The sequence below is a fragment of the Durio zibethinus genome, chromosome 7, assembly GCF_047325235.1.
Source record: "Durio zibethinus cultivar Kanyao isolate XHJ-2024 chromosome 7, ASM4732523v1, whole genome shotgun sequence".
In the NCBI taxonomy this organism is placed as follows: Eukaryota; Viridiplantae; Streptophyta; class Magnoliopsida; order Malvales; family Malvaceae; genus Durio; species Durio zibethinus.
In genome coordinates, this window is record NC_143168.1 from 20,190,560 (window position 1) to 20,334,738 (window position 144,179).

The 144,179-nt window shown below is 30.3% G+C and overlaps 10 protein-coding genes and 3 pseudogenes across 21 annotated transcripts; 6 read left to right on the top strand and 7 right to left on the bottom strand.

Moving 5' to 3' along the window:
* Positions 1-8,759: 8,759 nt before the first annotated feature.
* Positions 8,760-11,884, top strand: LOC111284102 (benzyl alcohol O-benzoyltransferase-like). Its single transcript, XM_022872830.2, has 2 exons — positions 8,760-9,270; positions 10,832-11,884. Exons 1-2 carry the CDS (start codon positions 8,818-8,820, stop codon positions 11,729-11,731), a joined length of 1,353 nt encoding a protein of 450 aa, XP_022728565.2. The 5' UTR covers positions 8,760-8,817; the 3' UTR covers positions 11,732-11,884.
* Positions 11,885-16,054: 4,170 nt separating this feature from the next.
* Positions 16,055-18,817, top strand: LOC111286869 (putative cellulose synthase A catalytic subunit 3 [UDP-forming]; annotated as a pseudogene).
* A 199-nt stretch (positions 18,818-19,016) lies between these two features.
* Positions 19,017-21,794, top strand: LOC111277446 (putative cellulose synthase A catalytic subunit 6 [UDP-forming]). The gene is made up of 5 exons (XM_089763764.1): positions 19,017-19,347; positions 19,424-19,697; positions 20,150-20,349; positions 20,495-20,845; positions 21,077-21,794. The coding sequence occupies exons 1-5, from the start codon at positions 19,123-19,125 to the stop codon at positions 21,659-21,661; spliced, it is 1,635 nt and encodes a 544-aa protein (XP_089619890.1). The 5' UTR covers positions 19,017-19,122; the 3' UTR covers positions 21,662-21,794.
* A 12,944-nt stretch (positions 21,795-34,738) lies between these two features.
* Positions 34,739-41,773, bottom strand: LOC111276940 (DNA polymerase alpha-associated DNA helicase A-like). Its single transcript, XM_022862919.2, has 7 exons — positions 40,855-41,773; positions 40,375-40,683; positions 39,931-40,214; positions 38,143-39,174; positions 37,328-37,496; positions 35,982-36,139; positions 34,739-35,256 (listed from the first exon to the last, which is right to left on the bottom strand). Exons 1-7 carry the CDS (start codon positions 41,672-41,674, stop codon positions 35,014-35,016), a joined length of 3,015 nt encoding a protein of 1,004 aa, XP_022718654.2. The 5' UTR covers positions 41,675-41,773; the 3' UTR covers positions 34,739-35,013.
* A 1,219-nt stretch (positions 41,774-42,992) lies between these two features.
* On the top strand, positions 42,993-46,119 carry LOC111277447 (uncharacterized). Its single transcript, XM_089763420.1, has 6 exons — positions 42,993-42,999; positions 43,254-43,332; positions 43,423-43,486; positions 43,631-43,681; positions 44,526-45,419; positions 45,921-46,119. The coding sequence occupies exons 1-5, from the start codon at positions 42,993-42,995 to the stop codon at positions 44,655-44,657; spliced, it is 333 nt and encodes a 110-aa protein (XP_089619546.1). The 3' UTR covers positions 44,658-45,419; positions 45,921-46,119.
* Positions 46,120-48,063: 1,944 nt separating this feature from the next.
* LOC111277762 (uncharacterized) lies at positions 48,064-51,782 on the top strand. Of its 2 annotated transcripts, XM_022864181.2 has the most exons (8): positions 48,064-48,323; positions 48,457-48,530; positions 48,653-48,734; positions 49,659-49,709; positions 50,357-50,457; positions 50,623-50,776; positions 50,961-51,074; positions 51,272-51,778. In XM_022864181.2, exons 1-8 carry the CDS (start codon positions 48,102-48,104, stop codon positions 51,386-51,388), a joined length of 915 nt encoding a protein of 304 aa, XP_022719916.2. In that variant the 5' UTR covers positions 48,064-48,101; the 3' UTR covers positions 51,389-51,778. The 2 variants fall into 2 exon arrangements, with proteins under 2 accessions (XP_022719916.2, XP_089620475.1); XM_089764349.1 differs by lacking the exon at positions 49,659-49,709 and having other exon boundaries at positions 51,272-51,782.
* Positions 51,783-52,534: 752 nt separating this feature from the next.
* LOC111277979 (BTB/POZ domain-containing protein At5g17580 pseudogene) lies at positions 52,535-54,594 on the top strand (annotated as a pseudogene).
* Positions 54,595-54,926: 332 nt separating this feature from the next.
* LOC111277448 (Putative membrane lipoprotein) lies at positions 54,927-55,992 on the bottom strand. The gene has a single exon (XM_022863894.2). The coding sequence runs from the start codon at positions 55,761-55,763 to the stop codon at positions 55,197-55,199; it is 567 nt and encodes a 188-aa protein (XP_022719629.1). The 5' UTR covers positions 55,764-55,992; the 3' UTR covers positions 54,927-55,196.
* Positions 55,993-57,187: 1,195 nt separating this feature from the next.
* On the bottom strand, positions 57,188-68,775 carry LOC111276941 (non-specific phospholipase C3-like). 2 transcript variants are annotated; one of them, XM_022862920.2, is made up of 4 exons: positions 68,004-68,767; positions 58,349-58,755; positions 57,998-58,168; positions 57,188-57,890 (listed from the first exon to the last, which is right to left on the bottom strand). In XM_022862920.2, the coding sequence occupies exons 1-4, from the start codon at positions 68,633-68,635 to the stop codon at positions 57,562-57,564; spliced, it is 1,539 nt and encodes a 512-aa protein (XP_022718655.2). In that variant the 5' UTR covers positions 68,636-68,767; the 3' UTR covers positions 57,188-57,561. The 2 variants fall into 2 exon arrangements, with proteins under 2 accessions (XP_022718655.2, XP_022718657.2); XM_022862922.2 differs by having other exon boundaries at positions 57,610-57,819; positions 68,004-68,775.
* A 3,625-nt stretch (positions 68,776-72,400) lies between these two features.
* Positions 72,401-76,382, bottom strand: LOC111276942 (non-specific phospholipase C4-like). The gene is made up of 4 exons (XM_022862923.2): positions 75,724-76,382; positions 73,551-73,960; positions 73,269-73,439; positions 72,401-73,016 (listed from the first exon to the last, which is right to left on the bottom strand). Exons 1-4 carry the CDS (start codon positions 76,353-76,355, stop codon positions 72,682-72,684), a joined length of 1,548 nt encoding a protein of 515 aa, XP_022718658.2. The 5' UTR covers positions 76,356-76,382; the 3' UTR covers positions 72,401-72,681.
* A 7,204-nt stretch (positions 76,383-83,586) lies between these two features.
* On the bottom strand, positions 83,587-85,519 carry LOC111277763 (RING/U-box superfamily protein). Its single transcript, XM_022864182.2, has one exon. The coding sequence runs from the start codon at positions 84,938-84,940 to the stop codon at positions 83,810-83,812; it is 1,131 nt and encodes a 376-aa protein (XP_022719917.2). The 5' UTR covers positions 84,941-85,519; the 3' UTR covers positions 83,587-83,809.
* Positions 85,520-87,262: 1,743 nt separating this feature from the next.
* LOC111276943 (uncharacterized) lies at positions 87,263-114,339 on the bottom strand. Of its 9 annotated transcripts, none has more exons than XM_089763765.1 (21): positions 114,031-114,268; positions 112,481-112,560; positions 112,313-112,378; positions 112,121-112,199; positions 111,954-112,031; positions 111,745-111,804; positions 111,528-111,632; positions 110,748-110,858; positions 109,658-109,699; positions 108,344-108,457; positions 108,028-108,209; positions 107,200-107,321; positions 107,021-107,127; positions 106,871-106,913; positions 106,692-106,783; positions 106,186-106,234; positions 105,507-105,577; positions 90,175-90,291; positions 89,386-89,471; positions 88,730-88,775; positions 87,263-87,839 (listed from the first exon to the last, which is right to left on the bottom strand). In XM_089763765.1, exons 2-21 carry the CDS (start codon positions 112,501-112,503, stop codon positions 87,807-87,809), a joined length of 1,626 nt encoding a protein of 541 aa, XP_089619891.1. In that variant the 5' UTR covers positions 112,504-112,560; positions 114,031-114,268; the 3' UTR covers positions 87,263-87,806. The 9 variants fall into 9 exon arrangements, 8 of the variants coding, with proteins under 8 accessions (XP_089619891.1, XP_089619892.1, XP_089619895.1 ...); XM_089763766.1 differs by having other exon boundaries at positions 107,021-107,124; positions 114,031-114,214; XR_016343590.1 differs by having other exon boundaries at positions 87,672-87,839; positions 90,175-90,348; positions 114,031-114,214.
* A 4,520-nt stretch (positions 114,340-118,859) lies between these two features.
* On the bottom strand, positions 118,860-121,736 carry LOC111277765 (putative beta-1,3-galactosyltransferase 4; annotated as a pseudogene). Its single transcript, XR_016343427.1, has 8 exons — positions 121,718-121,736; positions 121,375-121,435; positions 121,069-121,280; positions 120,902-120,965; positions 120,417-120,654; positions 120,219-120,326; positions 119,832-119,941; positions 118,860-119,498 (listed from the first exon to the last, which is right to left on the bottom strand). The product of XR_016343427.1 is annotated as a putative beta-1,3-galactosyltransferase 4 (transcript).
* Between the last annotated feature and the right edge of the window lie 22,443 nt (positions 121,737-144,179).

Consider the following 144,179-nt stretch of genomic DNA (forward strand, 5'->3'; position numbering starts at 1 on the left):
GTGGTTTTCACTACCAATAAGGGATCAAAAGGTGGTGATTTCATTAGGCTATTTGAAGTAATTTCTTTAGGGATTTTAATGTCTTTGCATTGTCAAATGTGCCACACAAAATACTTAGGGGTAACCTTATTTGAGTGTCTCCTCCAAACTTCCCTTTGAGACAAATTCCAAGCTTGCAAGGCTTTGGCTATCTTTAGGGAGGCATTAATTTCAATATATAAAAATTCCATTTTACTAAGTTTGAAAGTGGCTGGGATAAACTGTTCATAGCTATATTGTCTTTACACTATGATGAGAGAATAGCTAACTACATCGCAAAGGCCTAATAGAAGAACCCAAAGGTTATCTTCTCAACCATACAACTTTAGTCCATAGGCATCCAAAGAGCTCTTCATATCACATCTTAACTAGTGAGCTTGCATAGAAACAAGGTCCATACTTCATTGGATTTTTGTATAGGTTATTCATTCTCATAGAATTCCTTAATAGAAGTGCTTGTAGTGAAATAGGGCTTGCTAAATTCACCACGATTATTTTTAATATGACTTTTCATCCAAATGGTTAACAATTGAGCATATCCACTAAAATGGCCCTCTCCATTAAGGTGACAATGATTTAAAGATCTAATGTCTCGGCTAAAATTGTAAAAATATGGTTAATTTGGTAACCAAGTTGATCAAATAAATTCACCACTGTAACATCAACACAACCCATTACTTTTGGAAATACCATCATCTCATATGAAGCCAATGCCATCAAATCCATTCCTCTTTCAATGCAAAAATATTTGTATATAAAGTCACGAACATTGGACCAACGAATACCAACATTTTCACCTTTCCTTTTACCCAATTATCAATAGTTTGGACATCTATGACCATTATTTGAGCAAGCTTTTTGCGTTAATCAGTTTTTTTATTTTTTTAATATACCTTATCAAGATTAGAGAGATCCAAGCGAAAGAGAGTTGAATATTATTCAATAATTGGTACCATGTCAACTTCATTGAACACAAAACAGTGATATAAAAGGTCCCAAACTTGAACCATGGCCCTAATAAGTTGATTATCCATAAAGACTAAAAAAAGTAATGCAAGATCCCTAAACTTCTTTTGGAAAGTCTCCTTGGCATTGACATTTTGTTGGTTCCAAATACTAACCAAATCGTTAAGATCATTTCGTTTGAAATTGAGATGGATTTTGGTAGGCAAAGTAGTTACAGAATTGACTGGCAAATAATCACCAACTTTAAGCTGAGATTCCTCAAACTTTATTCTTAGGCTCATAGGGAACTTTGATAGGTTATCCATGGATGTGATTAAGATTCTCTTTGTTAAGATTATTTTGTAGTAATTACTCCTTATATAAATCTAATGATGCATGCATGTAAAATAAAGTAGAGAAAAATTTTAGTTAACATATACAAGGAATAGCATAATATATACAAGGAACAATATAAAAGGTTAGTATGCAATAATATATACAAGGAATAACACAAATTTACAAGAATAATAACTATCCCATCATGTGTCTTATTTAGGTTTTTTTCTAATAAATGGAGGGTATGGCTCTAACCTAGGTTTGGATTCTTAAGGTTCATGTACATGCCAGGTTCAAAGGCTTGACAAATTACAGGCTCTCAAATTGTTCCCTGCATCACCGTCCGTTATAAACAAGTAGGGCAACCTAATCCTCGCCCACTGTTATAGGCTCAAACAAAAAGGGTTCAATTTGAATGAAAGTTTTTGCTAGCTCACACGAAGGTTATCACCTCACGAGAGTGTAGGTACTTGCTCCCTCCTAATAAAGGATAAAGTCTCAGTATAGAGCTTATGCATGAATACAAATGTGGTGTGTGTAAAAGGACATATCAATAATCAAATAAATTAATGCACATAAAAAATTAAAATTTGCAAAACAAGAAAAAAATAACCAATAAGTTAGTAATATGAAAATCAGAAATAATTACATAATAAAACTAGCAAAGTAAGGCTTAAGATAACACATGACTAACTAATGGATTGACTCTCTAATGTCCCCAGTGGAGTTGTCAAACTGTCATAACGTTTAGGTTGAAAAAACTTACTAATTAGACACAAAAATCAATGAGTCGCCATCAATCTTTTTTACCTAGATGTGATTGGCCACCTATATGAATCTATCTTTTTTAAAGTTATCGTAAGCCTAAGCTAAAGGTCTCTAAAAAGAATAGTTTATGGTTTACATTAGTAGAACTAAAGTTTGGGAGTCGATTACATGTAGGGAAGGTATTAGCACCCTTTTATGCTCAAAATTGGTACCACATTAATTATATGTCATCTTGCCTAAGCCTTAATCAAAGATGGCTTTTATCATGCAAATAAATCAATTATAATCCCTTTATTTATTTACAAAACATGGTGATACAAAAATTCTATCAAATATCAAGCAATCATGCAATCATGTAATAAATATTAAATCATACCATGCCAAAATTATCATGCAAATATATTACAAATCATACCAAATATCATGTAATAATATCATGCCTAGATCAGGCTAAAATATTCATGTAAGAATGTCATGAAAATATATTAATTGTCATGCAATAAGAACAATCATGTAAATATGCAAATCAAATATAATCACACAATAAATATAAAAATATATAGTTAGATATCATTCAAAATTAATATAATATCATATTATGCAACAAATATAAAGTAATGCAATAATAATAATGAATAAATAACCACGCAAATAGATATATTATTAATCATACAATCACACAAATAAATATATATAATCACACAAATAACAATATAAATCATGCAAATAAATATATAATCATGCAATTAACAACATAAAACATGCAATTAAATATATAATCAAGCAATTAACAATATAAAGCATGCAATTAAATATATTATCATGCAGTTAACGATATAAAACATACAAATAAATATATTATGCAATTAACGATATAAAACATGCAAATAAATATATTATCATGCAATTAAGTATATAATAATACAAATAATAATATAAATCATGCAATTAAATATATAAAAATAATCAAGCAACTATACAAATAAATAAATTGATAATCATGCAAATAAATTAATAATCATGTAAGCATATTAATAGTCATGCAAATATATTAATAAATCACACAAATATATTAATCATATAAATAAACTATTAGACAAATAAATTATCATGCAAATATAATATTATTCATGCAAATTCATGCAAAAATAAATACCATGAAATAAATATAAAAATTAAAAGTAAGGAATTAAATATTATAAAAGTTATGCAAAAATCACAAAAAAAAAATGAAAGCAAACATTACCTCAATGGATCATGGGTTCCAACAATTTCTTACATTTCAAAAACTGATGTTTCCTACTATAAATCTTAACCTTTCTTTCAAAAACTCCAATTAGATCTTCTTGCAAATTTTTTTGTTTGATTGCTTGTTCCTCGTTGATTCAAACATTTATTCAAATTTTCTCTCATTTCAATAAACTTTGTTTATCTTGAAATCAATTGCCTTTAGGCTCCCTCTTTTGATCTTAGATTCAATGTCCTTATACAGGGATTGAATTCCTTTTGATTTGGAAGAAATTAATTCAACCGAATCTAGGATTTCTCTCCAATTTTATTCTCTGTGCAATCTTCTTTTTTTCAATAGATTGAGCCATAAGTTTTTCCAAAATTATTCAACCACTAAAGTTAAAATTCGAGATAGAATCCAAGAGTTTAATTGAATCCAAGATTTTTCATGCAAAATCCCATATTTTTTTTTTTCTATTTTACTCCTTTTTTATTTTTTTTACAAATTGACTTTGACTTTTTTAGCTAAAAAAATAAAATTAAACTAAAAAATTAAGATACAAATAAAATATAGGACTTAATCTTTGGTTCCAAAATTTACTTTTCCGATTAAATCCAATTGCACAATCTAAATTAAAATTCGAAGCCAATGAATTTCAAAAAATCTCAGACAAAATAGGATGTTTACCTAAGCTTCAAGCAAATAAAAAAGAGGTCAAGGGTCAGTTGAGGGCTAAGGTAGAGGAAGTTTGCAAATAGGCGAGATCGGACGATGGTAAAGGGTCCTGAATTAGTTGCATACTTGCATAACAATCAAACTAACCAGTCCAGGAGTGAGAAGATCTGTTTATAAATTTAAATAAGAGACACATAGAGAAAGAAATGCAAGTGAATTCTGGTTTAGTGGTGGGTTCTCACAACTTGAACGAGCTCCTAGTTATTTATCGTGACAGGGACTCTTCTGTAAGTTGTGTGCATATATATATATATCAAACACACTTGCACTTTTTTTTTTTTTTTTGCTTTTGAATTACAAATTACAGGAAAAAATGAGAGCGAATGGTGTTGCAGAGAAAAAGGTGGGAATGTTTAAGTGGCCAAACATGTTACATATGCGGAGATGATGTAGGACTGACAGCCGCCTGCAATGAGTGTGCCTTCCCCATTTGTCGAGCTTGTTATGAATACGAGCGCAGGGAAGGCAATCAAGTGTGCCCTCAATGCAAGACCAGATTCAAACGTCTCAAAGGTCTCTCACTAGTGTGAGGGTATATCGTATTTTTTCTGGGACCTGTTGGAGGGAGGATAATCGAAATATTGTCGTGGAATGTTTGAGGTCTTACCAGGGGCATGAAATTCAATAAGTTAGGAGGATGATAAGGGAATGTTATATTGAAATGGTGTTGTTGCGGGAAACTGAATAGGTTTCTTGTGATTTTGGAATTGCTGAGAAGATCTGGCTTTTTTTATGGGGGATCTAGTCTTGCTGAAGGAACATCGAGTGGACTAATAATGATTTGGGAAAAAATTTAACTTCAGCGGTGATCAAGAACAGATTTGTGTACTGGTTTATGAGTATGCCCCTAATGGCCAGGATGAAAGAAGAGATGAAGGAGTGAACTGGTTGCGTTGAAGCATGAAATGGGAGGAAATAAGTGCGTGGCTGGCGATTTTAATACTATTAGGTGTTCAGATGAGAGGAGGGGGTGCACTTCCGATGGTGTTGGGATTGCTGATTTAAATGAGTTCATTCAAACGGAGGAGCTTCTGGACTTACTCCTAGTCTTTTCTCTGTGGCAGTAGACAAGGAATGTGTAGTTGCTGAGTAAGCAAATATCTATTCAAGGGAATGGAATTTTCGAATTAGATGATAGTTTTTGAATGTAAAATGAACTATTAAAGAAGTTGCTGGACATTGCAATCGAAAGTGCAGTAAGGACCAACACAAAGGACAATCTAGTGTGGCAACTTGATAGAAATGAAAATTCTCAGTAAAGCAATTTGTGTCTTTCATGGATAGTTTGCATCTTTCTTTCGATCAATAGATTTTATGGTGGCTATTAGCTACGTATGTTATAAGGATTCTTGACTTTGGAAACAATAAATGGTCTTTGTTGAGATTGATAGATTAAGAAAAGTCTTTGGGGTGGTTGACTTTGTTAACATTTAAAGAGAAGCTAACTATTTTGTAGACTGTTTTTCTTCATGCTTGACTATAATTAACGTTTAGGTGCTTTGTTTGTGTATCGAGGAATGTTGTATCTAAAGATTTTTCACTTATTGGTTTAAGCATTATGTATTGACTTTTTCGGTTTAATAAAATTCTACTATTGGTTGAGAAAAAAAATTAAATTACTCTTCTATCGGAAAAAAAAAACTCACAAAAAGGTGCAAAATTACAGTAATACTGGCTGTGGTATCCGCACAAAATAAATGGATTTCATGTGTTGAGTGGTTTATATCACGGCCAAAATATCACAAAGAAGAGGTCTAAACCTATACGTTAGGAAGCATGCCGATGGCTAATTTTTGAAGTACTATTGGCTGTTGTATCACGTGAAATAAATGTTTAAACCCCTCAACGCGTTTCCTTTTTGTGGCTTCATATTCCTAATTTAAATATATATATATATATATATATATAGAGAGAGAGAGAGAGAAGTGGCACGACATTATGGAATATACTTGCATGTGCAATTTGAGTGTGATTAAAATGATATGAGTACTGCTTTTTGTTTATTTGACTTCATTTTTCTACCATCAATCAAAATTTTACTAATACTTAAAATTAGGCTTGAGATAAAGAGAAAAAAAATTATTTCAATCAATGTGTTTAAAAATTTAAAGTTTAATTGCCTTGGAATGTGATCAATATATATAACGTTAAATATAATACTTGATTTAGTTTATTTTAATTATAATGTTTTATATACTTATTTTTATATTTTTCACTCATTTCATTTAATGTTATAATATTAAAGTAATATTATATACGTTTATTTTTTCTATATGTTTTTGGAATACATTTTAAATGTTTTTATTCTATATGATAATTATAATGGGACATTATGCAAAGAGATTTATTCATTGAGGTGGATCTGCAACAGGATCGATGAGAGATGATACACATATTGTGTTATTTTCAACCTCAGATACAATAACAAATTGACGAGTTGAGGATTTAGTTTAAATCTTTTATAAATCAGATGATGCAATTGATGGAGTCTGACAATTTTCGTCAACACAATCTACTAAAATTGATAACAACAATGCAGATTATGGATTAAAGGATGTAGCAGCACAATGATATATTTTTCAAGAGTTGTATTATAAATTTTATGGATTTTAGTACTATATTTTATAGATTTTAACTTTATAATTTGGATTGTTTTAGAATTTTTTTTTATATAAACTTTATGATGTGGATTTGATCTTTTAATGAATAATAGATTGCTAAAATAATTTTATTTTTAATTTAAAGATTTATTAAATAATTATAGATGAAATTAATCAAATTATCAATGAAATTTGAATTTTACCAACATATTTTATCAATGGAATTCTCACTTTTAGCAACGAAAATAATAAATTATCTATGGAATATCGATGGATTATTGATGAATTTTATCAACGAAGTGTTGATGCAATTATCAATGGAACATTTATTGACGAAATATTTACTAATGAAAATTTTCATCTATAAATTTCATTGATAAAATATTTACTTATAAAATTTAAGTTATTATTAATAGAAAATTTCGTTGATAATATGGTATTTTCTGATAGTGCATTGAAAAAGAAAACTCACAAAAAGTTGCAAAATTACAGCACTATTAGCTGTGGTATCCGCTTGAAATAAATGGATTTTATGTGTTGAGTGGTTTATATCACGGCCAAAATGACACAAAAAAGAGGTCTAACCGTGTACGTTAGCAAGTATCCACGTGAAATAAATGTTGGAAACCCCTCAACGCCTTTCTTTTTTGTGGCTTCATATTCCTAATTAGAAAAAAGAGAAAAAAAGGGAAGTGGTACTTGCATGTGCAATTTGAGCGTGATTAAAATGATATGACAATTGCTTTTGATTAATTTGTTTATTTTTAATTTTAAACTTTGAGATTTGAACTTCTAATTAGGTAGTTTGTTTCTTCTTGATTCGTCACTGCCATCGTTCTGAAGTGTGAAAACAGGTTTCTTCTTGATTCGTCACTATCACAGTGTTGAAGTGTGAAGAACGGTCTTTGGTTAACTTCTTTTTTATTGGACAATGTGGATGGAAGGTTATCCTTCAATAGCCTGAATTAATCCAGGAAAAAGATTGGATACTGGTTAGCTGTTTTGATGGGCGGATCGTAGAATTGTTGTGTTCTTTAATAACTAGCCTCTTGGAATTATTGTAGATTATCTCTGTGCGGAATTCTTGTTCCATGTTGATTTACTAAAACCTTTTTGAAAATCATTACTGTCAAAATCTTTGCCTTGTATTCTTACTGGGAATTGCTTCTATTGGCTGTCTTAACTTGAATTTTGGGCTTCCTTTGTTTTCACCCCCATCGATCTTGATTGCTTCTACTGTTATCTAGGTTTAATTTTTACTCTGTATTAATGTTGATTGCTCATTGCCTTCTTTTTTAATTGATTCTCAGTTTTTAGTTTCTAAAGGTGGCCTAACTATGGACTTGACTTTGACTAGAGATTCAATTCGCATGCCGAACTGAATCTTTGTTTGGGATCGCTTCAGGCTGGTGTCGCGGCCTCACTCGCTTCTATGTTTGAACCCCCTTTTGTGGGCTTCCAAGACTTTGTCAAAAAATTTTGCCTTTTATGATCTTGATTTGCTGTTGTTCGGCCTCCTTATGTCTCAATTTGTTGATCAGTGCTTATTTAAAACTAAATTGTTGTGCCAAACCGCATTTAAAATTTTTTAAAAAATTTTTTAGAAATCTTTTAGAAATTTTTAAAATTTTTTGAAATTTTTAAAATTTTAAATTTTTACAATTTTTTTTGAAATTTTAAAAAATATTTAATTTTTTATAAATTTTAAAAAGTTTTAGAAAATTTCAAAAAATTTTAAAATTTTTTTTAGAAATTTTTTTTTATATTGATGTGATATAAATTAAATTTTTTGACATGTATCAATATTTTATCGAATGTTCATGTCATATCAATATTTTTGTTTGACGGTATTAAGAATTATGATAATTTAATATATGAAAATATAATTTAAGTACAAAATTAAAAAAATTTTATTTAAATATTACATTAGAAAAAATACAATAATTAAGAAGCCAAAGGGGACATTATCCCTTGGTACTACGATTTTCTTTCTTTTGTCCGATATTCCGTCTCTTTCTTCATTCATTTCCGACGCAACTTGTAATAGAATTGAAACATTTCTCAAATTTGTTTGCTATAAATATCACTTACACAAACACTTAATTAAGCACGCAACACTTGTTATTCTTTTCGACCATCTTTCCTTCATATAGATTTTGAGCCATGGCAACACCTTCCAATTCTTCTCCTCTTGCATTTACTGTCCGAAGATGCGAACCCGAGCTTGTTGTTCCAGCCAAGCCCACACCACATGAATACAAACTATTATCCGATATTGATGATCAAGAGAGTCTCCGGTTCCAAATTCCGGTGATCCAATTTTATCAGTACGATCCCTCCATGCAAGGGAAGGACCCTGCTAAGGTTATTAGGGAGGCCCTTAAACAAACCCTTGTGTTTTATTATCCATTTGCTGGTAGACTAAGGGAAGGGGCTAACGGTAAACTTATGGTGGATTGCACTAGTGAAGGAGTGTTATTTATTGAGGCCGATGCTGATGTTACCCTTGAACAGTTTGGTGATGCACTTCAGCCACCATTTCCTTGGTTTGATGAGCTCCTTTATGATGTTCCAGGCTCTGCAGGGATAATAAATTGCCCGTTGTTGTTGATTCAGGTACCCTTTTTTATTCAACCTCTCATAAACTTTGACATCACTTTTTTTTTCTTCTTTCGAGTTCAATTAAACAACATGGGAATGAATTAACTGTCTCCCGAGGTGTATACTTGGACTAGAAACCAAGATCACAATTTTTTCTTTTAAGTAGACTTTTTAATTAATAGATAAAATAGAGACTACATCATCCAGGGATACCAAGCAATAAGTTGCTAGACCTCACGAAAAGAGAACAAAAGGAGTTTTTTAAATCGCTAACTCACACTTAAAAAATTCACTTTGTAGGATTTTGAGTTTTATTTACGCCTGATTTGGTAAGGTTATCAGCAAAATTATTTATCTTTTGTGATGTATGAAAATTTTTATAAAATTCTTAATTATTGTTTCAAAGTTTTCAAATGCAATATGTGCATATACCAAGCAAATTTTCTAATCAAGATCACAATTAAAAAAGAAAAAAATAAATAAATTCGTAAGAAAATTTTATAACCAATCGTACATGCGTACTGTTCACACTTGTCGGTGATTCAACTGATAGTATTTCAAACAAATTTAATGTTTGACAACAAATTTTCGCGTTTCCTGATAAAATTTGTGTGGTGAGCAACTAGTCCACCGACACCTCTGGGTACCACCAATCTAATAGAGCCAATCAATCCGGCGTTAGATACCCCGCCGCTACCTATTATTCGTGTAGGACAAAATTAATTTGAAGTTTGTAGAGAAAGTTTGAGATTTTTTAAAAAAAAAAAAGTTAACTTAATAAAAATTTTAATAAAAAATTAAAATTGATAAAATTTAATATGAAAATTAATAATATATAAAATATTATTTATAGTTTAAATTTAATTGATATTTATTTAATGATAAAAAGTTTATTAATATTTTTATTAAAAATATTTATTTAAAAAATATATTAAAATTTTTTTAAATTTTATAAACTTTATTTATGTGATGAGATTTTTAATTAATTAATTTTAATTTTTATTTAATCATTTTTAGTAAAAAATTTTACTTTTACTTAAAAATTTTTATTTAAATCTTTCGCTATTTGAATAACATAAACTAAAACTTTTAGTACCATCTAGAGTAATTTTAATTGAAGAGATCAACCAAGAAACTTGCTTGCTAATTGATACTGTCAAAAAAATTTTACTATTATCTCACTAAGGCAAAAATAAGTGATTATAGAGAAAGAAATCACATGCTCTCTATATGTCAAAGTTAAAGACAATTCAATTTAATTATATAGAAATTTTTAATTAAATTTAATTATATAAAAAATTATATATTATAGTTATTTTTATTGATTATTATATTTCACATGTACTTATGTTTTTATGTGTATATAGTATTTTCTTTAATGTATTTAATGTTCTCATCTAGGTTTCTTTTTTTTTTTTTTTTTGTCTGCCCATCTAAGTATTAAATGGTTCAAAATAAAAGCATATAAAGGTATGATGTACGAAAAATAAAGATTTAATATCTAATAATTTGTATATTTGTGTACTTTTAAATTTTTTTAAATAAAATTCATTTTTATATTATTAATTGATTATAGGTAACACGGCTAAAATGCGGTGGTTTCATCTTTGCCATCCGCCTCAACCACGTCATGAGCGACGCCGCTGGCCTAAAACAATTCATGTCCACCGTGGGCGAAATGGCACGTGGCTTGGTTACAACCTCGATCCCACCCGTATGGGAAAGATACCTCCTAGATGCTCGAGACCCACCACGAGTCACGTTCACACACCACGAGTACGACGAAGTGGAAGCCAACATTAGCACCCAGTTACCGGACAACCTGGTCCAACGTTCCTTTTTCTTCGGTTCCTATGAAGTTCAAGCTCTTCGAAAGCTGCTCCCACCCCACCTTCGCCAATGCTCCAAGTTCGAACTGTTAACAGCTTGCTTATGGCTTTGTCGAACCATTGCTATAAATCCTGACCCTGACGAAGAGGTGCGCATGCTATGCTTTGCTAACACACGTTCCAAATTTGATCCTCCATTGCCATTGGGATATTATGGTAATGCCATCGTGTTCCCAGCAGCAATAACAACAGCTAGAAAACTTTGCCAGAATCCATTGGGGCATGCAGTGGAACTAGTGAAGCAAGCCAAGGCAAGCGTGACGGAGGAATATGTGAAATCAGTCGCTATTTTGATGGTGATTAGGGGTAAACGGCTGCACTTCCCAGCAGTGATTGGTTCCTACTTGATATCAGATGTAACAAAATTTGGATTCGAAGACGTCGATTTCGGGTGGGGTAAGGCAGTGTTTGGAGGACCAGCAAAAGGTCTTGGAGTGATAAGCTTTTTCATACGAGCCAAGTATATGAAAGGCGAAGTTGGAACTTTGGTGCCGATTTGTTTGCCAGCTCCGGTCATGGAAAGATTTGCTAAGGAATTGGACAACATGTTGAAGGGTAAATCATTTTTTATTTCATCTGCTATGTGAAAGAAATAGAAATGTGACATGAAGAGAGAATGTGTGGTATCATGATACTCTTCTTTAAATTGCAAGGCTCTTGCCCAGTATATGTTTCTTCCCCAATATGTTGTAGCTAATAACCACTTCATGATAAATATAAACGAGGAACAATTAATTTAATGATTTCAGAAGAACTAAAACAACTTTATGCATGAATTAATGCTTAAGGTTGTTGATTAGCAATTTGAGATTAATTATGTAGCATAATATTGCATTTGAAAACTCAAATTCGGATTTGAATTTTTTCTTTAGATATTATTTCAATTTAAAATACAAGAACTTGGAATTTTATATTCCAAAAAATTTAAGATTAGAAGTTTCAATTTTTTTTTTAAAAGAAGTTTCATATTACTAGTTAAAACATTATTATTATAGTAAAATAACTTTTAATATGCGTCAAATAGTATATGCATAGAAGAATCGATATATAAGCAAATATCAATTAAATAAACAAATGATCAACATTAAGTTGGAATAAACTCGCATATTAACATGACTTGGACGCGAGACGTAAAGGTTTCAAAGCCTTCTCGTTACTATTGAGAAGATTACTTGGGCACGAAAGGGCTGAATTTAGTGCAGCAGATCTAGAAGTAGTGGGAATTATACTGAAGCAATGGAATAAGGGAGAAGAAGTAGTCTTTGATGTAGTAGAAGAAGATTTAACATCTGAAAATGAAAAATGTAATTCACTAAACACTGCATGTTGAGATATGTAGCATTTTCCCTGAAGCAATATAAAGATACTTAAATCCTCTATGATTTGGACTATAACCAAGAAAGACATATTCTAATGATCTAGATTGTAGTTTGTTAGAATTATGCAGCCAAATTCATGTTTTACATTACTTTTTTAAGAAAAAAATTTTATCATTTATAAATATTATAATACAATTAATAAATAATAATTTAACATCATTTCGAGTCCACACATATAAATAATTAATTTTTACATAATTTTTTATTATGATCAAGTAATTACAAAATTATGGTCAAAAGACCATTAAAGAAAACTCTAATTAAAATGCTAATAATAATAATAATAAAAACTTTGTAATAACCGTCGTTTATTAATATATATGCTATAGATATGTCCTACGGACGAGGATACGGCCTTGTTAAAATCGTACATATGCTGGGTTTTTTTATTGCTTTTTTATTTTTAATTCTTTATGTTCGGTGACCCCTACAATGCGAAATATTATATATGGTGCAATCCATCCCCTTCGTTTAATCCAATCCGTCGGATGCTTCACTCCAATTCCGATTCTTCATTCGTCTGACGTCACGAGTTCGAAAGAAAGAGACCAAAGGAAGAATTATAGACTGGGGCAAAAAGTTTAAAGTATTTTGAGCTTGATTCAATGAAAAAAATATTTATCAGGAGCGAAATAAATTTTTTTATAATTATTAATAAAAACCCTATAATCATCAATTAATTTTTATTTAAATTAATTGACTTCAAAATGCTATTTTAGTAGTCGAAAAAAGTGAGATTTACCTCATTAGATTGAAAATTTTTAATTTGTTGAGTTCAAAAACTACTTTGGCATTCACATATTCAAATGGTTAATTAATGTGTTTATGAATCTTAAAGATAAAAAATTATTCCTTCTGTCTCTTTTTTTTTTTGTCTATCCCTTTTTTTTTAGGATATTTCAAATTTATGTCTTTTTTTTTTTAAATCTAAAATTTTTACTTTTTTATATTTTATGATTTTTTTTACTTTTTGACATTAAAAATTATGAAATTTTAATTCTATAAAAAAATTTAATTTTAATATTAAATACATTAAATTAAGTCAAAAATTTTTCTGAAACTCCATAAAAATCAATACCTTCCAAACAAATTGAGACAGGAGCAAAAAATTAAAAAAAAAATATTTGAATGCTTTTAAAAAAAAAATTTTGGAAACTTTTTCATCAATAAAATTGATAAATTTATCCATAATTTTTTATTTACATTATAAATATATACCCTTAAAAATATTTTAAATATGCCGCCATACTTTCATTAGGTCAAATATGATCTATCTTGATAGCCTCAAATTAGATTGGTAGTTCTAGATGAAGTTAGACTCAATTGATAGAGTTTTTTTTAATTATTTTTTAAAAATATGATGAAAGGATAGTTGGACCAGTGCAAATTTGGCAATAAGGCTACTAGAAGTGGCAGTTCAGGAGAATAAAAAAAAAATTAAGGGTATAGTAGTAATTGAAGTTAAACCATTGGGGTGTTCTAAATACACCACAAAATCTTCTTTATACACCTTCAAAAAAATTTTCCAAAAATATCCACATAACAAATACTAATTTTAACTTTTAATAAATGATAAAAATACCCTTAATAGCTTATACACATCAAGACCATTTTCGTATATCTCAAAAATGAATATATGAGATTTATACTATGTTTTCGATAATTCATTTTCTAGAACAAAATATAATTTTTGAAAATCTTTTTCTAAAAATAAAATATAACTTTCGAAAATCTATTTCTAAAAATTATAATGTATTCTCATAAATGAACTTATGTTAGTAATCATGTACTCTTGAAAATTCATTTTCGAGAATACATAAATTTTTGTTTGTATATATATTTAATTATAAACTCTAATAATTTCTCTTCGGTGTAATTCCGATAATAAAAACCACTAATCTCTAGGCCACCAGCATCCTAATGACCAAAATATTAGAGATCTTTATTATTGGATTTGTCAGTCAACTAATAACATTATTAGAATAGGATGTTCGAGCTCGGGCTAGCATGTATGCATACACATAAGTCATTGATGTGCCCATTCTTACTCGATCATATGTGCAAATGGAAGATACAAAGTTCTTAAGCATGCATGAAACAAAAAAGCTTTGTCCTAAGCCCAAAAAACCAGAAAACGATTTCAATTTATTTCATGCATGTTGAAAACATTGATTTCAATTTCATTTGCACACATAATCAAGAAAATGGATTAATAAAGGCATGATTAAGGTTTTTTAATGATTAAATGTAAAATCGAGCTTTTAGTAAATAAAAATCTGAGAAGTCTCAAATCCTTTTGGAAATGAATATCTAAGAAGATTTCAATTCCGAGAAAATTTGAAATTTTTTGAAAATGAATATCTGAAAATTCTTAAAGTTTTTTGCATATCTATTTTTAAAATGTTCAATTTCAAAATGTGAATAAAGAAGAAAAGAGAAAGGGTAGGAATGAAAAATAAAAAGTCAAAGGGGGGTGTATTTAGTATTAATAAGAAAATGGGTTTTCAAATTTTGATATATTTAGAATCCGGTTGTATTTTACATTTAATGGGGTGTAAATAGAATTCTCCTAAACCATTTCCTTCCTATTAAAATTTTTTTGTATGGTTACAAATTGTAATACTGTGAATCCATTATTTTGTTTTGTAAAGATTTCTCAAAAATAGATATCCGAGAATATTTAAATATTCTCAAAAATAAATATTCAAAAAACTTTGAAATTTTTTGGATATCCATATTTGAGAAATTTGATTTTAGAAAGCGAATAAAAAAGAGAAAAAAAGTAGAAACAGAAAATTAAAAATTAAAAATTGGGTGTATTTAATATAAATAGAAAAATGAGTTTTGAAATTAGAGTGAATTTAGAATTGAGGTGTATAGCATTTAATGGGTGTAAATAGAGTTCCTCTAAACCATTTCCTTCTCATTAAAATTTTTTTGCATCGTTTCAAACTGTAAATACTGTGAATCCATTATCCTAGTTTGTAATTCCTTTGTGATTTACCACATGGTCCTGCACATGTTGGCGGAGATGTTGATGAGAAAGGTTTGGGAAATTCTTTATTTGATAAAAAACAAGAAATCAGACTACTGCTCATACGAGAGTTCCCAAAATAAGTATAAATCGTTCAACTGTACATTCGTTTTAAATTCTTCCCGCAGTCCAGCTTATCGTTTAGTATGTTTTGTTACTATCTTCTAGATGATAAATGAAGTAGAAGAAGCGAATATGATAGTGGGTATGATAGTTTCATGGAGAAACTTTTAGCTGAAGAGGAAGTATGGCAGCCAAAGCAGAGCAACAAGCAAAGAACGAGAAGATTAAGCACCGAAAGAGGTCAAGGTTCACCGTACAATCACATGATCTATTGAAAATGTTAAACTCTTAATTTTAGTAATACAGCCTCAAGTATTATTTGAAAAAAAAAAAAAAAACAGGTCAAAGGTCCTTTGAGGGCTAAGGTAAAGGCAGTTTGCAAGTAGGCAAGATCGGACTATGGTAAAGGGTCCTGATTTAGTCGCATACTTTAACAATCAAACTATCCAGTCCTGGAGTCAGAAGATCGGCTTATAAATTTAAATAAGAGACACATAGAGAAAGCAATGCAAGTGAGTTCTGGTTTGGTGGTGGGTTCTCACAACTTGAACGAGCTCATAGTTATAAGTCGCGATGGGGACTCTTCTGTAAGTTGTGTGCGTATACATATGAAACACACTTGCACCTTTTCTCTTTTTTTTTTTTTATGCTTTTGAATTATAAGTCACATGAAAAAGTAAGAGCGAATGGTGTTGCAGAGAAAAGGGTGGGAACATTTAAGCGGTCAAACATGTCACATATGCGGAGATGAGGTAGGACTGACAGACGAGGGAGAGCTGTTCGTGGCCTGCAATGAGTGTGCCTTCCCCATTTGTCGTGCTTGCTATGAATACGAGCGCAGGGAAGGGAATCCAGTGTGCCCTCAATGCAAGGCCTGATTCAAACGTCTCAAAGGTCATTAACTAGTCGGTTTTTCTTCTGTTTAATTTATACTATTTTAGTGTTAATGCACAGTGCTCAGTACTTGTTTTGTTCAGGCTGTGCTAGAGTGGAGGGGGATGATGAAGAAGATGACATTGATGACTTGGAGAATGAGTTCAATTTCGAGGGAAGGAGCTGCGGGCAGGATGGGCACCATGCTTTGGCTGCCAATGCAATCAGCAATCTCTCTGGCTTGCCTCATGTTGTTCGCACTGATCCCCAACTTCCCCTTCTCAGTAATGGTCAAAAGGTATTTACCCAATAGACTAAAATTTCTGTTTACTACATCAAAGTTCATGATCATCTGGAATAAATGACGCTAGGAAGTCTTATCCATTTATTGTTGATTTTTTGTTGCGTCCTTAAACTTTTGCGCTTCCCCACATTGTGAATCCCTCCAAGGATTTAGCTGCTTATGGCTATGGAAGTGTTGCTTGGAAGGAGAGGATGGAGGCTTGGAAGCAAAGAGAAGAACAATTACAAATGACGAAGTCTGGTAATGGTGGCGAAGATCCGTACTCTGAAGGCCTTGATTTACCATTGTAAGCCTCCTAGTAGACTCTTTTATTTAATTTCTTTTTAGGGTTTTTTGTAATAACTCAGATATAATTTCAGCACAATTTTCTTTCCATATTTGCTCCTAAAAAACAGGCAAGCATTGATGTTATGATGCTTGAAACCATTATTATTTTCTTCCCAAAATAATTCGTGAATTATGAAATTCAATTTAGTAGTCATGTGATGGTTAATACAATCCCTCTTAAGCTCCCACATCTACCATGGACATAAAAGACTGTTTTACCTTTATTATTATAATTTTTTTGATGAATCTTTTTATTTATAACATTTCAAGGGTCTTTTTATTTACAAACATTAAAATTGACATTGTAGCCCAATGAATATTAGGACTGTTCACGTGATAACAGTGTAAAAAATCTTTTTTAAAATTTTCGAAAACATTATAAAAACACACTAAGCAAACATATAATTACTATAGTTCTCAAAAAAATTAGACAAAAGCATAAAACACAAACAAAAACAAAAACAAACCCAAATACATCCTAGATGTTTTTTATTTATCCAAAAGCTGGAAGGAACTTGTTATATAAGAAAAACGCATTCGGTATTAATAGTGCTCAACTTCCTTCTTTTTTTTTTTTTTTTTAATTTGAAGTTGTCAGGATTTAAACTTTAATTGTTGAAATTAAAGGTTTAACACTTTAGCATCAATCAATTAGTGGCTGTTGGCAAATAATTTACATGCTTTACTTCATGTTTGATTACAAATAATTTCTTGGCTAATTGAATACTTGCTGCCTGTTGATCAGAATGGACGAGGCTAGACAACCATTGTCAAGAAAGTTGCCCATTCCATCAAGCCAAATCAACCCTTACCGGATAATCATCATAATTCGACTTGTAGTTCTTGGATTTTTCTTTCACTATCGAGTCATGCACCCGGTGAATGATGACTATGCTTTCTGGCTTGTATCAGTCATTTGTGAATTCTGCTTTGCTCTTTCATGGATTCTTGATCAATTCCCAAAATGGCTTCCAATTGACCGGGAAACTTATCTGGATAGATTATCCTTAAGGTAAGTTTTCTATAAAGTGTTCATATATACTCATGAAATAGTTCTTAAAGTCTAGATTTTGAACTTGGGGCTTAGGCGAAATTGTTTACCACCTTTCTTAGGAAGTAGTTTCCAGCAAGGTTGGCTTCGATCCCTGGCACTTACAAAATCCCCTTCCTCAATTCCTCTTAGCCCTTGGCCTCCCATATACAAAAAAGGTCTAGATTTTGACTACTGCTCTTTTTTTTTTTCTTTTTCAGGTATGAGAAGGAGGGGGAACCTTCTCAACTTGCTCATGTTGACATATTTGTAAGTACAGTTGATCCATTAAAAGAATCCCCACTGGTGACTGCAAACACTGTTCTTTCTATTCTTGCAGTGGATTACCCTGTTGATAAGGTCTCATGTTATGTTTCTGATGATGGTGCTGCTATGCTAACATTTGAGGTACTGTCAGAAACTTCTGAATTTGCGAGGAAATGGGTCCCCTTTTGTAAGAAGTATAATGTTGAACCACCGGCACCTGAGTGGTATTTTTCTCAAACGATAGACTATTTCAACGATAAGTTGTTGCAGTCATTTGTGAAGGAAAGGAGAGCATTGAAGGTAACAACACTTCCAACGTCATTGAATTTTATTCTATTATTTATGGCTGATCACATGGCAACCCCAATGCCAATTGTAACTGTAGAGAGAGTATAACGAGTTCAAAATTCGGATCAATGCTTTGGTTGCCAAGGCTCAAAAGGCTCCAGTAGAAGGGTGGGTTATGCAGGATGGAACTCCTTGGCCTGGGAATAACATTCGTGATCATCCTGGAATGATTCAAGTATGTCTAGTGGATTGTCATTTTATATATGATTATCAATAACTTCTATTTGTGGTACATACAGGTTTTTCTTGGACAAAGTGGAAGACTTGACACTGATGGAAATGAACTGCCACGCTTGGTGTATGTTTCTAGAGAAAAGAGACCAAGGTTCAATAACCATAAAAAGGCTGGAGCAATGAATGCTTTGGTTAGAGTCTCTGCTGTGCTCACAAACGCACCATATCTGTTAAATTTGGATTGGGATCACTACATTAATAATAGTAAGGCTCTCAGAGAGGCAATGTGTTTCATGATGGATCCATTGCTAGGAAAGAGAATATGTTACGTCCAGTTCTCCCAGAGGTTTAATGGCATTGACAAGGGTGATCAAAATGCTAATAAGAGCACCGTATTTTTTGATGTAAGTATTTTTGTTTATCAAAATTTTGTTTTGTTCATCTTTGACCAAAATATAATGTGTGAATCCTCAATTTTAGATTAATATGAAAGGTTTGGATGGCATTCAAGGTCCTATATGTGTTGGTACTGGATGTGTATTTAGAAGACTAGCACTTTACGGCTATGATGCTCCAAAACCAAAGAAGCCATCTACAAGGACATGCAACTGTTGGAGTAAGTTGTGTTGTGGGTGCTTTTGCTTGAGGAAAAAGAAGAGGCTACCTTATAAACAACTAAAGACAAGAAATACTGAACAAGAAGATGGAGAAGCAGCCCCACTTATGTTTACTGCTATGGAGGGTATTGAAGAAGGTGTTGTATTGAATTTTTGTACTTTCTGATCTCTCCCATAAAACCATTCAAGTTTTCCAACAAATGAAATTATGTGAAGCACTGTTAGTATAGATGTAAAAGCTTTGAAAATGTGGAACCCTTGACTCAATTAGTTTATGCAATCACCTTTAAGAGGTGACATTAAGTAGGTCTGAAGTTCAAATCCAGTACTTGCATCTCATTCCCCTATTCCTGCAGCCTACTTTGTTAGAAAAAAAAAAAAAAAACTCTGAAAATGCGGTAGTTGTGCATTTGGTTGACCTGGAATCCACCATGATCATTTGATTTGTGATGTCCTTATAAAACATTTAAGGATCTAACATATTTTTATGTCAGCTTGTAAGACTAATCAATATTTTACAAATCAATAACCTTAACTGTCCAGCAAGTTTGATTATCTTATCATCTAACTTCGGAGATCTTGAATACAGGAAAGGTAGGGGAAAATTTTGCCTTGTCTGAGCTGAAACTGGAAAAGAAATTTGGTCAGTCCCCTATTTTTATTGCCTCAACCTTGCTAGAGGATGGTGGAACATTGAAAGGTGCTAGTCCTGCCCCTGCATCTCTGCTTAGAGAAGCCATCCATGTTACCAGTTGTGGTTATGAAGAAAAAACAGAGTGGGGAAAAGAGGTAGCAACAATTTTTAGATTCTGCTATTGATATTTTGATATAATTTTTTCCCTTAAAAGATACTTATAATTCCTATTGAAATTTTGATATACCTTTTTCCCTCAAAAGATACTTATAATTCATGCAAATATTTGTTGTGATATAGGTTGGATGGATCTATGACTCAGTTACAGAGGAAATATTAGCAGGATTTAAAATGCACTGCCACGGGTGGCGATCCGTATATTGTATTCCTGCTAGGCCTGCATTTAAAGGATTTGCTCCCGTCAACCTTTCTGATCGTCTGCAACAGGTCCTCCGATGGGCCCTTGGATCTATTGAAATACTCTTCGCTAAGCATTGTCCTCTTTGGTATGGATATGGAGGTGGTCTAAAGTGGATGGAGCGTATTTCTTACATAAATGTCATTCTATATCCGTGGATCTCGATTCCTCTGGTTGCATATTGTACCGTTCCCGCTGTGTGTCTGCTAACAGGGAAATTCATCATTCCAGAGGTATAAAGCTTCTAACCAAAAATTAGCGAAAGAAAACCTTGCTTGTTATGTGGATTTTTTTTTCCTTTTTTTCTATTTTTGGTATTTGTAGCTGCCAAGAGTTATTGAGATTAAAAGTCCAACATTCCACGACTATTTTTTTTTTTTTAATTTATCAATTTCTTTACATTGTTGTTAGGACATCCTTGTGATGTGAACTTAATTATCTTCAATTGCCTATACATTTTGCAGCTTAGCGGTGCCGGTAGCTTTTGGTTCTTGTCACTTTTCCTTTGTATTTTTGCAACAAGCATCTTGGAAATGAAAAGGAGTGGAGTCAGTATTGATGAATGGTGGAGAAATGAACAATGGTGGGTGATTGGAGGGGTTTCAGCGCAGCTATTTGCTGTATTCCAAGGGCTTTTAAAGGTTATAACCGGCGTTGACACGAACTTCATCAAGACTCCAAAGGTAAGCGACGATGGAGAGTTCTCCCAGCCGTATGCATTAAAGTGGACAACTTTGCTCATCCCACCAACAACATTGCTTATAATAAACATGATAGGACTGGTAATCGGTATTGCAACTGCAATAAATTATGGTTATGATTCATGGGGACAATTTTTTGGAAAGTGTTTTTTTGCCATCTGGGTTATTATTCACTTGTATCCCTTCCTAAAGGGTTTGTTTGGGCGAGAGAACAGGACTCCCACGATTGTTATTGTCTGGTCAATTGTGTTGGCTTCTATCTTTTCTCTAGTGTGGGTTCATTTGGATCCATTCTTGCCCAAATCAGTTGGTCCGCCACTTGTGGAATGTGGGTTGGATTGTAACTAGCAGCACATCTGCTCCACCGGAACCCCAAAATTTGCTAGTTGAGGATATATGGATTATGAAGGCAAAGTTTGCGTAGTGTAGCTTAAATATGTATTTTGGGACGATATCATCCCTTCCATTCGCCATTTCCTAACATCGAAATCAGAATAAGGGTGTTGAGCATAATGATTTTTATTGGAGGTAACAGCTCCCTGATTCTTTATCAGTTTTATGCCCATGGAAAAGGAGGCTATGTGTTTTATTATTATTTACATTACTCTCCTTTGTCTAGTTGATTTGATTTTTATTTACAGTACAAGTGGTGATTGTAAAGGTTAAAGATTTCAATATGTCATTTTTTATATCAGTTTATTGATTTTCTTTTTAAAAAAAAATAACTTTTTTACATAAAAAATAAATTCTTTTATTAAAAAATCCATCATCAACGGTGAATTGCCACGTGAATTCACATGAAAATATAAAATTTATTAAATTATTTTATTTCATGCATGTTGCATATGTGGCATATTTTTATTGGTAAAATGTGTTGGTGGATATATTAGATAGACATAATTTAGATTAAGTTTTTTAAATGAAGTTCATAAAATTTTTAATAAAAATTTTACAATTAAAATTTGAATAAAAAAATCAAAATCAATATATTGATAGAATTTAACGAGAATATCAATAATATATTAAAAATAATTAAAAATATAATTTATTTCATTAGTATCAACGGTAAAAATTTTATTAAAATTTATTTCTAAAAAATATATCAAATTTATTATAATTATTTCAAAATTTACATATTTAATCTATGTATGAAGAACTTTCAATTTATTGATTTTTTATTTTTTATTTTTTATTTTGAATTTTATTTAATCATTTTTACTGAAAATTTTCATAAACTTCACTTTAAGAACTTTATTTAAGTATTTCCCATATTAGATTAACTATGTTAGCTTATGGACTATATTGTTGCATTGCTTAAAAGTTCAAGTATTAATATATACGATTTTCTAGGTTTGGATATTAAATGTCTAATTAACTTTAATATTAAATAAATGTAAATATACAAATATATACCAAAAAATATACTTAGGTTAATGGTAAGATTTTTTATGTTTAGATAAAAGTTAAGGGTTTAAATTTTATCATCTACAAAAAATTTTTAAATAATTAAATAATAAATTAGCACTTAAAATTGGTTCAGATGTTGAGGTGTGGTTAAATTTAATCCAATTAAACCGTTCTTAATTTTAAATCAAATAAAAAATTAATATTTGATGTGCTAGAAGAGTATAAATATTATATATTATCAATTAATCATAGAGTGACATTTTATTAATAAGTAAAATTAAAAATGGTTAGATCTTTAAAAATAAATATTAATAAGTTTATTTAAATTTAATTAATTACAAAATGTATTTTATTTTTAAAAACTTAACTATTGTTATTTTTATTCATTAATAAAATATTATTTATGATTAATTGATCATGTATAGCACTTATATATTGCCAGTACATTAAATACTAACTCCCAAGTGAAATTGCCTCAGAGAGCTTCTAAATGCAACCCAATAATTACTCTTTGCAGCCATAGTTTTTTTTCCCTTTTTATGATAGGATTACCCTATTATAGAATTGTTTAATTATTTTTGTTGAAATTACCTTACTATCCCTCAAGAAGACCCATTTATTATTAGTTTATAGTGCAAAATGCATATTTAAAAAAATTTAAAGAGTTTTCAAATATATACTCGATTAATTTAAAACATTTTAAATATGGAAAGTTAAAAAAAAAAATTGGATATGCATTGTCAAAATGTATTTAAAATTTTCAGATATACATTTTTAAAAATTTTAAAATATTTCCATAAAGTATATATCCGGTGAATATAATTAGAGATGAGAAATTAGGGTGTCTAGCATGATGAAACACTACATTATAACCTTCGCTGGCATGGTTGCTTTGCTTGGGATGCCTGGTTCATTACATACCATCCTTTGACAACTGTTGTTTCATACCTTCCTTTCACAATTTTCATATGTTTCAATGATATATAGATATCGTAACTTCAAGTCATTTCATTTTTTAATTTCGATTAAATCTAAGTCATATCATTTTTTAATTTAGACTAAGTCCAAGTTATTTCATTTTTTATATTTAATTTTTTACTTCGACTAATACAAATCATATCATTTTTTAACTTTGAAAATCTAAGTCATATCATTTTTCAATTTTGACTAAGTTTTTAGTCATTTCATTTTCCTGCTTTGACTAAAATTAAGTCATTTTATTTTCCAATCTCTCCTAAGATTAAGTCATTTCTTTTTCTTATTACAATTAAATCCAAGTTACCATTTTTCAACTTTTGGCAATTCAAGTCATAATTTTTTTATCTTTTGGCTCAATTTAAGTTATCATTTTTAGACTTTTGCCTCAATCTAACTCATATTATTTTTTAACTTAAGTTCAATCCAAGCCATTTTATTTTTAGACTTAGGCTCAGTCAAAATCATTTCATTTGTTAATTTTGGTTCAGTCTAAGTGTCTCATTTTCAAATTTCAGCTAAGTCCAAATCATATCATGTTATTTTTTTACTTTGATTAAATCTAAGTCATTCTTTTTTACTTCAGCTCTATCCAAGTCATTTTATTTTGAACTTTAGCTCGGTCTTAGTAATTTCAATTTTGAACCCTAACGTAATGGATATCTATGTCTTTATATAATTTTTATTACAAAAGAAAAAATATAAAGAAGGATAATTATAGATAACCCATTTACTCCAAGGTTTAAGCTGATTGGGCTTAGTCTAGCTTCAAGCCTAAATACTTAATCTTTATTGTTATTTTATTTTCTATTTTGTTATATATATTTATCTTTTATTTATTTATATTTATATTTTTATATTTATCTTTGTATTTATCTTTATTTTTATTTTATACTTTTATGACATATTATCTTCATTTTAGCTTTACTATTATATTTACACTTATTTATCTTTTTTTTTTTTTTTGAATTCTTGTTATCTTCTTATTTATTTCTATTTGTCTTTTATATTTTATCTTTATCTTAAAAAAAGGAAAAACCAAAAAATAAAAAAATGAAGAAAAGGCTCAACATGAATTGGTTAGAATTTTACTGGAAAATATATTTGGGCGATAATTCATGAGATTTTTTAGGGGTTTGGATTAAATTGATCCATTTTAAAATAGATTAATTCAAAAAATTTTTATAATAAAATTTTTTAATCTTTATTCTACTCGTTGTCAAATCAAAATAATCTCCCTATAAATTGCCAAGCATTCAATAAAATGGAAACAATAATCACAGAGAAAAATTTAAAAGCGAAAATGTCTTAGGCAGTTCAAGTTTAAAATTTTAGATTTTTAGTTTCTAATAATTTTGAAGATACCTCTAGATTTTGATGACAGTAATTCCCAGTTTCTCAAACGTTAACTTTATCTGACTCGACCCATAGTGTCGAAACTAAGATTCGTTACCTATTGAGCCACTGTTAAATCTTCTAGCTATAAGTCGAGTCTTAAGTTGCCAAGCTCGACCTATGTTCTGTAACTGTAGCCAAGCCACCAAGCTTGAGTCGAGCCGTTGATAATTTTTTTTAATAATTTTATTTATTTTATTTATTTATTGAAATTTTATTTATCCATATTGTTTAAATTGATTTTTATTAAAAATATTTTAAATAAATCTATGAATTCTATCAAACTATTTAAAGATTTCCTAGATTTTAAATTTGTTTTTCAAATTATGAACCATACCAAACTATTAAAAGATTTCATAATAAAATTAAATTAAAAATATTTTCGAATCAATTCTACTAAATTATTAAAGGATTTAAATTTCAAATTAAATTTTATCAAACTATTGAAAGGTTTAATAACTTGTTTTAAAAATTAAAATTTTTAATCCTACCAAATTATTGAAAATTTTAAATTAAATATTACCAAACTATTAAATAATTTAATGATTTTTATTACAAAAATAAAATTTCTAATTCCACCAAACAATTAGAAGATTTAAATCTTAAAGTTAAATCTTACCAAACTATTAGAAGATTTAATAATTTCTCTTAAAACAAATTCATAAATAAATTTTTAACTAAAAATTCACCAAATTATTAAAAGACATGTATTGAAATAAAATCTTATCAAACTATTAGAAAATTTTATTGATTTTAAAAATAATTTTTTTGTGAAAAACACATTAATGAATCCAACGATGAAACTTATTTAAAGTGGTGCATTGTCTCTACAAATACTTGTGAGATGAGAAACTTTTCTTAATTTATTATTAAATTATTATGTAATTTTAATATCAATTTTTAATATTAAATTTATTTGATAAAATTATAAAAATGTTTTAAGACTAAGATAATACAAAATCAATTGGTAACATCCAGTATATAGACGTTATAAGCGTATTATAACATTTTTCATATGTAATCATATTTTCGAATCTAATTTTAATTTTATAAACTAAATTTTACCTTTTTAAGATATATCCGAGTTAAGTTTATGATTTCTTTTAAAAAAAAATAAATTATATTAGATTGTTAATAATATTTAAATAAAAAAATTAATGACTTTTAAAATTATGTATAAACGATTAAATTTTTGAATTTATACATTATGGTAAATGGAGAGAGAGTATAACAACATATTGAAATTTGGGCCATCTCAAGCGACGGGAAGGAGGTGATTTTTGAGGTTAAAGCTATTGACTTTGATGTTAGATTTATGACAAACCATTGAGTTTTGTACAAAACCAGCTAGAAAAGTTGAAATAAATGGGGAAAGCTTTTATTTGGGTGAATTTTGGAAGCCAATTAGGGTCAGTCGACGGCAGCCAACAAAAGCGAATGACGGTGCAGACGATGGTTGTCGGTCAAATTTGGGTATGGGTTTTGGAAGGAAGGCGACTATTCGCTTTTTGAGAGAACAAAATTTTTTAAAGGGAAATGATGAAATAAGTTGAGAAACAAGTTCGATTGTCTACAGTATGAAAAGAAAAAAAAAAAAGAAGAAGAAGAACCGAGTTGGGCTGACCCCACTGTTACTATGCTGATCCACGACCCAACCCAACCTCTTTACTGTCAAATCCGACCCAACACATTTTTGACCCAAAGCCTACTTCATCTTAATTTATTAGACTCCTTTTGTTTGGCTTAGGGTAACACATAAAGCCCAAGTGAGGTATAATGTCTCCCGTGACTTTTATTTCATTTTCCTTTCATTTTATGTTGGTTTGATGTTTTGTTTTAAATTGGAACACAAAAAATTTATGTGGATAATTAAGTAGTTTTTAATATTTTGTTGTTAAGCATTAACAAATATTGTGTTTAAAAAAAATGAAAAAAGAAAGAGAAAAAGATAATATATTTGTACAAAAATAATTTTTAGAGACTTTACCTAGAATTCATATAACTATTTTTATTAAGGAATATTTACCTTTATTTTAAAGAATTGTTATAAGATTTTTTTAACAAAAAATAACTTTTCCTAAATTTCACTTAAATATTGGGGAATTGAAGAAAATTTTCAACATTAAACATTTTTGTTTTATTTCTAAACATTTTATGAAAGAAATAATGATAACAAATATAAAAATAAAAGATTTAAAAAGAATAGAATAAAATTGATTATTTGCATTGTGTGATCTTTATTTGTATCATTTATTTCATATGGCATTACATGCATCATGATTGTTGGTAATAAATGTGAAATGGTAAAATAAAAATTTTTAAAAATTATTTTTAGAAATAAAAACCTAAAGCTCCATTTGGTTTTTAAAAAATATTTTTTGTTTTTAATTTTTAATTTTTATTTTTTGGAAAATAGTTTTTATTTTCTATTTTTTATTTTCTAACAAATGCATTTGGTAAATGAAAATAAAAATTGTTTTCTAAAAATGCAAAAATAGGGAAATAAGTAAAATATTCAATAATACTACTATTAATGGCATTTAATTATAAATATAATATATATTTACTAATTAATGACATTAAAAAATATTTAAATATGATAACTTGCAAAATATAAGAAAAAAAGTAATATACATTCTTTGTTTTCACAATTGAAAATATCCTTTTTTTTTTTATATATATTTCTATCCATTTTCATATTTGATTTCTAAAAGCATTTTTTTTTCTAAAAGCTTTTTTTTTTTTTTAATTACCAAATACGATTTCATTCATATTTTTCAAAAATTAAAAAAATGAAAACAAAAAATGATTTCATTTTTTAAAACCAAACATTATCTAATATTTTTAAATAAAAATATTTTTAGGGACCTGTATAGATATTGCTAGGATTTTCAATAATTATTATTTACAAAAAAATATTATGTCAGGTTATTATGAGAATTTCAAGAAGAGATTTTTAAAAATTTCTCTTAGATATTAAAGAATTTAAAAAGTGTTTCAAAACTAAATATTTTCATTTTCTCCTAAACAAAATATTTTAAAGGAACTTTGCAAAAAATAAATAAAACTAAAGGAATTATTTTAAATATCTAGATTAAGATAACTTTTTATCAAAACTTAAAAATAACACGGATCAATAGATCTCATTTTTAAAATGAATATTATAAGAATATTAATTTTTTTTTTTTGCATATAACTGTATTTTAGAATCTAATTTTATTTTTTATAAATAATATTTTTTAATAAAATTTTATTAATTTTCAGATTTTATTAAAAATAAAATATTTTTAGATGTCCAATCAACTTTAAAAAAATTAATAATGACTCATTATTTTGATTTTGAAAATTTCGTTTAAGTGGTGATTTTCCAAATCCGTACGTTGTAAATTATTGCTATTGACATGTTTCAAACACATTTAATTCGTTGGAGAATTCCCAAAAACAAATACTTGTCAGTCGTCTGGACCCCTGCAATAAACTATTGAAAATAGAAAATAGAATTATTAATAAATATTCGGTTAAATTAATTCGGTTCGTTTTTTAAACGAAAAGATTTTGAGTTTGAATTATATCGATGATTATTTATTGAGATCATTTTAAATGTACGATTTATAATTATTTATTTTAAATTATAAGATATAATATATCTTATCATAATTTAAAAAATTAAATAATTTATCTATTTGTAATTTTTTTTTACAAAAAAAAAAGAAAATAGAATCCGTAAACACGAGGTTAATAACATTTTATTTTGTTACGGTAGTGGTGATTTGCATCATTGGAAGCACTCCCTCTCTTCACTAGTTTTCATCAGCAGGGTAAAAATATTAGTAGATTTAGATTATTAACTTCGATGTTAATTTGAATTTTCAAGATCAATTTATTGAGATTTGCTCTACGATCTATTTACCACGACTTGTTTCACTAACCTCCAAATGATTTTATTTTATTTTACTTTTTAACATTTTTTTTTTTAGATTATGAAACATAAATTTCAATATATGTATAAATACATATTTATACGTGTATATATATGTATATACGTATATATGTATGTATTGTAGCAAAATCGCTTGAATCAAGATGTAGCCTCTGTCTCTGCCTTTATGTTGCAGATGTACATTAGAGCACCAATTCCTGCTCAATTGGAAAATAAATTGTTTGTTATTGAAAAATAGTGCCATAAATAGGAAATTAAAATCAATTGAAAAAATATATAAAATACTTAAAAAACAAAGGGTGAAGAATGCATTGCGTCCATAGAGCAACTCAAGAGAAATAACAAAGCTAATAATATATAAAATTTTGACCATAGCTTAATTTAATATAAAAAATGGCGATGGTATAAATCAAAGCCTTAAAAAAACAAATCTGTCCCTTGTACAAAACTTAACTGTGTGGAATACTTATCTAAAAATTTATCTATTTCTATTAAAAAATAAATTCTTACAAAATTAAAATTCGATTTTTCATGGTTGTAATTCCCCTTCTCTTATTTTTTTAGGCTTCGACCTCTCTTTATAAAAAAATAAAAATAAAAAACCATAACTTTACAGTGCTTTCTTCGGTTCCTAAAATTGCTTTCATTCATATTTGCATGTGATTGCACTGTTTTTTTTGTCTACTTTTCACCTGCATTTAGTCATGATAGTGTTATTTTTCCACAAGGTATATTTATTTCACTCATCAAGTAGAGTTGAAATTTGGTTGCTTTTAAGTATATATTTCTACTAGATAAGTCTTCCATAAAATTGAATTGAGAATACTCCTAGTGGACAAATGGAAGGATTCATGTCAAAGTAGCTATCTTTTAATTGATTTCATCACACTCTAGTAGCTTGGAAAGGAAGGATGTTACATGTTAAGTTCAATCCTTTTATATATCATTTATTTCTTTACAAATTAGTACATTTCTATGGGTCCAACTTGACACTGATCCATTCATTATTTTTCAAAATAAGATTTAATTTTTGTTCAAAATAGCATCATTTAGCAGCTTTCAATTGTTGTTGTACACTTATTCATAGAAAGTCATCTAATCTTACCTAATTCAAAGAAAATAATTTATTTCCATTGATATTAGGAGTATTATGGAAATCAGTGACCTTCAAATAATTAATTTGTACCTTCTTTCATTAAGAGGTTTGAATTTGTCGATCTGAATTTAACTTTTTAACTGTTTAGTTAAAATGAGTTGAAATCAAGAAAATTTTAGTACTAGTGATTATTTCTTGAGTTTTATTTTATGAATCATGTAAGATACTAAAATGTAAGTAGCAAACAAAAATGAAAAAATTCCTTCAATCCACATAAATCTTATTTGACAATGATCCATGAACTTTTTTTTAATATGATGAAAGAGAATATTCAAATTCAACTCTTTTTAAAAAAGATATTATTAGGGAACATTTAGTGGTGAAAAGAATATTGTGATCTTTTTCCCTATTAGAGTCTGTTAACAGATAATTAAGGATATTTCAAACATTTGAGTCGACCTGAAATATCAGGTCAGCCTGATATGCTTAGTGCTACATCAACTTAACCATGTCATTATTGTCCCTCATTAGTCTTCTGTCTTTCACCTATAAATATGAACATCCAAGTATTATCATTCCATGTTTCATCTTATTCAAACCCTTTAAATTTCTCTCCTTTCTATTTCCCTAAATCTGATCTTTCATGAAGTACAAACGCAAGAAACATTTTTTGTCTTTGTATTTAACCGCTCTCTTTCTTCTTTTATTCTTATTTTCTTAGGAATACTTTCATATTAAAACTCGGTACAAACATATACGTATACAAGATTAATATACCTATCTACCAGTTAAATGTTTAGGTGCTATTAATAACAATAAAAATATTATTGATATAATTAACAAGATTAATATTCACTTTGGTTTGGTATTCTATCATCATGAATATATATGGATCCCACAGCCATTTCATATTGAAATAATGGACTTTTAATGCATGATGACTTTTGCTCCATATACTAATTAAATATAAATCATAAAACAAATTCTTAATTGGTTTGACGAATATCAAAATTGCGAGTACACTATTTCAACTCACAAAAACAAGAAAAAAAAAAACATGAACATGATCATATAAACAAAAAAGACCAAAAGAAACCCTTGATCATGTTTTTTTTCCCAACAAAAACATGAAAACTACTTACGTAGCTGACAAAAAAACACTGAAACAATTCATATTTTGAGTTCAGAAAGCTTCACCAATCACCTTGTTCATTGTGACCATGTCTTCCAATCATACATGGCTAGACTCTTAGACCATCTTTGGCTGAAACTGAACCATCCGAGCCATCAACATCAGGGTGGTCATTGTGTCTCCTTGATGGACCTGATGGAGGAATGGAAACACCTTTAGTAAGAAAACTGGAGGACACTTTGTTGAAGTTTATCATCTTATTATCTTTCTGTTTGTTTCTGAGGCTTAGACCATGGATTCTGTATACAGCTCCATTGCTTGCAGGAAGGATAAGAAGAGGAAGAAGAAGGGACAGAAACAACAGAAAAATGGTTACACTAATCTGTCTGGTAGCCATTGAAAAGGAAAAAAGAATACTATTGATTGTCGGGTTTGGTTGTTTTTGGAATTTTTATAATGAAAATGTAAGGGAAGTCAAAGGAGATTGGATTTTGATTAGAGAATAGAAATATATATTATTTGTCTGAAAAGCAAAGTAATCTGAAAGAATTTGCGGCATTTGGGATATATAGGAAAATGTCAAAGAAAAAAGTTGAAGTATAAGGGATGCTTGTGTACAGAGAGCAAAAATATATTTAAAAAGAGAAAAGGAAAAAAAAAAAAAAAACGGAGAGTTGAATTAATGTGGGAATTAAGTAGAGATAACAAGAGACAGCTGCTATTAACAAACTTTTAGTTCAGTGATGCTGGAATCGACTCTAAAATTGAAGATCTCAACTATAAACTTCAATTATAATAAAAAGAAGATAAATACCAATGAATGCTTAGCTCAAATGGTATGATGTTGGAGGCACTTGAGGTTATCAGGGTTCAAGGCATAATATCTTTTCCAATCAGGGAAGTTAAATAAAGGTAAAGGAGAGGGATAGATTAGAAACTAGCATTAATGAGGGAGAAACGGGAGTGCAAGGTTGCAGGTAGCCAGATATAGAATGTCATTTTTTATTGTCGAGGGAATCACATTGATTTGTTACCTTATTTGGACTCTCCCCTCCCTCCTTTTCTCCTATCTTTCACTCTCTTCATTATAATGTAATATAATATATGTTTTTTAGTTATTTAAAATTAAAATACAACTTTAAAGAAAGCATGAAGGCTTAGATTTGAACGAAACTATCTCTTCTTCCATCTCCAAATCTTGTAGAAAAAAAAAAAAAAACAAAAATTGGGATATAATGTGTCTCTTTATAAGAGTTATTTCAAGATTAATATCAACAAGAGATCGTTGACAAAATAATAAATAATTTCATTTTAAAGTTGGTGTATCTTATGGCAGCTTGAAATTGAATAACCTCTTAATAATTTTTTTTCTTTCCTTTTTTTTTTCAGTTTTATTGGATGTGAGTGAGGATGTAGAAAATATGAGGGGGGATTTTAAACCCTAGCCTACTCGAGAAGAAGGCTTGAGATGATCACTTGGTCAAAGACCTGCGCCCATGTTTACTTCTATCTATCTACCTAACAAAGCTCAATTGATTTTTTTTCCACCCAAAAAAGAAAAAAAAAGAAAAAAAAAGGAACCATTGGGATACAAAATATAACAAAAGAAAAGAGGATTTTTAAAAGTTATAAAATTTAAGACTTTGATTTATGTAAAAAGAAACTATGATTTATTTTTATTTTGCAATTGTTATCTTTAAATGATTTTTTTTCCTTTTAGTAAACCATTAGTTTTGCTATGTTTTCTCTTCTTTTTTTTTTTTAGCAAAGCATAAAAAAATATAGAGAAAATATAAATAAGATAATGTAAAATAGATACATGATTAAGAAGAGTAATAGCTACAAAATAAGTGAGTATGAATTATGAATGGGTACATAAATCATGAATAAAAGTTAAACAAGAAAAATGATTATAATGTTAGATTGACCAAATTCTTACTAAATAATATCTCATCTTCATTCTTCGCAAATATAAAAATATATTTAAGTTAAGCACATTAGATAGATTAAATTTGATCAATACTAGCTAATTTTTTATTTTAATTTCCTTTAGCTTTTATTTTTTTGAATTGTTTTATTTGAATCCTCAATCTTTTAAAATGATTTCAATTTCATTATTTTGTCAGATAATTTTTTTATTTGGCATTTAAGATTATAAAAAGTTGAACTAGAATCGTTTATGAGTCGGATCGAGTTAAGTTTAGGATGAATTTGGATAAAATATTAAATAGTCATGTATTAATCTAAATTTAACCTAACCTAATTATTTGAACCTTAAAATTTATCTAAATCTATTTCCATTCACAAATGACAACCTCAAGCCCACCAAGATAAACCTTTTTTTTCTAAAAAATAAAAACATAATTTTTATTTAATCTTAAGTATTTTTGCATTTTATTTTACATGTTGTGTATCTTTTTATTTAAGCATATTTTTTAGATTTACATTATAATATTATATATGATTATACACTATAATGTTATATATGTTTATTCTTTATATGATATAAATTATAGAGGAGGGATCAACTTACATAATGTAACTTTTTTTTAGTTTTACAAATTTTTTAATCATTAATTTTAATAAATCTAAGAAATGAGATTGAACCAATTTCTTTTTATTTTTAATTTTCTTTTATCATTTTAATCTATTAAAATCATTTGTTAGAAAAATGCGTAAAAGGAAAAAAAATTACACTATATAAATTGATCCCTTTTCTAAATTATAATATATATATATATATATGAATATAAAAAGTAATATGTTTTATAAAATTTTCGAGATTGGCCCTTGGACGTTAAAATCTTTTTTTATATATTTTTTCAAATCCTCTCCAATATCAAACAAAACTTTTGGATTTGAGCAAGTAGCTCAATCCTTCTAGTTTAGATTAATTGGTTTGAGTAAGTAACCCAATCCTTCACGTTTAGATTAAACCGTCGTTATTAAAATTAAAATTTTAACATTTAACCTATAAACATAATGACTAATCGAAACTTACGTCCAGGTCACGTTAACATTCCCTTCTCATGCCACATAAAAAAATTCTCTATTTTTAATGGAAAAATATGATAACAAGATTAACATAAAATAACTTTGAAAGATTAAAGATCCAAATGAAATAGTTCAAAAATTAAGAACTGAAGTGATACCAAAATAAAAAAAATAAAAATAAAAACGATTGGAACATAGTGAATGGATATAAGGCATTCAACAAAATTAATCATGATTTACATAACGTGTTGATCTTTCTGCGAGCATTGCATAAGGCAATTTGTTATTTTTAATTCTTTATTCATAGCCAAGTCTGAGCAAATATTTCGTCTATTGAATGAAATAGAAATAATAGCAGTGGTGCATTTTGGTTTTTACCAAGTAAAAACGAGAGACAGCTTCGACAAAATGGATGTTTCGGAACTTATGCTACAGTATAGTTTTGCAAAATTCTAAAGAAAATATGAAACTTTCACTGAAGCATAATTATAATGGAAATCAATTTTTGGTTTTTTTTCATTAATATTATTTGCAATTTTGAAATGTATACAAATCAGGGTTTATCACGTGTAGATTTATACGCAACCAAATCAAGGGTTGCAATTTTTCTGATCACAAAAATGATAACCTGTACACAGATTAATGCAGATGCTGATACCAATATGAAAATGAATCTAGGCATCTATTCTACAGATTGAAATCCCAAATTATCATCACCTGAAAGAAATTTAATGCTTGATACTTGACCTGTTCATGTCATATTAACTAATGGATGGCAGCATTGGATCCATACCAAGTCCAGACCCTCCAGAAGCACCAGGTTCAGCATGCTTCACCCTACCAAAATAGCGGATATGACGCAAAAGCCTAGCCAGGAATGTGTTATGGCAAATTGTTGAGCTATCACACACAACCGCCACATGTTTACGTGCCCTTGTTATGGCAACATTCATTCGCCTACTATCTCCCAAGAATCCGACTGCTCCTAAAGTGTTTGACCGTACCTAAATCAATAACAGGCATTCCACATTAGTCATAGTAAGATCAGTCAAGCATTTCCGTTGATAATGACTCAGTTTCAAACAATCCATGATTGAAGCACTAATTTAGAAAACTTTGTTAGGGCATATAAAGAAACTTCACACTTAGTAACCCTTAAAAGTTTTCCAAAACAAAGTATCAAATGAATAACTATCCAACGCTTAACGCAAAAGCAATACTGACTTATATCAAGTATGTCATCAAATATAATTCGAAAGATAAATAACTATCTAGTTATAGGGTGTCTATAATTTGATCCAATGCACTAAGGCACTAACCTCTTTCTTTAACATACATCACCTGCAACATAGAGCCTCAAAGAAACACCAGTGTAATGCACAAGCCTGAACAAGCATAATTCATAGATTCCAATATTGCTAACTTGGTTGTAATATAAAGTGAGAAAAGGAGAAATTTTTATTGTCTTTTCTATCGTCATGAACCGTGGTTTGAATTAACTAACAATTTATGTTGATGGCCATTATATATCACATAGCTATTCAAATATCTTCATGTCATATATATGTTCATAACCTAAAGGGAAACAGACTTTTTACTAGCAAATTCTAGAGATCAGTAGAAACGCATAATTAAGACAAAAAGCATATAAATTACAGCGGGGAAGACATGATGACCTTATCAGGAATTTCAAAAGAAAAACATATTCATTCATGTAAAGTAACAATACCATTGATATAATTACTGCATCAGCTTCTCGGCCCTGAAAGCTATCAATTGTTGCAACCTCAACGCCTGCAGTCTGTGGAAACTCATCAAGCCTGTCCCTTAGGAGCTGTACCTGAGCAACATAAGGTGATTGAACAGCAATAGCTGTTGGGCTTACACCTGCATGTGAGATTAGAACCACAAATTATTTAACTTGGTTAAGTGAGGAAAGGGTGTAGACATCTGTGCCTATCAATGGCCACAAGCAAACAAGGATGAAACTTTAAAGGAAAAGAAAAACAAACAAAAAGTTGAAGTGGACCATCAAATAATCTTGAGTGCAGTTGTTGATTTGCCAGCTGATAAGTATTATGCAGAACTATGACAGAAATTGATTTAAAACTCATGCCAAGAGAAAAATCATGGATAGAACCCTTTCTGGAAGAGGCAACGTACAAGACTGACCATCAAGTATGATAGATATAAGATACAAGAAGCTTCTACAATCTTACTACTTTATCAATTTGAATTACAATAAGAGCGCAATTGTTACATCATATACCTTTACTATTATTCACAAAAATCTCAAGTTCAAAGGCAAGACTTTATTATCATTGATCAAATAGTTGATGGATGACCCAACATGTAAAGGGAATAAATCCTAAAAGAAGATTGAAAATAAAAGTGAAACTATAGAAAGTCAATAACTTCTAGAATAAAGTGAAAATTTTGGGCACCCAACAAAGGGCAAGATTCTTGATGTCCAACTGAGTTTACAGATGCATTTCAACATATAATGTGTCAGAGACACTTGAAAGTAGAGATGTCAAAGCACGTTGCTTGATCATGAAACTCACAAATAACCAAGGCAAAGAACAGTCTTCCCAACCAAGTAAATGGAACCTATTTGAGAACCTATATTGTTGTAACAAATATGACACATAATATTCACTGCACCAAAAAAAGATGACATATAATGATAAACCAAACTCTAAAAAAAATGTATGTTGATATATGCATAGGAAGATGGCATTCTCTTCACAATAGTGGCAGCTTATGAATTCCCAATTGAGAAAAGGACAGAATATTCACCCAGACAATGGAAAAATCATCATGTTCATACACATTGCTTTTAACATTTTCAATTCCAATATAATTCAATATTTTGTACCATCAAGGACTTGTAAAACCTGAATAATTCAGCATGCCTTTGTTTAACTTGTTTAACTTGTTCATCTTCACAATATAATTCAATAAGGGACTTGACACATGATTTAACTTGCTCCTCAAATGCCCATGAGAACACAAGAAAGCACTATAAAAATTAAAAATAAAAATAAAGGGCAGAACTAAGAAATGAGCAATTACCCGCATAGATCAGATAAAAGACATGCTGGACAACAATATCTGTTTCCCCTTCGTTGTAAAATGATCCTGTGCCTGCAGGATCTAAATGCTCTTCACAGCCAACTGACAAACTTCCGTATGGCATTCTTGTATCAAGTAACAACAATGGGCATTGGGTTATCCAGGTGGGCTGCAATAATATTATAAAGGGCCAAAACTCAAACCTTTTCCTTCTATCACACCACAAGAAATAACTAATTAAATGCATTAAGAAATCAACATATTAGAATCTTAAACCTTCTCAAACAAAAGCTTTGGACAAATGGAATTTTTATTCTCGGTGTAGAATTATAATTATTGTTATTATAAATCAGTATGCCTTTGTTTTCTTGGATATTAGATAGGAAAACCCTAGCATATAGTAAGAATAACAATGGAAAACAAAGAAAAACGCATACAAGCATAAAAGCCATAAGAAGAAAAAGGAAGGGTAAAGAAAAAGAGATGAAAACAAAAATTCAAGTAAAACAATCGGGTAAGAAAAAGAAAAGTTCGGATCCTTATAACGTAAAACATCAATTAGATAAATGATTGTTCTCTCTCAACCTTTAATAATTTGAAGAATGTTGTTCTCTAGCATTTCCACTAGCCATTACTTAGGAGATAAAACAGATTTATCAACTGTGTGTTGTAAAGTTTTAGTGAACCAAATGACTAAACATTATGGCAGGTGGGAAGAAACTCAAAATCATTAGGAAATATCTAAATTACATGCAACAACGGGATAGATCTATGCTCCAATTTATAGAATGACTAAACATTATTGGGTCTCATACCTTGACAAATGGAGAGTCAACAAGAAGATAGGACGCGACAGAGGGAGAGGATTTTAGTTCTCCATTATACATCTCCTTTGAAGCCCAACTAGCTATCGCATCATTCATTCGGTACTGAGTTGTTAACATGGTAGCAAGAACCCCTTCATGCAAAGTTGCAGCTCTCTCCAGTAAGGATACTCCAAGGCCACCTTCTAAAGCTTTTCTGGACAAGATTACTGGAGCAAGTTGACATCGATCACCAGCAAGTATACAACGTTTTCCCTTCAATATTGGGATCCAACAGGAGGGTTCAATTGCCTGCCCAGCTTCATCTATAACAACCAGGTCAAAAGTATCCAGCCTTCGTATAAGTGGATCAGCTGCTCCAGTGTTGGTAGAAAGCACCACCTGTGCACTCGACAGTACTTCCCTTACTGTCTCCTTCTCCTTCTTCTTTAGTGCCTTACCAAGCTGCTTTAAAAGCTGCCGTATGCCAGCAGCTAAAGAATCATCCTTTAAACAATGTCGAAGGTCTTTTCTTAGATCTGACTTCTTCCTCTCAAACTCTGCTCGGTAGTCTGCAAGCTTAGAATTCACAATCTCAACCAAAGACTTTGATGCTACAGTTGAAGAAATACGTGCTGGATTTCCAACCCGCACTATGTCCAATCCAGTATTGGAAAGTTTTTCAACCATGTTGTCAACTGCTGCATTAGTTGGTGCTGTTACTAGCACCGTTTCACCTTGCTGAACAGCAAGTGCTATAACTTCCTTAAGCAAACCTGTCTTTCCAGTACCCGGAGGTCCTTGGACAACCAACATAGGGCGCTTCTTGTTTAAGCCTAAGCAAATTGCTCTTTGTTGTGAATCATCAAATGTTCTGTTCTGTAACGATCCATCCAACTCTGTCTGATTCCAGTCTGCCAAATCATTCTCCTCCAGCCATGCCACATCTTCTTTGTCTCCAAACAGTGTGGCGACAACAGCAATTGAAGGATTTTTCTTCTGCAAGCCATTCTTCTGAAGTAGCATCAAGGCTTCACAATTGCGCTAAAAAACAGAACCCAAAGAGGGCACTTAATGACATAATAAGAATTTATTCAATCAGAAACAAATGGAAATGAATAAAAAGGGAACTTTTGCAAAGTGGGTGAAACATTTTCTGGGTTTAGTACTGATGAACCATTCAAACAACTAACTCAAAATTTAAGAAATCCTTCTATGAGCCAGTGCACTGTAGCATGTGGAAGAGTGAATCTTTCACCACATGCAACCTCATACCAACTTGAGCATATTCGAAGTAAAAAAGGTTGTAGCCCAAGTCAAGAACAACCCCTTGAAACATCATATCATCTTACCCAAAAAACCTTAAGGAAATCTATAGAATTTTCTTAGGTTAATAGAGTTTCAATATAGTCAATTCTCATTTATAAAATCTAAAAAAATAAATAAATTAATACAGGTTTCAGTATAAAATTTCTAGTCTTGGAGGAGGTGCCACAAAATGATAAAAAGGGGGGGCGAGGGATAGGGGAGTCTTTGAGATGCTACTCTAGGCATTCATAAGTAAATAGAAGGGATTACATTATGCAATGTAGAGATGGAGAAACCTACAGTACATGTTGACCTAAGCATTGATTCTAGACCTAAATGCTACTAAGTATGTTCCATCAGACATTACAGTTTTCTAGCTTTCTGCAATACAACCAAGAGTAAGAAATATACTAAAGGTTATAAACTAACATGTTTATACTCCAGGAAATGTAAGGGCAAAGAATGATAAAATTAAATGCATTTATCAAATACCTCATATGTGAGTGCATCAGCCAAACCTTGAATACGATCAATGCGCACACTTTTTCCAAAGAGCTTAGAGAAAGTGGGATCACCATGACGAGACTCCAGGGCCACACTGATGCTACAACCATCCTCCCCAAGGTTGTCAACAAATCCCTGTATGCAAGAAGTAGCACCTGCTCCCCTGCTGTCACAAATCCTCACACAAACCATATCTCCAGGAGACAGGGTAGTAGGTGGAAGTCGATGATTCCCTTCGACCCTAAATAGCACCAAATGCATTCCACCTAATCCTGGGCACAGCAGAATTCTAAAGGTATCACCAAACTTAACCACCTTTTTTGACACAAACTTCAAAATTGCATTAAAACACCAAATGAAGAACAAACAAAGGGTATCAACCTCATACAGAAGAAAACAACTATTGGTAACAAAGATAAATAAGTAGATAACCTGTTGATGTGCTAACTGCATTTAAATTGCAAATTGTGTCACAAAGCTCTTGCTGAGCCTGACCATGGCTAACCAAGAACTCAATAGGCTTTATTGAATCACAGCCGTCATTAGGTGTAGGGACAGCATTCAACTCCTCCTGAGTGAACTCCAATTCTGCATCCCTCTCTATCCGAAGCAGCTCTGACATTCGCTTTGTGAACTCATCAATCCTGCCCTGCATGGCCTTAGCCTTCTCCAAACCCATTCCCAAAATACCTTGAACAGGCTTTGGCAGTGTAATCTTCCGAGCAATCGCCCTATGCTGAGCTGCATATCCACTATTCGCAGCTCAAACTCACTCTTTAACCAAACTTCTAAATTCATTAACTAGCATATTACAAGCATTATATTAAAACAGCTAACTTAAGCTATATTCTATAACTAAAATACAAATAAAGTTGGACAAGAAAATAGTTCCAGCCATAAAGAAAATAAAACCTGAATTTGCAAGCTCTTTAAGCAGCTTCCAAGACTCGGTCTCCCTCCAATCTTCAACCACGGAGTTATGTTGCAACTCTTGAAGAACATTCCTCAATTCCCTCTGGAAATGATCAAATAGAGTTGGATAATGTGTACAAGCCTTCAAACAAATTGCTTCAAGTCCAAGAGGTATAGGAATGGCATTGAGATAAGGCTGTGCCTGGATCACAAAAGTCAATCCAGGCTCCATCATCTGCCTCAACTCCAAAAACTCCCCTTGCAACTCTGCTGACACAAAATCTGAAGCCATTGCCTTCATACCTTCACTAATCCACCTAACTACCCTCTTCCCAAGATCTCTTCTACCTAAAGGATCCCCATTTTGATACAAAGTTCTCACATTTAAAGCCTTAGTCTTTTTAACTTTCTCTTGCTTCTGTTCCTTTAACAACTCCAGTTCCTCCACTAGTATCTTTGTACTATTAAGCTCAGGCGTAGACTTAGAAGAAGAACCATTGTCATCACTTTTGCTGATTTTTGGATCGCTGCCAACATTGCTTTTGCTTCTAGGCTTCTTCTTTGTAGCAGTAGTAAACTTGTTGCTACTTCGAGTGCTACTTTTGCTACTACCATCGCCAACAAGCTGCTTGGACTGAAATTTTATTGAAGGGTAACTATATTTATGACCAAAAAATAAACAGATAGATTTCACTGAAGAAGAACAAGAAAAAGAGAGCGGTAAAGAACTCAAACATCTACTCCTTTGAACACTCAAAGCCAATGTTTTTGTTGTTGTTGAGGGAATGCTTCCAGAAAACAGGCATGAAGCTTTTTCCATTTCACTTGTTAAAAACCTGTTTATTTTCCAAGAAAACCCCTCACAACATAATTCAAAAAATCAAGCTTCCATCTTTTTTCTTCTTGCTTAGCCTCTCTCAAGAATGATTCCTTATGGAATCTTCAGTATATATAGATACTCTGGATTTTTTTTTTTTTTGGCTTTGTTTTTGAGTTAGAAAAAATGGGTTTTTGAATTTGAGCCTCAAAATGGATTTGAGGTGAAGAATGAGAAGAAAAATAGAACTTTTTTTCCCTTTTCTTTTTTTAACCTTTTTTCTTACAAATGTACTGCAAAAATACAGACAAGCACAAAAGAGAAGAGAGGGAGAGGCATGAGCAAAGAAGATATTTGAGGGGTCAAAATCAAAATCGAATCTACGAGAGCGTGTTTTGATTGGCTACAAGGGATTGTGTGGAGAGGGAATGTGGGGGCAAACGTGTTCTATTACTGTTCTATCTTTTCTCTCGTGTTTGTTGTTTTGTTTTGTGGCGAAAACTATGTGTGGTCAATAGAACATTTCAGAAAACAGTTTGATTTGGAAAGTAGACGTGTGCTTCTCTCAGCCATGGAAAATCCTTTTATCTGGAGAATTCAAAGATTCAATGTGAAGAGATATGGAAAATAGAAATCTTTGTTTCAGAAAAATATCAGTTCTTTGAATTTTAATCACAGATTGGGTAAGAAGGAAAAGCTGCCATGCCAAGTGGCCTGAAATCCTTTCATAGGGACTTGAAATTTATGAAATTCATAATTACAAGGAGTAAATATAAACTACCCTAGTTGATAAAGTCAAAAAAATATATATTTGATTGTAAGATTTAAATTTTATTATTTGTAATTTTTTAATTTTTTTAATTTTATAATCTATCATAATTCTAGAATGATTAAATTTTTTCTCACTTTAAATTTTTTTAACAAAAAAATAATATTAAAACTTATATTAGAAAATTATTTGAATATTTGAATATATAAAATAGTAATCATTATGTTAATAAGAGAAATTTATTAATATTTAAATTTTAAATTTATTAAATACTATATTTAAAATAATTATATGGATAATTGAATTACATTCAAAATTCAACAATGATTACATTTGTTTATAAAATAAATTCAATAAATGGTAAGCAAACGTTGGATGAAACTTTTACCATTTTTCTTAATTGAAATAGATTTTAGGATTTTAAAATTTTTAATATGTAATATGTTTAAGATGTCTCAATAGATTAGTTTATTTTTCATTTGACATTTTGCATAATCTTTTTAATTATGAAATTTTTTATCGGTCCAAATTTTCTTCTTCGAGAGATTATCGATGACAAGTTCATTATTAACTAAAAAATAATATAAAAATCTAAAATTTAATTTAATTAATTTATACAATTATTTTTAAAAATAAACAAATTATAATCTCATTTAAAAAAAACATATAAATATAAATATCGCTAACTTCACGCCCAATTATCGCCTCTAAGTTTGGGCCTTGGACTAAAAAACATCGGATCAGGTGTTCATAAAATAAGGTTAGCTTTTCTTTTTCCATTCTTTTTTAAGTTTTTAATTAAAAAAAAAAAAGTTGAGAAAGATTGGCATTTGGACAAAGAAATGGGAGATAAGTATCCATCTGTTATTCCTTGCTTTGGGGTTCATCCTTGGTAAAGTCAAGTGAACAGTTAGATATCTAACTTTGAAGCAAATTTAAATTTTTTGGCTTTTAAAAAATTTTTTTCTTTTCATTTTTGCAGGTATTTTGATGAGAGAAGTCCCAGTTGGTTCAGTACTCTCAATCAATTCTTTCTTTTTCACCAAGTCTATTTAATTCATAAAAATTAAAACAGAAGGCTTCAGGGAAACGACAAAGTGACATACTAGATTCTAATGCCATATATTGTGCTTGAATTACTATATGTTTGAGGGCACCTCTAATAACATCATGCTTTTGGGCCTTTTCAGATTGGTTTGGACAAAGGTTCAAAAGGAAGGGAGATTGATTTTAATGATCAGGTTCTTATTGTTTTCTTGTTACTTGATTGTCATTTATTTTGGATTAAAATTTTCCATAAGACTGCTACTTGTTGATGAGACCTCTATTTTCTCCAGTGCCATTACTTTTGTTCTTTACTTGGGGTGAGTGCATGCAGATTAGAGGCAAAAAAAGCAGCTTCATGTGTAACAAGAAGGCCTGCATCCTGTTTACATGTCGCCACCCCATAATTTGCTTTCATTATCAAGTGGAATTTTCTGTTAGTAGATGAGTAAATGAAATTTAGTTAAGCAAAAGCAACAGTGAGAGAACTCCTGTGCTAATTGGATAATACACATGTTTACTCCAACAATATTTTGTTGATTTAATGCTTTAGGTTGTTCTTCCTTTTGCAGTTTCCACAATTGAAATTCGTCCTTGCTTTGTTGCCATAATTCTGTCTCAAAAATTGCAACTCAAAGAGTGTAGATTTCTTTAAAATTAGTTATTGAGACACCATTGAATTGTTTGGCAGGTGCAAATAATATTATTGGTATTGTTCCTATTGGATGAGTTACATGAGGTCAAGGGAGTCATCTTTTTATTCCATTTCCTACCTCTACCCTGTCCCTGTCCTTCTATAAACTCTTTCTTTTTTATGTTATTAGTTCTTTTGCATGGCTAAGAAACTTAATATTTTTTTCTAAGATATTTATTTTCGTGGTCATGCAAATATTATTTGTGGCTATCCCAACTTTTTGGAGCCTCTTAGAAGTTTTGTGGAAACATATTTTATTTTGAATTGATTAAATATCATTTCACTCTTAATGATGCTTCCTAGGCGTTTTCTAAAAGATTTCTAAATTTTTAAGTTCTATCTTCCAGATTGAAGTATTTCGGCAACAGCTGGAGCTTGCAAATGAGTTGAAAAAGCCAGCATTTATCCATTGTTTTCGTGCATTTGGCGATCTTCTCCGGGGAGTGAAGTATGGCATTCTTTATTTTTATTTTATGTGAAGATTTTATATCTTAAACAAAATTATTGGAGAACATTTGGAAAATGTTTCAGTGTAATTTCTCTAAAATATAGTACTTAGTTGTTAATAAATAGTGTTAGGAAGGGAAGCAAGCCTGGAGAAACTTCGGCAGTTTTCCTCTGTCAGTGTCTTCTATATAGAAGTGCACGATGGATTTAAGATTGAATGTTTTCTTGTGATATTTGTATCTTAGCTACTTGCTCACTGATGTACGCCCAACATGCTCTAGCTGGTACATGTGTTTCCTTACCACAATGTATTTATTTCCTCGGGGACATTGGGCTTTTCCCAAATGGCATCATTCTTCATTCTTACCTAGGTTCTGCAGAGATGGTTACTGAATTTGCAAAATCTGGTGCTTACTTTTCATTATCAGGATAAATCATGCCCATGAAAGCACAGATGGCCAAGAAAATGTTAAAAGCGGCTAGTTTATCAGGTTCATTGCTCTATGGATGTGAGTCATGTGACAAACTATACGATCTTCTTACTTCTAAAATTCCCACAGATACCTTCTCAAAGGATATCATTAGAGTCAGATGCACCTGATGCACTGCCACATTCAGAGTTCAGCTCTCTATTTTTGGTTGATGAAGATCCTTCCCTCCCACAATAATTTTTTGCTCAAGGGAGAACTTCTGCTTCAAATGTTAGCATTCCTTCTCAGAATCAGTCACTTGCTTGAAGAGATGCTTCAACATTGCCAAGAGATATGCTTAATCATCCAGCAAACATTCATCATGTATGTTTTCTACTTCAACTTAAGCTTATCTTTTTCACGTACTTGCACTCTGATTACATCTTTTTTCCCAATCTCTTATTTTCAGCACATTTTCTAGCAGAAACAAAAGAAATTAACTTGTATAGGAAAGAACTTAAAACAAAATTAATATGAACACATAAGAGCACTAAATAGACAAAGAGGCTAAATATGGCCCCAAACAGGGTTATATCGATCTTATTTTGATCGAAGTCTAATTACCAGCAACAATAATGTGTCGTGACTCGGTTAGTTTGAAAATGGAACTTCAGTGAGTTGAGGAACTCGTGGAACAATTTCGTTATTGCATCAGAGGTTCAATTCGCTTAAGCATCATTTAGTTTTGATCACATGATGATTGATATGGTATATGCTTTTATCCCTATCGCATTATCTGTATTTTATAGCCAATATGTTCAGATGTGCAGTTGAGAGCATCATGTCACACTGTTTGTAACATTAGGAAAATTTTTATTGCTTCAGGTGCTTGATTATGTTGCAACTTTGCTGGAAATTAGTAAAGAGGAACTTGCAGAATTAAGCTACAGAAATGCAGTACAATTGTTTTCTTATAAAGATTCAAAAGTTACCCCATGATGATAATTTCATTTAATACAGATTTGTGAATTATGGGTTAATACCAAAAAAAGTGAATTATGGGTTGTGATTTGTGATTGTTTTAATTAAGTTTGTTTTTTCCTTAATACAGATTTTTATTACAATAAAAAGATTAGAGGCTCATATAATCTATTTAATAAAGCACAATGACTTACTTTATATTTTAATCAATTTTTTTAGATAACGTTAAAATGTAAGAAAAAAAAAAACTTGAAAAACTAGTCTGAAGTAAATATGGGCATGAACACTAATCAATTGTAAAGGAGAGAATACAAGTTTGTTGATCTTGAGATCCAAAGAGTATTTGAAGTTTTGTAATTGAATAATGCATATGGTTATACCTAGTAATCAGTATATCTTTCATTTAATTATTGGGGACAAAAATTAATATTTTAAAATCTTTCAATAAAGAAAAAAATAAAATAATAAATAAAAAGATACACCAAATCATTTCTTTTGACTCCTTGCATTTGGATAATCAATCTTTAAATTATATATTATATTAAAAAATACTAGTTTCATTTTCAATTAGAAAAAAAAATTAATTTCATCATTTTTTTTTCTTAAATTTTTGTATTTGTCTTTAATTATTGGATTGTAATATATCATTTTATGAACTAATTAATAAGTAGGAATTCTATTATATTTTTTAAATTTATTAAAAATACATCATTTTAATTAATTATGAATATATAAATTTCAATTTTTAGATAATAATTATATGCTATTAGAACAAAATTGATAGGGTATGACTCTTTATTTAAAAAATAAGCTTCATAAAATAAAAGTATAAAAATATAAATATATATATGATTAATTTGTTTATATATAAAAACTCATATAGACAACTTGGACATTAATGAATCACTCACTTCTTCTGACCTCTTGCATTTGGATATATTATCTTTAAACTTATATTATTGTTTTCAAAGAAGCTTGGATAGGAAAAATGATTGTTGCGGTGGATTTTTAGATTTATTATATATCATTTTTAACAGTAATTATATGAATTAATTTAATTAATTTAATTTAATTTTAAATTTAAACATATTAATTTTTTTAGTATAAACTTATATTTTTAAAGGTAACATACGAAATAAAACCAAGCTTATAAATATATGATTAATTTGTTTATATAAGGGTTAAATATAAAAATAATTCTTGTATTATTTATTTTTTGTTGGTTTAGTAATTAAAAAAAATAAAATTATCAATTTAGTGCTTAAATTTTTATTCTGTCATTTATTTTAATGTCTCAAACTAATAATATTAATTAATTTATTGACGTGATATGAATATCCAATAAAATATTAATAGTGTCAAAAACTTTAATTAACGTCACATCATATTGCCACGTTGGCATTACAAAAATTCAAAAAATTGGAAAAATTTTTAATAAAAAAAATTATAAAATTCAAAAAAGTAAGAAATTTTTGCATAATTTTAAAATAATTACAAAAATTTTTTAAATTTTTAGCTTTTGTCAAAATATTTTATATTTTATATTCAACTTTTTTATGTTGTAATGAAAATTTTGAATTTTATTTTTATTAAAATTTTCATTTTTATGAATTTTTCAGAAAATTTTTGGATTTTTTATTAAAATTTTTGGATTTTTTAAAGTTTTCATAAATTTTTAAATATTATATTTATTTTTTAATATTTTGTAATTTTAAAAAATATTTTAGATTCTTTAAGATATTTTTAGATTTTTTTTGGAAAATTTGTAATTTTTTTAATACTGATATGATAATTAATGATGTGACATTAATTTAATTTTTTATATATATCAATATTTTATTAAATTTTTATATCAAGTCTATAAGTCAACTAATTGTATTAATTTTAAATATTAAAATAAATGATGAAATATAAATTAAAATATCACATTAAAAATTTTATTTCTTTAATTATCAAACTTATAAAAAAATTAGGCCAGTTTTATATTTAACCCTTTATATAAACCCATCTATCAAGACAACCTGGACATCACTTTTGTTCTCAGGCTCTTTTTTCATTGGTTCCTCAATCCGTTGACTTTGTAACATGTCCAAGATGAAGGAACTCGACATCAAAACTTTCTGTATATCTCTTGCTGTTTTCTCAATTATTTCAAGTGAAACAAATTATATGAAATCCATGGCAATGAAATTGTTTGATGCACATTGTCACCTTCAAGATCAAAGAATTGTAGATAAGGCTCCCCAACTCATTGCTACTGCCAACGGGGCAGGGGTTGTTTACATTGCTGTGAATGGAATAACAGAGGTATGTAGGGCTAGTTGCTTGTAGCCACAACATTTTTCTCTCTGGTTCAATTTGGCTTTTCCTAAAAAAATCAAAGTTCCTTGATGAGTTCAAACTTGAAAATTTCGAGTTTTGATGGAACTGTTTTTGGCAGAAAGATTGGCATTTGGTGAAAGAAATGAGTGATGAATATTGCTCTGTGATTCCAAACTTTGGGCTACATCCTTGGTATGTTTGTTTAAGTGAATAAACTTGCATGGTACACGTAGTTGCTCTTTGGGTTTTCTTTTTTCTTTTCTCTGGAAGGCTGAGTTTATTTCTGTTCGTTGGGGTCCTCGAAAATTTTACAGGTTTGTTGAAGGAAAGAGTCCCTCTTGGTTCAGCACTCTCAAGGAGTTGTTTGAAGCTAATCCTTCAGCTGCTGTTGGGGAGGTTTTGATGAATCTGATACTCATATATATATATATAATAATTCATTTTTTTCATATTCTGCCCTTTTTCATGGTTTTTCCTCTTTTTTTCACATGCTAGGATTCAATCCACAATCAAAACAAAAATTTGTTGAATCATTCCTTATGAGCATATACCCCCACCCTTTTTTTTTACTACTTTAATCTTTGAAGAATTTATCTTTTGTTTTCTTAAAAAAAAAAAAATTAAACTTGAGTATTTTTTTTTTCTCCTATTTTAATACACAATTATTATAAAAGCGTTTATTACTATGTTTTCTGACTGGTGGATACCATAAAACCTTGAACATCATAGAACAGCTTCTACTCTTTTTGGGCACGCAAAAGTAGCGGAGTTACTTTAATGTGCCCTTAACTTGTTAAAAAGACCCATATAAATATGGGTCTTTTTAACAAGTTAAGGGCCCATTAACAAGTTTATGGGGTGTAAACATTGATAATTATATGGGTTTTTTTAACAAGTTAAGGGCCCATTAACAAGTTTATGGGGTATAAACATTGATAATTGGGTTTTGGAGGACAAACAAATCATCAACGTGGATCACCTTTATGTTTGAAAGAACTTCATATTTATATATTGTAATATAAAATATGATATAGTATTATGATATAAATATAATATAAATAAAAAATATAAAAATTATACAATTTAAAATTTTAATAATAATTATATATAGGTTTAATAAAATTAAAAAAATAATTCGTGTTTTTATGTTAACTTAAATTTTTATAAATAATTTTTATAAAATACAATACAAATAAATATATTTTAATATTTTACACTACATAAATACATGAATTGTTATATTTATTCATACTAATTGTTAGTAGAGGATATATATTGTATATGTTTTTAACAATAATATTACCTATATGACATTTTCAGATTGGTTTGGACAAAAGCCCACTAGCCAAGGGGGTTGATTTCTCGGACCAGGTCTTGAATTTATGATCCTCTTCAACTTGCTTGCTTTTTTTAAAAATTTATTTATATATATTAGTATCAAATGACTTTTTTTTTTAATAAAAAAACCCTTTGTTTTTTTTTTTTTTTTATGTTTAATCATGTTTGTGCCTTAATTTAAGATTAGTTCGTTTCATATTTCTATTTATTTCATACTTTTAAAGAAAATCTTAAGAAGTAGAAAAATGGTAAATAAAGCAATTGGCTTTGTCAAAGAAAAAAAAAAACTCAATTATTAATTTAGCAATATATTCAATTTATTTTTTTTTAGAAAGAAGGTTTCAATCAATGATAGGATAAGAGATTACAGATACTGAGTTTTAAATTATAAATAATTAAATATTATCTTTTAAAATAATTATATGAATCAATTAAATTAAATATTCAATACTAATTTAATTAATTGCTCGTTGTTAAATAATTATTGATTTGATAATATATTAAACTTTGACAATGTACATCCTAAGTAATTCACAATAAAAGATAAAAGTAAGATCATGAGAAAAAAAATAATTAAAGATTGGGAACTATTTTGTTTTATATACAAGTTTCCTATGTATATTCATTTTGGAACCTCCTTGTTATAACAATTTCATGTTTATTTCTTAATTTTCTTCCAGGTTGAAGTGTTCAAGAAACAGCTTCAACTTGCCAAAGAGATAAAAAGACCGGCCAGTGTACATTGCCTTGAAGCTTTTCCTGAGCTTCTTCGGATAATGAAGTATGAGTACATATTTAATTTTTTTAGACAGACATAGATCACGTTAATGCAATTTCAGTCATGCTTTTATTTTCTTTAAAACAAGTTTTTTTTTTTTTTTTAAAGGTTTTTCCTTTTCCTTGCATTTTTTCTTGCTAATTAATTCATGTTGTTTTGTCTTGATAGGGATATAGGACCTTTTCCATCAGGTGTCATACTCCATTCTTTTCAAGGTTCTCCAGAGGTAGTTCCTGAACTTACAAAGCTTGGTTCTTACTTCTCATTCTCTGGACATTTGATGCCATTGGAAGAAGACGAGGCCAAAAAAATTGTCAAGGCGGTAATTTTTGTAATCGTTTTTGACATATTATCAGTAGAATTTTTTAACTTCATAATCGAAATAAAATATTAACGTATATTCTGTAAATCTTTATCAAACTCTGTTTATGAAATTTAAAACTTAATTGATTGTGGATGAAATAATTTTGTAATCTTAATTACTTCTAAAACTCTGGAACTGTCAGGTACCTTTGGATAGGATTTTATTGGAAACAGATTCACCTGATGCGCTACCTAAAAACCCTATTTTTTTCGTTCCTGGAAATGCTACACTGAATCAGCCAGCAAATGTTCATAGTGTACGTCTTCTTTTACTTTACATCTTCCTATATATATATGGTTGATATTGGTTAATTCCCCAATCAATACTGTCATTTTCGTAAGTATATGCTGCGTATATATGCAAATGATTTTAGAAATGTACTCGAAACCTTCATATATTATCTGTGATTTGGTATATCCAGTGGATTAACTTGTTCAATCACTTGGTTTCCAGGTACTGATTTATGTTGCATCTTTACTGGAAATGAGCAAAGAAGAGCTCGCACATATAAGTTACAAGAATGCAGTTCGCATATTCTCCTTTGAAGGCTCAAAAATTCCCTTAGAATGACCATGATTTCAGAGTGCTGATGTTTTTTTTTTAATTTTTTAAATTACAATTGAAATTTGAATTCGAAATCTTTAATTTGGAACTGATTTCAATGCCTTTGAACTAACCACTCATTGATAATGTCTCGTTGTGGTGTTGGGAAATTGCTATATCATTATTTGTACTGTCTTGACACCAACTCCTATTACTTAAAAACCATAATAAAATTATAAAAATAAAATAAAGGCAATTATTTCTTTTTCTAATTTCTTGCTTCTTTATTCTTTTCAAACCATGGCGGCATGATGTATAACATAATTAATACTCCATTTGATGAAGCCAAAAAAGAAAATTAATGCTCCCATCGTTCAAAGTTGAATATCTAAAATTCTAAATAGGAACTATCTGCCTTTTTTTTTTTTTTTGTTGATAGAGAAAAGAAAAAAAGGCAAGAAAATGAGAGGTTGCTTGCTAGCTTGACGTTTCTCTTAGCAGAATCTGTTTTGAAAATTTTTAAATAACAGAACCCCCCACAAAATTAGGAGCTATCTGTTTTTTTTTTTTCAACTTCTTTTTATTTTTTACAAAAAAGATCGCAGCCTTACAGTAGAGGATGGGAATGTTGTTTTACTTTATCAAGTCCTCCCAACAAATGAATTTAGCAATGAACTGAATGCTTTTCCTCCTTTCTTACTCTCTCACTATCTTCTTCAAGGTAAGACTTATTTGTGTTTGTAACCATGTGAGCAATTATACTCTCTCAAAAAATCATGGGGTAATCAATCATCAATGCATTAAATGATTGTAAATTGATCGAGCAAAATGTGATTTTGAATGCTAGATTTTCCATAGCCATGGCTATTTTCTGTTTTCATATGACTGTCTTTCATATAGAATCAGAAAATTTTGCTTCTTTCTATACCTGTATGGACATATTTTTTGTTCAGAATCAGATGAACTTCCCCCATCAAACAATCTGTTTAAGAATCTTTACTGGGGAAAGATTTTGCATGTTTAGTTATTGCTATCTCTAAAACAGGTGAAGGTATAGTTGCTGTTGCTATTAATAATATTTTGAATTGGCCTAACATGATCAAAATGATTAACCAACCTGACTCTATAAAGTTTTACTGTGATTTTGACTAAAATCCGATGCACAGATACATCATGGAGGCATTCAATCTCTCTTCTGTCTTGAATCTTTGAGTTGTTTTCTGAATTCTGGTTGCCTCCTTACAGCACTCTTTTTTTTTTTTTAATTCCAGGATGTCTAAGTCTACATCTGCTACAGAAATGGATGTTCATGTAGGAAGTATGCCTTTAACCCTGGACAAAGTGAGAAATGTTCCAAACAACCTTCATTTCATTCATAATTTCTCCATTATTATTGCAGTTTTTTCTGTTTCTTGCCCTTTATCCACCAACAATATAATTTGAATTTATATGTATCTGTTCATTACCATCTAGGAACTTCTGGCCTCTAAATCAGCTAAAGTTGCTGCCCTACTTAAAGAGAATTCTAATGAAGATATCTCTTACTTACTCCGGGACATTCCGGCTGATGCGGAGACTTTTGAACTTGTTGCAAGATTCTGCCGTGGATATTCAGTACAGATGTCCACTGAAAACATTGTACCACTCATTTGCCTGTCTTTCTACTTAGGGATGGATGAAAATCACAGCAGTGACAATCTATTAAGCAAAGCTGTTACCTTCTTTGAACAAAGAGTCCTCCCTAGTTGGAATGAAATTATCAAGGCTTTCCGTGTTTCCGAAAAATTGCTTCAACAAACAATGCAGGTCGGTCTTTTTGATGCCTGCATACAGTCTATGATTGCAAAGGCGTCGGACAATCCTCGAATTCTTGGGGATCCCATAATGATTTCAACAAACTCTGGTGATACTGAAGGTGATGATATTTATTATAGGCCTAATGCAAGGAGAAGGCTCTTTCCTCTTGACTGGCAAGAGGATTTGACAACATTGCCACTCCAGCTATATGAGCCTATCATTCACGCAATGAATCAGCATGAAATTCCACCGGAGTACATTTCTGCATCTATTTATCAATATGCAAAGAAGTGGATCTTTTCCCGTAACATCGAAGGGGAGACTATGTCAATTTACAAGAGGAAATCTCAAAGAAATTTAATTGAAAAGTTAGAGAGACTTTTGCCTCATGGAAGAGAACTCCTTCCTTGCGAATTTTTGTTTGAAATGCTCCGCTGTGCAATCGACTTGGAAGCTAGCTCTGCTTGTAAGAATGGTTTTGAGATTAGGATTGGAAAGCAACTGGACCAGGCAAAAGTAAAGGACCTATTAATCCCTTCCAAAGGCTATGCCAAGGAAGTGCAATATGATATTGAGTGTATAAGGAGGATTTTGAAAACTTTCTATGGTAATTACAATAGCTCTGATGCTTCTGGATTAATCACTGTGGCAGAACTCATGGAAGAATTCTTGTCAGAAATTGCAGGTGATAAGGATTTAGTGATAGACACTTTCATTTCACTAGCAGAGATGTCCATGGCAGCAGCATTAGGAACACACAGAAACTCTGATGGAATATACCGGGCTATTAACAAATACTTGGACAAGCATGCTTACCTGACAGAAAAGGAGAAAGAACAGGTTTGTAGGGTGTTGGATTTTCGAAAAATGTCTCCTGAAGCTTGTGAACATGCTGCCAAAAATGAAAGATTGCCAGTAAGAGTAGTAGTGCAAGTACTCTTTATGGCACAGTTGCAGCTGCGAGAAACATTGACAAAGGAGGTGCGTGGTTATGACGACAAATTGGGAAAAGAAGAGGAGGAGGAGGAGGAGGAGGAGGAGGAGGATGAAGTAAGGATGGAAATGGAAAAAATGAGCATCAAGGTGAAGGAGCTAGAGAAGGACTGCTATCTCATGAAGAAAGAAATCTCAAGTGGGTGCAGCAGGCAAAGAGTAAAAAAGGGTAAGGTGAGCATGTGGACAGAAATGAAGAGGAAGTTAGGGTGCACGAGTACCATGGATGACTTTCATTTGCCGGTCAAGAAAAAGAAGGTGCATCCAAAATTGGGCATATAACTTCATTTCAGATTTATTTTCAGTTCCTTCAACTGGAGGCCTTGACGTAAATTGGGCATACGACTTCAGCTCCTAGGTAGTAGTCTGACAACTATTAAATAATCTCCGAGTCCAGAAATGACAACTATTAAATAAGGCCTAAACTACTTCAGAAATGACATTTTTTTCCTAGTATACCTGTCAAAGTTGATAAAGGCAACTTTCTTAGCTCTATTAAAACTAGGAATTACAAAAGGTTTTCTGAAAAAAAGCACAGAATAATGAAGCCAAAGAACAAGTTCAACCGGTGAATTAAGATAATTTTTTATCTTCAGAGCACATCTATATGGATAAAATAATATGTTATGCCAACCAGAATTGAAGAACTATTTCATTAAAATTTGATATCTATAGCATCCACGGCATTGAGCAAAATAATCATGATAAATGAAAATTGTTTTTGCATAACAAATCTCTCAATCTTTCAAAATTTTGATTCCCATGGTTTCACATCCTGACATCTTGCGAAAAGCCATTTTTATCAAACTTTCTGTTAAAAGTCCCAGCCCTAATATCATCTTTCCATTATGCATGGTCATATAATCTTCCATTAAGTAGTCCATAAGAGCCCTCTCCCTCAAACATCTAAGGTCATTTCTCTATGACAGTTGATACCGCCTCTCCACATCGGTAAGGCAAAATGGAAGAATATGATGAATTAGAGGTCTCAATGTATCCCTAAGGTTATGAATATATGGACATCAGAAAAAAAAAAGAAAGAACCTCAGGTTGAAGCTGACACGATTAGTGGTGCCTCGCCTTTCCTAGATGCATCTTTATCAGATGCAATGCTGTCATGAGAATTCTCGTTACCTTCATGTTCTGTTTCAGGATACCCCTTTGCATCTTCATGCTGACTTTCACCACCATCGTCATTCTGATTATACTTTCTAGTTCCGAGCACAACAACCTCTCCAAAATGAACATGACGATGATCACCATTAGGCGATCTCAATGGTGAATTATCATTTTCCGATGAATGCATTGATCTGGCTACAGGTCCTGTGGAAGCATAAGATTGTGTCTTCGTTAAGCTGCTTTGGACCCTGTTAACATTTCCTCCATTGCTTTGACAACAACCATGTACACAACACCTGTAGAGGTAAATACCAATCCAAAAGATCCAGGGAATGCCTACAAGAATGATCCCTGCAACTGGATACCAGAGAGCAGATTCTGCCTCAGGCAGGAATATGTAAAGACCTAAGAATACGCCACCTGCGACAATGCATGCAAAGAAAACGGTTGTGACAATGTAGATTCTGTCATCTCCTTGTCTTCTTTCTTGCATTGAGTATTGTACAGATGATACTACAGGTGGATGAAATTATTGTTTCTGGTTTTGTCCTTTTTTTTCTGATCTTTTTTCTATGTTGGAGGTTAAAGCTGAAGAATGGGGAAGTCTGGGTCTGGGGATCCCATCAGGGTGGAAAGATGAAAACAAAGAGGAAGAAAAAAACGTCGAAAGCGGAGTAGTTTGTTTTCGATAGAGTTAGGGGGCCATCCGCTTTGCCAGACCTTTTTGGCTGTGTGAGAGGGCAATAAGCTTAGTAGAAAAAAAAAAAAAAAAACTGCAAAACAAACAAATCAAGAGTGGGGAATTAGATTTGAAGGCCCACAAAACAATCAAACAGTTATAGCGGATAACTTTTAACACGATAGAGTAATATTATTTGAAGAAATATAAAAAAGATATAGTTTAAAATTTTGATAAAAATTTATATAAATTTAATAAAAATAAAAAATATATATTTTATATTTGATGTGTCCATCTAAATCATGTTACAATAATTTTTATGCTTTATGTACGATTTGACATGAAATAAATATCGACATAAATATAAAAATTATCAAATTTACAAATAATTATATAAAAATTAAAATTGATAAAAAAACAAATTATAATTAACCAAACACTAAAAGAAAATGTAAAGAGAGAGAGAGAGAGAGAGAGTAACTTTACGGTCAAGCGCAAAGGAAGAATAAGGCAAAATTGAGAAGGAAGCCTTACATTCATATTGATCATAACTAGATTAACGTATAGGAAACTCTCCTATATATTTTTATAAAACAATTAGATTTTAATAAAAAAAATCCACTTATTGGTTTTGATTTCAATAAAGCTTATTAGTTGGGTTAAAAAGCAATCTCACCAATTAAATTTTTTATTACCAAAAGATAAATTTTTATTTGAAGGTAAAACATTCTTAAAATGTTTTCTTGTAACATAATATGAACAATACTCAAATTTAAAGTGAAACACTAAATCAATTTCGGCAGGGGCAAAATTAAATTTTTTCTTAAGATTGTGATAAGCACTAATTAATTTGAGGATTAAACCAATCGGATTATCAAATTGTTCACTCCCTATAAAACAAAAATAGATTGAGAATTTTAATTTGGACAAAGATGGAAAAAAAAAAGATTACAAATTTTAAAGATTTAAAATTGAAACTTGTTATATGTGATAAAAGATAAATTGTAATGTAAATTGATAAATTATCTTAATAGTATGAAGAATATAAAGAATCATAACTCTTCTTTGATGTTTTGTCATCTTCGTTGTTATGAAAATCGAGTTACGAATTAGATGGATTTCACTTTTTCAAAATCAAAACATTTTTTTTTCATTTTTGAGATTTATTGTCAATTATCATTGATAAATATTGAAGATTTTAATATTACAAATTGAAAACATAATTTATGATATTGCCCTTTGTAAATTGTAACAAATTTTAGAAAAATATTTCTACAAAAATTAATTATAGGTCTAAAGGCTTTTCACATATGTATGCTCTAATACAGAAAGTGATTGGCCAAAAAAAGATACATAAATGTGAAAATCTAATGTACCAAAATGTTTGGTTGAAGGAGAAGAAAGTATAGCAAAAATGGTGATAAAAAAGAAAAAAAAAATCCTTCCACAAAATGCAAATGGAGCCTGGCTTTTTCTGGTTCCCACAAACTTGTTAAACCCTTCCAAAGTACTTCAAATTGCAGCATTGCAACACAAAATTAAGATGCACAACACTCTAGAAAATGGTTGATGAAAACTTGGCAGATTGATATGATCTTGTTTTGTTGTTTGATCAGTGATCACAGATCAAACAAGAGAAAACCTTCTGCATGAAAGTTTTGGTTGTTGTCCTAGTAGGTGCATCAGCTGGAACAGAATCCTCAGCTCCATTGATTTCCTTTGCTTTCTTGCCATCACCATAAAATTTCTTGAAGGCATCTTCAACATACTTGAGACCAGCTGAGACTGTCATGTTCTCAACCAGTTTGAATGGATAAATGTCTTTCAAGTGATCTCCCTTCAATACTGCTGCTGCTTGTACTAATTCTTCCTGAAAATCACTTAGTTTCGCGGTTTCTTTTGCATCAGTGTCTCTCATTTTCACAGGCTCAGGCAATTTTTCTACATTTGTATGTAATAATATACATTCAATTATTTTATTGGGAGAAAAAACTGTAGGATTTTGGTTGTATGAATAAGAGATAAAAGGTTTTGGTTGCTTAAAGTACCTGGACAATCTGTTCTTGGGCTACTTCTATTCACAACAATATCAAAGGAACCAGCCCATGCATCACGCTTTGTTAGAAATTCTTTCAGATTGAAAATCTTTTTAAGTGTTGCTGCAATTGAGGAATGCTCGAACTCTGATGTAGGATCTGGCCCGGATGGCCTATGCAACACTGAATATTGATGAACAATAGCTTTAATTGGACCATTTACTTCAGATTTAAGGATTACAGAATGGTGATGGAGTCTTTTGATCTATTGATTTAGAGTTTGATCATCTTTGCACAAGCAAATTAAATATAACGTGGCATTAGTGTAGATCGAGTAAAATGGTGCAGGAAAGTTGAACTTACCTGTTCCACGCTCAATCCAGGGAGAAACCATAATGGCAGGAACCCTGCAACCAAGGCGATCAAACTTGAAGTAATAAGGCTCAGGACCAACAAGATCATCCGGACTAGGGACCCCAGTAGGCGTTGGCACATGGTCATAAAAACCACCATGTTCATCATATATAACCAGGAACAAGATTTCATTCCACTGTGGACTTGATCTAAGTGCCTCATAGATTTCCTTCACTAGCTTCTGGCCCTCTGATACATCATGAGAAGGGTGGTCATCATTTGCAGCAGCTGTTAAAATGTCAAAATATCTAGGCTCAATCACCACATAATTTGGTAACTTCCCTTTCTCACAGTGACGCTTGAAGCTTAGATCATATTGATGGAAATTGTCCACATATTTCAATTGCCTAAGGTTCCTGGCATTGTCAATACAAGGAAATCATTTTATCAATACAAGTTATTTCAGATCAATCTATACCTTCTAGACTGATAGTAATTACAATAATAATGAGATTGATTTACTTTTTTTTTCCTTTCTTTTGGATTTTGGATTTTTTCTTTGTTATTCTCATTTCTATGAGGTTCCTTTGGAATGCGTGGTGAGAGGGACTCTCACTGCACCTTTGAGTGCCGTTTTATTTACGGTCATAAAACGACACAGACGACGTAACGGAAATCCCTCCAACCATGCATCCAAACGAACTAAATATCTCCTAAATCTATTCATAATTAAATTCTTTCTTATGCACAAGGAATATCCATTTACATTGGTATAATATAAATTTTAATTACATGACATATATAATTTTTACATAGTTTAATTAATTAATTATTTTTTATAAAATACAAGGAATTCCAATGGGAACATAAGTCATCTAAAAGAAATCGGCACCCATAAGCCAACGAATCTTATGAGTCAAGACAAAAGAAAATATGCCTTCAACTAACGAAATCACAGTCAAATTGCACCCAAGAAAACAAATCATTGTAAAAAAAGACTAAACAAATAATTAAATTAATATTAAATTTAAGTATGTTACATTATTAATCTCCTTGAACCAAACATATAATTTTTTTATTGTCAATTTGTTCAAAGGTCTTTTAATTAGATAGGGGAGGGTGTCCCACCAGATAAAGACCAATGCTACGTTGTGCGAATGATTTTAATTGGGTTAGCTTCAAACTACGAGATTTCCTGTCGGGTGCTTTTCTTGAGCTATATATTGTTTCTTGTGTACTCAATTTTTATGATAAAGAAAATGAACATGTTTAAAAATTCTATCATCTCAAAAGAAAAAAAAAAAAAAGGAGAAATAAATGTTCTCATCTTTGTGAGGCAAGGCAACCCAGTCAAGCTCAAAATGACTAACTATATATTCAAATAATTTCGAAAAAAAAATCAATGAAAATTGATTCATAAAAAATATGATTGTCGAAAATAAATCAATTCTAAATAACTTATGTATTTTCACTTAATTTCAGGTCCAGGAAATACTATACATGAGCGATTTATAGATCAGGCATAAGATTAAGGTATTTTAGTTGGTGCTCAAGACTAAGCACCCTTTTAGTATTTAACATCAAGTAAGTAGTATGATTTTTATGAAATTGTGCCTTTTATTACAGTAGCTTATTACTTTAGTATTCTTTGATACAATAACTTAATGTTCTCTTATCAATGGAACAATGATTTGTTTTACAATTTTATAAGAATTATGATGCAGAAGATCCATAGTGCTATGGCAACTATAAAGCATACTATCTTATATTATTGCAAAACATGATATGGAACTAAGAACTAGCTCTAAAACGAAGACTGGGATAGAAGAAAATAATCAAGAAAGAGAGAGAGTTTAGAAACTCATAATTTATATTTCACAAGAAAAGTTTACAAGATCTAATCTAAGATCTGACTTTCTTATGAAGCAATTACGACTTATATAGGCATGGAAAATTAAAGGAATAAAACCAAATATGACTAAGAGGTCCATAATAAGGACTTAAAGTAAAGCACTTTGAAAATGAATAAACTAACTAACTTTAATAAAGAGGAGAGAATCGTTTTTTATCAAAATAGTTTTAATAAAGTTGACACAAAGTTGACAAGTTCGATGTGATGTTGGTGTTTGATGCTGGAGTTGATATAAGGACTAATGTTATCATTTGTCACTTGTCTCATGAAAAAAACAAACATACTTACACACTGGACAAAGTCACATATAATTATACATATTTTGGATTGAAACAAGGAAGATTCTTATCTTCCAAATTGTTTAGGAAATTGTCTTGATAGGTACTAATTGACCCATTCAAATAGTTATCTTCAATTTCTTCTTTTGCATCTCCATCCTAAGGTTTCAACCTTTAATCATAAATCTTGTCTTTAAATATTTTTCTTATCTCTGTGATATCTTCTAGATCTTACTAATAAGGATTTGTGAGAAGTTGCATTAATTGTGCAAAATTTAGGAGATCAAAATTAATGAGTCTTTATGATAGGTCATTAAACTAATTATCCTAAAGGAGTATTAGGATCCATTTGCTAATATGATAATGTTTTCTTTAATGTATTCTAGAAGGTACCACCACTATGGTTCCTTTTGGAAAAATGATAATTCTTTAAGATCTAAGGAATGTGATCCTTGTTGATTTTGCAAGTTTTTAGAGAAAAAGTTGGTACTCAACAAAATATATTTACAATTCTTTATGCAATGGATACGGGTTGCAATAATAAATGACTGAGTATGAGTGAAAATTAACTATACCAGCATTGTTTACCTAATAGGGTCTATGGAACATGAAAATGATACAATAATATAGGGAATATCTTTGATTTGTTCAACCCATTACTATAGTGGTTTGAACCATTCAAGGAAAATTTTAAACCATTTAGCAAGGTTTGTTTCACTAAGAAAAGTGGTTCTTCTGATTAAGTGAATGAGTTCATGGAAGAGGTTTGCTATATTGAATTCTATGGCAATAGTGTAGATTTCGCAAAAGTACCATAGAAGGATAAAAACTTTTTTGTAGAAATAGTCTGAGTGAGGTATTTGGAATAAATGGAGAAATGGGTATTGTGGATGTAAACCAATAGGTCTGAGTCCATGGTTAGCACCAGTTTCAATGAAAATTGATTGAAACTGGTAGATGAGTCCTTTTGCCCTGTCATTAAGAGTTTTCTTAGTAATCATCTGCTAGATGTTTGGGGGAGATTTTTTATTAGAAACTCTGGAATGGAAGATAAAGACTAGATGGTGAGAGATTCATCATAGCAATAACATGAATGATCTTCAAAGTATTTAAAGGTCTAGATAACATATCTAAGAGGACATTATCTTTTCTTTTTATATGCTTCGTGATGAAGAAATACTTTGAAAATCAGTGAGATCACCTTAACAGTTGCGCATTAGGCATATACTTTTTTTCTAAAATTCAGCATGTAATCAAAAACTGATATGCCTATTTGCACGAAAAAGTGATAACCTATAAGGTGAAATTCAAATATTCGAATTTCAAATTTCACTGCTAAAATTATTTTGAGAATAGAGTGATAGTGAATTTCTAGATCTTTAAATTTTTTACTTTTGTATCCGAATATTTGTCTTTTTTCATTTTCTCCTTTAAGGAGAATTGTAATCCAAAACTTATCACTTACATCAGTTTATAAGTTTTTTTTTTTCCATTAGAAGAAATCTCTAAAGCTAGAATAGATTTTGATTTGATTTTGAGTAGCTTTACTAACTATATCTGTCTCTAGGACCATTATGGGGCTTTTTTTTTTAATATTTATTTGAAAGAATAAGTTATTTGAATAAGATTTGAAAGGAATTCACTCATGTAGTCATTATTCCAAAGAACTATTGAATTTGTCTTTTTGAAAGATTATCATCAGAAAAATCTTCAAGTTCTTGTGCAAATGAGATTGCACAATATACTGTCCATCTTTCAAATGCATTTTAAGGAAATCAATCTTTATGGCACAAATTATCTTTTTTTATTTTAACAAAATTATTCTATATTGCTGCATAATTAATTGGAACTTATCAAGTAACTGTGCATGAGTTGTCACATCTGAAAAAAATAAAAAAAATATTATTAATGTATATAAGAGCATTTTCAAGAATTGGAGTAAATATTTTCTTATCGCCTTCTGAAACAATGACGGAGCTACTTTCAAGCTAAAGGGAATTATTGTTCATTGAAAATGATTTTGTTAGAAAAAATATGATAAATGGTATCACAGATATTGATTTCTTTAGAATGTATTTGAAAGATGAACAGTACATTGCATAGCCCCACATTACACAAGTACTTGAAATTTTCTTAACGATAATTTTTCAAAAAGACAAGTCTAATAGTTCCTTGAAATAGTGAACTACAAGAGTAATTCATTCTAGATCTCATTGTAGAATTAATTGAAACTTATCAAGTAACTGTGCATAAGTTGTCATATTTAGAGAAAAGAGGAGGATATCATCAATGTATATGAGAACACTCTAAAAAATTATAGTAAAGATTTTTGTCATCACCTTTTGAAATAATGACAATGCTACTTTTAAGCCAAAAGGCATTATTGTCCACTTGATATGATGTTAAGCGATGCAAAAAGCTATTTTGTATCTTTGCAAAAAGCTTCTGATAACTGGAGATAAATGTTAAAAAAAAGCCCCTTCAATGGTTTCAAAGATAGACATAGTCAGTAAAACTGCTCAAAGTCTATTATAACTTTAAAAATTCTTTTTAATGGAAAAATGATCTTACAAATTAAACAAATATACTAATACAAAAGTGAAAAATTCAAAGATTCAAAAATCTATTATCACTTTATTTTCAAAGAATTTTAGTAGTGAAATATGGAATCTAAAAATTTGAATTTCACTTTATAAGTTATCATTTTCTCGTGGGATTAAGCATGTTAGTCTTTGATCACATGCTGAATTTCAAGAAAAAAAAAATAGATGCTCAATGCACAATTGTTAACACTATCTTAATGGTTCTCAAAGTATTCCTTCACCACGAAACATATAAAAAAAAGATAATATCTTTTCAGATATGTTATCCATACCTTCAAACACTTTAAAGATCATTCCTGTTAATGCTATGATGAATCACTCACCATCCTCCTAGTCGTTATATTCCATTTTAGAGTTCCTAGTAAAAAAATTCCCCCAAACATCTAATAGATGATTGTTAAGAAGACTCTTAATGACAAGGCAAAATGACTCATTTACAAGTTTCAATTTGTTCTCATTGAAACCTATGCTGACCATGTACTCAGATCCATTAGTTTGCATTCATAATACCTATTTCTCCATTTATTCCAAATGCCTCACCTAGATTATCTCTTAAATTTTGCAGAATTAATGCAATTTCACATAAATCCTTATTGACAAGATCTAGAAGATGTCACAAAGATCAAAAAAATATTTGAAGATAAGATTCATGATTAATGGTTGAAACCCTATGATAAAAATCCAAATGAAAAAATTAAAGATGAACTGTTTGAATAGGTTGATCAGTATCTATCAAGATAATTTTGAAGAATAAAAATCTTTCCTATTCCAATCTAAAATATTTATAATTATTTATGACTTTTTTCAGTGTGTAAGTTTGTTTATTTCTTAAAACAAGTGATAAAGGATGACATTGCCACTATATCAGCTCCAGTATCAAGCACCAAATTTTACAAGCTTGATGTGATGTTGGCATTTGACGCTGGAGCTAATGTAATGACTAATGTCATCATTTGTCACTTGTCTTGAGAAACAAACAAACATACTTACACACTGGACAAAGTCATATATAATTATACATATTTTGGATTAGAACAATGAAGATTTTTATTTTCCAAAATTTTGACAAAATTGTTTTGATAGGTACTGATCAACCCATTCAAACAGTTATTTTCAATTTCTTCTTTTACATCTCTGTTATAAGGTTTCATCCATATCATAAACCTTTTCTTTAAATATTTTCTAATTTTTGTGATATCTTCTAAATCTTGCCAATAAGGATTTGTGGGAAGTTGCATTAATTATGCAAAATTTAGGAGATCAAAATTAAAGAGTCTTTATGATAGGTCATTGAACCAACTATCCTAAAGGAGTATTGGGATCCATCTATGAATTTGATAATGTTTTCTTTAATGTATTCTAGAAGGTACCACCACTATGGCTCATTTCGAAAAAGTGGTAATTCTTCAAGGATCTAAGGAATGTGATCTTTGTTGATCTTGCAAAGTTTTTAAAGAAAAAGTTGGTACTTAGCAAGGTATATGTACAATTATTTATGCAAGGGATATGGGTTGTAATCATAAATAGCTAAGTATGAGTGAAAATTAACTATATCGGCATTGTTTACCTGATAGGGTCTGTGGAACATGAATATGATAGTAATATGGGAAATATCTTTGATTTGTTCAACCCATTACTATAGTAGTTTGAACCATTTAAGGAAAATCTTAAACCATTTAGCAAGGTCTATTTCACCAAGAAAAGTGGTTTTTCTGATTAAGTGAATAAGTTCACGGAAGAGGTTTGCTACATTGAATTCTATGGCAATAGTGTAGATTTCACAAAGGTACCATAGAAGGATAAAAGTTTTTTTGTAGAAATAGTCTGGGTGAGGTTTTTAGAATAAATGGAAAAAATGTGTATTGTAGATGTAAACCAATGGGTTTGAGTCCATGCTTAGCATGGGTTTCAATAAAAATAGATTGAAACTTGTAAGTGAGTCCTTTTGCCTCGTTATTAAGAGTCTTTTTAATAGTCATCTGCTGGATGTTTGGGGGGAGATTTTTTATTGAAAACTCTGGAATAAAAGATAAAAACTGATAGGATGGTGGGAGATTTATCATAACAATAATAGGAATTATCTTCAAAATGTTTGAAGGTCTAGACAACATATATAGGAGGACATTATCCTTTTCTTTTATATGCTTCATGGTGAAGGAATACTTTAAAAACCATTGAGATAACCTCAACAGTTGTGCATTGGGCATCTTCTTTTTTTAAAATTCAACATGCAATCAAAAGTTGACAGCCAAGTAACTATGCATAAGTTGTCATATTTAGAGAACAGAAGAGGATATCATCAATGTATATGAGAGCATTCTCGAGAATTAGAGTAAAAATTTTTGCCATCACCTTTTGAAATAATGACGGAGCTATTTTTAAGCCAAAAGGCATTGTTGTCCACTTGATATGATGTTGAGCAATACAAAAAATTGTTTTGTATCTTTGCAAAAAGCTTATGATAACGGAAGATAGATGTGAAAAAAAAAGCCCCCTCAAAGGTCTCAGAGATAGACACAGTCAGTAAAACTACTCAAAGTCTATTCTAACTTTAAAGATTCTCTTTAATGGAAAAAGAATCTTTAAATTGAACAAATATGCTAATACAAAAATGGAAATTTCAAATATCCGAAAATCTACTATCATTCTATTTTTAAAGAAATTTTAGCAGTGAAATATGAAATCCAAAAATTTGAATTTCACCTCATAGGTTATCATGTTCTCGTGGGACTAGGCATGTGAGACTTTGATCACATGTTGAATTTCAAGAAAAAATAGATGCCCAATGTACAACTGTTAAGGCTATCTTAATGGTTTTCAAAGTATTCATTCACCATGAAGCATATAAAAAAAAAGATAATGTATTTCTTGATATGTTATCCATACCTTCAAACACTTTAAAGATTATTCCTATTATTGCTATGATGAAACGTTCACCATCCTCCAAGTATTTATCTTTCATTCCCAAGTTCACAGTAAAAAATACTCCCCCAGACATCCAGTGATGATTGCTAAGAAGACTCTTAATGACACGGCAAAATGACTCATCTAAAAGTTTCAATTTGTTCTCATTGAAAACCATACTGACCATGTAGACCTATTAGTTTACATCCACAATACCTATTTCTCCATTTATTCCAAATGCTTCACCTAGACTGTCTCTTAAAATTTGTAAAATTAATGCAACATCACACAAATCCTTATTGGTAAGATCCAGAAGATGTCATAAAGATAAAAAAAATATTTGAAGATAAAATTCATGGTCAATGGTTGAAACCTTACGATAAAAATCCAAAAGAAGAAATTAAAGATGAATTGTTTGAATAGGTTGATCAGTATCTATCAAGACAATTTTTTAGAATAAGAATCTTTTCTGTTCCAATCCAAAATACGTATAATTATGTGTGACTTTGTTTAGTGTGTAAGTTTGTTTGTTTTTCAAAACAAGTGACAGAGGATGACATCAGCCATTACATCAGCTCAGTATTAAACACCAACATCAATTCAACCATGTCAACTTTGTGTTAGTTTTATTAAAGCTATTTTAATATAGAAGATTCCTTCGTCTTTATTAAAGTTTCTTTATTAAAATTAGTTTGTTGGTTCATTTTCAAATATGTTTTATTTTAAAGCTTGGTCATCGACTCTTTAGTCATGTTTAATTTTATTCTTTTACTTTTCCATACCCGTATAAGTAGTAACTCATTCATAAGGAAGGCAAATCTCAAATCAAATCTTGTAAACTTTTTTTGTGAAATATAAATTATAAGTTTTTAAGCTCTCTCTATGTTAACTATTCTCTTTTATCCTAGTCTTAATTTTAGAGTTAATTCTAATTCTATATCATGGTTTATAGTAATATAAGTTAATATGCTCTTCAATTATCATATTATTATAGATCCTCTATATCAAAATTCTTATGAACTTGTAAAATAAATCATTGATCCACTAATAAGAAAAAATTATTGTACCAAAGAATATTGAAGTAAGCTATATTTGTGAAAGACACAATTCTCTAAAAATTAGACTACTTGCTTAATATTCATGCTATGAGGACACTTAATCTTGAGTATCAACTAGAATATTGCAGTGGGATTGAATCAATCAGGATTGAAAGATGACGTTAGTTTATGTCCCACATTTATTAATTTAATTTTCACAATATATGATTTTGAAGGAAGATATTTTTTTAGATTTCATGGTCGCATGAGCTGTACATAAGCAAGGCTATTAATATAAACCACATAAATAAAATACTTTTAAAAATATATAATATATGGGGAAATATATAGAAAATGAAATAAATCTAATTCTAGACTCTTAATAATGCCAAACATCTGTACCGGACATGATGAAATCGTGGATGTCTTAAAATTATATATATTTGAACATTTAAATTTTTTATTTTATATTTTAAAATTAATTTTTATGATTTTTATTTTTTTATTAAAAATTACAGCACATCAAATTTACAAAAGAAATCAAAAATTAATATTATAATACATCAAAATCTTTTTTTTTTTTTTTAATTCTGCAAAGCCAATGAGAAACTTATGATTAAGGATAGAGAGAGCAATAATTTAAAGAATCTAACGCTTTCTTATACATAATTCAAAATTAAATATTAAAAAACTAGCCAATCCAATAAAACCTTATTTATAAGAAAAAAACAACACATTATAATTCAATTATTTCAACATTCAATGTCCCACTTTGGTGGCCTACTTTTGTATTATTTCACAATGTCGTTTTCACCTTTAATCATATCTCCTCTTACTTTTTTAATTGTAAAAAAATTAAACTGATTTAATTTTTTTTAATTAAGATTTTCAAATTAAAATTTCAAGAACATGTTAAAGTTGAATTATTACCTGTAAAAAGCCGTAGATGGAAAAGATTGATAATAAATCCCAAAGCTAAATCCATTCTCTTCCAATGATTCAAATATAGTTTTTTGAGGAAACCCTTCAATGAGCTGCTGTGTGTTATTGCTCATCGCCCCATGCGACGTTGCTGAGTGTACATAAAGCCTGTTAGGCTGCGTCGACGCCGGCAACGACGCGAACCAACGATCACACACAGCGAACTCTGTCACCAACTCCTTAAACACCGGCACTGCCTCCGGTTTGAACCCATTCATGGCAGTCTCCGACAACCCTGGCTTTGTTCGTTCAGCGTTTTGTACAAAACCATTCATTTTTATCTCCGGGTTCGGATCCGGATTGTTCGTATCCCATGTTTTGCCTGATACTTGTTCATATATGGCCTGAAATGAGTGGCCGGGGTCAGGATCAACATAGCCAGCTTTGTCCTGGAAGTTGACTTGGGTTGAGTTGGGATCGGAGGTGGAAATTGGGTTGGATTCGGATCCTGTAACGCCGTCGATTTCCGGGTTTAGAGTTTTGAACCAGCCTAACATGTGGTCAAAGGAACGGTTCTCTTGAACCAAAACAACCACTGTTTTGATTGGAGATAAAGTAGCAGAGCTTGTTTCAGCTGCCATTGTTGTTTTGTTTTTGTTGTGTTTGGTTTTTCTTGTCTAGTCTTTTTTTTTTTGGCAAAAGGGGATGAGTGAGTTTTAGCGTAACCTTTATGGAGTTGCAGGAATATATAATTGAAAAGCAAGAAAAATATGAAATTGAAAAGGTAAATAGCACCGGTAGCCTTTAAATTTTAAGTTAAATTTTATTTTAATTTTTAATATTTAAAAAATTTTAATTGAATCTTTAATTGTTCATAGTTATCTTATTTTGATACTTACATATACAAACCGTTTTAATTGATGATAAATTTCAGTTAACATTATGTAAATGACACATAAATGATAAAGCTAACATCTCATGTAGCAGATAAAAAGATTAAAATAAAATTTAGATCAAAGTTTACGGATAAAAAGTGCTATCATTTTAATTTTTTTATATTTCAAATCTATTTTATAAAATATTATGTGTAAAATAATATTTTTATATTTTTATTATAAATATTTTTTCCTTAAATACTTTTTGATTTTAATAAAAATAAATTTTCAAAAATTAAAATTAAGTTAAAATTTTTAAAATCTTTTTGAAAGAAATTCCATATATTTTAAAAAATTAGGTAAAAATTTTTATATCAATTTAAAAATTAAATAAAGAACTTTATGTCCTTTTAAAATATTAAGTACAAATTTTTAAATCATTTTAAAAATTAATTTATTAATTTGTTCATAATAATTTTTCCATTAACAAATTATTTTGAATCTATTTTTTATTAAAATTTTATATTTATAGAAAATTAAAAAAATAAACAATAAAACAACGCTTATAGCCTCTGATCTGATAAGGGAAAGAAATTGAGTTATCGAAAGTAATATTTTTATTTTATATAAATATAAAATTTTTAATAAAAATATATTCAAAATAAATTTTTTGGATAGAAAATAAATATTTTGAATAGATTAATAAATTTATTATTATCTATTCAAAAAAATTTATTTCCTAAAATGATATAAAATTTTGTACTTAACATTTTAAAAGGATATGTACTTTTTTATTTAATTTTTTAAACAGATAAAATTTTTTATTTTTTAAAATGATATAGAATTTTTTTGAAAAGGATTTTCAAATTTTAAGTAAATTCAAAATTTTTTTAAAAAATGTATTTTCTGTTAAAAATAGTATTTTACTGATAAATAATATCTTAATAAAAAATAAAAAATTATTGATTTTATAAAAATATATATTAAATGCAAAAAAACAAATTTTCCTTAATTATTTTTATTTTTTCCCTATTTCTTCTTTATAAAATATATTTTAAAATATATTAGAAATAGGAAAAGAAAAAGATATTGAATAGTTTTAATAGAAAATAAATTTTTTGGATAAAAAATAATATTTTCCAATATGATTTGTTAGTAAAATAGTATTTTTAAATTAAGTAGCTTTTTATTTAAGTAGCTTTTTATTTTTAAAATGATATGTAATTTTTAAAAAAATATTTTAAAATTTTTAATGTAATTTTTTTTGGAATATCTATTTTTTACCAAAAAAATTAAATAATAAATTATATTACAATAAAAATATAAAAACATTATTTTAAATTTAATATTTTATAAAAAAATATATTTCAAAATAAAATTTAATATAATTTCTAAACTTTGAATAAAATTCTATTTTGATCCTTACGTCTGTCATTTGAGATATTAATTGGTAGTATCTACATGATCTCAGTTCATATTTATTGTCATTTAGATAGTTTAATAAATGAAATGATCAAATTAAGATAACTTTGAATAATTGAAACTTAATTAGAATGTTTTAAAGATAAGAGATCAAAATAAAATTTGATTTAAAGATTAAGGATCATGAGTTTTATTAACTTAATCGAGCATTAATACAATCGATTTATCTAGTTACCTTAAAACGTGATATTTAGGTCTAATTTTTTAATTTTATATCAATAATTTATTTTTTTATTTTTAAACTATGATTTTTTAAAAATAAAAAGCAAGAAAATATGTTATTTTTAAATGTGGGTTGCTGTTTTTGATAGGTATGTTTGTGTTTTATGTTTATGGAGATATCGATGAGTTGAAAATTCGTTGTTGTATATTTTGTCTTTGAGACACTGAAAAATACATAATGTAATGTGGACGTTTGCTCATATGACATAGTTACTTTTGTTTGCCTTTTGTTTATTTCTGTTTTATACAAATATTTTTATATCCTAAATTTTCTTTTCCCTTGTAAAATTTTCTTTAATAAGGTTTTCTAATAATGATATATTAGAAAAAATGGAATTAGGCAATGATAATTAACATACAAGTTGATCTAATAAATCCAACTAGAAATGTTGATTCAATGAAATTAATTGATGCACAGCTCACTCAGGAAAAATATTATTTGGATCTTGACTCTGCTGGCATGTTTGCCTGCACCACAACAATCTCAGATGCAGTTCATTTGCTCGATAAAGGCCCACCAACATTGCAAAATTTATCAGCAACGGCCTGGATTAGTAATTATCAATAAAATTATGCTACCAGTCACATCTCTCCTAACTGATCTGCTCTCCAATGAATTGCCATTATCCATGTCAACATTTTTCCCCCTAAAACAACTCAAGATGATTGTTGCAACAGTTGTCATTCCAGCTTGAAGGATAACATCTAAGCTGTATCTCCTCTCCTTAATTTCTTGGTCTTGTTCGAAGCTAGATTTTTGTTTATCATTATTTTGTTGCATTGATTCTTATACTATGCGTGGAAGTTGGGTTTTACGGTTTAATTAGAATTAGCAAAACAGAGCAGCAAATAACAAATAAAGAAAGATTTGTATATATATTTTGTTAGAACAAAGAATAATGTAAATGAACTCGAATTTTAATTTAATGAATTTATATAATTATTTTTAAAAAATAATATCAAGTCTTTATAATAATTATTTACAACCTAATAGTAATTTCTAACATGAAAAAGAACGGAAAGAAAGAAAGAAAGAAAAAAAAAAAAAGTAGTTTCTGTTAAGAATATTGACTCAAATCTCATAAGAGATTTGTTTGTGATTTATTAGAGATTTGTTTGAGATTTGTTAGATATTGCTTGATGGACAAGAAGACTTGTAAAAGAAGAATTCTAAGAGAAAGATGATTCTTAATATGTAAGTTTGACTTACAAGAGAAGAATTCTAAAAAGAAAGATATTCTTAATAGGTAAATTTGACTTACAAAAGAAGAATTCTAAGAGGAGAGGGATTCTTAATAGGCAAGTTTGTATGATTATAAATATGTGAAGTCTCTACAATGTTACGTATGAGAAAAAGATGTAAGAGAGTTGTAGAATTTTGTGGGATAGACATGTCATAGGAGTATTGGCGCTCTACGTCTTATGGGTGTGTATGTTTGTTTGTGAGTGGACTAGAGGAGATTTAGAGGGTCCACCTAGGTATGATGTATGGGAGCATATGAGTATGAATTTGGTTATGTTGAAAGGGTGCACAAGGGTTTGGGCTTGTGTTTGTTTGGATTGAGAATACTTCATAGGACTAGAGGAGATTGAAAATATCTTATGAGTATTGATTGTTGAGTGAGGTTGATGATTTAATGTATATATGTAATTCTCTACAATTAGTGGATCTTGTTTTTCATCCGTAGACGTAGGTTGATTAGATCGAACTACGTTAAATTGTTATCTCTTGTGTGTTTAATTTATTGTTTGATTTCGCTTTCGCTGGTGTGATTGGATTGGAGGCTTTTAGCCCAATAGTTTCATCGTAAAATTGAAACATTTGGATTCCATAAGAATTAGAGTTTCATTGTGATATAATTAAACATAATTATATAAAAGCAAATTTCATTGTATGTGCTATCTAGCTAGACAGTAGATCTTAAATGTTCAAACAGGATACTTACACTATTGAATCAAACAAATTACCATCATCATCTACTTGTCCTATCCTAGGATGCCCTAAAGTGTGGACCAATAAAATAATTCAGATAGCCATGATCTTGCCCCTAGTTAATGAGCAAGACGAAAGAAAAACTTCCTGCTAGAAATTAAAAGATGCAGTGTTTTCAATTTTGGCCGACAAGGCAGGAAAGCATCTTGTGAATGAAAGATTTGGATCTTGATCCTTCAGCCCGTTTTCCTAAATCAACAATCTCAGATTCATCCATTCCACTTTCTTTTGCCTTTTGGCATTCATCACAGAACTTCTTGAAGGCACCATCCACATACTTAACAGCCTCTGCCACCGTCATGTTCTCCACAAGTTTGTGTGGATAAATTTCCTTTTTATGATCTCCGTTCAATGCTGCTGCCATTTGTACTAATTCTTCTTGAAATTCACTTAGTTTTGCCGTCTCTTTAGCCTCAGTGTCTCTCATTTTCACTGGCTCAGGTAATGTAACTGCAATTTATATCAGTTTTAGGTGATAAAGCGATGAATTCTAATTTGCTTGTTTCCTTCAAATTAGACACAATTCATGTATATTTGTAGTATTTATTTCTTGTCAAACATATGTAATACATGAAAATTACGATGTCCGCATGCCATACAAAATACACATTTTTTTGTATTTTTTCTTATCTTGTTATCATATCATATTTAAAATTGACAGATCTATTTTAAATGTTGGGGATTGAGGCCTTGCTTATTTACCTGGACAATCTGTTCTTGGGCCCTTCCTATTTATAACACCTTCAAAAGTGCCAGCCCATGCATCACGCTTTGTCAGGAACTCTTTTAGATTGAAAATCTTTTTGACAGTTGCTGGAATTGATGAATGCTCAAATTCTGAAGTAGGATATGGCCCTGAAGCCCCATGTATCACTGCAAATTTCATTAACAAAAGTTATTGGATGGCATCCTGAAGTTACAGTTACAGTTACAACTTACAACAGCTAAATTAATGTACCTTATAGTACTACAGATTAGACTCACCTGTTCCTGATTCAATCCAGGGAGAAATAAAAAATGTAGGAACTCTAACACCAAGCCTGTCAAACTTGAAGTAATATGGTTCAGGACCAACTATATCATCAGGGCTAGGGACCCCAGCTGTAGGAGTTGGAACATGATCATAAAATCCACCATGCTCATCATATGTAATTACGAACAACATTTCCTTCCACTGGGGGCTACCTCTTAGCGCCTCATAAACTTCCTTTACAAATTTTTGGCCTTCCGAGACATCGTGGGACGGATGATCATCGTTTGCAGGCACCGATAAGAGGTCGAAATATCTTTGTTCAACAACAACATAGTTTGGCAGATTTCCTTCTTCACAGTGCTTCTTGAAGTGTAGATCAAATTGATGAAAGTTTTTCAAGTACTTTAATTTTCTAAGATTCCTGGCACATGGAGTTTATTCTATCAGAGTACATAAAAGCAGGGGAGCTTCCTATATCTTTTATGTCTTAATCAAACATAAAATCATAAATCATGCATGCTTGATCTAAATATATAAGTAGATTTCCAGTTTTTGTATCATTTGCTTAAAAAATTGTAAGAATTTATGAATCAAATCACAAAAATGACTTTAAATTGATAAATCCATGTGCCTAATCTGGAATAGGCAGAGCAGTAATTACTAGGATAGTTTCATAACTCGAATCATTTTACCAGTTGGTAGGTTCAAAACAAGGCAGTCAATGTAAACCTTAGAAACAGAAAATAAGTCATTGTCATTGAATCAACATCAATTCAGATGGTTCTTTACCTGCAAAATAAAGTCAAAGTAAATATTCCAAAAAGCAATTAATGCATTTTTTTATATCGAAATTAAAAGTCCATCACTTATCAACAAATGACGCAACTAATGACAACAACTTCTATGTGGAGTTGTGGACCACAAAGAAGCCTTAGTAACCCCTAACGTGATGGCTCGTTGATACCTTAAAAGCTAATTAAGATGTTGGAAATCTTGGCCTATAAGGTCTTTTTTTCCTCTTCTTTTCTTTGCTCTTCATTTTTCAGTTTTCGAATGTTAACTTAAAAGGCAAGTAATTGAGCAAGTTGTATTAGGTTCAGTCATTTCTAGTTTAATTGGAGCAAACCATTTGGGTTTAAATTATTTTAGATTAGAATAGTTTTAGAGTAGCATAGAATATTGTTGTTTAACATGTCGAGTGCTAACCCTTCTTAAAATGTCACTAAAGGCTTAATTACACACTTAACAAATGAATTAAGTTTAAGCAATTATTATTTCATAAGTCGTTGGGGTTATTAAACTTTTCAATTGGGATTAAAATTTTGTCATGTGTCGTTTTATAAATATAATAATTTATTAATTTTTAAATATAATCTAAAGTAACATATATGTGACAACTTTCTAATTTCTTGGAGAAATTTTCACGAACAATATATTAGATAATTTAATTCTAAATTTAATTCATATCTAGTTTTTAATAATACAAATAATGAATATTTTTACATCATACAAAATTAAATTTTTGGCCACATATAATAAATTCAATATGTATATGACTTGGTATTAAGATCTTAGAATTCTCAAAAATAAAAACTCAGTACTTAATTTTTCAATTTATCAATTAATTAAAGCCAAGCATTATAACATTCTAATCTCCAACTTTAACTTTAAATTAAGATTAATAAACACAAATATCAATAGGAATAGACTCATTTTTTTTATTTAACCATTCTCATTACACAACTTTTAATGGTGACAATTTAAGCATCACCCCTAACAAGACCATAATTTCAATTAAGAAGAAAACACACATATTAATTCTTAATAAATACAAGTAGGAAGGGTAGCTAAATTAAATCAATAGAGGAGGAGGATTGGAATGTTGCCTAACCACTCTCCCAGTTCAAGGAGGGTGGGTGACCTCTGGGCCAAAGACTTCAATACAATGGCTTAATTTGTACCTAGAAACAAGGTTATACAACTTAGATATAGAGGAGGCTCAAATCTCATTATCTATAACTTCTTTTTCTATTTTTAAGTTACGGCTTTCTTTATAAAAAAAAAAAAAATCGAAGGCATGATAAAACATGCATACCATGTTAGATAACTAGGAAGCTACTTAAAGAAAAAAAATGAGGGAAAACAAACATAACCATGTGAAAATTTTGTTACCTACTTAATTACCTGTAGAACAAGGTAGATGGAGGATATTGATAATAAATCCCAAAACTAAAGCCACTTTCATCCAATGACTCAAATATCGTCTTTTGAGGAAACCCTTGGATCAGCTTCAATGTGTCATTGCTTGTGGCCCCATGTGATGTAGCCGAGTGCACAAACAACCGGTTAGGCTGAGTGGAAGCCGGGACCGACGCGAACCACCGGTCACATATAGCAAAGTTCAATGCCAACTCTTTGTAAACAGGCACTGCGTCAGGTGTAAACCCTTTCATCACTGCCTCTGCCATTCCCTTCTCGGTACTTTCAGCGTTTTGAGCAAAGCCGTTCATTGTTGGCTCATGGGGTGGGTTAGGGTCATCAGAGCTCCAAGGCTTGCCAAATACTTGCTCGTAAATGGCTTGGATGGAGTGTCCAGGGTCAGGGTCAACGTACTCAGCATTATCTTTGAAGAAGATCCTGGATGAGTTGGGATCAGACGTGGAAATGGGGTTGGATTCGGACCCAGTTACCCCATTGATTTCAGGGTTGAGGGTCTTGAACCATCCTAGCATGTGGTCGAATGAGCGGTTTTCTTGGACCAAAATGACTATGGTTTTGATGGGATATGAAGAGGAAATGCTGCTTTCGGAAACCATTGTTTTAATTGTTGTATGGTAATGTTCGTCGAATTAATCTACCTTAATTATATATATACACGTATGTATGTACGTATGCATAAAACTTTTTTTTGCCTTGTTAAACGTGAAGAAAGAATTTTATTCCCTTACGAAAGAATTTCCGAGAATATTCTTTCAATCCCTTCAACAAGGAGAGAAAAAAATCACTTAAATAGAAATTAATGCTGTAAACTCTAATAAGATAAATCATTCTTTACGACCGGGAAAAATTATCATTTGGTCATTAAACTTAATGGACATACACATTGTCAGAAATTCAATCTCTAAAATTGATCAAATTGATCAAGAGTTTATTGTTTACTTATGTTATAGTTTGATAATTAATTATTCAGTAATTATAATAGTTGATTATCTAGAATACTTATTATGAGTGTAATTTAAAAAAAAAAATGATATAAGCATTAGAAATATTTTTATATTATTTAACAAATACAAAAAACCTAAGCTTACAAAGATTTATTGTCATTTTAATTTTCTTTAATGTATTTATATATTTTTTTATTTTTAAGAAAAATAATTTTTTTGGTGAAAATGATGAAGAAATTAATAATTAGGATAAAAAATAAGTTAGGAATGATTTTAAAATCATTTTGAACAATCATATTTAATTGATTCGGGTTTATAAAAATTTCTACAGGTCATCGGTTTCCTCATAATCGTATAAAGTTAATACGAGTCTTTCAAGTCAATTGCATAAACGTTTCAATTAACAAACCGTACAGAATTCGGAGTTGGGTCACCAAAAGCAATCAATTCAATCATCAATCCGATTTAAATTTGATAATTGTGACAAAAATTAATATATTTTTTGATATCTCAAATATTAATAAATAAAACATATATTAATTACACCTGTACGTATTTCATGATACAAATTGTATCATTCATAAATAATTAATATTTTTAATACACGTATATAATAAGTTTACATGATCATTTTATAATTCTCTACTATTAATATATATATATATATATATAACAAAAATAATCTTTAAACCTTGGGCAGCATACTGGTATTTATTATTTAATAGTTTTTGTTTTCTGATGAACCCATTTGTTTTCTCAATGGAAAATCATGGTTAAAGTTTTGGAGGGACACGTTATGCTAATGAATAAGGCATATGCTATGCGTGTGTAGTTAAGGGTTTCGTGGTAGTTTAAGTTTCCATAATTTGGTTAGTTTTGTGGAACAAGTAGAATTAATGAAATGAAAATACAAAATAGGTGAGCAAATGAGAATGAAAAAGGAAAACCCCTCCAGCATTTTAAAATTCAGATTCAATGTTAATATTTTGATGAATTTTAAAGATATCAATAAGGGAGGTAGAGGGAGTAATTTTTTTTTAAATCATCATTTCATGGTTCGGATTTGAATTAAAAAAAAAAATCAGAGATTTAATGATAAGTTTGATAATGTTAAACACGATATAATAATACTATAAAAAAATATCACGAAAAAAACAAACACAAAAGTAATATAATTCAAAACTTTAATAAAAATTATTTATGAGTTTGACATATATATATATGTATGTATATATATATTTCATGTTTGGCATATGAATACGAATTTAACATGATAATTTTTACATTTAACATGTGTTTGATAGAAACAAATATAAAATAAATTAATACATAATTTAAGGGAAGACAAGGGAACAAGTTGGTATTTTCTTTTTTTTTTTTTTTTTTTTTTCCGGGGGAGTGGGGGTTAAATTAAGAATACATACAAAACATTATATAGCTTTAGGATGGAAAAAAAAAACAGTCGTTATCCTACTCATGCAGGAACTCCAACAATATTATTACAAAATTTCGTGTCCACACGCAACTATATGCGAATCACGTTGTGTACATTTTAAGAAACTTGGCTTTTTATTTTTATTTTTTAAATTTCATCATCCTTTGCAAGAAACAGAATAATTACATGCTTCACATGGAATTTTGAGTATTTGAGGAAGCACTTTGCCATAACTTGTTAAACTTTTCCACTATGGGTCTAAAATCATGAGACTAACTAAAAACAAAATAATAGAAAATTCATTTTCTCATTGTGTCACTCCTTGATGCATTCCCAAAAGAAGAGAAAATAAAATAAAATTGCCATTCTCACCAAAATATAAGCTATGAACTTCCATGTAATATATGTTGCAGATTGAATTAATCAAGTGATTTGCAATAGTCAGTTCTATTTAAGAAATTATATATATGTTTGATAAAAATTAGGGTGTTTTTATTGCTCACAAATGTGTGCTTTTTTGTTTTCTTCACAATTCTTTGACGACCAGATGGAAAACCCTTTTCTCGTTTGAAATTTGGTTTACATGTACAAGTAAGATGCTAGACGAAAGTGATTCTGTTGTGCAAATAATATTGTTAGAGTGGAAACATATCACTTATAATTATTTTATTATCCTCAAGCTTTTAGTCTAGTGATTTAAAGCGTTTGAAGGATATCAAGGGTTTGATTTCGAATTAAGCCTCCCCTTCCTCTTACTTGTATTAGGATTTTATTCTTCTGATGTAACAAAAAAAAATAATTATTTTATTGATCCCACAAATCCCATTTTCCTAATTACTATAGTGGGAATTTTGAAAGATTTGAAATTGAAGCTTTCTTAATTTTGAGAAAAAAAATGTGATTATTAAGTATTAGCAATTTCTCAAGGCAAATGCATGATAATACAATTAATGTAGACAAAATTTTGCTGAGAATATTGAGGGAAAGTTGTGACATTTATCCATGGAATACAAAGGCAATTTACTTTCCCTTGGACCAAAATTTTAATTACATAAACAAAGTGAGCTGAAAGAGCCAACAAACAAAAATAATAGGTGAATTTAAGTGTGGTTAAAAATTTTTCACTATTTATTAACAATAATTATGCCAGCTATTATATATATTTATATGTAATATGCACATCTATAGAAGAAATCAATCAACAAATCGAACAACATCAACATTAAATTGGACTAAATTCATACGTAATGAAACATAAATTTAAATTTTAAAAGTTTCAAGGCCTCTTCTGAGACAAGAGTCATGGCAATAGTATATTAGCAAAATTATAGAGCTATCGTACAAAATTAAAACAAAGTTTGACTTTATTAAAATGTGACAGAGTTATATAACAATACACCAACACCACCTTTTAAGTAGGGAAAAAAGTATTAATAAAAGCCATAAGTGCAATCCAAATAAAAGAACCAACAAGACCAAAAATCAACATAAATTAATTATATTATAACCCATTTTTGCAGGTATTTGGTAGCTGCAAATGATTTATGAGACAGCTAGGTTTTTTCATTAAAATAGTAAGAATGGTCCAAAATCTTGTGTTTCCTCAGCTGAATAATGTAAGTTCCAAAACAATTTTCTTTTATCCAAAAATCCAAAATCATTTTCCCTTCTTGAAACCCGTCAAAAACGAAAATCCATTAAACTCTAAAACATAAAATCCAAAATTGTCGTTTGCGCAAAATAGTTTAAAATAGTGTTTGAACTCATCAACAAATAATAATCCTCCTATGCAATCGCTGCCAATCTCATATGGAATTATAATTATAAATAAAGTAATAAGTTACTAAATAAATTAATTAATAAAATATATTAACAAAAGGAAAAAAGGTGGACTTGGGTTCTACTCAATCTCCACTTTAATACTGAAATTAGATATAGGGCAATCTCAATTTCAATATCGAATACGTGAAGACAAAATTGAACATATGTCGTGATTAAAAAAAAATGAAAGTAAATTTGGAATATAAAAAGTAAGAGTATTAGTTCTTAAAAAAAAAATGATACTTGGAAAAAAAAAAACAAAGATTTATGAAGAATGAATTCTTCATTTATTTATCTACAAACTATTAAAATTGAGTTTTGGGAGTGATCAAATGGTAGCCATCCAAAACTCAAAGATTTTTTTTCATCTTTTAAAAACAGTATTAAAAATTATAAAAAGAGATCCAAAAAAAAAAAAGAAAAAGGGAATGGAAGGGAAAACGATACATAGTGAAACTAGCTATTAAAATAGTGTATTGGAATCTAGATTTTAGTTTAATTGATTATTTTATACTATCATTTTTAAAAGATTACATTTATCAGATTTAAAATTTGAATTGTAACATTTACAATTTTTTTTTTATCTTTAGATCGTGATTTAAAAATTTTTTTTTTTGAGTATTGAGACTTGAGAGTGCCACATAGCTGCAGCCTCCCAATTTCTTTTTCTTTTTTTTTTTTCGTTTTCAGTTTTTATAAAGCAAAATAAGGGAAAAAAAAATAAAGAAATTTTTTTTTTTTGCTTTTTTTTTTTTTATAGATATAGTTACTTAAATTACAAGACCAAGTTGAAGGAATTTTCTAGTTTGACCTTGTCTTAAAGTGAAGGTAAGGTGGCAAGCGTGAAGTTGTTTTCATGCTTAATCCCTACCCACTTGTTTGATATATTGTATAAAAAAGAAAGAAAGAATTGTATAATGAAGGCAGGAGGAGGAGCTTAAAACTTTACTGAAAACCAAGATGCAGCCAAAGAAATACTGGTTTGGAACAAATTCCATTGGGTGGCTGAATCTGTCACTTTCATCTCATCGAAAATGATTAAAAATAAAAGAATATTCATTATGTATATAAGAAAGCATCCACTATACATTTCATTATTATTCCTCCCAAAGGTCCAAAATAACCCAAAGTGGGACTCATGTTACTCTAATCATTTCGTTCAAAGGAATTTCGAAAAGAAAAAACAAATGATGAGATAAGAAAAAGAAAAAAAAAATGTATGTTTCAATCAATGTTGTCAAAATTAAACCGGTTTGATCGGTCGGACCCAATTAAACCTAGAATTGGTGGCTTGTTTGGTTCAAAAAATGAACCGGTCATAGTTGGAAGGGAAGCACGGCAAAGGAAAAGGAGGTTCATGAGTTGGGTAAGAGCAGAAATCTTGTAAGCCCCGAAAAATTGGTTATAAAAATATGAATTTATTTACAATTTTTTTTTGTTTTAATTAGGTAAGGTTAATTCATGATCAAATAATAAAATCTTTATTTAATTTCATAATTCTCAAATCTTATGAATGAGGACAATTCCGTTACTGTTGAACATCAAACATATGGAATTAGATAATAGATCGTGATGAAGTTTTATTTATTAATTAATCAATATTAAAATTTTTAAAACAAATGTTGAAATTGAAATTAGAAAATGCACTTAAACATTTAGTTTGTGAACAAACATAATGAAGTGTCATTAATCAATATTAAAATATTTTTAACAATAATATTTATATAAAAACATTTTAAGAAATATATAATCCTTTAAAAAATAGATAAAAATAATAATAATAATTTAATTCGATAAGATCTAACCCGATCTTATTCTTATATAAATCGGGTTGGATCCAAAGAAAAGTGGGTCTATCGCGTAACCCACCCTATACTGATCCAAATCATTGTCGGATCCAAACCCAACTCCATCCAAGAAAAACCAATCCAAGTTGCACCATTATTATTAATGAGTAACAAAATTCAAAGGTAAATATGACCGATTTATGTCTTCAAAAATATTGGAAAAAGAGATTAAATACAAACAAAATTTAAAAATATCTTTAATCATATTAAAAAAAATTAATGATATATTAAAAAATAATTGACAAAAAATTACAAAAGAGAGTTTAATTTATGAAAATTTTGTTTGTTGACCCATCAAGTAAATTTATTACCTTTGACAATCTACATGAAAAGATAATCAACAACCATATGTTTTACTATAGCAACTAGCTTAACCGTGTTAAACAAAATTAAAAAAAAGGACTAATTAATTTTATCACCCACTTATCAGAAAAAGGATCCAATGTCAATTGACAGAAAGTTTTGGTAGGTATACATATAGCATTGATTAAAGTGATTGAATATATAAGCTTTTAAGGGAGAATTTAAAACCCTCCTTTATGATGACAATCAACACATTAATATTATTTTTTTATATTTAAAGTTCTCAGGTTTCAAATCATAATTATTGAAATTAAGAGATGAAAAATCAACCATCAGATCAAACAATTATTAATACACAAATTTTAAAAATTTAAGATTTTCAATATTGTATGAAGAGATCATAGTGGTATTTTTTGTTTTCTGTGGAGGGGCAGTTCAGCTGTCCTGTCTTGTTTCATATCTAATAAAATTCTAGCTCAATCATGTTAGTTCCAATAATTTCAATTGCAAAGTCAGCTCTAATTCCCCAACTTCCTTCCAACCATTTTTTTTTTTTTTTTTTTTTTGTTCCTAGACAAGTTGCCATGTTTATATAAAACTAGAAAGTCAGATCAGCATTTGCTACCAATGCTTTTAAGCTAACACACTTGAACCAAATCCCAAATCAAGGATCAAGTTCATTGCCAAATGCCAATATTGTCTAGGAGGACAAAAATCTTAGTTGCAAGCTGTAAATATATACTCTTTTAATTTTTATATTATATATATTCTGAAAAAAAAAAGAAAGAACTTATGTTGTAGAAAAGGTGGGCAAAATAATTGTCAAAAGATGGAAGAAAAGAGCTACAGTTGCAGGTGGCCAGGCAACATGGCAAATTTCAACCCAATTTATTTGCTGATGTTGTGCTTCTTCCAGGGAGCTCTAGATTCCATCCTAACGGTGCAACTGGAGCGAATATGAACAAATTTTATTATATTTGTGATACATTCATTTAGTTAACGAATCAAATTCATAAATTGTTCGTCAACTCCTATTTCATTCTAGAAAATATGGCCACCAAAGTTTACTATGATTAAGTTGCAAGGAACAGCTAGCAAAGTTTCCTCCATTATTGCAATGTTGAATTCTTGTTTCTTACCTTCAACTCTCATTTTTTCCCTTGAAGAAAAAGAAGATTTTTCGATGCTGATACTGATATGTGCATTCTGTTACTTATGATTATGTTCTGTACTTTAAAGTGAAAGCTGTTACCAGGCCTCCTTTTCTTTTTTCACTTTAATTAGCTGGCATAGACTAAGATTTGCCAACTCTATAATGGATGAGAACTTTCATGAACACATAAAAATAAAAATAAACCATTAATTATAACAACTTCTGCATATCAATGATTGTTTGCATTTTCCATTTGAGTTTTGATTGAAGAAATGACTTTAACAAATTGTAACTAAAGAACATTCTTCACTGCATCATACAGAATAGAGTGAAGTGAAGTTTTAGGCCATTCAGAAGAAAAAAGGAAATTTCTATGAAGAAATTTGTAGGATAGGATACCATAAAGGAAAATGGATTAAGCAAATATAAGAATCTGATCTGATCAGTCCAAATTTATAAATCTGAGATCTTTACTGTGTGAGTCTAATATGTTACAGAGGAATAAAAAATAAAAACCTGGTTGTTATACACAGAAAATTTGACTTTTTCAATTGGGGAGCATATAATTTCTCTCTTTTTCAGACCTGGGGAACATAAATCTTCCTGTTGAGATGGATCTCTTCATTGCTAAAGGACTTCTAACCAAATTGAAAACCCCACTTCTGTAATTTGATTTGCAATATTCTCCATCAACTTGTTTTGAGGATCCAATACCCATTGATGATTGGAAATGATGTTCCACTTGGAGATCCTCATCTTCTTCATTAATGCGTAATATATCAGCAACGGACATGACTTGGCCTTGAAACAAAGACGAAGAACTCATTGAAAATGATCTTCTCAATGGTTGGATTCCATTCCCATCCTGTCTAATTTCTCTCATGCTCCAACTTTCTTGCACATTCCCCATATCACCAACATCTTCACCTGCTGTTTTTGGAACATCATCACCAACAACAAGGCTAACCACAGCCTCATCTCTAACACCACTTTCCAAATCTTGGATCACTGTAACAACATCATTTCTTTGCTGATATTCCAATGCAGATGCACCAACATTCCGGGGAGCTTCCTGGCTGGTTGTCGCCTGCGCCGCTTGATGAGGCAAAAAATTGGTGGTGGATGCAATATTGGCACGGCAAAGGGGACAACTGGAGTGAGACTTTAACCAAGAATCAATACAAGGAACATGAAAAGCATGGTTACACTTCGGCAATAATCTCAAACTCTCATCTTCAAGAAACTCACTCAAACAAACAGAACAATCTGTTCCTTCAACTAAACCATCATCTTTCTTATACTTACAAACTGTAATAGATTTAATAAGACCTTCATCTAACCCTTCTGAACCAGCTTGCCACCCATCATGATTCATTTCATCCCTACTTTCATTGAACTCTAAGCTTGTCTGATCCTGTCTGCGCCGTCTACAATACTTTGAGATGATAGTATAGTAACTTACCAAGATAAATGCACTTGCCAAGATGCCAATTACTGCTATAATTAGAGGTGAGAAATCAGTTCCAGAATCATCACCATCATCAATGCCAGAAGGAGGAGGTGGTGGGAAAATGAGATAACACCATTGTGGACAATATATGCTACAAATTCCTTGTGAACAATCTTTATAAGTATCATAGGGTGACCAAGGATTTGGGGTGCTAGCTGAAGAACTCATGTTCAATAATCTTTGAAACAAGTTTGTTTTATTTCAAGTTTGTATTTAAAAGAAGAAAAAAGAAGAAAGAGAAAGAGAAGGAAAGTGGGAGTGGGCTTAGAGGGGAAGGGATGGAAAGTAGAGGACATGGAAGGTTGCTGTGTCCATCTCCTTATCCTTTATTCCCATTGCTTTGGCTTTGGGTGTATTATTATTATTTTTTTGTTGGCTTTGTTTAAAATTTTTTTCTTCAATGGGAGCTGATTGGTTGTTGACTTAATGGCAATGTTTCTGTTGGATCCAAGAGACTTATTAAATCAATTGGCTTAGGTGCCGTCTAAGCTTTCATATTGGTTGGTAAAGTGTTGTTGAGGGGAGTCGTTTACAATTCCTATACAAAACAGATCACAGTACCAACCGGTTCAACCTGTGGGATTTTGCCACGTTTCAAAAATTTGTGCTAGTACAAGTACATGCTACAATGTGGGTTGTCTGATAAGGCTAAATCTAATTGTTGAAAAATGAAATTTGTCACACAGGATTATATCCCCTTTGGGTGCAATTGCATAAATATAAAAGTAGGGTAGATGTGGATGTGAGGTAGGCAGCTGATAAGAAGATAACCTTAGAGTTGAGGCAGCTGTTCTCAAGCCAAAGACAATAGGGTTCATTTCATAGCAACATTAATTGGCATCCATCTTTAGAACTTCTGTTTGACACGGCGACTCCTAATCTCATTTAGAGGACAATTACTCATAGATATTATGATAATGTAAATGTTCATTTATATTATGCCTCGTGAAATTGAATGATGTATTTACCAAATCTTAGTAGTTTATAACTTAGTTTATAATTAAATTTAATAATTTAAAAAACGATATAATAACACAATAAAAAAATATATAAAAAAATAAAAATAATACAATTTAAAATTTTAATAAAAATCATATATGAATTTAATAAAATAAAAAAAATATATTTTATATTTTTCATATTAATACAAATTGTGACATAATTTTTATATAAAATATATATAGATACATGAATTATTAATATTATATTAATATACAAATTATCAAACTTATAGATAGTTGGGTTCTATAATTTGCACTAACGATCTATAAGTTACAAAAAAAAAAAAAAAAGAGTTTATAGATCAAAATAAATAGGTTCTACCAGGTTGTCAATGTTTTAATATCCTAAGCAACTTGTTTATATGCTGTCGCATTGGAATTGGATTTTGGAGCAATAGTATGATTTTTTTAAAAAAAATTTTTTTACCAAAATCACAACAATATGTAATCCAAAAATTAATGCTTAACACTGTTTGGATTGAGAGGAGAGGAAGAAAAGGAAAGAAAAATATAAAAAATAATAAAAATATAAAAACCCTTCATTTGTTTAAATGAATTTTTAATTTAAAAGAAAAAAATTTAATAACCTTTTATTTCTCTTGTAATCTTTATTTTTTTAATGCGCTAATTTGAAAAAAAGTTCAAAAAAAAAGTTCAAAAATTTTTATTTTTATAAAAATACTATTATATCTATACATGCTTTAAAACCATAGACAATGAAATCATATAATTGAAAAAATTATTATAATAAATTTTTTTTTTTTTACTTTTTATCCAAACAATAATTGTTAAATTTTTTTTTATTAATTTTAATTATTCAAACAAAAAATACATATACATATTTTAAAAAAAAAAAATTTTTTTGTTTTTTTTTCTTTTCTTTATAAATATTTATCCAAAAGTTGTGTAAGAGAAAATTCCTATAGGCTAATTGCTTACTTGTGCATAAATAGATTATTTGGTTAACTAGACTGATATGTTGAAAAACTACCAATCAGTTTAAACCATACATCGCAAAGGACAAAGGCTATCCTATGTCTACTTATCATAGATAATTCATCTCTTTAATTAATCCACAACAAAGCTAGTAAAGCTAAACATGGGTTTTAAAGTCGTTTTCATTAATTTAGATAAGATCAATCCAGTTCAATAAAGCACAGGTTTGATCTGATTATAATATCTATGCTTATAACTTTTATTTTATTTTTTATCTATATATACATCCTTCAGCATTATCTTTTTCAAGCGAATTCTTTATTTTTTTTTTCCAGAAATAATGGAGCTTAAATAACACACACACAAGTCCTACTTTTCAGAATAGTATGAAATTTACCAGTACAACTAAAATTGTCCAATATCAGAAAGTTGTAACCTTGGAAACTTTCTATGCAAAAAAATAACCGACCATCGATGGTACAAAAATTGCAACAAATCCACATGAATGGGGATTCTATGAAAACTGGAGTTAAAATCACCCACAAGATCTGACTGCAAACTCAAAAAAAATTCACTTCAAATATCACAATACTATCACTCCCAAATGAAGGTTTCAAGTCAAAATCTTAAGAGACAGGCAATTTAGATGCTATTACTTACAGATCAAATAAAAAATGCAGAAGGAATCCAAAACTCTCTTTGGCTGAGGTCATAGCATTTGGCTTCCAATGTCATATTTAAATGGTTTAAGAAGACTTACGAATTGAGGAAATCAGGCAGCCGGCTTCCACAGCAGCTGCTTCAGCTACTAATTTTCCACCATCTTCCGGTGCCAAGTCAATCTTTTTGCCTCATGGCCGAAGTAGTTTGACAATATGTTGATCTAACGATAGATAGATGTGTGGTACATATCCTAGCAGTGTACTAAACAATGTAATCTAAAATAAAACCGAGGAAGAAGATTATAGAAATGTTCGTTCATTATTGATTCAAACTAAGATACAAACATTGATGTGTTTATTTCCTCTCAATTTCTATAAAAAAACAAACAATGAATAATCACTATAACGCTAAAGCTATACTCAATTAAGGAGGGCCTATGCTCTTCCTTTTCTCTTGTCATCCAAGGCCTGCTCCAAAAATAAAATAAAATAAAAAATGGGTTAAAAGAAGATGTAAATGCACTAGCAATTAAGGTAACAATAGAACTACTTTCCCTTAAATTCTAACAATATATTTTGTTTAAGTACTGCAGAACAGAGCATGATTAATTCATATTCTCACTTTCGCAATTCATCCTGATAACCAAAACTGAATGACAGCGCACAAACTTTTCAATCCTTTAAAATTTTATTCTCATCTTGATAGTTACTCCACCATGACAATAGCACTCTTTATGGTTCCATTCATCTCATGACAATTTTGTTGTAGTAAGCATGCACAACAACACAGACTTGTTCATTTTCTCCTCTTGTTTTAAGTGAAAATCAAAAGATGACATGAGATTGCATTTAAAACTAGAGTAAGAATTGCCAATGAAGCCTTGGCTCCCTAGGTTTAAGTCTCACTGTGTGTGGGTATGATTTTTTAGTTATTTTATAGTTTGTTAGTTGATTATTCAGTGATTGTAACTTGATTATGATGTAATAATTGATTATTCAGTTGATTATATGAATCTAAACTTGATTATGAGTGTAACTTCAAAAAGAAAAAACCTAGAGTAAGAATTCCACCTTTAAAGGTGTCATTAATCTATGATAATCGATAATTATTTTGGTTGTCTTATTCTTTCCCTAGAAGTGAAGTTTTCTATGTGATACCATAATCATGTATAAGACAACTTATTGACATCCTTGCAACATAACTTGAATTTGTTAATTAAGTTGGGAATGAGATGTGAATTGTTCAAAAGTATACAGTAGAGGTTCTCTCTAAAAACAACCACCAGCACCACCACTATGACAAAAACCACATGCAAGCAGTTGGAACTCTCTTAAGCAAAGTTTGATTAGAAAGGTACCTTGTTCTGGAACATTCTCATAGTCAAAACAAGAGTATCCCGCATTCTGTCAAGAACATGAATAGCATTCCATTAAAAAGTATTATGGTTAAATAAATGTCAGTCTAATTATATATATTTATCTTTTATACATAATTTACACAACAATAAAATTGTAAAAAGAAAAAAAAAAAAGATGCATTAGACCCCCAAACCTTGCACACTAATTGAGTTTATATTTTACATTAAAAAAAAAAACAAGTATACCACATGACAAAAGATAAATTATTTCATCATTTAAAATTAATGGTTATATCTACAAACTTTTGATAAAAAATAAATCCAATTCCATCAGCCAGCCAACCCCCTCTCCCTTTTGTCTCTCCTTATCTCTCTTCCCCATTTCCCTGTTCCTTTTTTGATAGGAAGCTAGAGCTCTTGAGTTGAAACCAAACAGTTTCTATCACATATAAATTGAATTATATTTAGAGTAATATATTTCTTTTGCACAATCATATGTTAACAAAATCAGGAATGTATATAAAGCAAAGTTAATATTAGTCTCATGGACATGCATAACTATAAGCAAAATGTAACAACAAATAGATAGGAAAAATAAAAAACTGATAGTATTAATTTAAAGAATACCAATATTAATCATTAAATCAATGTATTACCGAACATTATATGTGCTAAAGGGACGTGAAGGCCCATTGGAATATGTCAAAACAAATTGTGTTGAGAGTCCACTAGGTACTTTGATCTGTAACATCACCAAGTTAAAAATTCACTTATATCTCATGTTAATAAGTCAACCATTTTGGCACAAATTTCATAATCTAGTTTTACATAAAATGCATAATATGGCAACATGGCCCACTATTTGTATTCTAAGAGCAATGTATACTATACACTTAAATAAAGCAAATTATAAGATTCCCTTCCCAATTTTATCATTCACCATGGAAAGGAACATAAGGAAGTTTTCTAACTTAATTTCTTACTTGGCCTTTATGGTTTGAAAAGGTGAAAGTCCCGTTCTCTCATTACTTATGCATTGTCATAAAGGATATAATTCAGACTAACAATTGTTTATTAATTCTTTCACAGAAGTGTTGATTTCACACTACCCTCTGGCATAGATGATCTCAATGGTCATTATGTTGGCAATAAGAAACCATACGGTGTAGAATATTCGTAAACAATATAATTTTTGTGTATCTGCATAGATGTAAATTTTCAAGTCCACATAATGATAACTCACTGTATATAGACCATGGTCAGACAAGTAGGCTACATGAGTTGTCATATAGTCAATGCATGCAAACCTCAAAATATGAATTCTACTCAAGTCAGCTAAACCTTAGTCGCAGACTATTTGGGCATAAACTATAATAATAAATTAAAAAGCTTCCACATGAATTCCTTACTTTTTGAAGAAAATGACAAGAATTTGAAAAGCATACCGATAATTCCTTTGAATATTTCTCTGCATCCACAGCTTCTGTGCTATTGATCTTAATTTGGTAAGTTGACCGTCTCAAAGTCAATGTTGCTGGCTCCCAATTCTCAGAAGAATCCATCTGTTGAGAAAGTCGGGGAAAATATGGTTCAGAACAATATTAATTCTCTTGATTGTTCTGGTCCACATTTGCATAAACACATAAAAACAAAAGTTAAAAATGTGCCAACAAACATTTCCTTGAAATTATTTCCAAATTTATCAAGAACATTTATCAACATGTTGCTTCTGTACCTTACTGCTCGAAGAAAACCCCCCTTCGCCCAAATCAACCCACCACCCACACCCCCAAGAAAAGGGAATCGACTTTGTTCCCTCAGAACAGTTGCTAAAATAGCATATAACCCTTTGAATCAAGCAGAATCATGGTAAAGAACCAAGGCACTAGTAATGAAATACACTTCTCACCACATTTCAAGTTTCTACTATTTAACTTTTTATTTTCTAAAATCATTTCACAGATAAGATATAAAAAGGTACATCAGCAGTCAGCATTGGCCATCATTTTCTTTAATCTTCAATTGTAAGCCTTATCTCTTCTTATGGGTGTCGTAACATCTAGATCCGAGGATCTATCGCTAGACATTGGCTTTAGGGAGTCGCCACCAATCTTTTTTGTCTAGGTGCGATTGGCCACCTATAGAATCTGTCCTTTCAGGGAACACCTAGAATTAAGGGTCCCTAAAAGAATAGGTTCAGGTCTGCTAACCAGAAAAGGGTTCGGGAGTTCGGTTACGTGTGAGGAAGGTTAGAGCACCCTCACAACGCCCATCAAAAGATGGTACCAGCTTAAATTTGTGTTATCCAAAAGCCTTAAAATTTTACCAAGTAATTAATTATTGGAAATTATTCTCAATTGACTCTAATACTTTTAGCAGAAAATTGAGAAAATTCCCTCACCTCAAGAGTATGCAAGAAAAACTACTGTTTCACTTGCAGAGGCTCCGTCATCGGATTATTTAAAGAAAAAAAAATAAAATCAAAATTAAGATAGAAAGGAAGGAAAGAATGAATTTTTTTGTAGGAAAAATTGATACTTTCAACTTTTCCCCAAAAATATTTTTTTTGAAATTTTGATTTTCAAGGAAAATTGATACTTTCAACTTTTCCCTAAAAATATTTTTTTTTGAAATTTATTTTTCTTTTAAGGAAAATTGATACTTTCAACTTTTCCCTAAAAATATTTTTTTTTGGAATTTTTTATTTTTATTTAAAGAAAATAAAATAATAAAAAATAATAAAAATAAATAAAAAGAATATTACATAAACCTAATCTAATAAATAAAAAATAAAATAAACAATTAAACAAAGAAAAAAAATTTCAAAGATAAAAAAAAAAAAAAAACCTGGAGCGGCTCGGATCGCGGCTCGGCTCGGCTCGGCTCAAGGAAGAGAAAACGGCTCGGGGGGGAGCGGCTTGGCGGCTTGGCTCGGCTCGGCTCGGAGGGGGCTGGCACGCGCGGGTCAGAAAGCGGGTCGACGCCCGAGTCGGGTCGGGTTCGGCAAAACGCACGGATCCTCTAAGTTACTTAAGGCCAAAACGACGTCGTTTTGAGAAGGTATAAAAGGCAATCCCCTTCGTTTTTTCGGCAGAACGCTCCTCCCTCTCTCTCTCTTCTTCCCTTTTCCTCTCCCTTCTCTCTAAAAACTGAAGAACACCGGTGGCGGATTCTGGAAATTTTCGCCGGAATCTGGAAATTTCGCCGGAAGTTGGCCGGAAGATATCCGATTTCTGGGATTCTTCGTCGGAAACTGGGTAGTTCGCCGGAAACTTCAATGTTCGCCGGAATTTTCGTCGGAAAATTCAAATTTCGCCGAAATTTTCGCCGGATTCTGGAAATTTCCCAGAAATTTCCAGAAAAATTTTTCGTCAAAAATTTCTAAAAATTTTTTCACTCCCAGACCACTCCTAAACTTTTCCTAGCTTCCTATACGCCTCCTTTTCTCTCCAATCAGTAGCTTTGCTTACTGTTTTCTCTGTGTTCAGCATTATTCCAGAGGGTCCCTTTTATAGGGATTGATCAGGAGTTCCTGATCAATCCCAATTTCTCCTTGGACGGGAATTCAATCTTTGAATCCCACTGGACTCTTCTGATTGAATTCCCATTTCCAATGGGATTCTTCAGCCTTCAATCTCAGCCCTCCAAAATCAAAATAAAATAAAATAAAAAACTAGATAATTAGAGAAGATAAATCAGCAGATATTATAGGATAAATAATAATAAAAAAATATATCAGATATATAATTAGATAAGTAAAAATACAAAAATGAATAAAATAAAAAAGATAAAAAAATATATATATATACATAAATAATAAAATACACATAAATATTAACAAAAAATAAATAAATAAATATATACATATATTAATACATAATAATAATAATAAATAATACAATACATAAAATACAAAAGAAGAAGAAAAGAGAAAAAAAAAATACAAGATAAAATTGAATTGGGCTTACCCATTTGGGCTAGGCCCAATTGATCTGGGCCGGACCCAATTGGGTGTCTACAGCTGCCCCTCTTTGCACATTTTCTGTGAAACAGAAATTGCGCAAAGACGTAGACACCCAATCAAGACTCAACTCAACATTTTTTGGTTTTTTTGTTTTTTTTTTGTTTTTTTTTTTTACTAAAGCTCCTCTAAACAGAGGCACCACGACTTTTAGAAAGTAAATTGCTCCTCTAAACAGAGGTACCACGACTTTGGAAAGTAAATTACTCCTCTAAACAGAGGCACCACGACTTTGGAAAGTAAATTGCTCCTCTAAACAGAGGCACCACGACTTTGAAAAATAAATTGCTCCTCTAAACAGAGGTACCACGACTTTGGAAAAGTAAATTGCTCCTCTAAACAGAGGCACCACGACTTTGGAAAATAAATTGCTCCTCTAAACAGAGGTACCACGACTTTGAAAAAGTAAATTGCTCCTCTAAATAGAGGCAACGAACTTTGAAAAGTAAATTGCTCCTCTAAACAGAGGTACCACGACTTTGAAAAATAAATTGCTCCTCTAAACAGAGGCACCACGACTTTGAAAAGTAAATTGCTCCTCTAAACAGAGGTACCACGACTTTGGAAAGTAAATTGCTCCTCTAAACAGAGGCAACGGAACTTTGAAAGTAAATTGCTCCTCTAAACAGAGGCAACAGAACTTTGAAAGTAAATTGCTCCTCTAAACAGAGGTACCACGACTTTAAAAAATAAATTGCTCCTCTAAACAGAGGCAACGAACTTTGAAAAGTAAATTGCTCCTTGACAGAGGTACCACGACTTTGGAAAGTAAATTGCTCCTCTAAACAGAGGCAACGAAACTTTGAAAGTAAATTGCTCCTCTAAACAGAGGCAACGGAACTTTGAAAGTAAATTGCTCCTCTAAACAGAGGTACCGACTTTGGAAAGTAAATTGCTCCTCTAAACAGAGGCAACGAACTTTGAAAAGTAAATTGCTCCTTGACAATCATGTCCAAAGGAGTTGAAAGTTGTGTTTGAAGGGATTTCAGGAGATTATGCCCAAAGGTCTTATAAATCAACCCTAATACCAAGAGACGTCCTATTTCAAGGATTAGGAACTTACCTGACAAGTTTCTTCTCAAACTTGCAAAGTCTTTTCATATCTGTCTTTTTCATGTGGGATGTTGGAACACCCCTGCTTCTTGAATTTGTACACTATACTTTCCTGAAAGTAGTGTATGCTATGCAAATGCATATGAATTTCAATGCATATTATGCAAATGTTGGCCAATTAATTCCTGTTCAATGTATGGTACTCAAGTTTCTCAAGCTCTTTTTTTTCTTTCTTGGGTGTCAAGCCTTTTGATTCCTCAAGGATCCAATTGCATTGCTCTTCTAAGATCGAACCAGTGTAGCTCTCAATTGTCCTTTCCACTCACATTCTTTCCTTGTTCAGTTTCTCAATACTTTGGAATAAGCTTCATCAATCGATCATCCCTTGACCATCATTCAATGAATTTTTCAGCACTAGCAAATTTCAAAACAAATTTCATCCACCATCACTGGGTCCTTGTCTCAGCATCAACCATTCCAAAATAAACTCTGTCCACTGATTGTTCAATCATAACTTGCAAGTCATATCGACCAATTCATCTTTGTACTCATCACTTTTCAAGATTTGCCCCATTATATTCTTCATTTGATCACATCATATATCCTTCCAAATCATCTCTTTTAGGTCTCTACCATTTTGTCACCACCATCATCTTAGATTTCTTTTCAAATGAATAAAGACTCTTTTAAGCACATATTCATTCATTCATTATCATTTCAAATCTTGACAAGTACAATGCAATCAAGCATTTTCTCAATTCATTCTAAGGGTGTAACAATAAGAGAACAAAAAGTGAACTATGGCAAAGATAATCAATGAAGATCTATTTTGGTACAGAACAAATGGGAAACGAAATAAATTGGATACATGTCATTGGGATGGATGGTATGTCCAAATGATGAATATTCAGACAATTTTCAACATTAATCTAGGATTCTTTTTCAAAAACTCATTCCATTTACAGTTGAAGTCATCTTGAGCTTGGCGAACTCTGCCCCAGTCTTTGAGGGATCTTCAGATCTCTTTGATCTTCCATTCATGTGAGCCATTTGACCTGGATCTTTTTTTTGTACCAAAATCACCCTTTCAGGTTTTCAATTTGAATCTCTTTTTTTATTTTTTTATTTTCTCATTTTTTCCCTTTTTTTTTTCTTTTCTCATTTTTCATCCAGTGTTGATATCTTTCATGTAGCATGATTCCATTGCTTCATCATGAGCATGTCTTTGCTCAACCTATGATCATTCAAGTTGGGTATTCACACTTGATCCAAATAGACTTTTCAAGGTTGTAATGTAGGCCAAGGTGAAGGGTCATAAAAAAATGGATATAATAAGCTCAAAACATGTATTAAAAAGGTTCAAAACCAAAGGATCATTCGATACAACTTGGCATTTTGCCCCACATCATTTCACTGCTTTTTTCTTTTTTCACACAAAAGATTCTCATTACTTTTCCCCAAGTCATGTGTGGCTTTTATTTTTCTTTTGCTTTTCTTTCTCTTTTCATCTTTGAGACCTTTTGTGGTGTTTTTTTTCTTTTTTTTTTTTTCAAAATTTACCCTTCAGTGTAGAGGGTGATCCTTGGTTGGGGTTCTTTAAAAAAATGATAAGCTCAAAGGGGTAACAATAAATGGTTTTTTAAATGGTAAAAGAAAGATGGTCATTTTTCATCTCAATTGTGAATACCTTTCTTGAACATCATCTATTGAACAGAGCTCATGAACTTGTATAAAAGATTGCACACCTTCAAGACATATCTATTTCACCTTCAGTAACAGCTTATTTTTTGCTCAAATCATCTCCCCACATTGACGTGGATGAGTTCTCAAAATTAAATCCCAGAATTATTGTTATCATTGTCTAAATATTCATCATCTGAAATCTAAGAAAGGGAGTATAAAGTTATGAAAGGTAACAAAGCATAAAGTAATGGTCAAGTGAAAGAGAAAAATGTAATGAAATGCATAGACTTGCCTTTATTAAAATGATAACAAGTGGAGTCATATTGCAAAAAAAATCTAACATTGTTTGAAAAGAAATCCCAAAATGACAAAAGAAACCTTCAACCAGCCTTATCTCCATTGACATCTTGCCCCTCAATTCATTGTGAATCTCCGGATCCTTTCTGTTCCTGACTTTCGCTCAGTACACTAACATTAGGTGCTGTTGCTTTTCCTTGATCAAAACTTACCATTCCATCATTGATCAACCGTTGCACCTTATACTTTAAAGCAGTGCAATTTTCAGTAGAATGGCCAGTAATTCCATAATGGTAGTCACAATGGACTGTAGGATCATACCACTTTGGATAGGGTGGTTTAAGTGGTTCCACATGGCTGGGGGCAATCAAATGGCTATTATAGAGTTCTCGATATAACTCTGTATGTCATAGGAATTGAATCAAATACAGGTTTTTCTCGAGTAGTCCGTTGTTCTCGTGAGCCACTTGCTGGGTTAGTAGGGCGAATTTGAGTTCTTACAGGAGATTGAATGTTAAGGCGGTAAGTGGATGAATAAGATGGTTGTGGAGCTAGCTGGTATGGGTAGGATGAGGCATTATTCAGAGCGGGATAGTATGGAGAGTAGCCTTGGGATGGATAGGGTTGATAACCCCTGAATTGTTGTCTATCAAAGCTCACAGCTTGAGCTTCAGCTTCTTTCTTTTCTGATGCCTTCTTGGTTTCTCCTCCTTTCAACTTGCCATTTTTTATGGCACTTTCAATAATTTCTCCAGAGATCACCATGTCAGCAAAATTTTTTGTTGCATTCCCTATCATCTTTTCATAATAGGGAAGTTTCAAAGTGCTAACAAACAGCACTGTGGTCTCTTTTTCTGTCAGAGGAGGTTGTACCTGTGAAGCTATATATCTCCATCTCTGGGCGTACTCTTTAAAAGACTCGTTTGACTTTTTCTCCAGATTCTGCAAAGACAAACGATCAGGAGCCAAATCGATAATGTGTCGATATTGACTGATGAAGTCATGTGCCATATCACTCCAAGAGCGAATACGAGTCCTATCCAACTGAACATACCATCTGGCGGCAGAGCCAGTAAGACTGTCCTGAAAAACATGCATCAATAGCTTTTCATCATGCGCATGAGCTGCCATCTTTCTGCAATACATTGTGATGTGAATTTTGGGGCATTTTGTACCATCATATTTTTCAAATTTTGGTACTTTAAACTTATAGGGAATAACCACATCAGGGACAAGGCAGAGCCCAGCAGCATCAACTGACCCATAAAAGCTAAATCCTTCCACAGCCCGTAGCCTCTGCTCTAGCATGCTAATTTTGGAGCTTTCCTCAGCTTTCACCCTTACCTTTTCCTTGTCCTTCTCTTTTACATCATCTAGATCAGGAATTGATTCTGCTGCCTTTTCAGTGAAGACAGGATTTATATAACTATTATACTGCCCTGGGTTGAAAGCTGATGGCATTTCAGGACATGTTGGATATGCAAAATGTTGTGGTGGGACCTCTTGGGCAGACTGGGCTTGATGTGGGCCAAAACCTGAAGGGTACAATTGGTCAGCCACTTCTTGCTGGCTTGTACTTCCTTCAACTCCTTTTCCTTTATTCATATTATTGAGAGCCTCCAGAATTTTGCTAAGTTCATTTTCAATCTTCTCCTGAGCTTTTTCTAGCTTTTCAAATCTATGAGAACTTTCCTCCTCCATTTGCCTTGCTCTGGATCTTGTGTTGTATGGATGAGCAAGGTTTTCGCTAGATGGAGCTATCCTCGGACCTTGAGTACCATACTTATGATTAGAAATGTTATGCTGTACCTTATGTATGATGCTTTGATACACAAATGAAATGTACATTTTTTGAATAAAATCTAGTATGAAATGAATGCAAATAATTGTGTTGAAACATGATCATGAAAAGAATACAGATGCATACAATCAGACAAACAACATAGTTAGTTTCGTGGATGAAACGTAAGTGATGTTGATGCATAATGTTACATATGATAAAAATAATACACAAAGTTAAACAATCAAAATGATTAGACAAACACTCTTTTTGTGTCCTAATTTCAGGGTATATCTATCATTGGATAGAAAGGGCTCTATCTTAGGTGTAGGCACTCTTAAGGTTCACTACATGCGGTTTTAAGGTCAAAGTCTAAAGGTTCTCAAATTGCTCCTTACATCCCTGTCCATCACAGACTAGTAAGGCAACCTAATCCTCACCCATTACAGGCTACAAGCGAAAAAGGTTCAATTTGAGTGAGAGTATTTCGCTAGCCACTGCGGAGGCATTAGACCTCACGAAAGCAATAGGTACTTTACTCCCTCTTAGAGGGACGGAGCTCGGGTGTAGAGCTCATGTTATGCACATGCACATGAATGACATAATTAATAAAGTAAATAAAACATGAATGAATAACAACACATATATACAACAAGATTTAATTTATTAGGCTTTTGGAGAACACAAATTATTTGCTGGCCTGACTCTCAAAGTCCCCAGTGGAGTCGCCAAGCTGTCGTAACGTCTAGATCCGGGGATCTATCGCTAGACATTGGCTTTAGGGAGTCGCCACCAATCTTTTTTGTCTAGGTGCGATTGGCCACCTATAGAATCTGTCCTTTCAGGGAACACCTAGAATTAAGGGTCCCTAAAAGAATAGGTTCAGGTCTACTAACCAGAACAGGGTTCGAGAGTTCGGTTACGTGTGAAGAAGGTTAGAGCACCCTCACAACGCCCATCAAAAGATGGTACCAGCTTAAATTTGTGTTATCCAAAAGCCTTAAAATTTTACCAAGTAATTAATTATTGGAAATTATTCTCAATTGACTCTAATACTTTTAGCAAAAAATTGAGAAAATTTCCTCACCTCAAGAGTATGCAAGAAAAACTACTGTTTCACTTGCAGAGGCTCTATCATCGGATTATTTAAAGAAAAAAAAACAAAATCAAAATTAAGATAGAAAGGAAGGAAAGAATGAATTTTTTTGTAGGAAAAATTGATACTTTCAACTTTTTCCCAAAAATATTTTTTTTGAAATTTTGATTTTCAAGGAAAATTGATACTTTCAACTTTTCCTCAAAAACCCTTTTTTTGAAAATTTCTTTCTAAGAAAAATTGATACTTTCAACTTTTCCCTAAAAATATTTTTTTTTGAAATTTTGATTTTCAAGAAAAATTGATACTTTCAACTTTTCCTCAAAAACCCTTTTTTTGAAAATTTATTTCTAAGGAAAATTGATACTTTCAACTTTTCCCTAAAAATATTTTTTTTGAAAATTTATTTCTAAGGAAAATTGATACTTTCAACTTTTCCCTAAAAATATTTTTTTTTGGAATTTTTTATTTTTATTTAAAGAAAATAAAATAATAAAAAATAATAAAAATAAATAAAAAGAATATTACATAAACCTAATCTAATAAATAAAAAATAAAATAAACAATTAAACAAAGAAAAAAAAATTTCAAAGATAAAAAAAAAAAAAAAACCTTGAACGGCTCCGATCGCGGCTCGGCTCGGCTCGGCTCAAGGAAGAGAAAACGGCTCGGGGGGAGCGGCTTGGCGGCTTGGCTCGGCTCGGAGGGGGCTGGCACGTGCGGGTCAGAAAGCGGGTCGACGCCCGGGTCGGGTCGGGTTCGACAAAACACGCGGATCCTCTAGGTTACTTAAGGCCAAAACGACGTCGTTTTGAGAGGGTATAAAAGGCAATCCCCTTCGTTTTTTCGGCAGAACGCTCCTCCCTCTCTCTCTCTTCTTCCCTTTTCCTCTCCCTTCTCTCTAAAAACTGAAGAACACCGGTGGCGGATTCTGAAAATTTTCGTCGAAATCTGAAAATTTCACCGGAAGTTGGCCGGAAGATCGCCGGTTTCTAGGATTCTTCGCCGAAAACTGGGTAGTTCGTCGGAAACTTCAATGTTCGCCGAAATTTTCGCCGAAAAATTTAAATTTCACTGAAATTTTCGCCGGATTCTGGAAATTTCCCAGAAATTTCCAGAAAAATTTTTCGCCAAAAATTTCTAAAAATTTTTTCTCACTCCCAGACCACTCCTAAACTTTTCCTAGCTTCCTATACGCCTCCTTTTCTCTCCAATCAGTAGCTTTGCTTACTGTTTTCTCTGTGTTCAGCATTATTCCAGAGGGTCCCTTTTATAGGGATTGATCAGGAGTTCCTGATCAATCCCAATTCCTCCTTGGACGGGAATTCAATCTTTGAATCCCACTGGACTCTTTTGATTGAATTCTCATTTCCAATAGGATTCTTCAGCCTTCAATCTCAGCCCTCCAAAATCAAAATCAAATAAAATAAAAAACTAGATAATTAGAGAAGATAAATCAGCAGATATTATAGGATAAATAATAATAAAAAAATATCAGATATATAATTAGATAAGTAAAAATACAAAAATGAATAAAATAAAAAAGATAAAAAAATATATATATACATAAATAATAAAATACACATAAATATTAACAAAAAATAAATAAATATATACATATATTAATACATAATAATAATAATAAATAATACAATACATAAAATACAAAAGAAGAAGAAAAGAGAAAAAAAAATACAAGATAAAATTGAATTGGGCTTACCCATTTGGGCCAGACCCAATTGATCTGGGCCGAACCCAATTGGGTGTCTACAATGGGAAAACACTTATTTACAGTTGATTATAATATTGTAATCTGTATATTTATGTTTGTATCTCTAGAACTAGGGACAAAAAATTAGGATAGACAATCCCTCAATTATAGGATCAATTTTAGGAAGATTTAGTTTCTTAGTTTACGCACTAATTAGTTGTATATAAACCTAAGGTGCTTGTATAATTCTTTATGAGTAGTTTTTCAATATACATTCAATTTTACTCTTAATTTTTCACATAGTTTTATTTCTTAGTTTTTCCACATAGTATCAGAACGATCACCAATCGGACAGGGGTTAACTACTACACCATGGAAGCCACCTCTAGAATCATGCGGGAGCTAAATGCTACACGGTGTGAGCTACCTCTAAAATCCCAACGTCTAGTGTGATCTTCTGATTTGTGTGTGCTTTGTGTTGATCTTGTCCAACGTTTGGTGTAATTCGATGGATCTGTGTGCTTTGTGTAATCCCACATTGAGATAATTTGAGGTTTTGCTATAATATATATGTTGAGATCTAAACCCAAACTTGTGAGGCGCCTTTTATGGGACAAAACCATGAGACCTTCAGTCAAAGCAGACAATATCTCATAAGTTGGGTATGGATCTCCACAAATGGTATTAAAGCCAAATCTTGTTAAATTTTTTAGTATTATTTTTTCCTTCTTTGGCCTTCATTGCCTAGAATTGTCTGCGGTTAAACTTTTGCTATCAAGACTTATTTCAATCTTGAAAAATATAACCATGCCAAAGATTGCAAAATCTACCACTACTACCCGATTTGAGGAAGTGACAATTGGTAAAACCATCGGAATACTACAGAAGTCTCAAAAACAAAAAAAGTTGGATAGAGAAGAGATAGAGTAATTAAGAAGCATATTGAAAACTCTTGAAAAGCCTACTGGGGTATGTTCTTTGGGTAAGATCTCTAGCTCAAGTAAAGCTTCTGGTTCTCATGGATTAAATGTCTCGGTTAAACCTATTACGAGTTTTTGGGTCATTGATGCATTCCTTACAGAATTTTAGGACATTTACCCTATGCCTTAGTATTATTGTTGTTGCAGATGATTCACTTACTACAATGGCAGGATTAGGAGATATTCAAATTAATCCCTCGTTTATTCTTAAAAATATTTTTCATTTTCTTGGATTGTCTACTAATCTAATATCTATACAAAAACTTACCAGAGACATGAATTGCAAAGTGACTTTTTATCCCTCCTATTATGAATTTCAAGATTAGAGTTCGGGGAAGAGGATTGAACTTACTAAGGCAAGGATGGACTATACTATCTTAAGACATCAAATAACACAAGTAATATTAAGAATAGTTTACCTTTGTCATTTTTTTCTGAAAAATCTCCCAATAAAGATAAAATTTGGCTTTATCATTTTTGTCTTGGACATCCTTCTTTTGGAACTTTGAAAAACATGTTTCCTTCTTTGTTCAAAGGATTAAATGCTGAAAATTTTCATTGTGATATTTGAGAAATTGCAAAGCATAGACGTGTGTCTTTTCCAGTTAGCAATAAAAGAAGTTCTACTCTTTTTTACTTGATTTATGTGACATATAGGGTCCTTTTACAATTCCTAATATTTCTAGTGCAAGGTGGTTTGTTTCTTTCATAGATGATTGCACTAGGGTCTCTTGGATATTTTTACTTAAAACAAATCAGATGTGAATAATGTGTTTTTAAGCTTCCAAAACATAATCCAAAATCAATTTGGAGTGAAAATCAAAAGATTTAGGTCTGACAATGCAAGAGACTATTTCAACCAGAGTTTATCTACCTATTTCCAAAATGACGGGATTATCCATAAGTCATTTTGTGTTAATACTTCACAACAAAATGGAATGACAGAGAGGAAAAACAGCCATTTACTAATCACAACCCGAGCTTTACTTTTTCAAGCAAACATACCAAAATCCTACTAGGGAGAAGCTGTTTTCATTGCCACACATATTATAAATAGGTTACCTTCAAAGGTTTTGAGATTTAAAACTCCTATGGAACTACTCTTACAATTTTATACCAACTTTAATACCACAAACAACCTTATGCTTAAGATATTTGATTGTACATCATTTGTTCATGTTCACAGTCATAATTGGTGGAAGTTGGATCTTAGGGCAATTAAGTGCATTTTTGTGGGGGTATTCATCAACTCAAAAAGGATACAGGTGCTATCATCCTCCTACCGAAAATTTTATGTGTCTATAGATGTCACTTTTGAAGAAAGTAAACCATTTTTTACTCAATCTTATCTTTAGGGGGAGACTTCATTCATGGAAAAGAAGGATAAAAACTTCTTTTTGCTTGATTTGTCCACCTCTTCAACATTTTCATCCATTAATTCTTCTAAGTCTAAACCTGTTTCTTTTGAGTCCAAGTCAAACACTGAATTTGAGTCTGAATCCATACCAAACACAAAAGATGTGACAAAAGATAATATTGTTTTTGATTCTATGAATGAATTACAGGTGTGCTCAAGAAGAAAAAGTCCAGATCTTGAACCAATGCAAGTCCAAGAACCTAATCCTAACTTTGGAAATGAGGCAACTACAGTTTTTGACTTTGTTTCTCAAAATGAGCATGAATCTCCTAAGATTATAACTAGTGATTATGATTTGCCGATTACCATTAGGAAAGGAACCAGAGAATGTACTAAGCATCCACTATACCCAATCTTTAATTTTGTGTCATTTGAAAAATTCTCACCATCCCACAAAAATTTCCTTGTGAGCTTAAATACTATTTTTATTCCAACTACATTATCTGAGGCATTATCCAATGAGAAATGGAGGCAAGCCATGAAAATAAAAATGGAGGCCTTAAAGAAAAATAAGACATGGGAACTAGTAGAGTTGCCTAAAGGAAAAAATTCAATTCAGTGTAAATGGGTTTTCATTGTAAAATACAAGGCTGATGGTATTGTTGAAAGGTATAAAGTCAGGTTGGTGGCTAAGGGCTATACTCAAACTTATGGAGTGGATTATCAGAAAACTTTTGCTCCATTTGCCAAGATGAATAAAGATAAAATTTTGTTATCATTGGCTGTAAATTACAATTGGCAGCTTCAACAATTTGATGTTAAGAATGCTTTTCTACATGGTGATTTGGGAGAAAAAACATATATGAAGGTTCCCCCGGGATTTGGAGATCATCTAGAAGCAAACCAAGTATGCAAGCTGAAAAAAGCTTTATATGACCTTAAGCAGTCTCCTAAGGCTTGGTTTAGGAGATTTGCCAAAGTGATGCTCATTGTGGGATATAAACAGAGTAAAAGGGATTACACATTGTTTATCAAGCACTCTAATTCAAGAAGACTCACTGTTCTATTAGTGTATGTTGATGATATAATTGTAATCGGAGATGATGACAAACATAGAGAATCTCTAAAACAGTATTTGGCTAGAGAATTTAAGATAAAAGAGCTAGGAAAGTTGAAGTGCTTCCTAGGAATTGAAGTGATTCACTCACGGCATGGTATTTTCATCTCACAATAGAAATATGTGATGGATCTTTTGAAGAAAACTGGGAAGTTTACATGCAAACTTGCAAATACCCCTTATAGATCCTAATCATAAACTTGGAGAAGCTAATAAAGATACTGCTGTAGATAGAGAGATGTACTAGAGATTAATTGGAAGACTCATTTATCTCTCACATACTAGACCTGATATAGCATATGTTATGAGTGTGATAAGTCAATTTATGCATAGTCCTAAAGAAGTGCACCTACAGGCTATCTACCGTGTATTGCACTATTTGAAGGCCAATCCTAGGAGAGGTATCTTATTCAAAAGAAATTCGAGACTGATTTTAGAGGCATATACAGAGGCGGATTACGTAGGTTCAGTAACTAATAGAAGATCCACTTTAGGTTACTGCACTTTCCTACGTGGTAATCTTGTGACTTAGAGGAGTAAAAAAATAAAACGTGGTGGCAAGATCAAGTGCTAAAGCAGAGTTCAGAGCAATGGCTCAAGGAATTTGTGAACTACTATGGTTAAAGGTTATCCTAGAAGACTTGAAAGATCAAGTGGGATGGACCAATGAGACTCTATAGTGATAACAAGTCTACAATAAGCGTTGCACACAATCCTGTGCAACATGAAAGAGCAAAACATATTGAAGTAGACCGGTATTTCATAAAGAAGAAACTAGACAGTGGGTTGATTTGTACACCATATGTATCAATCAAGGGTAAACTTGTAGATGTGTTGACTAAATGTCTTAATAGTGCATCATTTCAAGAAATTATTTCCAAGTTGGGAATGGAAAACACCTATTCACTAGCTTGAGGGAGAGTGTGGGAAAACACTTATTTACAGTTGGTTGTAATATTATAATCTGTATATTTATTTGTATCTCTAGAATTAAGTATTTGTATTCCTAGAATTAAGGATAGAAAATTAGGATAGACAATCCCTCAATTATAGGATCAATTTTAGGAAGATTTAGTTTTCTAGTTTACCCGCTAGTTAGTTGTATAAAAACCTAAGGTGCTTATATAATTCTTTATGAGCAGTTTTTCAATGTACATTCAGTTTTACTCTTAGTTTTTCACATAATTTTATTTCTTAGTTTTTCCACACTTCCTTCTCTAAAAGTCATGTCCAAGGCTTCTCTAAAAACAATTTTATCCACCTTATTACTTAGTGTGTCTCTTCATATAGTGGTTTCAAAACTTGTAACTCATGAACCATTTGAGACTAAATGAACTCCTAGGATATTGCCACCCATCCTAATCCAATCAATTTGGGTAAAGTTTCAGAATTGCAATAAACCTCGATTTTCCATGGGATTTAGAGTATGAACTGACAACACTATTCTCCTACTAGATTGATGAAGGAGGTAAACTGCTAAACTATAAGAATTGATAGATTAGTAAAATGAAAGTCTCCTGCTAACAGTTGCCAACCATTTATTTGAATTCACCAAGCACTATTTTTCTTGAAAAATAGAAGCTATTAGGCATCATTCTTAAAAATAAATACATAAGTGAAAAAGAAATCATGAAGGAAAATAATATTCTATATAACTTTGGGAGAGCGGTAGTTGAACCTACCAGCAACAGAACACTAAATGTTGCTTGGCCTCTGGAAATGCACGTGTCGATCTCATTTTGCATGTCTGGGTCTGCAAAGTGGCTGATCAGAAATCTATGGAAATAATAGAAAGATGCCAAATAAAACAAAAGAATATGTGATGGATAAATGCATCAAAATTTATGTGTATACACAATATTCACAACTGTTCAAACAAAACATTCTTCTGATGTGTATACAGGAATCATAAACAGAATCTTTCATTACTAATTTAGGAAATGAAGCCAAGTAATATTTTGTAGAAGTTGAATAACATTAGGTTAATTATTAAGCAACAAAAAGACAATGGTCTAACAAAAACTACGTCGAAATTCAAGACATAATAGCATCACGGGATTTGAAAGGAATTTATCCAATATATAGTAGTGAAATCTTGATCATTGGGAAGACCACAGAATATGTATGTAAATCATATTTTTAAAGTAGCAAAGACTTGTAATGCAGAAAATCAAGCACATGGAAACAAAATTATGATCCCTTATTATTTATACAGTTGACTTAAGGCTTGACAAACAATGCAAACAGATAAATTTACCACACATAAAAATGGAAACTGAAATGAAATACATTAAGTATTATTCTAGTTAAGGAAATTTCAGTGACCATAAGGTCTAACAACGCAGCCTCACATGCACTTACCACATTTTATTTTGTTCTGATCATTAGCAAAAAGCCTCACTAGTTCCCCCTGACAACAGTAAACAATTTGGGAAAAGCAGAATCAGAGAGACAATATTCTTCTCAACTAAAAATTGTGAAAAGGTTTAGTGAAAGTTCCAGGAGAAGTTTATGCATTATAAAAGGAATAATCTTTTTGCAGTGAAAAGGAACCTTATTTAAAAGGGATGTAAAAATGCTGCCACAATAAGCACACATTATCTAACATCATGCTGGAGAAGTTCAAAATGACATGTAGTATACTGCTCAAGTCTATATGTAATGCATGACCAGTATGCTAAAAGCTATCTCTTAGACACTGTACGAATGCCATGTTCGGTTTCAGATTTTGGTGTCCTTCCGAAAAATAAATCAGATTCTATCTCATTAAATTTCCTGATTCAATTTAAAACAGTGTCCATGGGCTTTTGCTGCCAAGGAACTGACTGGAATGAAAATAAAAAAAAATCATTGTAACATATACGTACCTGATGGCCCTGGTCATCCATTGGTATGCATTCAACAGCAATCAGTTTATCAACATCATCAGCTGTGACAACATATTCTGGATTTGTAGCTCCTGGAGAAATTTTTTTACCAAAAAAAGTAAGGTACACAAAATAACTACACAAAGAACACCAAAAGGTCACATTCATTCCATGCTTACCCTCAATGTACTGCCTAGTGCCATCCTGAAGATGACGAACCCACTGCAGTGCAAACAACATCGTTAAAATATGAAAGATTAATCCTTACATATAAAAGGGAAACTTCACAAATGAAAATTTTCATGTGAATAAAATCCAAGAAATTCCACCTGAAACATACAAAGTGTTGTCCCTCGTACAGGAAATCCACAACCTAGAAGCTTTTCTCCTGGTGTGGCATCACCAATTATCTGAAACCCCTCAATGCCAGGCCCTTCTGAATTCAAATAAGTTATATTAGATGCTATTAAAGATCATAATTTTATTCCACGGATCAAATGTCAATCACCTTCAGAAGCATCAGAGGCCATCTCATCACGCTGATACAAGACATTGTTGGTCATATCCTCAGCTCCAATTCTTACAAAACTTTTATCAAATGCACTATCAGGATTAGGGTCAGCAACTCCTCTGTAAGAATATGATTAATAGATAAGTACGAAGTAAAACCATAGTAAAAATAATTCTAATTATTATCATTGGCACTGAATGAAAAAGTCACGCTGTATTACACATGCCAACTTCCTTTGATAACAAATAAAACAAAATCAAAATAAAAGAAAGTTATACTACCTTTGAATAAGGAAGAAAATTTGACATGTGGGATATATTTCCAATTGCAGTAAAATTTCAAGATTGATTTGGTACAGCAATATCAATGATGTTCATGTCAGGGCATATTAATGACAAAACACAAAGGAGACAGGGTCATAAACATAAAAATGCAGTTTACAAAGGATGCAATTTAACTCACCAAAGCTATGTGCTCAAATCAGACGTGTCAAAAAACAAGTGAAAATATGTGCACTACAGGATCAATTAAGCCCTAGATAATTTAATCCCACATCTGGCATATCTCCATCCTTCATCAAAGGGGAGTTCTGGAGAAAAGTTACTCATAATTATCATATATAACCAGTTCTAATAATAGGGAAAATTATTGGATAATTTCTCTTGCAATTTACAAACCATGCGGCAAGGAAAAATGGTGTAGAATTGCACCCAAAAGAAAAGGCTACATATATGTTTCATCACATCTCAAGAGTCAACAAAGAATTCCAGTTAATAATGTGACCAAGAAAAGCCAAATGGCTACAAGAAAACTAGGTAGTGTGACCTATCAGAATTGAATAAGAACCCCTGTGAATTGCCATTGCTTAATCGTTGTTGCCCCTGATCATTGAAGATTAAATTTTTTGCAGTGTGATCATTATCATGCATGTATCTCAGCATATTCCCAGGTGGTATAAGATGCTGCTCATCTGTATAGTGATTATTGGGAGAAAAGCCATGACTAGCCTGAGAGAGAGAGAAAATAAAAGGACTACTTAATACAAAATGAAAAGGAATGCAATAGAAAGAGAATACAAGTTGATATGACAAAGAAGCAACAGGAAAAGATGGTAATCTAGTAGATTACATGCAAATAGTACCATGGATCCATGAGGATTTTGATTTTTCAAAATGCCAAAAATAAGGCTATCTTTTTCGTGAGATCTGCCTGCAGCATGAGATCCCACAATACCTGTCAACTCTCTAATTCTATCCTGTGATATATGTAAATCAATGAGTCTATCTGTTCTCCCAAATAATGACATCAATAATAATCCTAACAAAAGGTAAACTCACTGCAGAAAGAAAAACCTTGATCTCATAAGTTGCCTAAATATGTAATGCCTCATTAAAGCAAAATCTTGATGCAAGAAACACAAAATCAGGTAAAGAGTTGATACTTTCATACAAACATACTTCTCCAAATAGCCACATCGACAATCCATGCACCTATGTTTACACACACATGCATGCAAAGCAGGTAGCAATATTGAAACTTCATTGGTTACACAGAAGAGAATCCTTTAATCCTAGTAAGTAACTTTCAAGTCATTTCAAGAAGATAGTCACTAATTCTGCCAATTCCTTGGTTTTCTATGTACCAATACACCTATCCATTTTCATGCATAATTAAATAAATGGATTTATTTTTAAAGTGAACTCGCATTTAGCTCCAGTGAGGCCAAGTAGAAGTTGACGTTACATATTTTAATTGTGACAGATCAACACAAAGAGCTTCACTATTGTCAAACAAAACTTGAATTTCCTTGTTCTAGTTATTTCATATTTTAGATTCTTAAGAAAATAAAAAAATATTATTGCAAGAAGAAATACATAATCTTCACGTGTCTTTCAAAGAGAATATTCTTCAAACTTGAGGAAACCCATTATGCATCAAATGCCTTATGTTCTCCTTAGCATGTATTACTTTGGCACAAAATACAAATCATTTTTAGTTCTTAAAAACAAACTATTTGAGAAGGCTTAGTTATCCTAACTACTTTTATACCAGCCTTTAAAATTTGAAATTGGAGGAGTTAACATTTCAAAGTATGATCCCAATAGTATGATTTCATCTAATAAAACATTATTCTTATGTTGTACCACAGGCACAGGCACAGATGGGGAACATATATAGTTAATGAATACATTTACAAGTGAAAGTTGGCATCCAACTACAACTGGAATTCTATCCATCTAAATAGATAACAGTATAAGACTACAGCCACAAGTAAGATCAATGGTTTATCACCCACAATGCTAAGATTTGTCTGCCCCAGACCCTTTTTTAGTTTCTTTGAGGCAATTGCTATTTTCTAGATGAAGTTTCCCTTCTCTAGATGTAGGGTATAAGAATAAATATCTAGGAGTTACAAATAATAAATGATACAGGCAACAGAGGATGGTACACTTACATGTGACGTTCTGATCTTCCACTGTAACTGATCATGTAGGTGCTGCAAATATATAAAAGATGGTAAGTTTTGATTTGTCAAAACCATTTACTTACTCGAAATAGAGTACACAAGCTGCCAAATAAAGCAGGTCTTACAGAACTAAGAGAGTCCTCAGTGGAAAAATTAAAAAATAGTAGTTGTGTATAAATTACACTTTGAGAGGAAAGGAACAACATTGGCCCATGAGCAAAAGGTAACAACTATAGTCCTGATAACATGGTCATATGGATGTAAAGAAAACATAATGCCCTTCAAAGCCTTATTTTATGAAACTTCATTGTATTCATATGCCCAATTCCTATAACTCAGATATCTTTCAAAGCTAACTCTTCAATATAAACACTCACAGATATGTGAACTGTCCATATGATTTCAAAAGGTCTTATGTTCGTGTTCTAAATAAGCCTATAGTAACATTGAAGCTGAATATGTTGTAAATAGGGTGCCAGGTGGTTTTATTGTTTACATCCTTGTATTACAATGCAATGCAATCAGACAATTGCTTGCTTAACCGATACTTACCCATTAGATCATAAAAAAATACACGATATATAGAAGGTAAATTGATGACACTAGCCAACGGATGTTTTTAAAATACAATAACCACAGAAGGCCATACCTCCAGCAGAAATCATATGAGAACCCAGGTGAGATGATCAATGGTAAGCACCAGCCAGTAAAAATTTTTTAATTATTCAGTAGATGGGCAAATTCCTGTGGCCTGTGTATTGGTGTAATAGCTTCTCCTTATTTGCTTACGTGTTTTAACTTTTAGAATTTAGAGATAAGTCAAACAGAATGTACAATGTTGAGAACTGGATGGTACAATTTTTTTAATCATTCAGTAGATGGAGAAAGCAGCGTGGCCTGTGCATAAGCACCATCTTGTCCTCTGATGGGGATAAGTCAAACAGAATGTTAACAAGAATTGGGCGCAGGCCCAAATTGATACCCCATATGGCCATATCAGTATTATTGCAACTCACTGACCACCCTCCCCCTACCCAGTTGTCAAACAAATAGAACCTGCATGTTATCAAGTTCATACCTTCACACTGCTTGTAATGGTAGATGCATTTACAGCGTGAGGCCAAAGACCATATTCAGCCAACAGCCCGAGCAAGGATGACATGAAGATATATCTCTCATCCTCCACAGCCTGAGAAAAGCAATGCCCTTAACAACTTCCTTTAATAAGCAAAGGGAGAAAGAAAGTAGAACTTGAAGGCGAGCAAGGAACACTAAAGAAAAGAGACAACCACACAAAAACATACTAAATAGTTAAACTTATAACTTGACACTCAGAAATTTTGACAAAATGGATTGATATCTGGTGTTTTCCAAGATATCCTAAGCGCATACAGGCTTAAAACATTTTACCGATTTAAGAGAACAGATATAAAATCACCCTGCTGACTTCAAGTCAAATTGGACCATTGTCCAATATATTCAAGTTAGAAGAATCTATGATGTTGTCCAATCTCTATAAGACATTATATTTTCCTTCTCTAAGCTTTTAGAGTTACTAGCTCTCATATCAGTATTTATATATTAGCTATTGTTAGGATTTCTTAATCAAGAGGTAAATTTTGATTTCATTGATTTATCATCGCTAATAGAATGGGTCCTTGAGCCCAGTCACAAGTTAAACACCAAATGGTACCAAGCATATTTAGTTCATTACATTCTAACTGTAAACTATAAATTATAATATGAGTAGGAAGTTTTTGAGGCTTCATTAGTAATGTCCATAAGCTTTTACTGATTTGGGCAAATATGTCAAATAGTATGAAGGGAAAATTTTTCAGAAATACACACTATGTTTCACCTTTAGATCATGGGTCAGCTTTAAATTTTCTTCAAGGTCACCTTTTCTGAGAGCCAATTCATTTGAGGCAGAAGTGATTGATTCTTTTTGCTTCTCATCAATTGCCTGTCACTCAAAATGATGTTACATCAGTTCATGCAATAAATGACTGCACTTGTCAATCCATTCTAATAACACAAAGAACCAATGCAGAGAAACTATGGAGTCCATAACGAACCATCCGTAAGTCAGAGAATTTCCTCTCCAGTGCACATTTCTCATTCAGCAGTTGTAATTCCTGAGACCATACAGATCAATATGTTTCTTTCTATGTCAATAAAAAATGTTAGAGGAAAAATGACTACAAAATTAGTTAGAAGCATTTTTCTTTCAAAAGGAAATGGAAATTAATCAACAAGAAAGCAATGGCCCTTAGAAATGTTAAACCTTCACACATGCAACGGCAATTTGTTCACGAAGATGCTGAATCTCCTCTTTCTGTGCACTAGCTCGCAAAGAAAGTTCCTAATTCATAAAATTTATGTGAGGGAACCACAAAAAGCCTCATCATGAGTGTAGAATCCACCATTCAAATGTTCAAGAAGTTCTAGTACCTTAGCCTCTGAATCTTGAAAATCAAAATTTCTGTCTTCTTTTAATTTACTTGGAGCAAGACGTGTTTCAGAGCTATGCCTGCTTAACAAGGCAATATTTACTTGAAACTAGTAACAGATCTATAATACTTTAGATAGAACGCTTGTAGAAGATTGTTAAGTGGAGCAATTTGGACCTGGTTGGGGAACTACCTTTTTAAAAAATCAGAGCTCTGTGCTTGAACCCCATCACTGTTAACCCCATGTGTGGAATGCTCACTAGAAGATATCACATTGTCAGTCTAGGTCCTCTTCAAGACAGCCTCTGATTGCACAAGATTTAATATTTTCCATTATCACTAACAAAATCTTGCACTGTACCTCATTTTATTTTCCTGTTCCATATTTCATTGTCCAGAAAGTAACAAGATTTTTGCATGATAAGAATACCACTTCCAGAGCTGCAAGACAATTAACATGAAATAAAAATATAGTCAAAGTTGAACCCCAGGTATGGTTATGGGGATACAATTCTTGTATGAGGAGATCAAAGTCATAAAACATCCAGATCCAGTGCACAGAAAAAAAAAAAAACGATACTTAACCATATAACAATTTTCTGCCTTTTTATTTCTTTTCTTATCAGGAGTTCATTCAATAATTTCAATAGTTTCTAGGAAAAAGGAATTATTTATGAAAAACCATTCAATATGCAAAACTAGGAAGGATCTTGGATTAGTAAGGCCTATAAATGATCATCTTACAAGATGAATTACATGAATTACAAAAGAGCCCATTAAACAGGACCATTCCAATTTCTGGACACCACATTGAACTAGTTGACTGTAGCCTGTAGAACAAACAATCACACTCTTCGAAAGGGAAACAAATTAATATCATTGTCAACCCAATGGCAACAAAACTCAAAATAATCCATTAGCACCAAAAGATGAGCTAACTGGACCATGAGTTCCAAAATACAACACAAAACTTTCAAGTGAGAAGAATTTGCCCTGTTGCTATGACTAGAGTGGTAAAGCGGTGGCAACCAATGGTGCCAAGTGTGTAGAGTCAAATCTCACAAACAGAAAACAGAGAAAACCAAAAAGAAAATAATGAAAAAGTTAAAAGGGCATTTGGTATCCTAATTCCCAGCCCTTAGAATTTAGATTATATTGCAATTACATTAAATTGCTCATAACCCAAGAATCCAGTTTTGAATGTAGGATGCTTAAATGAGAAGCCACCTTATTTCTCAAACAGCCAAAATCTTATTAGTCTATTCTCCAGTCCATTTACTTGTTGTTTAATACTTAGACTAACATAATGCGAAACGACTATGGATACAAATCTGTTATTGTCTAATTCTCGGTTTGGAAAAGAAAGGCCAATAAAAGAAGGCAAAAAAGGGATACTACTATTCTTTTTCCCTATTCCAAGCATCTCCTTCCAAATTCAATTTCCTAACAATAATTTCATTTCAAACTATACAAGAAAGTTTGCATACTCCTTTCCTATTTCCATCCACACCAGACACCAAACAGAGTGCATGACTGAAGATTTAAAACCAAGTATTAATAGGAAATATTGAATCCAAAACAGCAGTTAATACAATATCAAAGAATTGGCACACCCCCAAAGAAAAAAAAAGAAAAAGAAAACTTAATTTGCCCTTAATTTCTTCAGAAAATATCAAAATCAAACTTCATTAACATGTTCTAACTCAAACTATTAGCCTTAAACTATTCCTAGATGAACCTTTTAAGTAAAGCTCCGTTTCGCAACGTAGAAAAATCAAAGCAAATAAAAAGAAAAGATTCATATAGCCTTACAAGAATCATTAAGAATTAAAGTTTTCTAATAATCTTGGATAAAAAAAGAATTTCCAAAAATTAAAGGAAAAAAAAAAAAGAAAAGTTTCTTTAAATTACCTGCGTTTGGATAAAAATTTGGTATGAGTTTTCCGGAATTAGAAAGATGAAAGAAAGTCTGGGGTTTTATAGGGGACGTGAAATTTTAATTTTAAAAAATGGGAAAAAAAAAAGGGAAAAAAGAAATATGGGTGGTCTGATTTTGATGTAATTCTAGATGGAATAAGAATTTGTTGTACTGGTTAATTAAGTCAACCGGTGGTCGTTGGACTATTCGTATTCGTTGGCTTTCTGTTTTGGTGATCAGACTATGAAAATGAGAGCTTAGATTTTTTAATTACAAAATGGGGCCGAGCAAGGTCGTTCAATGGAGGAAATTAATAAACTATACTAGTAATTATAAAATAACCAAATTATGGTAAGCCCACGTGAAAGAAAAAAAAATTTAAAAAAAATGTGAGAATAAATAAGTGAAGAAAAAAAGTTAGGTAATTATAAAAATATTGGATATTTTTTCAATCAAATATTGAAAATTTTAAAAAAATAATTAATTAAAAAATATTTAAATTTATATATTAATGATATTTATAACTTTTATTTTATATATTTGTTATGATTTAATTTGAGTTTTATGTTAATTTTAAAATGAAAATAGAAAATAAAAAAATTAATTTGAAACCTTTAAAAAATTTAGAGGCGAAACACTTACAGTTGACATTAAGCTTTCTGCATGATGAATCTGAATTCAATGTCTAACTTTTAAGTTGGATTATAATATATTACAATAGTAAATTATTAAATAATAAGTATGCTTAATTAAATTTTTTTTTTTACAAAAATTTTAGTTAAATTCTGTGTCATCGCTACTAATTTAAATTTGAGTCCAATGCACGAATAAAAATTTAGTTATAAATTAAAAATTTTTATTAGTTATTTTATTTATACTCTTATTTCTAAAATTCTTGATTAAATTTTTGTTCTAACGATAAAAAAGCGCAAAAATTAAATAAAATTATAATATTAAAAAAATAGATATATTTATATCCTTCATTATTTTATACAAATATATTTTTTAAAAATTTATAAAAATAATCCACTTCTTTTCTATTTATAATTTTTTTACTGATGTGTCAAATTTTAGTAAATAAAAGAGGACAGTTTTATTTGTCGGTAAAAAAATAAAAATGTAAAATGAAAAAGAAGAGGGTGAATTTGATAATTCACAAAACATTATCACTCACTCAATAAATAAGTAATAATATCACTAAATATAAAAAAAAACCCATTCAACTGCGATGGAATTTTCCGGTCAAACTCCTTTCTTCCCTTCACTAGACTTACCCGCTAAATCCCTACTCTTCCTCCGATTAGATCAATGGAAATAAATAAGGGACCTCCAATTCGACCGGAACGAGTCGCGGTCCCGGCGATGTGGAAAGCGGACGATTCTCATCACTAAGACAAAAATGAAAAAAGAGAAAATGTCGCAACAGCAAATGAACAATAACAATAGCAACAGTGGCAATATTCCGGTGAGCGAGAGGTATTGGACTTTAGTGGATAAAGCTGATAAAAAGTTTTCTAAGATCAGAAACTTGCCTTACTATGAGCGCAACAGGTACACTATTCTTTTTCATCATTTTCTTGTAAATTATTATTTGGAGTTTTTAATTTCTTTGATGTATTTTTAAGTGTTAATTAGTGATAACTTAATAATAAATCAATGAAAATTTAATAGTAAATTAACGATAATTTACTAATAAATTAATTTTAGCTTAATAATAATTAATTGATAGTAATAAATCATAAATAATTTAGTAATAAATTAATAATAATTTAATAATAAATAATTGATAATTTAATAATTAGTAATTGAAACTTTAAAAGCAAATCAATATAATTTTATCATAAATCATCGATAACTTAATAATTAATCACTAATAACTTAATAATAAATCATGCATAATTTAATTTAAGTCAATAATATGTTGTTAGTGAATCATAGATTATTTAGTAATAAATCAGTAATAATTTTATAGTAAATAATTGAAAATTAAGTAGTAAATCAATGAATAATATAGTAGTACATATATAAAAATATAATAGTAAATCATTAATAATTTAATAGTAAATTGATAACTTAGTAAAAAAATCACTAATAATGTAATAGGGAATTATTAATAACTTAATTATAAATAAGTGATAATTTAATAATAAATTAGTTAATCATTGATAACTTTTTATTAAATCATCGATAAATTAGTAATAAATCAATTATAAATTTATAATAAATTGTCAATAACTTAGTGGTAAATCACCATTAATTTAATATATAGAAATCATTCATAACTTAATGTCAAATCATTAATAAATTAATAATAAATTATTGATAATTTAGTAACAAATTATTAATATCTTAATAATAAATCATTAATAACTTAATTATCAATTAATGATAACTTTTTTTTTTTATATATGAAGTTGTCAGGAGTTAAACCCTGGTTACTAGCAAAAATGAAGTCAAAACATTTATTTTGGGGTTAGGATAGACCTAACATGAACTTATTTAATAAAAATTTGGTAAAAAATTTTAAATTTCAATAGAACAATAATATTAGTTATCTCATATATTATTAATAGACGTTTTAAATTTCATGTTTTATAATTGTAAATGTATAACAACATATTAGTAAATCAATGATAGGTTAATAAGAAACAAGTAATAACTTAATAATTAACGATTGATAACTTAATAATAAATTAAGGATAATTTAATAGTAAATTAGTGATAACTTAATCGTAAATCAATTTTAATTTAATAGTAATTAATTAATAAACTTAGTAATAAATTATAAATATTATAGTAGTAAATCAATGATAATTTAGTAATTAATTATTGCAAATTTAAAAGTAAATTAGTATAACTTAGCAGTAGTAAATTATCAATAACTTAATAATTAATCACTGATAACTTAATAATAAATTATGGATAATTTAATATAAGTTAGTGATAACTTGATAATGAATTATAGTTAATTTAGTAATAAATATGTGATGATTTCGTAGTAAATAAAAAAAAAACTAAGTAGTAAATTAATGATAATATAGTAGTAAATGAATAATAACATAATAATAAATCATTGATAATTTATATGTAAATTATTTATAATTTAATAGTAAATCAGGAAAAACTTAATTGCAAATGAATGATAATTTAATTGTAAATAAGTGATAATTTTGTCGTAAATGAGTTAATCATTGACAATTTTAAAGTAAATTATCAATGAATTAATAATAAATCAATTATAACTTTATGATAAATCAATTATAACTTTATGATAAATCATTAGCAACTTAGTAGTGAATCATCAATAATTTATTAATATATCATTCATAATTTACTAGTAAAAGTTTTTTATAAATTAATAGTACTTGATTGCTAATTTAGTAGTAAACATTGATAATTTAGTAATATATCATTAATAACTTAGTAGTAAATTATTGATAAAATATCACTAAATGAATGATAATTTAATTGTCAATTATTAATAAATTTTTTATACTTGAAGTTGTTAGGAACTAAACATTGATTACTAGCAAAATGATATTACAAATTTCATCTTGGGAGGTCAGGATAAATCTACTACGAATCCAAAAATAAAAAAATTTAGTGAAAAAAATTCTAAATTTAAATGAAATAACAATATTATTATATAAAAAAAAATATCTTATACTAGAAATGAACCCTTACTTTCTTGTAGGAATCCATTGTTAAATATGTGATGTCACAAATTTTATTAATAATTACCAAAAGTGCGTAATAAGTTAGCATAAGATTACTAAAATTATATCAAGAGGAAGAGGTTACCAAAATTTTATAAAAAAAATTATCAAAATTGTATCAATGATTATCAAAATATATTATAAGTTATCAAAGAAATATCGAAGGTTATTAAAATTATATCGAATGTCACTAAAATTTTATCAAAGGTTATTGAAATCAAAATTATATCAAAAGTTGTTAAATTTACTTATAATATAAAAAATACAAATTAAATTATTAGTATTTATCATTATTATCAATAGTATATAAAAAGTTATCAAATTTTACTTATATTATACCAAAATTAAAATTAAATTGTTAGTATTTATTATCATCATAATATCAAAAAATTTATTTATTAGGATAAATTTTTAAAAATAAAAATTACATTAGCGTCATGCACGTGCTTATGACTAATATATATATAATAGAAAAGCAATAAGTACAGACATGGCCATTTTTAAGGAAAACACAAAGCAATAAGTACTTTCTGAAAGAACTTGTAATAGAAAAGCAGAGTTCTTCCCTCAGTGGTCATTTTTATATTATCGGATTCTGAGGTTTGTTAAATGGATGTAAGTTTTGTAGTAAAAGCATGCAAAGTGAGCGAAAAAGTTTCTGATTTTAAGCATAAAATAAGAGCAACAGGAGAACAGACACGGCCACAAGAGCATATTCCACGGTAAAATTCAGAAAGCCAGAAAACCATGTATTTGGCATTGTGGCTTACTGAAAATCCTAATGAAAATGAAAATGGTGAAGGATATAATAAATTGATTTCTGTTTGTCAAATTATTATATTGATCCAACATTCAGCTTCATTACTGAAAGACCCAAAAGACGCTTGCAGCGGAGTGAATGAAGGGTTTAGCTTTGTTAGGTAGCAATATCATCAGTGATTCAGTGCAAACAATAGCATACAACATACAACAGGAAAAATATTGGCTGTTTGAATCACATTTGTTTAATTTTGTAAGAAAACTAAACCCATTAGCTAGAAGGTGTCACTTCTTTATGCTTAGAGATTGATCAGTGGGCTTTTGATTCAGTATAGGAGGGCTGCCAGCATAAACTCACATGATTCAAGGCTGTGATGTCACTTTGCCTTTTTCATCGATCCTCATGAATCTAGGATGAATAATGACTGTATCTGAATCAACTTTGTTCATATGAACGACAAGAGATAGAAGTCTTGAAGATATAATTGTGTAATATATTGATTTTATTGAGCAGGAAGCAGCAAAATGCCGCCTACAAAGATTACTACGTACTCTAATTATGGATCTCATCACCATGGCAGAGAACTTGTAATCCAGCCCTCCACCATTCAAAGAATGAGGTTGATGCAGTTCTGTCTTCATTCTTTCTTGCAGTTGTTGGGGTTGGTATCCTCTGAAATAGAGGGGTACCCCAGCAGCAAGGGGCCTCTCTTCTATTTCTATACTATGCTCTGCTATTACACATTCTTTACACCTATGAAGGCAATGCAAGTGTAGGAAAGGCAAAAAAAAAAAAAAAAAAGGGAAACAAAAAGCATCTCTATGCCTGGTTCTCATGTGTATCTTTCCTCGGTTAGAAAGAACTTCTTGCAGTTTGCACAAAGTTCGTGCACCGTAAAGCATTCTTGTCCTCACCACAACATTCATCAACTTCCAGTCAAATGAAGCAACACAGATATTACCGGCTTGAGCTTTCCGTTCACAATCTGCAAGAAAAAGGTCAAGTCAGTTCTATAATACACGCAAAACCAGATTTATCTCAATACCAAAAACTGGCTTCTGATAGGTTTTACTGCCCAAACTTAATATTGATTGGGGCTTCAGTAAACAATATTAACAAGAACTCTTCACCCTGGATGCTGGAATATTGACATCAGAGATCAAATTCACATGTTCAGTCATCGGACTTTTCATTTATTACAAATATTTGGCCGAAACTACATTTTGTAAACTAAAACTCTTATCCCAGAAAAGTGCCCCCATACCCTGCCCCTTGAAGAGAAACGGAAATACTTTTATGATACATTATTAAGAGTTACCTGGCGGAGTACCATAGTAGAGTCTCCTATCGTCCACATGCTCCACATCTAAACCGATAAACCAAGATCCCAATGAAACATCTTCATCAGCATATTTATGCAGTACATTCCTGAGATAGAGCATAATTATTATCACTAGAGGCAATAACAAAGTTTTGACACTTCTTGAAGCATCTGAGATTAGAACTTTGGAATTGAACATGTGGTCCATGGGGAAGACCATGATTCTACAGCTTGACAGATGCAACTGGAACTAAAGACTCTGTTTTAGTTGCTAGTTCAGTAACGGGATAGGCCAGCTTCCTCTCAGTTGAAGTGCGCTCATCAACCGATCAAATACAACAGGCTTGAAATCATACCAAAGAGAAAAGAAAAGTATGAACTCACTGATTTATTGATATGTAAGTGGCCAAATCCTTCAATGTAGCATATCGAAAATATTAGTTTCCAACCTCACCGAATTTCCAGTACTCAGGTTCATGGTGTTTCATTCCTCTATTAAATAAAGAGCATATATATCAGAACAACCAAATATTGCCCATATCTTAATATAAGCTAATTTAGAAAGCACAGCACTCTGCTTACTTTCGAGCAAGAACAGGACCAGATTTCATGCAGCCGATATAAACTAGACGTTTCTTTCTATGTCCAGCTAAAGTCATACCAAGTGTTGCTGCAGTTATCTTCTGAACCATATCACAGGTAAGCACTAATAACAACAGAAAGAATGGGACAGAACAGAAGTATTACCAATCTCAGAAAATCTCCATGCACCTTCTCCTCGGCTTTAACGGCTTTATCAAGAATTACACCTGATGTTGAACTGGAGGAAAGGCCAACCAAATAAATTCGCTTCCTACTTTACGCTCAAATAGTTTACCAACACATGAGACTTCTTCACAAAAGAATCATTGGAACTTGCAATTTTTGTGAAGATAAAACTACCAGACTCAAGTTAACTGGCAATGTTAAGCATGAAGCTTTTACATGCAGTTGCTGGAGAAAGTATAGCAAACAGCCAAAGTATTTTAGAAGGATCAGACAGTATAGGCAGAAAGGGTGGAAATTACCTGTGACCTATAACGAAGCGTATGATGACAACTTTCTCTTCCTACAACTTTTTTCGCTTCTCAGCTGGGACATTTATAGTAAGATTCCATTTATCATACGTCAAGAGGAAGATCAGAGGGAAAAAAGAACCATTAAACTAAATAATTCCATGAAAACATTAATTTACCTTGAGAGATCCATGTTGCACGCACTGAATCTCTCCATTTACGACTACGAAAAGCAGCATTGAATCCTATAATCATAAAATATTTTCTTTTTAAAGCTGATTCAACATTCTTCAAGTCCTCGGATATCAGAGGGACTTTCATAATTGTCTCCCTTTCTGCCCTAGCGGCCGCTAATTTCACCTCCAAATCTGAAATGGCTTTATCCACAGTCCTACATTCCATGTACAGCAATAAGTTACGCATTTAAGGCCACATTAGAGTACAATACCTCAAATCCAGATGTAACAAACTTCAGCTTGGCTTACTGAATAGAATGCAGGGACCGTGGAATGCCTCTAAAGCTATTGGCTTCATTCTTTAAACCTTCTAAGTTTGAGAAAAGAATGAATATTACAAACAATCAATTAGCAGTTAATAAAATCCAGATAGCAAAGTTTCGCACTAAACTAAAGAGAAAAGTTAAGGCGGTACAAGCCATTAGAGTAAAAATTGCTATTCTACTAAAACGTATGGCTAATCCTTGTTTCTTTCATGCCCACAAGCAGGCTCTTCAAAGCTCAAGCATATAGATAAGTAAAACGTGTAACAAAAAACACTCACAATTTTCAGATCACAGTCCATCCCCAATTCTAAATGTTCTCCGAATGCCTTTGGCATCGGGCACCATCAACATCCTGATTCAGTATTTTGCATAATTAAAATGATCAGTATATTCTATAAGTAAGCCATGGCAAAATTAAATCTTGAACATCTCAATTTAGAAATCTTTAGACATCTCACTTTTCTGGAACATTAACAAAAGAAGTTTAGCAGACACCTGTATCAATCTAGATAACTTTGTTTAGGCAAAGGTTTTGAGTTTTTCATTTTTAACAACATGACATAGAAAATCTAGTAGGTTGTTCCCCTGCAATAATCTCCTAGAAATTGTCAAGTAAAAAGACAAAATGAGGTAAATACTAATCTTTAAATTTTAGACAATTAAGACTTTATTGTAGCACTATTCAAAGTTCTAGCAATTCAACCGATAAGTCACAGCTACTAACTTCAGCACTTGATCTTGACTACAGCTTTCCCCTTGCAAAAGGGTGGTTGAGAAAATATTACAGTACAAGGGAAAAAAGATGCAAAGGAATCGAAATATCCCAAACTTAACTCTATCCTACCCAGATTAAGAACAGCAGAGAGAGAAACATGTATACAGTTTTAAACCCACTAAAGCCACGATTCCTGGAAGTGGTACAATGCAAATAATTAGTTTAACAGTAGTTTGCTTTGCTCCAGAATCATTTATAGTAAACAATAAAAGAAAGAAAGTCCTAATACTAAAAACTTATTTATTTTTGGATAACTTAACATTCATACACAATAATTATCACAATTTATAAGCATGCTCATCAAAGTACTTCCTAGAACTCCTTTCACGAGATCTACCAAATTCTGAAAATTCATTAAAACCAAATGGACCAAAATGCATCATTTAATCAGCCACAAAAAAAAAAAAAAGCAACTAAAAACTGCAACTTGAGGGCTAAAACAAATGAAAAAATAGAAAATGGATACAAGATAGTGGAGGCTGCTATCATCACTAGGACACAAGATAGTGGAAGCTACTATTTAGCATTTTTTAATCTATGGTTAATTTGAAGCCAGAAGAAAAGCAGAAATTAAAATTAATATTTTTATTCGCACCAATCCTCTTCGAATATATTTTTTTTGAAGTATTCATTATAAAAATTTATTGATTGATTTATTAATTTTATTGATAACAAGGATGGAAATCAAAATTTAAAACCCACCACAAAAAAATGTTTTATTCCCCTACACTTCAACAGAATCCTATTCGAGTTTTGGGTCTATATAAACAAATTGCATTGGAAAAGAAAAACAAACAAACCAATACAGGCAAGCCTTCCCTCTAATATCACCCTGTCATAAACCTCAAAAACCACAATGCAAGCCACAAAGGATAACAAGGATCAGAAAAACAAATTGGAACAAGTGTTTCGAGCTTACTCTAAGGAGGGCAGCCTCACCAGGAACCAGCTCAAGGATGCTTTTGAACATCTAGGTGCACTCACGCCAAACAAGCAAGTGGAAGAGGCCATGGACGTTGCTGATAAAAATAAGGATAATTTGATCGACTGCACCAATGATGAGTTGGATTCTCTTGTTGAATATGGTTGCAATAAAGGCTTTAAAGGTTCCGCTTAAGTGTCGATGGATCAACTTTCAGCCGACGTACGGGGGATGCTTATGACTGATGAAAAATAAATATATAGCTTTGGGTCTTTTCCTTCATGTTGTCTCAAAAACATGATGAAATTAAAATAAAATAAAACCCCTGTTTTTATGTAATTCTATGTATAATTTTGCATGCTTGCGTGCCTCAACTATCAAGTACCATAAACATGTTGTTTGTACTATTATAAATTATAGACTGATATTTTTATTACTTAAAAACTTAAACAAAAAGTTTGAGGAAACTTAAAAGTAAACCTATTCAAAGGAAAAACATACAATATAATATATATATATGAACTTAATTTAAATGCTTATTTTTTTAATTTTTATACATATTTACACATATGCTTTTGTATGCACATGCGTACATATACACACATATATATATGTGTGTGTGTGAGTATAGAAGGAAATGGTTTTGATAAAATTGAAGCTATTTGACAAAAAAATTGAAGTACATACTGATGTTGACAGGCAAAGGAAAGTTACATTCTAATAAGAATTAGAATATCAAAATGAGTTAATTAGTTGTAGGATTTCAAATGAAATTTCATTTATGAAGGTAACTTCAAATATCAAAAGTTGAAATACCTAGTTTAGCAAAATTATATATATTTGAATTTTATTTTTGGAAATAGTTAAATTCTTTTGTAATTTTATTAAAATGTTTGCGAAGCATATATAAAGGATTAATTAGTAGTGTCTTTTGTGCATTGCTTTGGTTTAGAAAACACAATTTTACATTAATTTAAAAGGCCATTTGTTTTATTATGAAATTATTAATTTAATCTTTTAAATTATTTTTCTATCCTACTATTAATTAATTCATTTTTAATAATAAATTTTGACCCTTTCTTATTTCATAAATGTTTCTTACAAAATTATTATAGTGAGATGATGCTATTATAATTTGGTAATAAGTCATATTTTTTAACTTTTCTAAAGGCTTCTTATTATCTAAGCCCAAATTCCCCACTATATTTTGCACATTTTATAAGATAGTTTTTAGCTTTTTACTACTTGATTTAAATGCATTATTATATGTGCATATATAATGTAAGATGATATGTCATAATTTAAACTTTGATCGTTAAAATTAAAATTTTAATATTCTATTAACATCTCACACTACTGTTACCATTTTGATAATAAAATTTAAAAACTCCACTACTACAAGTGAATGTGATAATTTTTATAATATAAATGTATGAGCATACATACTTAAGTTTTAAGAACCATAAATTTTGGTGAAATATATTTTAGGCCTGATGAAGAATTCAATTAATGAACAATTAGGCTCAACACAACCTCAAAGAAATCCAATAACTACTACAAGGGTTTAGGTTTTTAGTGGCATTTTTTTTAACATTTAGCGAGGTTTATAAACGCCACTAAAAGATTTTCAGCACTTACAAAAAATGTTACTAAGAGTGTTGGCTATACTCGTGTCGGGGAAAATAGTGGCATTTTTTTATAAAATGTCGCTAAATTAGCAGTATTGTATATGAAAAAGACCGCTAATTTAGTGGCATTTGTATAAAAAAAACACCATTAATATGGTGGTGTTTATATGATAAGACATCAGTAAATTACAGCATTTGTATCTAGAAAATACCGTTAAATTCACTACTAATTTAGTGGCATTTGTATAAAAAAAAATGCCACTAATTAAGTGACATTTTTATGGTATGAATGCCGCTAATTTAGTAGCATTTTTTTTTTTATAAGAATGCTACTACTTTTAGTGGTGTTTTATGGTACAAATTCCATTAAATTTAGAATTTAGTAGCATTCTTGAACGTCAATGCTGTGAAATTAAGAAATTTACTTTTTTAATAAAAATTTCTGTTAATATTTATTATTTTCATTAACAAGAAATGTTAAAAGAAATAAAAATAAACTTAAATTCATAAATTGAAATTAATAAATATTTAATTCACTTTCAAATATGCATCTAATTAACACAAAGTTTAATAATTAGTATAATAACATTCAGATTTTTTTAATACATTCTAATTAACACAAAGTTTAATAATTAGTATAATAACATTCAAATTTTTTTAATACATTAACCAAAAAAATTAAAATGTATGAAATTGATGACTGCATAGATTTGGAGGACTGTCATTTGATGAAGGAATTTTTTCACCTTGATAACTAGCATGGTCAAGAACCTACTGAATAATATTATACAAGTTTTAACACTTAATAATAAGTTTTTTTTATAGTAAAAAATATAAATATTTATTAAATATAATACCTGAGTTGGTGGACCATCGAGATTATTTCTTGGAAATTATTGTTGCACAAAATTCATAAGATTATCAAATCAATCATATAACTGCTAAAATTTTACATGTTTTTGCTCCATTCTAGCACGTTTTTTTTCAATTTTGGCATGCTTCTATTCTCTTTCTGCTTCCATTTGCTGGAAATGTTGTTGCATAGTTTATAACTCCTTTCTCAATATGAAAATGTCTTGCGAAGATTGATTTGCTGAGAATATAAATTGCTAAAAGCTACGTCCATAGTAGGTAGATGGTGTTAGACCCAATCCAAGGCCTCAAACCCGTCCATGTCTTTCTTTTTCAACAACTTCTGTGAAAATCTTATTTTCAATTCTTGCATATTGTTAGAATCATCAGATGCTACTTCAATCTCAGCAGTCATTTTCTCTTTCACTTTCTCCTATAAATTAATCATATAAAACTATCAAGTTTAATGATTAATTCATAATATATTAAAAAGAGTAAATATTTACTTTCTGTTAAAATAGATGTTACAAATTACCACAATTTCTTATGTTTCAATATTCAGGTAAGATCCATCTTTTTTTGTGTGTGTTAAGCGAAAAAGTTTCACACGTCCAATTTTATCACCTATCTCAATCTCTTATACAAAAACATATGTTATTGTTAAATACATATCAACGGTAACTTATTCATCTATATCAAGCTTGTCAATCAAATTCAAAATTTTGAATAAGTTTAATGTCATGTATTTAATTTATCTAAATTGTTAAAATATAAATATAATAGTAAAATTATATTTTGGCCCCTTAACAACACATTAGTCTTAAACAAACAAAAACAATAAAAGCATTTTGGCCTTTCACACATATCGATCATGAAAACCAAATTGAATTATTTGTACAAATTTAATATCATGGATTGAAATCATCCAAACTATTAAAAGCCATTCAAAAGTTTAATTTGTAATTTTTCCTTTTAAAGGCAAAAATAGTCCTAAATAGACATAAACGACAACTTTTTCACACATATCAACCATAGAAACCAAATTCAATCATTTAGACAAGTTTAATATCAAGTATTGAAGCTATCCAAACTGTTAAAATAGAACAATAACAACAAATTTGTATTTTTACCTAAATAGACGTAAACAATAACTTTTTCATACATAGCAACCGTGGCAACTAAGTTCAATACTTTGGATAAGTTTAATATCATGTATTGAAACTATCAAAACTATTAAAACAAAACAATAATTGTTAATTTGCATTTTTATCTTTTAACGGCGTAAAAAGTTCATTTATTTGAATAAGTTTAAACTCATAAACTTACTATTTCTTTTTGCTTTCTTGCAAAACTTTTTGATCCATTTGTGTGGCTATATTTTTGTTTCTTTCTACTACCAATCCCAATATGTTCTCTTTCCTATCATAAAAAATAATTGCATATATGGTAGAAATACAAATATTACTAACTTAAAGCATAAAACACTTTTATTATTTCATTTTATTATACAAAGTTATAAATTAGTACCTTTCTTTGTCTTGAGAATCAAAATCTAACTAATTGTTCATATTGCCACCTAATCACATTACAGGATAGATTTTCCATTATGGCCTCTATAGTAGTATTTTGATCGAAATACTTATTCTTCAAATTATGCTTATAGTCTTTCCATTTCTTTCTCAGTGACTTAAGTATAAATAAAGTTGGTATTTCAAGTACAAATCTTGACTGTAATAATACAATAAGAAAAGTTTGAATAAGTAAACCAAATGTAAAATAATTATATTTTTATATGTAATTAATTTTACTAATATATTAATAAAGTTTAAAGCATCAGCCTCAACTTCTACTATAACTTTATGCCATGTTTCATAATGAATAGGCAATTTCATTCCATTACGGGCATGCATGCCTAGAAATCCAATCAACAGTTGAGCTTCTTCACTAATGGGTTGCCTATCAGAGTTTGCAGATACTATAATATACTCGTTCGGAGGTAGTGCAAATAATTCCTTCAAAGTTATCCAGCCTCTGGTCCTCCGTTTGACCATTGTTATCAATTATAAAAAATAAAAAATCAATTTGTAAAATGCCAATACTTTAGTCATTATAATCAAATTCTAAATATGGGGTATATGATACCTGCATTCAAATTGAAGGCAAAATCAATTGATGGGATACTATCTAAACTTGGACCTTCCGTATTACCAAATTCAATAGCAATTCAGGGGTTAGAAGTAACTGAGTTAAAACCGATAGTATGATCATTCCCCTCTAAAGGATTCAGTCCATAACCAATATCAACAGGTGCCTTAAATGATTCTAAACTAATATTTCTTATATGTATTCCCTTCAATCTATTCATTCGCATTGTAGCTTACTTGCATCATAAAAGTGAATATATAAAAGATATTAGTTTAGAACATATATAAAGATATTGAGAAGTTAAGAAATCATAACCTACGATATATAAAAAACATATCGATTTAATTAAATCAAAAGATAATGTATGATTTACAATATAATAAATATACAATAGCGAATGGGGCATTAATTACATACAAGCATTTATTACATTATGTCTTAAACACTCAAATTACAAAATATAGATAATCCATCATGGTTTATAAATATCTCCATTAACATCTTCATAGACCTACTAAGTATAGGTACTGGAGATATTTCATCCAAGTTTTGTTTAGCAAAATGATAACATTTAGTTCCATATTCAACATCATATCAACTTCATATCAAATAAGTCTTTAGGTGTGTTTCGAAGAACAACAAACCAACCCATTTCTTTGGGATCTTTAGGATAAAAAACTTGTTTGACTAGATGAAAAAACATAAGGTTCATCAATGAGCTATTGTCCAGTGTGAATTAATTGAAAAAAATTTACAAGTGTAAATCCAAGCTAATCTTTCTTAATACCCTTCGCACTATTCACATTAGCCCTTCATACTAAAATAAGACAACTTTCCACTTGCCATAAAAATCCAACTTAATAATGTCATTAATCATGCCATAATAGTCAACATTTCCTTTTAAAGAGTTTGTGTCCCTAGCACTAGCATAGCTAGTAGTTGATGAAGTAACAACAACTACTAAATTTTGTGTACTTCTAAATCTCTTATGAGATTTAGTGTAAAATCTAAATCCATTGATGATGAAACTTTTGTATCATTTCATAATCTTATTTGAACCTTGTAAAAGACACTTCATCTTTTCACCAACAAGCCTTCAACTCCAAACCTATAAAGGTGGAATAAATATATATGTTATTAATTTTAGTTATATCGTAAGCATTCTATGTAGATTTCTCATAATGAGAAGTATGACATTACTTACAGTTGCTCCTAACCATTCATAAAAGTTTTCAGTGAACAACTTATCAAGCTCTCGAGGGTTTGATCATTGATAATGTGCACGACTCTCAAATTATTTCTATACTCACTACAAAGCATCATGATAAAGTATTAACAATAACAAAAAATACAATAAATTATGCTTAATGGAATGAATTATTTCCTTGCAAAAAAACTTACATGCAAAATGATTCAATTGAGTCATGATGGAAAAGAATATATCGATGTGCTAGTTCCCAAGATTTATCATCTAACTCCATCATTTCAGATTGGCCTATTGATTATCCAAAACTTTCAAAAAGATAACTATAGGCAAAGTCAGTATGCTACATATCAACATTTCTCGATGGTCTATTAATTTCATTTCAACATCTTTCAAATAATGAGAACAAAAAATCATACATTCTTTTGCTAAATATCCTATAGCAATAAAACCTTTCGGATAGTGTTTGTTGTGACAATAAGACTTTAACCTCTCAAAAAACCTATCGCATAAAACATTAGTCATATATCTTTTTAACTAGAATGGCATAATCAACAATAACAACCTAATCAATCTATTAACAAATAATACCTTTTGATAGGATGCATCTATCGATAATAAACCAGCCCACCAATTTTTGCTTTATATGAAATGCATCATAATAGTGAAGAAGTTTAGAGGAAAAATCTTCTTTAAATGGCATAAAGTAATCATAGCTCGATCTTCAAGTTTGTCAAGTTCTTTTACATTCAAACATTTCTCATATGGAGATTTAAATATGTTACTCAATTCAATTACCACAGAAATGACTTGCTTTGACATTGATGAACGTAAAACAATGGAAAGTAAGTGTTGCATCAAAATGTGATAATTATGTTACTTTAATGAAGAAAGTTTTCACTCTTTTAGATTCTCATATCTTGATATATTTGACGTATAGTCATCCGAAACTTTGACATTTTTCAAAACCTTGCAAAACACATCTTTTTCAGCTTTAGAAATCTTAAAACAGATAAAAGGCAATTGATATTTACCATTAGGAAGCAACCTTGAATGAAGATCAGGGAAAATTTGTATATCAACTAGGTCAAGCTAACTCTTTAAGTCATCCTTTGATCTTCTATTCACATTAAGAATTGTTTCGATAAAAATTTTACAAACATTCTTCTCTATATGCATCAAATCAAGGTTCTAATGTAATAAAATATATTCCTAATAAGGTAACTCAAAAAAGATACTTATTTTTTTCCATAACTTAGACTCATTAGGGTCTTCTTTTCATTGTCTTTCTTATCACTTTGAACATCTAGATCACCCACTTGAGTATCAGTATCACCAACTTGCGTAATATGAGGCCAAACACCTTCAAAGATGTCTCTCACTCTTTTCCTTAATAGAGTCATTTTTTCATAAGTGAAATTGATATCTTTTAACTTTGACAATATATTAGACCCACTATTTGGCAAAAACAATCTCTTCAACTCTTCAATTCTATCAAAGAGATGTTTTTGAAATCTAAATCGATAATTATCATCTAACTATCGATAATGTGCCATATAACAGAACTTTTTATCATTAGGTAACCACTTTGAACATGTCTATGCAGCAGAACATGATCAAGCATAATAACTTTTTATACTCTAACCAGATAAATTCACATAAGTAGAAAAATTATTGATAGTCCATAATAAAGCAGCATATATATTGAAGTTTTCTTTTTTTGATGCATTATAGCTCTTAACTCATTCTCATAATTACTTTAACTCTTTAATAAGAGGTTGTAAGTAGATGTTTATATCATTACCTAGACCTTTTTCCTTGGAAATTACTATAGACAAGATAAATGATTGTTGCTCATAGCAATCCATGGTGGTAAATTGTACGGAATCAATACAATTGGCCAAGTACTATAAGAAGTACTCATCATTTTGCACGAGTTGAATCCATCAGATGTAAAGTTTAAAACTTAGAATAAAATGATTTTCATCCTAAAAAATCTGTAGAATGCCTCAATGATCCATCATTTGTCTTTTTTTCATGATGTCACCTCATTTAATCTATAGTTTTTAAAGACATAAAGAGTCGTTGAAGTCTTAGTATTAATGAAAAATAACGTAAAAGCTTAACAAGCTTCTTTTTGACATACACCTCATCACCATCTTCATTCAACCTTTTATCCGAGTTTTTATCCACCCAATGAGAAATATCACACAAATGACAAGATTTTTATTTTTTCTATCACCCTAATATAACATGTAATCATTGGGACAACTATGAATTTTTTTATATCCAAGACCTAAATCCTTGATCATTTTTTTATTCTTTACAAGATTCAAAGATTTTTGCAAAAGGTAACATTTCTTTCACAAACTCTAATAATAAAGTCAGAGAGTTTTTCATCCATCCACATAAGCATTTCAGATGAAAAAGATAAAAACAGAAAGATAACTTTGAATACTTCGATCCCTCATAAAGTTCTTCATTCATATCCTTAAGCAATCTATAAAACTTTGATGCTTCTCTTTTAGGTTGTTGGTCACCTACACCTATCCCATGTTCACCAAATTTATTCATTTCAACATTAGACTGATTAAATCCATCATTTTAGGGAGATGAATTACGAAAATGTTAGTTATGAATGTTAAAAGCATCTCGCAATATGCCTTCAATGTCATTTGCTATAAAAGGATCATGTTGGTGTTAGAGAGCCCTTGAAGTTGAAGAAACGTGAAAAACCTTTATAGTACAGACTCTTTATGAAAATACCAATTAACAACATATCCCAGGACAAATCCAATACAAATTAAATGTTTGAAAACAACTTCATGCATTTGCCAATCAATATTAGTACACTTCACACATGTGCATAATATCATATTATTTTCACTTATATTCTCAAATGCAAAATTAAGAAATATTTTCATTCTATCTCTGTACTTTTGACTTAATTTTAACTTTTGCATTTAACTCTTATCCATTTAGTACTTGATACATTATCAGACTAAATTTATATAAATAATTTATATGAAAATAAACATGTAAAATACTTAAGTTTACAATGTTTTAAACAAAAAATAATAACAAGACCAGTATTTACAAAAGACCAAAACTCCTTGTTGTGAAGTATTTTCTCAGCTATTTGATATAAAGCATTTAAAACTCTGCTGCTAAACCAAACATTACCTTAGAGTATTTGTAGTTGGGGTTGAAATAAGGTAAAACTAGTTCAGAGAAAACCTAGAAAAAGAATAAAATGAAAGGGAAAGGGAAGTGGATGATGGGTTCCAAATGGGTATTTGAGGAATGAAAGTTTTGGAGAAAATTTTTAAACTAAAAACAATATCGCAAATTGTAAAAGCTGAAAGAATAATAGAATGAAGTAAAAGCTATAGTAAATAACTAAAGAATAGTCAAAATAGGGTTCTAAAAGACAAAGCTAAAATACTAAAAGCTAAAGGAAAAGGAAAGTAAATTATAGTTGGTTTGGAAAGAGAAACAGTAGATTAATAAAGATGAAGCTTGAAGTTGGTGATTGGATGCGCTAAGTTTGGAGACAATTTTATTGGAGTTTGTAAGACACATACACATTCATTTGACAAATAGAGGCATTTTCAACAAACAAACACTTTTAAGAATCCTCGTAATATTTTTGGATCAGATTGTTAAAGGCATTTTCTAAGAAAAATACCTTAAATAGTTTTCTCTTAAAAATTTTTTAAGATTATTAAAGGCATCTTATATTAAAAATGCCTTCAATAATTTATTATTGAAGGTATTTTTGGCAAAAAAAAATGCCTTCATGTATTTTTTTTTTTTTTTTATCATTGAAGGTGGTTTTCTACCAAAAATGCCTTTAAGAGCATAAGTTTTGACATGAGATTATTATAGGCATTTTTTACTACAAACACCTTCACTAATTGCCTCAAATTTTTAATAGCTTATTTAGTGAAGGTATTTTTTGCATAATATGCCTTCAATAATTTTTTTAAATTTTAACGAGATGATTATTTAAAGGCGTTTTTAACTAAAAATACCTTTAATAATCTTATCTTCAAAATTATTAGAGGTGATTTTTATAAAACAACTTTAATAATCCTCGTAATGTTTGTGGGTAGGATTATTGAAGTTGTTTTTGGCGCAAAATGCCACCAATAAACAATGTATTAAAAAAATGGACCGAATTATTAAATGTGTTTTCTAAAAAACGCATTCAATAAATTCCTTTTAAAATTTATTTGAGATTATTAAAGGTATCTTTTAGTAAAAAATGCTTTCAATAATCTTGTAATAAAATTTTAAAGGGATTATTAAAGGTATTTTTTTACTACAAACACCGTCACTAATTCCCTTAAATTTTTTGAAAGAATTTATTAAAGGTATTTTTAGCATAATATGCCTTCAATAATCTCCTCCATTTTTATCTGAAAAATATCAGTGAAGGTAATTTTCTACCAAAAACTTTTTTAATAATCCACTCCAACTTTTTAAAGAAACTTATTGAAGGCATTTTTTGCATAATAGGTCTTTAATGTTCCCCTCAAATTTTAACACATCCAAAGATTTTTGAAAGCACTTTTAACTAAAAACACCTTCAATAATCTCATCTTTAAAATTTTTAGAGGAAATTATTGGAGACATTTTTTTATAAAACACATTTAATAATCATCATAATGTTTTTGGGCAGGATTATTGAATGCATTTTTGGCATAAAACAACTTCAATAAACAAGGTATTGAAAAAATGGGCCAGATTATTGAAGGCATTTTTTAAGAAAATACCTTCAATAAATTCCTTTTAAAATTTTTTTAAGATTATTGAATGCATCTTTTAGTAAAAAAAAACACCTTCAATAATCTTATAGTAAAATGTTAAGGGAATTATTGAAGGTATTTTTGTCAGAAAAACGCCTTCACTAATTTTTTAAAGTAATTTATTGAAAGCATTTTTTGCATAATACGCCTTCAATAATTTCTTCAATTTTTATCAGGAAAATATCAGTTAAGGTAGTTTTCTACTAAAAACGTCTTCAATAATTTTTGTATAGAATTATTGAAGTCATTTTTTGAGAAAAAATGCCTTCAATAATTTTCTTTTAAAATTTTTTTTGGGATTATTAAAGGCGTCTTTTAGTAAAAATGCCTTCAATAAGTTCGTACTCAAATTGTAAAGGGATTATTGAAGGTATTTTTTTTTTAGAAAAACACTTTCACTTATAATTTTTATATTCATTCCCTTGTCTTGAACATCAAAATCACAAACTACTAGTACAGAGAATGATTAAAAGTTGTATTAATCAACCAAACCAAACCCCATAAACACTTTTAAATTAACTTTTGGTTTCTTTATCTTTATCGTCACCACTGACCTTCAACAACTCAATGACGTGCACCTCTTTATTTATCGGTATGTCTTTTTTTTATTTATTGTATTATTTGTGTTATTTAATAAAGGTATTTTTTTCAGTGCCCTACTATTTACATATGCATATATATTTTTATTCATTTCACCAAAACTTTAGTCGTCCAAGCACCTTTCATTGCATGTATGGTGTTTCTATGTAGTTTTGTTTAAATATTATGGTTTGCTGAATGGTATTGTATGATATTGTTTTGCTGAATGGTATTGTATGATATTGATTTGTTGAATGGTGTTTCTGAATGGTTACCTAAGTGATGTTTTTGAATGGTTTGCTGAATGGTGTTTTTGAACACATTACTGATTGGTTTGCTGAATGATGTTTTTGTACATAGTATGATATTAGTTGTATTTTATTAAGTACAATGTTAAAATTTAAACAGTCATTTTGGTGTATTTCATATAATTATGATCAAAATCGTAGGTATTATAGACTCAAAACAACATAATTCTCCTTCTACTGAACATACACAAAACACACCTGTAAGCCAAAAAAGAAAAGGAAAGGGACAAAATAAACAAGTGACATAAAAATTTACGTAGACTTCAATCAAAGTAGGCAACCTGTGTCTGATGAAATTGCCAAATTGGCTACTCATATTGGTGTCGTTGTCCATAGTAGCATTTCAATTACGTACACTAATTGGCAATAAGTTCTTAATGATCTAAAGGATGGCATATGACAGTCGGTTATGATATATTTATTCAACTATGGCATAAAATTTGTTAAATGATCATTTAATTAAAATACAGTGTATTCATACTAATTGTGTTAAATTATTTAAGAATGGTTTGATATCTTAATTGATTGTAAAAAGATTGTGTTACAATTTACTAAAAAAGCATTCAGAGACTTTAAAAGTAGATTGAAAACCTAATGTATTTTACCACTACTTATCAAGGTGATGTATTGGCTGTTCCACCTACATTATACGCAAATGTAATAAGTGTTGAAGATTGGAGAAATTTTGTTCGAGATTGGCTATCAGAAGATTTCTTAGTATGCAGACCCATTACCAAAAAAATTGTTTATAAAATTTTATGCAATATATTCGATATCTTTATATGTGATTTATGTAATTTATTTCTTTTGTAAAAAATCAAAGAAAACCAAAGGAACATTAGGGCCAAGCAAATATATCAACATCGGACAGCGAGAAAGGGATTTGCAAATGTGACGTATGAGCTTGTAAGTATTTGCACACTTGTTTTATTACTCATAAATGAATATTTATAAACATTTATTTCATAGATTTTGATTCTTATATTACGGTAATTTATTAGGAATCGACGAGCTTTTCCATTGAAGTTTTCAAATGGGATGTCTAGAAATAAAAACATCTACAAAAGAATGGATCCTTTATAGATAAAGTAACCAAAGAATTGTTTAAAAAGATTGTATGTATAATTGCTTGTTTAATATCATGTATGATTGGCATTGTGGTTGTATGCATGACTCTATACTAGCTTTTATAGATTTGTTATTATAGCCTATATTATTATTGTCTTTCAAGATGATTATGCTATCAAAGTTAAATCCAGTGAATTGGAAACCTAGTATGGCGAAGATCTATTGTCTTTAGCATTAGAAACTAAAAAAAGGCCTGGTCGAGTTTGTGGGGTTGATAAGTTTGTGTTGCCATCAAAGTGTTTTAGTAATCAACCCAAAATGCCTTGAATGACAAATGCACAATATGAAGCAATCATTGAGCAACAACAACAATGACTTGATGACCAGGAGTAATGCCTCAACGAGCAACAGCAAAGACTAGCTGCTTTAAAGGCCATGTCAACAGTAATGCAGCATAGCATGCCTGTAGGCCAGTTGAATAGCATCATCCACCTAGGACAAGCTTCTGTTGCAAGTCAGGCAGGGAACCCAATCCCCATTACCAGCCATGAGTATGATTTTGTTTATATGTTCAATATTAATTTGCTTATTATATTTATTGATTTAGTTTTAATACTTATATTTCATTAAATATTGTTGTAGGATGTTGGGACTCAAATTCTGACCTTTGCATAGGTTACCATGGATGAGTTATCTAATTATTCATTCGATCATTTATCTAAAGGAAACTATATAACCATTGAGTCTAAAGAGGGTTATTTGATAAACCATCATTTTCTTACATTGGTATGGATGAGGTTAAAGAATTTTGTAAACTGGATGAAATATCAACTGTTGATATTGTTGCTTATATGAGGTTAGCTTATAAATACAAATATGCAAACTCAATATGTATTAATCTATATTACGATGTATTACTAACTAGTATTATTAATTGTTATTGAGCAACTTCCTATATATAAAGGTCAAGGTGAGACAAACGACCCACAGATTTAGATTCATTGACCCCAACTTCATTAGTAAGCAGAGTGGCATAGTCACTTTTTGTGCTAATCATGTGATTGAATGTATGAAAAAACCATCCGATTATTATTTGCTCCCATATAATGCGCAGTATGTTATATTCATACAAACAATTATTCCAACCTTACCCAAATATGATATAATGCCTAATCTGGGTATATCATTCTCATTATTTTGCAGTCGTCATTGACTGCTTATTATGATTGATACCAAATTCTTAACGTCATACTTACTTAATTCAGCTCAACAACGGTGATGCCTAACCCCAAAATTCAAACTTTTATAAAGAAGTATTACATGTTATTATACTATACATCTTCTGTTTCTTCTTAAGTAACTTTATTTATGTATTAAGTAATTTTTTCTCTTTTCAATTTAAGGTAATATCTGCATTTGATAAGAAGGAAAAAAATGGGTGTCATTACTAGTAAATGTGAAATTTATTCTTTTATGTTGAGTTTATATAAATAAATATTTTCTAAACCTACTAAATTTAATTTTCAGGTACCTCGTCAACTCAGATATATTGAATGTGGATATTATGTCCTTTGTTTTCTGCAGAAGATAGTTTTATATAATTTTATGACCACATCATTCAAGGTTAGCATAAATTTCATAAAGTCATTATATCTTCAAAAAAATAGCTAAATTATGTTCTCATTTATTAACACTTACTTCTGATTTTTTTATTAGTGGGAGAGTAAAGAAAGTTTCACGATAGAGGAACTTGATGAAGTCTATAAAGAATGGTGAGAGTATGTATTATCATTTATTGATAAACCTTGAGGTTGGACATTGTTGGTTGAATGTAAATATAAGAGGATCATTTGCTATAATGTTTTTAACATGCCATGTTAAATAGATAATTTAAGTTTGTAGATTGAGGTATTGGTTTAATATTATTGGTATATATTTGTTTTATATGAATACACATATATTAAGTATGATTATTTGAGAAAAGTATATTAACATGGCAACATTATCAGTTTTAAATTCGGATGTGTGGTCAATTTATTGAAATACAACAATGTTCATTATGAAAATTCCAAAATGTAATTCGTAGTATCACATATATAAACCAAATATTTTTTAGGCATAAACCTATAATTGACTTCAAATATTTTTTGGGCATAAATCTACAACTGATTTCACATATATAATTAAACCAAAGTTTTTTTAATAGGATTACTTAAGGCATTTTTTACCAAAACCGCCTACAATAATCTCTTATAAAAATTTATTATTTAGATTATTAAAGGCATTTTGGGCCAAAATGCCTCCAAGAATCCGTTCTAACTTTTTTGTATGGATTATTGAAAGTATTTTTTTACTAAAAAGCACATTCAATAATCCATTATATAAAATTTATTGGTTGAATTATTGAAGGCATTTTTGGCCAAAAATACCTTCAAGAATCCGTTCCAAATTTTTTCTATAGATTATTAAAAGCGTTTTTCTGTCAAAAATGCCTTTAATATTCTATCTCCAAAATTTTTTAAATGGATTGGTGAAGGTGCTTTTGCCCAAAAAACACCTAGAATAATCCCTTACAAATAATTCCTTCAAAAACCCAAAAAAGCTAAAAGGAGGAATCAAACATACAATCTTATAGTTAACAACTATATGATCTTTAAATTTTGATAGGATATTTATTGAAGGCATTTTTGACCAAAAACACCTTCAATAATCCTTTGCAATTTTTTAGTGGAATTATTAAAGGCGTTTCTTGTAAAAAACGCCTTCAATAATTGCCTACATTTTTTTATGACGGGATTATTCAAGACATTCTCTGCCAAAAATACCTTCAGTAATCGCCTATCCATTTTTTTAATGGGATTATTCAAGGCATTTTCTATTAAAAATGCCTTCAGTAATCATTTCAATTTTTTGGAAAGGAATATTCAAAGTGTTTTAGTTGATAAATGCCACTAATTTTTGGCTTAGGTGGCATTTATAAGTAAAAATACCGCTATTTGAATATTTAGTGGTGTTTTGACAAAAAACGCCTTAAGTTTTATAAAAACACAGAAGCTAGCGGTGTTTGTAAGTGAAACTCCGCTACAAAAAATGCCACTAATCTTCCATTTTCTTAACGTTGAATTCAAAATGCGAGGGATTGAAAAATTAAGGCCATCCATTTTTTGGCACTTGTTTCACACCCTAATAGTTGACTAGGAAAGTAATTAATTTCCAATGATCTCTATTAATCAACAACTAGTATGTTCTAATTAAGGTTCAAATTAAGAGATAGGGTTTAAATAATTTTCTTTACCTTTTTCTTGAATACTAGAAATGAGCCCACGTGTAGCTTTAACTATTTTATTAATTAAAATAATTCATTATTTGTTTTATTTTTTTTATTATTTTGATATAAATTTCAATAAATTAAAAATAAATTTTTTTTTTTATAAAATTTATCTAGTTAAAAAAAGTAAGAGATAAGAAAACTGCATAGAGATGATATGTGGATATCTCAATTGGCCCTTTTTTTTCACTAAATTTATCTAATAAAAAAATAAATTTGAAAATTTGAAAAAATAAAAAGTAAAAAACCAAATAAAGGAAAAACAAAAACAAAAAAAGAGCTTAATAAGGATGCCACATGAAAACTTCCATTGAGTTTAAAATATTAATTTATTAAATTAAAGTATTAAATAATTATGTATTAATATGATACCTATATATAAATATAAAACTAAATTAATAATAAAATATATATACTTTTACATATACCTCAAGATTACTTAGGACAATGTAGTCTAAATTTACATCTTATGTCTTCTTACTATCCTAAAAAACCAACTTGACTTGATTTGACATCGATTTTTATCAAAAACGTCTATATCAAATCGAGATGGATTGAAACCAATTGAATATTGATTATTTTGCTATCTTTATCAACCGTCTCATTTTGTTATAAAATTTATCTAATTAAAAAATATATATGAAAATATATAAAAAAAAATAAGGATGCTATGTGAACACCCCCATTGACATTATTTTCTCAAAAAATTATCTAATTAAAAAAAGGAAAAAAGGAAAAAACAAAAAGTAAAACAAAAGAAAATTATTTTCAATCAATAATGTCAAATGAATCCAATCATAAATTAAAGAAAAGTATTTATTAAATGTGAAAAAGTGAAAATATATATATATATATATATATATATCAAAGAAGAAATGGAAATAAGAAATGGAGAAGAAAATGAAAAAACAAGTGAATTAAAGGAGGTGACACATGGAGATCAAAATATGCAAAATTAATATTATAGATAATAAAATATATACTTTTATACATATACCAAGGTAAATTTAGGTAAAGTACCTTTAACATGTTCCCAACCCAACTTCGTTTCTCTTTAAAAAACCCAATTTGCCCAAGCTTGATCCAAAAAAAAAAAAAATTGCACCCTTATTGGATCGGTCAGAATCCATTAGATACGAATTATTTTGTTGTCCTTATTGATTGATTCCTTTTGTTTGAAAATTTATCTAACAGACGAACAAAAAAGGTAAAAAAAGGTAAAATATAACTTTATTAATATAATACATACATATACAATATAAATTAAAATAATAATAATATATATTTATATACACTTGGAAGGGGCAAAACACCCTAAACTTGCATTTGACTTGACTTTGATTTAAAAAAAAAAATACTTGACCTAATCCTAAATTACAAAAAAAAAAAATGCATTGATTGAATCCATACAAATCGAAACCTATTGAATATAGTTATTCTGTCATCTATACCTCAATTGACTTTTTTCAAAAAATTTAATTATTGATTTTTTATTATAATATTTATCTAATTAAAAAAATATGAAAGGCAAAAAAATTAAATAGGATGCCACATAGGCACATCCATTGGCTTTTCTTTCATTTAAACAATTGATCTAATAAAATATAAAAGCAAAAAAAAAAACTAAAAAAGAAAAAGTAAAAATAATAATCAAAACAAAAAAAAGGAAAAAAAAATTGAGTTGTCATACGATATTAGCAATGATGAGCTATTTTTGTAAAATTTTTATTATTAACTTTTTTAAAATAAAAATATATAAAAATGATAGGTTGAATAAAAATTAAATCTAGATGCCATATAAACACTTCCAACAAAATCGTTTTTACAAAATTATCTAATTTAAAAAAGAAAAAAGTATAGAAAATAAGTATTTTTAATCAATAATATCAAATGAATCCTACAAATAAGCACACCTAAGTTAGATTGGTGTGAATCAAAATTAATCAAATATGAATTTTTTATCATCTCTACCATTAATCTTTTTTTTTTTTTTACAAAATTTATATAATAAAAAAAATAAAATTAAAAAACCAAATAAAAAAGTTGAAAATAAAAAATAACAAAAATAGATTTAATAAAAATAAAAAACAAAAAAATTTTAAATATAGATTTTTGAAGAAGGATGGATGCAACGTAGATACCTTCTCATTCCTCTAAAATCTGCAACTTCAATATAATAGAAGAATGGATAATAAAATAAATATAAATATATATATTAAAGCGAGGTGAAACATCTTAAATTCACTTTTAATCTAACTCTGATTTAAAAAAAAAAATCAATTGAATTTTGAATTTTTTAAAAATGCAACATCATAAGATTAGAATGAATAAGAATCCATCGAATTTAGATTTTCTGGCCATTACCTTTATTGACCATTTTACAGAATATATTTATTTAAAAATTAAGTTTAAAAACCCAAAAAAATAAAGAATAGCAAAAAATAAAAAAATAAAAGGTTGGATATTTAAAAAAAGGGGGAAAAAAGGAATGAGAAAAACCAATTAAAAACCAAGACCTAATAAAAAAAAAAAAAAGAGATAGGTTCCTCGTAAGCATCATCTCTTCCTCAAATCTCTACAAAATTAAACATTTGATATATATACTAGTAATTCAATGTGCATTTTGACCAAAATATTTGCATTAGGGCCAAGACCAGAAGAACCAAAGATTTATTGATTTAATGTAAAAAATACATTCTCTCAAAAGAGAAAAAGATAGAAAATACATTGAACCTTTTTCATTAGTATTTTCATGGGATTTTAGTGATGGGAATGAAAAAATTTCTGCTCCCAATCTGGTTATAACATGCTTACATTAGGTTACTTATTCAATGTAAATACAAAACTGGAAATTTCTATTTCTTGTATATAAAAGTTCAATTCACATCATCCTCCAATGTTGTGCAGATTAAAAAAAAAAAAAAAATAGATGTGACCTGGCTTTCCATTAGAGGACTTCCCATTACACTATCAATCACCTAATGATCTCAGTTAGAGTCAGTGTGAAAAGTAAAACGAGAATTAATTCCTAATATACACTTATACAGTCAAATCAACACAAAGAAGCAACATCTTCTATTTTTCATCAATGGATTAATTTGAAAGTAATGGAGTAGTTATGGTAGTGGCAGTCAGCCATGGCACATTTCTAAGTGATCGAACATCCATTTGATAAAATTATGGGTTTTAAGTTTAAGTAGAGAAAGTGGTGCAAGATTTTTTGAGTGAAAAAATTTTTGGATTCGCTGTCAGTAAAAGGGTAGAACCAAAAACCAAGTTGTGGAGATGCAAGAGTATGATGTTTGAATCAAAATGTAGCTTGTGTTGTAGATATAGATACTATTATTTAACTCAAGCTGCAGAGATGCAAGAGCATGATATTTGAATGAAAATGCAAGAGAATGATCAAGATCTGTCCAACCAGGAGCAACAAGACGATTCTCTTCAAACTTTTTTGTGTAGTGGTGGCCCCTGATTCTGATGGAACTGGAACTGTGCTGTGGATGCATCTGAATAGTTTTATGCCCTTTGCATTGCATATATAACTCTAAATTTTTTTTTCTTGTTTGAGGAAATATAGCTTTAACTGGAGTTGAAGCTACAAGAACAAGATAGTTATCGGCTGACAGCTAGAACATAAATAAAGAATAGATTCATAGAGAATCGCGATATTTGTGTTTGTCAGCAGGGGTTGACCTGTTAAAATTTGGAAGCAACATTTGCTACTGAAGAAATTTTTATGTATTAGAAACATCCACAACAGTGAAGAATTCTCTTGAAAATCATGATTAATTATCTAACAACAAGCCTCCCCTGTTTTTATTTTTAGCTGTAAGCACTACCAAATCAATTGTCATGCAAATTTTGCTTTAAAATTTTCAAGATAAATACACAAAGCAGTAAAGCAACAGTAAAAGACTAGGGAGAAAGGAAAGTACAGCACCAAGCACCTAAATTGCGGTGGCTAATATCGAAACGGCTCGAATTTGGACAGCGTAAGAGTTTAGATTCCTTACTGCTGACTTCATTGTCTTGCCTTTTCCCCAGCAAAAACAAATGAAACAACAGAAAATGGACAAAAGATAGTGGAGGCTGCTATTTAGCATTTTCCAATCTGTGGTTAATTTGAAGCCAGAAGAAAAGAAGAAATTAACATTAATATTTTTATTCGTACCAATCCTTTTCGAATATATTTTTTAAAAGTATTCATTATAAAATTTTATAGATTGATTTATTAATTTTATTGATAAAAAGGATGGAAATCAAATTTTAAAAGCTACCACCAAAAAATGTTTTATTCCCTCACACTTCAACAGAATCCTGTTCGAGTTTTGGGTCTATATAAACAAATTGCATTGGAAAAGAAAAACAAACAAACCAAGCTAGGCAAGCCTTCTCTCTAATATCACCCGTCATAAACCTCAAAAACCACAATGCAAGCCACAAAAGATAACAAGGATCAGAAAAACAAATTGGAACAAGTGTTTCGAGCTTACTCTAAGCAGGGCAGCCTCACCAGGGACCAGCTCAAGGATGCTTTTGAACATCTAGGTGCAGTCACGCCAAACAAGCAAGTTGAAGAGGCCATGGACATTGCTGATAAAAATAAGGACAATTTGATCGACTGCACCAACGATGAGTTGGATTCTCTTGTTGAATATGCTTACAATAAAGGCTTCAGCGGTTCCGTTTGAGTGCCGATGGATAAACTTTCAGCCTAAGTATGGGGGATGCTTATGACTGATGAAAAATAACTATATAGTTTTCGGTCTTTTTCCTTCATGTTGTCTCGAAAAACATGATAAAATTAAAATAAAATAAAACCCCTTGTTTTTATGTAATTCTGTGTGTAATTTTGCATGCTTGTAAGTTACATTTTGTATGTCTCAACCATCGAGTACCGTAAACACGTTGTTCGAACTATTATAAATTATAGACAAATAATTTTATTACTTAAAAACATAAACAAAAAGTTTGAGAAAACTTAAAAGTACACCTATTTAAAGGGAAAGCAGACAATATATATATGAACCTAATTTAAATGCTTAATTTTTTTATTTTTGCATACATTTATACATATACATTTGTACACATGCGCGCATACACGCATACACATATGAGTATAGAAGAATATGGTTTTGATAAAATTAAAACTATTTGACAAAGAA

Coding starts and splice junctions, on each gene's coding strand:
- LOC111276943 (XM_089763765.1), bottom strand. CDS start 112,503: ATGGAACAGGAAAATAAAATGAG. Junction 108,458..109,657: donor GGAAGATCAGAACGTCACAT/GTAAGTGTACCA, acceptor CATATATCACAG/GATAGAATTAGAGAGTTGAC. Junction 87,840..88,729: donor TGAGAATGTTCCAGAACAAG/GTACCTTTCTAA, acceptor TTTTTGGAGCAG/GCCTTGGATGACAAGAGAAA.
- LOC111277448 (XM_022863894.2), bottom strand. CDS start 55,763: ATGCAAGAAAGAAGACAAGGAGATGACAGAATCTACATTGTCACAACC.
- LOC111277446 (XM_089763764.1), top strand. CDS start 19,123: ATGAATGCTTTGGTTAGAGTCTCTGCTGTGCTCACAAACGCACCATAT. Junction 20,350..20,494: donor AAACAGAGTGGGGAAAAGAG/GTAGCAACAATT, acceptor GTTGTGATATAG/GTTGGATGGATCTATGACTC. Junction 20,846..21,076: donor GGAAATTCATCATTCCAGAG/GTATAAAGCTTC, acceptor TACATTTTGCAG/CTTAGCGGTGCCGGTAGCTT.
- LOC111276942 (XM_022862923.2), bottom strand. CDS start 76,355: ATGGTTTCCGAAAGCAGCATTTCCTCTTCATATCCCATCAAAACCATA. Junction 73,961..75,723: donor CCATCTACCTTGTTCTACAG/GTAATTAAGTAG, acceptor TCCATGTGCCAG/GAATCTTAGAAAATTAAAGT. Junction 73,017..73,268: donor CCCAAGAACAGATTGTCCAG/GTAAATAAGCAA, acceptor TATAAATTGCAG/TTACATTACCTGAGCCAGTG.
- LOC111276940 (XM_022862919.2), bottom strand. CDS start 41,674: ATGGAAAAAGCTTCATGCCTGTTTTCTGGAAGCATTCCCTCAACAACA. Junction 40,215..40,374: donor TGCAGTTAGCACATCAACAG/GTTATCTACTTA, acceptor TGCTGTGCCCAG/GATTAGGTGGAATGCATTTG. Junction 37,497..38,142: donor TTGACTCTCCATTTGTCAAG/GTATGAGACCCA, acceptor ATATTATTGCAG/CCCACCTGGATAACCCAATG.
- LOC111276941 (XM_022862920.2), bottom strand. CDS start 68,635: ATGGCAGCTGAAACAAGCTCTGCTACTTTATCTCCAATCAAAACAGTG. Junction 58,169..58,348: donor CTGGATTGAGCGTGGAACAG/GTAAGTTCAACT, acceptor ATCAATATTCAG/TGTTGCATAGGCCATCCGGG. Junction 57,891..57,997: donor CCCAAGAACAGATTGTCCAG/GTACTTTAAGCA, acceptor ATACAAATGTAG/AAAAATTGCCTGAGCCTGTG.
- LOC111277447 (XM_089763420.1), top strand. Junction 43,487..43,630: donor AATTCTTTCTTTTTCACCAA/GTCTATTTAATT, acceptor GGGCCTTTTCAG/ATTGGTTTGGACAAAGGTTC. Junction 43,682..44,525: donor AGATTGATTTTAATGATCAG/GTTCTTATTGTT, acceptor TCTATCTTCCAG/ATTGAAGTATTTCGGCAACA.
- LOC111277763 (XM_022864182.2), bottom strand. CDS start 84,940: ATGAGTTCTTCAGCTAGCACCCCAAATCCTTGGTCACCCTATGATACT.
- LOC111284102 (XM_022872830.2), top strand. CDS start 8,818: ATGGCAACACCTTCCAATTCTTCTCCTCTTGCATTTACTGTCCGAAGA. Junction 9,271..10,831: donor GCCCGTTGTTGTTGATTCAG/GTACCCTTTTTT, acceptor AATTGATTATAG/GTAACACGGCTAAAATGCGG.
- LOC111277762 (XM_022864181.2), top strand. CDS start 48,102: ATGTCCAAGATGAAGGAACTCGACATCAAAACTTTCTGTATATCTCTT. Junction 49,710..50,356: donor GGGTTGATTTCTCGGACCAG/GTCTTGAATTTA, acceptor ATTTTCTTCCAG/GTTGAAGTGTTCAAGAAACA. Junction 50,458..50,622: donor GAGCTTCTTCGGATAATGAA/GTATGAGTACAT, acceptor TTGTCTTGATAG/GGATATAGGACCTTTTCCAT.